The sequence below is a fragment of the Hirundo rustica genome, chromosome 27, assembly GCF_015227805.2.
Source record: "Hirundo rustica isolate bHirRus1 chromosome 27, bHirRus1.pri.v3, whole genome shotgun sequence".
Classification (NCBI taxonomy): domain Eukaryota; kingdom Metazoa; phylum Chordata; class Aves; order Passeriformes; family Hirundinidae; genus Hirundo; species Hirundo rustica.
In genome coordinates, this window is record NC_053476.1 from 917,391 (window position 1) to 1,054,589 (window position 137,199).

The window sequence follows — 137,199 nt, forward strand, 5'->3', positions numbered from 1 at the left end:
GCCCTTCCTGCCGCAGGAACCTCCCGAGGAGCCGTTTCCTCGTCGGGCGGCAGCGGGTCCCCTCCGCCGAGGGGAGGAAACGCGCCCCAGCACCCCGTGCTGCAGCCGGGGACCGGGCACCCTCCCCGCCGCGGAGCCCGGCCCCGTCTCTCGTCGAGGCGGCGGCGGAAACCGGGCGAGTCGGGACCGGCCCGGCGCGGGCACGAGCGGCACCGCGGGCGCGCACCCGCCCCAGCGCCGGCCGCAGGTGAGAGCGGGGCTCGGGGACCGGCGGCTCGGGGGCTTCGGGGGCTCGGCGACTTGGGGCTCCGTGGCTTTGGGGTCTCGGGCACGGTGGCAAGGACGGTGGCGGTGACCCCAGGGCAGTTCCAGCGGGTTCGGGCTGTTTGCGCAGCGGCCGAGTAGGGCTGGGGCTCAGCGGGGTCCCCGAGGGAGCTGAGTTGGGGGGGGTCCTCACTCAGGTGTGCTGGGGCGCTGCCGTCACCCTTTCCCTGCCCCGCGTCCCGCAGGCGGAGGCGCGGGGAGGCCATGGAGGCGGCGGAACCGGCGGAGGAGGCGCTGGTGCTGGTGGAGTACGGCTTCGAGTACCGCGCCAAGGACGGCACCTTGGTCTCCATCAAACCCAACGAGCGCTACGTCCTGCTCAAACGCACCAACCCGCACTGGTGGCACGTCCGCAGGAGCGGGGACGCCCGGCCCTTCTACATCCCGGCCCAGTACGTCAAGGAGCTGCCCCCCATCGCCGCCCCAGCCCCGCTTGACCCCCCGCCATCGGGACGTGCTGCGACAGAGCCGGCCGCGCTCGTCCCTCAGCCCTCGCCGGCCTACGAGTATCGGTTCATCGGCGCCGCCGAGCCGGGGGAGCCGGCGGGGGAGTGCCCGGTGCCCCGCAGGGACTCGGTGCCCAGGAGGGACTCGGTGTTCCAGAAGGATTCGGTGCCCAGGAGGGACTCGGTGTTCCAGAAGGATTCGGTGCCCAGGAGAGACTCGGTGCACCAGAGGGACTCGGTGTCCAGGAAGGACTCGGTGTTCCAGAAGGATTCGGTGCCCAAGAAGGACTCAGTGCCCAGGAGGGACTCGGTATTCCAAAAAGATTCAGTGCCCAGGAGAGACTCGGTGCCCAGCAGAGACTCACCGCCATCACTCAGCTCTTTTCGGGTCCTCCACCCCGCCGAGCCTGTGAGACCTTCGCACTCCCTGGATGACCTGGCGCGGGTGACACCGGCAGCACGCAGTGCCACTGCCATGGGGGCAGGCGGGGACCCCCCAGGACGGGCTCGGCCGCTCGGGAAGAGCCGCTCCGAGACCCTCTGCGCCTCCGGCAAGGACAGGGACGTGGCCAGGAAGCGGCCGGGGGCCGGCCCCGCGGCTCAGGTACGGTGACATCCCCGCTGCTGTCCCCCAAAGCTGCGCTGCGGTGGGGGGTTAGCGGGGGGGGGCGTTGAGCCTGGGCGCTCGACTGACTCAGTGGCCGTGTTCCCCCGCCGTGACCCTGTGAGCCCCAGCGCAGTGTGGTGACACCCCGGCACCGCAGCCACTGCCGGGACCCCCCAGGTCTCCCCACCGAGCTGACCCCATGGGACAAAGCTGCAGGTGACCCCACCGTAGGGGTTTGCCAGAATTAACCATTTCGGGGGTGTGAGTGACCCCCCACACAGGGACCCGCTCCCCCCGCACGCCCTCCACCCTCAGCCCCCTGGCCCGTGCCTCAGTTCCCCCACCCTCTTGGGCACCCCAGCCCCACCCCCTCTGCAGAACCCCGCGGTCCCTGGGGCGGGGGGGGGGGGCACTCAGTGTCACCCAGGGGGGCTTTGGGTGTCCCCCTCGGGTTCCCGGAGCGTTCCGCGATGAGAGGAGGCAGAAAAGGGTTAACAGGGAAGCGCGGCAGCTCCTCCCTGCCGGGGCGGGAGCCTCACCTGGGTGCAGCACCCAGTGACCGAGGTGGGTGCTGGGTGCACCCCGGCACAGGCCAGCGCCCCGACACCCCAATCCCACGCTCACCCCACACCAGTAAGTAGCAAAGGGCTCTGCCCAGCACCCCCGGTGCTGCACCTCCCCGGAGGGGGCACCCAAGGGTGGGGCTCCCCCCCGGCCGCCGACGCGGGCTGGGGTGCACAGGGTGAGACAGTGACGGCAGAGGGGTGGGTCCCACGACCTTGTCCCCTCCTCACTTGTCCCTGAACACCTCACTTTGGAGTAACCCCAGGCACCTGGAGCACCCCAAGCCTGAGTGTCCCCCAGGGGGGCTGGAGGGATTGTGCCACCTGAGGGAGTTACTGGGGGAAATGGGGTACTGGTGGTGGGGGGCTGTGCTTTACACCCCATTTTCCACCCCATTTTCACCTTCTTTTCACCCCATTTTACACCTTGTGCCCGCAGCTGTGTCCTTTGCACACTTAAAGCCAATGACCACCCCTTCTGGGGGTGACCCAGCATAGTCCCCAGCCCCAGTGCCACCACAGGAGCCCAGGATTCCCCTTCCCTGCCCAAATCCAGCCAGTGCCAAAACCATCCGGCACTGGGCACGGCAGGACCATGGTGACCTCGGTCCTGCCACCATCTGCACCCCCCACCCGTGGCATGGGGTGGGCTGGGATGATCCCGGTGTCGTGGGGACACAGCAGCCCCAGGTCAGCTTCCTGTGGAGCAGTGTGACACCAGATGGGCCACCCGAAATTTGGGGGGATCATCCCAGTGCGATTCCTGCTCAGCATCATCCTGGAGCAATTCCTGCTCGGGTGCTCTTGGCTTTGCCGAAGCAGGTGACGAGTGCCAGGTTGTGGATGATGGGTAACAACAACCCCAAGAGAAGCCAGTTCCGCCCTGGGCGTCTCTTCCGCTCCCCGAACCCCGGCAGGAAGCGCGGTGGGTGCAGGGCCCGGCTCAGGGCGCCACCGGCGTCACCGGAGCCTCGCCGTGTCCCCACGGCTGTCCCCACCCTGGTGCCCCCAGTGCTGCCCCAGTGTCACTGCCATGGGTGACCAGGCGCCGGGGGATCCGCAGCAGGCCTGGAGCAGGGCACTGCAGCTGCTGAACTTGGGGAAGGTAGGCAGCACCCAAGGGTGCACCCAGCCCGGGGACGGGGGGTGTTTTGGGGTCGCCCCTCGCCAGGCTCCCCCTTGGGTTTCCCTGGGGGTTTATGGACACCGGTGGGTGCCACAACGCCCATCCCAGAGCAGGGAGGGGCAGCCAGCCCCCCCCGGCCGTGAGAAACCCCCAGGGATGCACCCATGGGATAGAGAGAGGTGCTGGGGGGGCTCCATGCCAGGGATCCCCCATTGCCACCCCCATGTCCCTCGTCCCCAGGAGGAGGACAGACCCCCCTGTGGTTTCTGGCCCTGCTCACCATGGTGGGGGGTCGGGGGGTACTGGGGGGAGGATGAGGGGTGTCATTGAGCTGCTGCTGTCCCACTCTGATCCAGGATGTCCCCAAGGACAGTGCACCCACTGTCACCTCCCTGGGGTGGAGGCAGGGCTGGAGTTGGGACCTTTGTCCCCACAGCCATTAGTGAGAGACTCTGGCTGTAAAATCAAAGGGTGGCAGGAGGGGGTTCCCTGCTGGCAGCACCCTCCTGGTGCCAGGGGACACATCCCCCTGCCCCAAGCATCCCCACGGCTGGGGGTCAGCCAGGCTGGTGCCGATGCTATTTTGGGATGTGGTGATGGGACTGTCTGGTTCAGCATCCGGCTCTGGGCGGGACGCCGGGGCTGTGGGTGCTGGAAGCGTCCCAGGGTGCAGGTGATGAGGGTGCTGGGGTGCAAGTGTGGGTGAGACGGGTGCGAGTTCTGGGGTGCTGTTGCTGGGGAGGTGGGAGCGGAGGCTGGGGGTGCAGGCGATGAGCAGGTTGGAGGTGTTGGGACCGCAGATGTCGGTGCAGAGGTTGTGGGTGTTCATGGTTTGGGTTTGGCAGTGATGTGGGTGCTGCACAGAGCCGGTGATGCTGGTACCAGTGATGTGGGTGCCAATGATGCGGGTGCTGTGTGCAGGGGCTGATGCAGGTACCAGTGCTGCAGGTGTGGATGATGCAGGTGATGCAGGTGTGGATGATGCAGGTGATGCAGGTACCAGTGCTGCAGGTGTGGATGATGCAGGTGATGCAGGTGTGGATGATGCAGGTGATGCAGGTACCAGTGATGCAGGTGCTGCATGGGTACCAGGGACACAGGTATTGATGTGGGTGACATGGGTACCAGCGATGGAGGTGCTGATGTGGGTGCTGATGATGCAGGTACTGATGATGCAGTGACACGGGTACCAGTGGTGCAGGTGCTGCATGCAGTGGGTCGTGCAGGTGCCAGTGACGTGGTGCTGGTTGTGAGGGTGTTGCCAGCAGCAGGTGACACAGGCAGCAGTGACACAGGTGCTGGCACTAGGGATTTCGGTGTCCCTCCGTCAGTGGGTGCTCCCTGCCCCACTCTGCGTGCTGTGGGTGCCCCTCTCCACCTCCTGGCCTCCTGCACCCCATCACTGGCACCTCCTGCCCCACGCTTTCGGGGGCCCGGGCAGAGGGGTGACCCAGCAGCCAGGGCAGGATCCGGCTCCTCGGCGCCTCACCCATCGGCCACCCGGACACCACGGTGGGGAAGAGGCAGGAATTCCATCCCAGCTGCAGTAGTGACACGTCCGTGTTCCCCCAGGCACACAAGGAGTCAGAGGAAACACCTGATCCCATCTACCTCAACATCCAGGAGCTGCGGGAAGAGATCGCCGCCGCCAGCTCGGCCCCAGAGGAGCCTGGCGGCTCCATGTCGGACTGGGAAACCCACACGGACACGGACAGTGGACATTTGTTTTATTATAACCCGGTGACGGGCGAGACCACGTGGGATTGTCCCTTCGGGCAGGCGGCCGATGGAGTGAGTCCCGCCGCCTCTCCCGCCTCCTCGCTCGCACACAGCCCGGAGCTTCCCGAGTGGGAACAGCACGTGGATGAAGGAAGCGGACAGACTTTTTTCTATAATTCGGTGACAGGTGAGACGTCGTGGGACCCCCCCGCTGCAGCAGGCACAGGCAGCCCCCAGGAGATGCACCCTGGGGGGACGCGGTACGGGCCCATGGAGCAGAGGGTGAGCACACGGCGAGGCGCGGGGGTGGGCTTGGGGAGCGGACAGAGACAGGGATGGGAATGGAATGGAGATGAGAAAGGGACGGGATGGAAATGGAGACCAAAAAAGGGGTGGAATGAAAATGGAGATGGAAAGGGACGGGATGAAAGTGGAGACGGAGACTGGGATTGAGAAAGGTGTGAGAGATGCAGTGGAAATGGAGATGGAAACAGATGGAGACAGATGGGAATGGAGATGAAGACAGATGAAGATGGACATGGGCATGGATACAGGGGCGTAAGAAAGGATGAGAATGCAGATGGAAACAGGGATGGGATGGAAATGGAGGCAGAGCAGAAGATTGAGAAAGGATGGGATTTGCAATGGAGATGAATATGGAAACAAAGATGGAGATGGGAACAGATACAGGTATGTAGAAAGGGAGGGGAATGGAGATGGAAACAGGGATGGGATGAAGATGGAGACAGGGATGAAGCTGGAGATGGGAGACAGGGACGGGAATGGAGATGAAGGTGCAGATGAAGATGCTGATGTGAATGGATACTGGGACTGAGATGGAGATGGAAACAGGAATGGGAATGGAGTTGGAGACAGGGATTGAGATGGAGATGGGAATGGAGATGATGGAGATGGGGCAGCCCCCACCTGGCCGAGCAACACAGGGATACGGATCTCTTGGTTGGGCCAAGATCTTGAACTGTCTCTTCTCTCCAGCCACCAACTCCAGAAACGGATTATCCTGACCTGTCTCCAGATGAGCTGGAGTGTTATCCTGAGGAGGACTATTCGCCCGTGGGCTCCTATGATCAGGGGGCCTCTCTCTGCCTGTCCCCGAGGCACCCCGAGGAGCTGGGCTCACCCCCGGGCTGGTACGGGCACAGCCACCCTGAGGGAATCGCGTTCTACTCCGAGCACTTCGGCCCTGACACGGTACGGGACAGGGATGGGGACAGGGATGGGGATGGGGACAGGGAAAAGGACTGGGAATGGAAGATGAACACAGGGATAGGAACTGGGATGGGGACAGGGATGGGTTATGGATAAGGACAGGGTCAGCAGTGGGGATGGGGACAGGATCAGGGACAAAGATGCAGACAGAGGTGACTGCCGGGGTGAACATCCTCACAAGCCCACAGGGTTACCGGGGCTCTGGGGTGCCGTGGGGGCACAGCACAGCCCCCTCCTGCCAGGGGCACCTTGGGCATCACCTGACCCCTCCCTGCCCAGGTGCCGTCGGGCAGCCGCCATGAGCGGGCCAGCAGCGGCTCCAGCCAGGACAGCGGGCTCTTCGCCTGGCACGGCCCCGTGTCACCGGCACCGGGCAGCAAGGAGGAGAAGGTGAGCACCCAGGGAGGGGCACCCAGCCCGCCCTCACGCCAGCACCAGGGAGAGCAAGGGGCAAATCTGACATCCCCACCTTTCCTTTCCAGTTCAAAAGCCTCGAAAAAGCCGGGGTGCTCAACCGGACCAAGACAGTGGACAGAGGGAAGCGGCTCCGGTAAGAACATCCCGGTGTCCCCTGCCACTGGAGACAGGAGTGCAGCAGGGGGAGGGAGCTGTGCTATCCCACTATGTGACCCCTGCTCTCTCCTCAGGAAGAACTGGAGCTCCTCCTGGACAGTGCTGGAAGGAGGAATCCTCACCTTCTTCAAGGACTCCAAGCACTCAGCTGCCAGTGCCTTGGTAAGAGCCCCAATGGCCTTGGGGCAGGGCAGCTCCCATGGGATGGAACCAGTGTCCATGGGACTGGGCCAGCACCCATGGGTCAGGGCCAGCACCCATGGGACTGGACAAGGACTCACAGGATGCAGCCAATGCTTGTAGGATGGGGGCAGCCCCCCCAGGGAACACAGTGCTGGCCTCGCCTCTGGGGTGGGGGTTCAGGGCTCTGTCTGTGGGGTGCAGAGGCTCTTGGGGAAGGGGGACCATGGCCTGCACCCACAGGATAGGACCAGCATCTGTAGGACAGGACAAGGATCCACGGATGGGGTCGAAGCTGCAGGATGGGACCAGCACCCATAGGATGAGGCCGACATCCAGGGGACAGGGCAGGCACCCGCAAAACAGGACCCCTGGCACTGTGGGGGGAATCAGCACTTGAAGGACGGGCCCAGGACCCAGAGGCCAAGACAGGGGCCCTGCACAGGGACCCCAGCACTGGGACATGTCCACTCACCCCCAGCACACACACACTCCCTCGGGGGTGCCAGTGTCGGAGCACCCGGAGCTGGTGGGAGCCAGCAGGAGGAAGCAGAGCCGGCCCCAGCCCCCTCCCGGCTCCAGTCCCCTCCCCGCAGCGCCCAGCAGCTGCCGCTGGATGCAGAAGTTGCCGTGGGTCTTGCAACAGCCTGTGGTGACAGCAGGCGGGGGGGAAAGGCAGGGGAGCCACAGCTGGGAGAGGCAGTGCTGGCCTCACCTCGGGGGTTCAGGGCTCTGTCTGGGGTGAAGAGGCTCTTGGGGCAGGGGCACCATGGCCAGAGCACCCCAAAAACCCAAGGCGTGGGGAGAAGCAGTGGGTCTGATGCTCTCCCACTGCAGAATTCCCCTCCTTGGGGGCAGCCAACCTCTCCCTTCCTGTAGTGACAGTGAGAGGCACCCCAAAGCTGGGGGTCCCTGGGGAGGGCTGGGAATGTCCCTTGAGGTGGTGGCAGCCCTAGGAACTGGTTGTCCCCAAGCTGGTGGCCATAACCTTCACCCCACCATGGCAGTCCCATGCCCTAGTCCTGCAGAGACCATAGGAGGGGACAGAGGGGTCCCACAGAGGACACCCAGCAAACCTGCCTTCCTGGAGGAGGGCAGCCCACACCCCCCAGCAGGATCCCGGTGTCCCTGTCCCCTCTGGGCAGGTGCCACCCTCGTGCCCTCGTCCCCACAGAGGCACCCCAGCACCCTGACCACCCCCGAGCACACGGTGGAGCTGCGCGGGGCCTCCCTCACCTGGGCCGGCAGGGACAAGTCCAGCAAGAAGAACGTCCTGGAGGTGAGCAGGTGACAGCAGGAGGGACAATGGTCACACCCCAGGGTCCGCACGTGGCCCGCAGGGCACTGCCACACCTGCCCTGTTCATCCCAGCAGTGGTGCAGGGGGTGGAAGTGGGGACACTGGGGACGTGCCAGGGTGGGAGGGACACTGCGGTGCCGGTCACCGTCCCGTTCTGATGGGCACGCAGAGGTGACCAGGGGACGTCCTGGCTCCTGGAGGGGCTTTGCACAGGGAGGAGCCGCTCCAGCCGCAGCAGCTCCCCGGCCAGCGGCACCGTCCGGTGTCATCGGGGCTTACGCCGGGCTCAGCCACATCCTGGTTCCCAAACCCCGGTGGTTGCGGCAGCCCCGTGCCCTTTCCCTGACCTTTGCCTGTTGCTCCGGCAGCTGAGGACGCGGGAGGGTTCGGAATTCCTCATCCAGCACGACTCGGAACAGATCATCACCGCCTGGCACAGGGCCATCGCCGACAGCATCGGCCGGAGGGTGAGCGGGGTCCCCGGCCCCGAGACCACCCTGGGCCCGGGTCCCGGCGGCTCACGGTGCCTCTTCCTTAGGGCTCCGACATCCCCGGAGAGGAGGAGGCCGAAATTCGGGCTGAATTCGGCTCCCGGGAGAAGCTGGGGGGCGGCGAGGAGAGGAGGGCAGGTGAGCACCGGCGCCCGGGATGGGCGCGGGGGCTCCGGCAAAACCACCCAGCCTGCGGGTCCCGGGTGGGGCAAGCCGGGACGCCCCGGTGGGACCCTCGGGATGGTGCTGACGTGTGCCATGTCCCCGCCAGCGGCCGGGCAGGTGACGGGCAGTGCCGAGAGTGACACCAGCAGAGTCCGGAACAAACTCCGCAAGTTCCTGCAGAGGCGGCCGACGCTGCAATCCCTGCGGGAGAGGGGCTACATCAAGGGTGGGTGTGGGGTCGGGATGGGGAGCGGGAATGGGGCTGGGTCGAGGGTACGTGCTGGGATGGAGGTAAATCCAGAGTGTGTGCTGAGATGGGGTACAGGGCCTGAGTCCCTCGGGATGTCTCCAGGCTGGAGGGTGGGTGGGGAGAGGCAGGGATGGAGCTGGGACAGCCAAGGATGGAGCTGGGACGTCGGGTTGAGTGACCAAGCCCAGCCCTGACCCAGCATCTTGGTGATGGGCTCGGGGGTGTCCCATCACCTCCAGCCACCCACTGAGACACTCCTGTGGGAACAAGACCCTCTGTCCCCAGCCCTGTCCCCCCCTAACCACCCTCCTGGTGTTCCCGGGCCGTGCTCATGTCCCCGCTGTGTTCCTAGACCAGGTTTTTGGCTGCTCGCTGCTGGCGCTGTGTGAGCGGGAGCGGAGCACGGTGCCACACTTCGTCCTGCAGTGCATCTGGACCGTGGAGAGGAGAGGTACTGCCCTGGGGACAGGGACAGCCTGGGGCACCGGCACGGGGAGATGGGGACAGCTCCGGGGATAGCCTCTATGGGAAGTTGAGGTTTTCTTTGGAAGCCACGTGCTGGCTGCTGTGGGCACACGCACAGCTGTACTGGGCGCTGTCACCATGTGCCACCTGGCTGTGGGCATCCTCTAGGGGACAGCAGGGACACTGGAGTGTCCTCAAGAGTGCCTAATGTCCCATCCCAGGATGGATTGTTTAACTGGGAGCTTTCCCCCATCTCCATCTGCCAGGTCTGGACATCGATGGGCTGTACCGGGTCAGTGGCAACCTGGCCACCATCCAGAAATTGCGCTACAAGGTGGAGCACGGTACGGTCACCCGTGGTGACGGTGGGGGACAATGGGGTAAAACCCCCCTTGAGGGGCAGGGGGACAGGGCTGGGGTTGGGGAGGGGGCAGCTGGGGACCCCCACCCATCCCTGGGGCTCTGGACACACCTGAGATGCTGCCCCACCTGCAGACGAGCAGCTGGACCTGGATGATGGGCGCTGGGAGGACATCCACGTTGTCACCGGGGCGCTGAAGCTCTTCCTGCGGGAGCTGCCGGAGCCACTCGTCCCCTTCAGCCACTTCGACAAGTTCATCGCTGCCATCAGTGAGGGACAGGGGATGGGATGGATGGGATGGGATGGGATGGGATGGGATGGGATGGGATGGGATGGAGATGGGATGAGGATGGGGATTCGGATGGGATAAGGATGGGAATGGAGGTGGGGACAGGAGTGCTGTGGCTGCTGGAGCTAGCACCCCACCGTGCCCTCCCTGCCTGGCAGAGATCCAGGACCTGTCCCTGCGGGGCCGCTGCATCCGGGACCTGGTGCTGTCCCTGCCACCCGCCCACCATGACACCATGAAGGTCCTCTTCCGCCACCTCTGCAGGTGACACCCCCTTGTTCCCCCAAACCCAGCCCGGTGCAGGAAGGCAGAACACGACTCTGGGGACAGGCCCCAGGGTCAGGGCCGTGCCGGTGACACGTCCCCCGTCCCCGCAGGGTGGTGGAGCACAAGGAGGAGAACCGCATGTCGGTGCAGAGCGTCGCCATCGTCTTCGGCCCCACCCTGCTGCGGCCAGCCAGCGAGGAGGCCACCATGGCCATGCACATGGTCTTCCAGAACCAGGTGGTGGAGCACATCCTCAACCACTACGGATACATCTTCCCGGATGGATAAACCCTGGGGACGCACGCGGGACGAGCCCGGCAGTGGGGACTTGATGGAGCAGCGTCTCCAGGAAGGACTTGGCCGTGTGTCACCTCGGCGCTGCTCCACGAAGGGCAGCGTGGTGACCCGGCTCGGGGGAGGGCACCCCGGTGGGTCCTCCTTGGCCACCCTGTGCCACCAGGGCCGGATCCGGGGGGGGGTCGAGCCCCAGGGGTGTGTGGAGCTCGGTGGGGGCCCCGTGGTCAGTGGAGCCCTGCAGTGCCCAGCTGGCTGAGCTGGCATTCCCGGGGTGGGAGCAGGGGGTGTCCAGGCGGGCAGCGCCTGCTGGACGCTGGCACTGGCGGGCAGGGAGAGGCCGGGCGGTGCCGTGCCTGGGGCCCCTCGGCCCGTTCCCCAATAAAGAGCCCGTTCAGACACAAGGGTGAGGTGTTGCTGGCAGGACATGGGGACATCCCAGGGACATGGGGACATCCCAGGGACATGGGGACATCCCAGGGACATGGGTGGCACAGCAGCTTGACCCTTGGGGACACCACATGGCCTTTGTACCCCATGAGGATGAGGGGACCTGGGACTGCAGGACACGGCAGTGACCTGGGACACCGTTCCTGGGTGGCATCACCAAACACTGTCACCGCACGTGTCACCACAGGCAGTGAGACAGAGAGCCACACGGTCATGGGACGTGAGCTCCCGTCCCCCAGAGCCACCTCCTGGGGTGGGAGCACTTTGGGTCGTGATGGTGATGGGCTGGGACACAACAGGACTGGATGGGATGCAAAAAGGATGGCAAGGGACATGACTGAAGTGTTTTGGGACAGGATGGAGACAATAAAGGACACGGCAGGGACATGAGGAGGAGGAGGAGGTGTGGGGACATGGGACACGTGTCCCTGGCTTTGAAACACAGCAAGGACAGCACGTGGCAGCAGTTTGGGACACAGGGAGGGCTGGCGTACAGAGGGGACACTTGGTGACACAGCAAGGGCGCTTTGGGGTGAGCTGGGGGTGTAATGGGGCCAAGCTGGGTTGTAATGGGGACACTTTGGGACAAGACAGAGACACTTGGGGGTGCACTGGGGTCATTTTGGGGCACAAGGATTTTCAAGACACGAAGGAAAACTTCAGGAGTGCAGGGATGGTGGTTTGGGACACAGTGGGGACAATGTTGGATGCAACTGGGACACTCTGGGACACAAGGGGACACAACTGGGGACAGGAAAAAGACTGCTTGGAATGCAGGGGGGAAATTTGGGGCACGAGGAGGAACCAGACAATGCTTGGAGGGTTCAGCGGGGGCACTTTGGGACAGAACAGAGCCACTTGGGGATGCACTGGGGCCGCGTTGGAGCACAAGGAGGTGCTTTGTGGCGAGGGGGGATTCTTCAGGAGCGCAGTGGGAGCGCTTTGGGACATTTTGGGATACTTTTGGATGCTTGGGACGCACTTCAGGAACTTTTGGAGGCGCAGGGGACCCTCGGGGCGCTGCGGGGCGGGAGGGGGGCGGTGCCGGGGGCAGAGCCCGGCCGATCCCCGCTCCCTCCCCGCTCCCTCCCCGCTCCCATCCCGATCCCACCCCGCTCCCGGCCCCGCTCCGCGCCCCCCGCCCGGCTCCATCTTGTTCGCGGCCGCCGCGGAGCCGCTCCAGGTGCGGGGGGGCCGGGAGGGATTGGGGGGATCCGGGAGGGTCGCAGGGACCCGCCGAAGGAGCTGGGAGGGGATCTCCCACCCGGGACCCCCCCAGCCATCCCCCAACCCCCCACGGGACCCCGAGCGCTGTAGGGGACCCCTGGGAGCGATCCCTCCCACAGAACCGTGCCGGGACCCCCTGAGACCCCTCACCCCCCCTCGGGACCCCCGAACCGACCCCCAGGGCCAGGCGGGACCCCGTCTGCCCCGTGCCGCCCCCCGGCAACCGGGGCTGTGCGGTGCCGGGAACCGCCAGCAGCGACCCCCCCCAGATCCCTCGGACAAACACCCCCGGGACCCCCTCCAGCAGCGACCCCCCCCAGATCCCCAGACAAACACCCCCGGGACCCCCTCCATCAAAGACCCCCCCGCACAGCCCCCCAGACACTCACAGAGTCCCCAGGGTCCACTAAACAGCAAAGCCCACCCCCCCCCCCCCCCCCCCCCCCAGATCCTCACAGACCCCTTGAGCAGCTCATCCTCCCTCACAGAACTCCACAGGACCCCCAGCAGCGCCCACCCCCCCCCAGACCCTCACCGGGACTCTCTGGACATCCCCCCAGCAGCAGCCCCCCCATCCCAGGACCCCCCAAACCCCCCAGCAGTGACCCCCCCATCCCAGGACCCCCCAAACCCCCCAGCAGTGACCCCCTCTCCCAGTGCCCCCCCCGACTCCCCCTCGGTGCCAGCTCCCACCTTCCCTGGTGCTGCACAGGCTGGGTGCCACCCCCGCCCAGCCGGGATGGGGACACCCCCTGGGGCTGGGGGTGGCACCGGGGACACTCTGGGGAGTCTGGGGACACCCCCGAGGCTGTGCCCCTCCCCAGGACCGGGCACCAGGGGGTTACAGCGAAAGCAGCTTTGGCAGCCAAAATCCCTCTTAAGGCTTTAATCGCAGTGAGAAAGTGGCCGGGGGGCGCGGGGGGAGCAGCCTTGTCCCCCCCTCACTGTCCCCAGTGTTGGGGTTGCAGGGACAAATGCAGCCGGGCTGGAAATTTAAGCCAAATCCCTAAACCTGGCTTAAAATTCAATGGGATTTAGGGGAAAGAAAGAAAGAAAGAAAGAAAGGAAAAAAAAAACCAAAAGGTTGGGGGGGAGGAGGGGAGCAGTGGGGCTGGAGGGTTTCGGGGGCCCATCCTGCACCCCCCCTTGGTGGGGGGCCCCGGTGTGAGTCAGGGGGCGAAGGTCGGCGCTGGCCGTGTTTGCACACCCGGCACGGAAGTGGCACCGTCCCCGCGTGTCCCCGTGTCCCGCCCCGCCGTGCCTCCCGGCTGCAGCAGGTAGGGAGGGCAGGGATGGAGCCCCCGGCCCGCGGGGTGGGCACGGGGGGTCCCCCTGCAGGGTGGGCACCCGACAGGGACTCCCAGTCCCTCCCTGCGGGGCCGTGGGGTCCCCGGGGCCTGGTGTGGCCGGTGTCCTGCTGTCCGTGGGGACGGGGACGCACAGGCTCTGCTGCTGCGGCAGCACTGGCGCGGGCGTCCCCATGGCCCAACAGGGATCACGTTTGGGGGTTCCCCATGGAAAGGGGCCTCTGGAGGTCCACGTGACCCCCTAGGAATCAGAACTGGGGGTGTCTCCTTAGGGACCAGGCTCTGGGAGTGCCCATGGCCCTGGAGGGAAAGGCTCTGGGAGTCCCTGTGGCCCCGTAGGGACAGGAACTCGGGGCTCTCCACAGGGATTAGACTCTGGGGTCCCCATGGCTCTGGGGGTCTCCATGTCCCCCATGGGGACAGGGCTGTGGGTGGGGGTCTCCAGAAGGACACACTCTGGGGGTGCCCACACCCCCCTATGGCCCAGGCCTCGCTCTCCTGACCCCAGCCCCTGACCCTGTGCCCCCATGGCCGTGGTGATGGGGTGAGGGCAGCCCCCCAAATCCTGCTGCACCCCACACCCAGAGTCACCCCATCCCCCAGGTGACACCACCTCTAGAAGGGCCCTGGGGACAGGGATCCCTCTGGGGGTGACACCAGGTCCTGGCCGGGCATTTCGGGGTGCGGGGATGGAGAGGAGAACATCTGTGGGGTTCCAGCCCCCCCGGTCCCGCTGTCGCTGCAGCCCCCAGCGTGCTGTGATGGCACCGGACGCCTGAGCCCCTCCGGCAGGGACCAGCCATGGAGACCGTCGTCATCGTGGCCATCGGGGTGCTGGCCACCATCTTCCTGGCGTCCTTCGTGGCGCTGGTGGTGGTGTGCAGGCAGCGCTACTGTCACCCCAAGGACCTGCGCCACCACTACGACACCAAGTGAGTGACCCCGCGGGGCTGGCAGCGTCCCTGTCCCCACCAGGGAGGGACCCCAACCCCCGTGGGCTGGGGACATGTCCAGCATCAAGAGACAATGTGGGGGACACGTCCGCAGTCATGGGGGGGTGAAGATGGGGACACACCCGCCATCATCGGGGGGACAGAGATGGGGACACATCTGCCATCATCAAAGGGACGAAGCTGGGGACATGTCCAACGTCATCCAGGGAACAAAGATGGGGTCACATCCGTGTGATCAAGGGGATGGTGCAGGGGACGTGTCCAGCATCATCAGAGGGAAGAAGTTTGGGACACATGCACATCACCAGGGGGACAAAGGTGGGAACACGTCCACCAGCATCAGGGCCATTGGGGCTGTGGGGCAGCCCGAGGAGGTGGCCCTTGGTGGGATGTCCCCCATGTCCCTGACAGACCCATCGTGGACCTGATGGGGACCACGGAGACGCCGTCAGAGCCCTCGGAGCTGGAGCTGGACGACGTGGTCATCACCAACCCCCACATCGAGGCCATCCTGGAGAACGAGGACTGGGTTGAGGACGCCTCGTGAGTGTCCCCTGGGTGTCCCCACTGCTGGGGACCCCTGTGCAGTGCCAGGCCCCATCATGGGATGCAGGGGACAGATTGGGAGGTCACCAAGCCATGGGGATGGTCCTCAAGATGAACTTGGGGTGGGAATATCCCCACAGGTCTGGGGGACGATGGGGTGTGGGCTGGTGGGAGAGGGAGGACACACGGGGGACAAGGACAGAGCAGGGGGGCACAGGTGGGTTCACACCCTCCTTGCTCTCCACAGGGGTCTGGTGTCCCACTGCATCGCCATCCTGAAGGTGAGTCAGGGCATGGCACTGGTGGCAATGGCAGCACCGGTGGCACTGGTGACACCGGTGGCAATGGTGGCACCGGTGGCACTAGTGACATTGGCGTCAATGGTGGGCAGCACTTCTAATGGTGGCAATGGTGACATTGTTGGTACTGGTGGCACTGGAGCTGCTGGTAGGTAGCACTTGTGGCACTGGTGGTGATTATGGCACTGGTGGTGACGGTGGCACTGAGTGCCCAGCACTGTCCCCCAGATCTGTCACACGCTGACGGAGAAGTTGGTGGCCATGACCATGGGCTCGGGTGCACGTGTGAAATCCCCGGCCAGCCTGGGGGACATCATCGTGGTGGCCAAGCGCATCAGCCCCAGGTGACAGATGATGTCGGGGGGGTCCCAGGGCTCTCGGGTGGGGTCCTGTGGCTCTGGAGGGTCCTCAGGGACTGGGGGGAAAATTCCAGGGCTCTGGAGGGTCCCCAGAGGTTTGGGACAGGGTAGGTCTGGAGGGGTCATGGGGGCTCTGGGGAAGTCCTGGAGCTCTTGGGGGTGGTCCTGAAGGACTGGGAACTCTGGAGGGAAACCTGGGGACTTTAGGGGTGTCCAGGGACTCTGGGCAGTGTCCCAGGGCCCTGGGGTAACTTTGGGAGTCTGGGAGGAGTCCTGGGGTTCTGGGGGGGTTCCTGGGGCTCGAGGAGGGTCCCAGGGCTCCAGGAGGGCTCTTGAGGCCTGGGGTGGGTGTGCTGGAGGTGTCACCGCAGTGTCCCCTGGGGTTAACGCTGTCCCCACCGCAGGGTGGACGATGTGGTGAGATCCATGTACCCCCCGCTGGACCCCAAACTGCTGGATGCAAGGTGACAGTGGCAGGAAGGACAGGGACACTCCTGGGTGGGGGGTACCTGCGGGTGGGGACACCCCTCTATCCCATACCACACCTCTGGGGACACCCCTGGGTGACCCAGCAGGACGGGGAGGCCCCTTGGGTGTGAGCAGGTGACAGAATATCCCAGAATGTCCCAGGTTGGGAGGGACCCCCAGGATCACCCTGTGCACCCCTGTCCCTGCACAGACCCCCCAAGAGCCCCATCCTGGGCACCCCTGGAGCGCTGCCCAAAGGCTCCTGGAGCAGCCTCGGGGCTGGGACCATTCCCTGGGGAGCCTGGGCAGTGCCAGCACCTCTGGGGATGAACCTTTCCCTGAGATCCATCCCAATCCCCCTGGCACAGCTCCAGCCGTTCCCTGGGGAGCCTGGGCAGTGCCAGCACCTCTGGGGATGAACCTTTCCCTGAGATCCATCCCAAATCCCCCTGGCACAGCTCCAGCCGTTCCCTGGGTCCTGTCCCCGTCACCACAGACAGGCAAACTGGGGGCCACAGCGCCGCTGAGGAGGCCACCATGGGGCAGGGGGGTGACAGGGGGTGACAGGGGGTGACAGGGAGGTGACAGGGGGTGACAGGGCAGTGATGGGGGGTGACGGGGAGGTGACAGGGGGTGACAGGGAGTGACAGAGGGTGTGACAGGGGGTGACAGGGAGGTGACAGGGGGTGACAGGGGGTGACAGGGAGGTGACAGGGTGGTGATGGGGGGTGACAGGGAGGTGACAGGACGGTGACAGGGAGTGACAGGGGGGTGACAGAGGGATGACGGGGGGTGACAGGATGGTGACAATGAGGTGACGGGGAGGTGACAGGGCAGTGACAGGGCAGTGACAAGGATGTGACAGGGAGGTGACAGGGGGGTGACGGTGGTGACGGGGAGGTGACAAGGGGCTGATAGGGAGGTGATGCGGAGGTGATGTGGAGGTGACAGGGCGGTGACAGGGGGTGACAGGGCAGTGACAGGGCGGTGACAGGACAGTGACAGGACGCTGACAGGGAGGTGACGGGGTGACAGGGCGGTGACAGGGGGGTGACAGGGAGGTGACAGGGAGGTGACAGGGCAGTGACAGGAGGTGACAGGGCAGTGACAGGGAGGTGACAGGATGGTGACAGGGAGGTGACAGGGGGTGACAGGACGGTGACAGGGGGTGACAGGGCGGTGACAGGACGGTGACAGGACAGTGACAGGACGGTGACAGGACGGTGACAGGGCGGCGACAGGGGGTGACAGGACGCTGACAGGGCAGTGACAGGGAGGTGACAGGGGGTGACAGGACGCTGACAGGACGCTGACAGGACGCTGACAGGACGGTGACAGCCCCGTCTCCCCGCAGGGCCGCGGCGCTGCTGCTGTCGGTCAGTCACCTGGTGCTGGTGACCCGCAGCGCCTGTCGCCAGCCGGCCGCGCGCCACTGGGTCGAGCGGTCGCTGGCGGCTGCCGAGGAGCACATGGCCGTGCTGCGCCAGGCCGCCATGGCCACCGAGCCCGAGCGGCCCCCGGGCCCCGCCGAGCCCCCCCGCCAGGAGCAGTCGGCCATCTGACCCCAATAAAGGCCCCGTGTGCCCCCCAACCCCGGCACGGGCGGCTCTGGGATGGGCTGGTGATGTGGTGTGTGGATGGAGAGGAGATGGGGAGGGGTCTGGGGAGGGAACGGGGGTGCTGAAGGGAAGGTTTTGGGGGGGGGGTCTAGGGAGGGATTGAGGGGCTTGGGAGGGAGTGTGGAGGGGGTTTGAGGGGTTTATAGGGGATTTTGGGGTGATGGAGGGGGATTTGGAGGAGCTGGGGGGGTCTATGGATGCGTTGAGGGACTTGGAAGGGAGTGTGGAGAAAGGTTGGAAGAGGAGTTTAAAGGATTTTGAAGGTTGGAGGTGGTTTGGGGGTTAGAGGGGATTTTGGGGGGTTGGAGGGGGATTTGGAGGGGTTGGGGGTCTAGGCAGCGTTTGGAGGACTTGGAAGGGAGCATGGAGGGGGTTTGGAGGGGTTGGGAAGGTTGGAGGTGGTTTGGAGGGTTGGAGGCAGATTTGTTTGGGTTAGGGGTCATGGGGCGGTTTTGGGGGGGCTTGGGAGGGAGTGTGGAGGGGGTTTGAGGGTTTTAGAGGGGATTTCAGGGCATTGGAGGGGGATTTGGAGGAGCTGGGGGTCTAGGGAGAGGTTGGGGTGTGTGGAGGGAGGTTGGCGCAGGCTAAAAGGGCTTTGGAAGGGTTGGGAAGGTCAGAGGTGGTTTGGGGGGGCTGCAGTGGATTTGGGGTGTTGGAAGGGGGGGGTTGGAGTTTAGGGAGGGTTTGGAGGGAGTTGAAGAAGTTGAGGGGGGTTGAAAGGTTTAGGGGGTATTGGAGTAGTTGGAAGAGGTTTTGGACTGAATTTACTGGGACAGGGGAGATGGGGGGTGATTTGGGGGAATTGGAGAATGAGGGAGCTGGTGTAGGAGGGGAAGTTGGGAGTTTAGGAGTGTTCGGTTGGAAGAGGGGTTTGGGGAGGTGGAGGGGGGGCTTGGAGGGGCGTTGGCATTGGGGGGGATTATGGGGAGCTTGGGGAAGGTGGGAAAGGCTTGGAGAGGGAGGTTGGAAATTTTGGGAAAGGTTGGAGGGGTTGAAGTTGTCTTTGGGGCATAGGGGGTTGGAGAGGATTTGGAGAGGATTTAGGGGCACTTGTGGGCATTGGGAGGGAGGATGGGGACGTTGGGAGTCAGAGACTGGATTTTTGGGAGGGTCGGGGAGGTTGGGGAGGACCGGAGGGGGCTGTGGGGGCTGATGGAAGTTTGAGGGGGTTGGGGAGGCTCTGGGGGGCTGGGGCGGTCTGGGGGTGCTGCCTGCCCTAGGAGTGAGGTCTGGAGGGCTCAGTAACGCCGAGGGGCAAAACCCTGTGACCCGGGCAGCAGGGTCTGTGCTGCAGCTGGGGTCTCTGCCCGGGGGAGGGGGGCCGGGGCCGCACAGGGGGGTCAAGGCTGCAGGCAGAGTGGTCTCCGTGCTCCGGGCAGGGGGGCCTGGGGGGTCTGTGTGTCCCAGGCAGGGGGATCTGTGGGGTCTGTGTGCCCCGGGCAGGGGGATCTGTGGGGTCTGTGTGTCCCAGGGAGGATGGTCTGTGGGGTCTGTGGGGTCGGTGTGACCCGGGCAGGGGGATCTGTGGGGTCTGTGTGCCCCGGACAGAGGGGTCTCGGGGGTGTCTGTGTGTCCCAGGGAGGATGGTCTGTGGGGTCTGTGGGGTCTGCGTGCCCCGGGCAGAGGGGTCTGGGGGGTGTCTGTGGGGTCCGCGTGCCCCGGTCCGTGCCCGGTCACTCCGGCCCGGCCCCGGCCGAGCGCCCCCGGTTCCATCGCCCGGAGCCCCGAGGGGAGGGGGGGTTGCGGTCACGTGAGCGCTCGTCACGTGGCGCTGTGCCCGCCCCCTCACTCCCGGCTGGCCAATGGGAGCGCAGCGGCCGCCGGCGGCAGCCAATGGGCGGAGGGGGCGGGGCTTGCGGCCGGCTGGAGGGGGGGGCTTGCGGCCGGGACCGGGAGAGGGAACTGGGAGCGCTGGTGGGTACTGGGAGACAGCGGGGGTCAGGGGTGCCTCGGAGGGACCGCGAGACACCGGGGGCGACCTGGACGGGCTGGGAGTCACGGGCATAGCTGCAAGGTGCTGGGAGCACTGGGAGCTGCTAGGAGGAACTGGGAGTCACGGGAGGAACTGGGAGTCACGAGAGGAACTGGGAGGTACTGGGGGAACTGGGAGGTACTGGAAGAACTGGGAGGTACTGGAGAGATCTGGGAGGTACTGGAGGAACCTGGGAGGTACTGGAAGAACTGGGAGGTACTGGAGGAACTGGGAGGTACTGGAGAGACCTGGGAGGTACTGGAGGAACTGGGAGGTACTGGAGAGACCTGGGAGGTACTGGAGGGACTGGGAGGTACTGGAGGGACTGGGAGGTACTGGAAGAACTGGGAGGTACTGGAGGAACTGGGAGGTACTGGAGGAACTGGGAGGTACTGGAGGGACCTGGGAGTCATACGGACGGCTGGGAGGTGCTGGGAGCGCTGGGAGGTACTGGGAGGAACTGGGAGTCACGGAGGAACACTGCGTTCCCCGGGAGGTCCTGGCAGTCATGGGGGAACACTGGGAGGTACTGGGAGTCCCTCCTGGGAGGCATACTGGGAGCACTGGGGGCACTGGGTCGGGGGGCAGAGCCCAGCCCTGCCCGGGGGGTGCAGTGACAGCAGCGAGGGGAGCAGAGCCCCCCGTGTGACAGCGCTGGGCCGGGGAGGTGGCACCGCGGGGAAAGGGAAGCGAAAGTGATTGTGGAAGGGGACGGGGGCTGCGGGGACCCGTCCGGCCGCAGGGAGATGGTATCGGGGCGCGGTCGGAGTGCCGCACACCGCACTGCCTCCCCGCTTCCTGTGCGGCACCCCCGGCACCCTGAGGTGCCCCCCGGGCTGGGGGGCCTCGGTGAGGTGGGGAGCTGGGTGAAACGGGGGTCTGGGTGAAGCGGAGAGTGGGGGCTTTCCCAACACAGGCTGAAAGAAGAAGTGAGATTTGGGGGGGCAGAGCTGCCCATCCGCTCAGTGAGAAGGGAAACTGAGGCCGGGGCGTGCGGGGGGGTCCCGCAGGTGCCCCCAGAGCCATGAGGACCCTCCTGCTGCTGTGGGTGGCCCTGGCCGGCGCAGGGGCCCAGCTGCCCTGTCCCCATGGAGGACCCTGCCCCGTCACCCCGGTGAGTGCGCAGGGTTTGGGGGGTCGGGGGCGGCCTCAGCAGGGGATGATAACCCCGCTGTGCCCCCCAGGCCCTGCCTGCCCGCAGTGCCACGGGGTGCCAGGACAGCTCATCCTGCCCTCCTGCCGGCTGCCAGCTGCCAGAGGTGAGCCGCATCCCCCGTGCCTCAGTTTCCCCCCTCTCCCTGCCATTTGGGTCACTCCTCCCTGACCCCCCTGCCCTCCCACCCCCTTCTCTTCCCCCAGAGCGTCCCCTGCGCTGGGGGCCACCGCTGCTGTCCCCGAGGGTCCCGCTGCGGCGCCGATGGGGAGTCCTGCGTCACCGACCTGGGTACGGGGACACGGCTGGGCGGGTGGGGGGCAGGGGTGGGCCTCGAGGGGACAGGATGGACACGGGGATGCCCCGCCTGTCTCCGCAGCCCCCCGCGCTGTCCCCTGTCCCGATGGCCAGTCCGAGTGTCCCGATGATGCCACGTGCTGCGTGACAGGCAGCGGCGCCTGGGGGTGCTGCCCCATGCCCCAGGTACAGGGTGCAGGCACACGGGGACGCTGAGGGGGGGACCTGGCGCGGCCATCGCAGTGACGAGCGCGGCTGGCACCCGCAGGCCTCGTGCTGCGCTGACAAGGTGCACTGCTGTCCCCATGCCACCGTCTGCGACCTGGCCCACGGGCGCTGCGTGTCCCCCGCCGGTGACGCCGACGTCCCCCTGAGCACAGCCTTCCCGGCCTGGAAGAGCCAGCCCCCCACCCCAGGTAAGGGCTGTCCCCTCGGGGCGCCCTCAGGGTGCCCTCAGAGGGGACACGGTGACGCCGTGTGTCCCCACAGTCGCGCTGCGCCAGGTGCTGTGTCCCGACGGCCGCTCGGTGTGTCCCGACGGGGCGACCTGCTGCCAGCTGTCCCCAACGCAGTACGGCTGCTGTCCCCTGCAGAACGTGAGTGCTGGCACAGCCGCGGGCACCCCGGGATGGGCAGCTGTGCCAAACCTCGTGTGCGCAGCACCCCAAAGCAGCCACCCCTCGCTGAACACCCCAAACCAGGCACCCCATGCCAGACACCCAAATTCTGACCAAATTCCTCCATCAGGCGCCCCAAACCAAGCACCCCATGCCAGGCAGCCTGTGCCAGGCACCCCTCACTGGACGCTCCAAACCCACGCCCCCAACACACAGCACTCACCCCGTACCAGTTCCTGTAGGCATCCCGCTCTGCACATCCCAATGCCGAGTATCCCGCAGTGATGCCAGGCACCCGATTTTGGGCACCCTGTCCCAGTCATCCCACACCGGACACGCCTTGCTGTGGTGGACACTGGGCGCTGGGCACCCACCCTGTGCCACATCCCCATACCAGGCACCCTGCACTGTACCCCAGGTGCCCTGTGCCATGCTGTGCACACCCTGTCCTTGTCCCCAGGGTCCCTGTCACCCCGTATCTCTCCCCCCAAAGCCGTGTCCAGCAGTGATGGGCAGCACTGCGGCCCCCAGGGCACCTCCATACCATGCCCCCTATGCTGTGCCACCCCCTGTCCCCATCCCCAGGGTCCTTGTCATCCCATGTCTCCCCCCAGGCCGTGTGCTGCGGTGATGGGCAGCACTGCTGTCCCCAGGGCACCACCTGTGACCTGATCCACTCCACCTGCACCTCTCTGGGGGCCTCTGCCCCCCTGGCAGCGCTGCCCGCAGGTGAGACCCCCCCAGGGAGCAACCATCCCCTGCCCCATCCCAGGGAGGGGACACCAGCCCTGACTGTCCCCTGTCCCCAGCTCGTGACGTCAAGTGTGACGAGAGGACGAGCTGTCCCAATGGGAACACGTGCTGCCGCCTCATCTCAGGGGCCTGGGGGTGCTGCCCCCTCGAGCAGGTACGGAGGGTCCCCTGTGCCCCCCAGGACAGGCAGATGGCCCCTGGCCCCAGGGTGGGATGAGGGCAGCTGTGTCTTGTTCCACTAAGGACAAGGGTGGGTGTTCCTGTACTTGCCCAGGACAAGGTTTGATGGCCCCTGTCCCGGGGAGGGACAAGGATGAGGGTCCCCTGTGCCCCTCCAGGACTGGGAGGTGTCCCCCAGGAGGGCTCCCACTCCCTGGTGTCACACGGGGATGACACTGAGTCACTTTGACATCCTCCAGTCAGACCCCCTGTACTAACTGGGACCACTTTGGGGCTGCAGTGACGCGAGGTGGGGAAGGGACACGAAGCCGCCAGGATGCTCAGGATTCCCGAGTCCCAGCGAGGGGGGAGTCAGGAGCGATGAGGGGATGCCCATATCCCCCTTCCTCACTGCTGGGGCACGGGCAGGGAGAGGGGATGGCAGCAGTGGGCAGGAGGGGACACATTTGTCCCCCCTCCTGTGGAGCTGGCAGTCCCTGGGGGGGTCCCCTGTGCTCAGCCCCCCCTCTTTGCCCCCCAGGCCGTCTGCTGCCCCGACCACGTGCACTGCTGCCCCCAGGGCTACACCTGCGACCCCGAGGGGGGCAGCTGCCTGCAGGGGGGGGGCACCCGCCTGCCCTGGGTGCGCAAGAGCCCGGCGCTGCCCCGGCAGGGACAGGTGACATCGGGGAGTGTCATTTGTGATGAAGAGATGAGCTGTCCTGATGGGACCACGTGCTGCCGGATGAGCCTGGGCACCTGGGGGTGCTGCCCCCTCGAGCAGGTGTGGGGTCCCTGCCCATGGCCATGGGGGTCCGTGGCTGTGTGGGGTGGGGAGCCCTGGGGGGCACCCAGGGGAGCAGGGTGTCTTGGGCTGAGCAGAGATTCCAGGGATTCCTGGGGTGTCCATGGAGGGGGGACATGGCTCCATGGACCCCGGGTGGAGCACCTGCCTTGGAGACATGAGAACGTTCAGCAGGGCACAGGGACCACCTGTCCCCCTCAACAGCCCCAGGGCCTGGGGGTCTCCTGTGCCCGGAGGGGACAAAGGCCAATGTTTCCTTTTCCCCAGGAGGGTCAAGGCCAGATATCCCCCTTTGCTGCTTGAAGGATGAGGGCAGATGTCTCCTGTCCTCCAGGAAGGACAGGGCAGGCTCCAAACCCCTGATGTCCCCGTGGGACACAGGGCCCCTTTGCTGCCCCCCAACCCCAGTCAGACCTCCTCTAACTGGGACCAGTTTGCGGCTCCAGGGGCAGGAGGTGACAGAGGCACACAAGGGGTGCTCAGGGACATTCGTGTGTCCCACAGAGGGGCAGAAGGGTCACGAGGGTGTCCCCGTATCTGGGGCAGAAGGGTCACGAGGGTGTCCCCATATCTGCCCCCCTCAAAGTGGGGATGGAGCCAGGCCGGGCCTGGGGGGACACAGAACACTGGAGGGCAGGAACAGGCAGGAAGGGACTTGTCCCCTGGTGGTGCCCTGTGCTCAGCCCCCCCTCTCTGCCCCCCAGGCCGTCTGCTGCCCCGACCTCGTGCACTGCTGCCCCCAGGGCTACACCTGCGACCCCCAGGGGGGCAGCTGCCTGCAGGGGGGGGGCACCCGCCTGCCCTGGGTGCGCAAGAGCCCGGCGCTGCCCCGGGGGGGACAGGGCACATCGGGGGATGTCAAATGCGATGAAAAGACGAGCTGTCCTGATGGGAGCACGTGCTGCCGGCTGAGCCTGGGCACCTGGGGGTGCTGCCCCCTCGAGCAGGTCGGGGGAGTCCCTGGGGTTTGGGGTCCTGGGGGTGGGGGCACCTCAGGGGTGGGGTGTCGTCCTGGAGAATGAGGATTTGGGAATGGAATGGAGGGGGTTGGGAGGACACAGCAGGACTGTAGGGGTGGCCCTTTGGGGACAAGCAGGGCTGGGTGGGGCAGGGACATGGGACACTCCCACATTTGGCACCGGTCCCCTCCATGGAGGCTCTGTGGGCACCTCGGGGACAGGGTTTGGCACAGTCCCCGGGGACACCCGGGTACCTGAGTCCCTGTTGTACCTGGTACCTGGACACCCGTGTCCCCCAGACACCCATGGCCCCCACTGACCCCATCCTGTGCCTCCCCCAGGCCGTTTGCTGTGGAGACCACCAGCACTGCTGTCCCCGGGGCTACACCTGCAACCTGACCACCGAGAGCTGTGAGAAGCTGCTGGCGCCCACCCCGCTCGTGCCAACGCCCGCAGCCCCCCGCCGGCCACCCCCCGTCCCACTGCGAGCCGCTGGCGCCCGCCCGGGCGGCCTCGTGCCCTGCGGTGCCACCGGCTCCTGCCGCGGGGGCCAGCGGTGCTGCCAGGCCCGGGGGGGCTCCTGGGGCTGCTGCCCCTTCGCCCAGGTGAGTGGGGGGACACCGGGGCGGGGGTGGGGGTGGCATCACCCCCCTCTCACTCTGTCTCTCCCTGCAGGGCTCCTGCTGCTCCGACGGCCGCCACTGCTGCCCCGCGGGGTCCCGCTGCACCGCGGGGGGCTGGGGGTGCAGCCACCCGTACGGGCTCTGATGGCACTGGGGACAGCACCGCCACCACCCCCCGAGTGCCACCACCCCAATAAACGGTTTCTAGGAGAAACTCCATCCGTGGCTCCTGGCGAGGGGGAAACTGAGGCAGGAGGCGGAGGCAGGGGGGATTTTGTGTGTTTAATATATTAATGCCTCTAAGGAGCGGGCAGGACGTGCAGGCAGCAGCTCCCTGCCCAGCCTGGCACCCGGGGGGGGTCCCCATGGCCCCCACCTCTGCCAGCCTGGCCCCAATGACCCCTCTTCATCCTCACCACGTAGAAAACATTTAGAAACACAGTTAAAATCTGAAGGGGGATGAGGGTGGGGGGACAGGGGCCCCCCGGCTCCTATGGCAGCTTGGAGGCACCGCTGGCTCGAGGGGCAGTGCCGGCCCCCCCCGTCCTGTGGGGACACAAATGGGGACATGGCTCAGGACTGGGGGGACATGGAGCATGCAGTTCCCACCCCCAAAAGACCGGGAGGTGGATGGTGGTGTTGGGGTGGGACACGGAGGGGACAGGGGTGGCAGGATCCCGTGTGGCAGAGCCCGGGGCACAGGGTGGGGGTCCCAAGCAGATGGGGGCACGGGTGGCATGGGTGTGGTCCCTCCGGCCCCTCCCCTGGCAGGACCCTGGGAGGGGCTGGGCAAGGAACAGGGGCCAGAATGGATGTGTGGGAGGGCTGGTGACACAAAGGGACCGTGGTGGTGGGGTGAGGTGGTGGGGGAAGGGATTGTGGTGGGGTGGGACAGTGATGGGACACGACGGTGGCGGGAGAGGATGGCGGTGGGGTGGGACGGCGGTGGGAGAAGACAGGGACAAGGCAGGAGGGTGTGGGGAGGGTGGTGGGACGGCACGGCAGTGTAGGATGCGGCAGTGACGGGACAGGGCGGTGGGAGGGCGGGATGGGGATGACAGCGGTGGGATGAGGTGATGGCTGTGTGGGACAGGGTGACGGATGGGAGGGTGCTGGGATGAGATGGCAGCACAGCGATGGGACAGCGATGACAGAGGACGGCGGTGGGAGGAGACGGGGGCCGGGCAGGACAGCGGTGGGCTGAGGCGGGTGACAGCAGCGGTGTCCCCACCATCTCAGCACCCCCCCGGGACTTGCCCCCGCCCCGGGACCAGGGGACCGCCCTCCCCACACTCACTTGACATTGAAGACCATCAGAGGCCGCTCCTCCCTCTTCTGCCAGGGGCTCTTGCGGTCGCCCCCCTCGTCCCCCCCATCGCCCGCCTCTGTCAGCGCCTCCTCCTCGGGGCTGGTCAGGGAGTCCCGGGGGGCTTCGCTGGCGCTGCTGCGCCCGCTGCCCCCCCCTCGCCGCCCCCCGCTGCCCGCTTCCAGCAAGGGGGCCAGCGAGCTGTCCTCGGGGGAGGCTGCGGGCAGGGGGGGCCGGGGCCCCCCGTCCTCCTCCCCGCCTCCGGCGGCCCGGGGAAGGCGGGGAGGGGGCGCGGGGCCGGGGCCCCTCTCGCTGCCCTGCAGGTCGATGTAGGAATGCCGAACCTGGGAGGAGCGCCCGTCCAGGGACACGAACCAGGCTCTCGGGGGTCGCGGCCCCCCCCAGTTCCAGGAGCTGCTGCCCCGCCAGCGCCTGCAGCTCCCCGTTAAGCTGCGCCACCGCCGACCCGTCCAGCAGCACCGGGATGGCCACCGAGCCGCTCACGGGTTGTGGGGCACGAGCCCCGCCCCAGTTTTCCCCTTCCTCGAAGGGCTGCCCGGAGGACGGGGCGGGCGGGGGCGCGGCCGTGGCCGCCGTCGACCCGGGTCCCCCGTCGGCTTCGGGGGGACCCTCGGGCTCGCCGGGGGCCAGGCGCATGTAGCGGGCGGGGATGAGGAGGGTGGGCATCACCCCCCGGTAAACATCCTCGGCCCCTCCGCCCCGGTCCAGGGGCCCGCAGAGGAGCAGCGGCCCGGGGGGCGCCAGCGAGGGCGGGCGCGGGGGGGGCTCAGGCAGCGGGTGCTCGTTCGGCTGCGCCCCGTAACGGGAAGGAGGAACGAGGGCGAGGGGGGCGCGGGGGGAAGGCGGGGGCGGCCCGGGGGTGCTCGTCGGGCGGTGGCAGCCCGTCCACCGAGGGGCGGCCCGGAGGCCGACGGGCCATTCGCCAGGGACGCCGTAGTCCTCGTGGGCAGGGGGCTGGCGGCGGCGGAGGGGCCAGCGTGGCCGCCGGGGGCCGCGGGCCGGAGCGCAGCGGGGCGGGGGCCGGCGGCTGAAAGAAGTCCGGCCGGGCGGGGGTCAGCTCGCGGGTGGAGGGGGGCAGGCTGGGGGTGGGCAGGTCGGTGTCCCCCCCCGAGGAGGCGGTCTCCAGGTGGCTGCCCCCGCACAGGAGGTCCAGCTGGGACACCGAGGTGGCCTGGTCCCGGCGAGCCGCGTCCAGCGGCCCCGGCAGCGGCAGCTTGCGGTGCTGCGCCCGCGGCTTCAGGCACCGCCGCCTGCGGGGAGACGGGGGCACGTGGGGGCGGGGGTCCCCCCATCCTCCCCTCCCTCGCCTGCTGGAAGGAGCTAAAGAAGGGGGCTATGGGGCACCCGGGGGTGCTGGGGAGCATGTGTCGCCCTCCAAATCCAGTTATAGGACACCCAGGGGTGCTGGAGATTGGTGTGTGGCTCCCAAATCCAGCGAAAGAGCACCCAGAGGTGCCACAGGCTGGTGCCTCCTCCCCATAGCCACCCGCCGTGGCCGTATAGGGCATTAGGGGGTTCCACGGGGTGGTTACTCCCCCAAAATGGCTACAGGGCATTCAAGGGTGCCAGGAGGGCGGTGTCCATTCCCCATAGTCAGGTCTAGGGCAGCTGGGGGTGCCATGGGGTGGTGCCCCCCTTCCAAAGCCCATTTAAGGCACCCAGGGGTACCAGGAGGATGCTGCCCCCTCCCCATAACCAATTACAGGGTGCCAGGAAATGCTCCCCCCCAGCTATGGGCCACCCAGGGGTTACAGGTGGGTGCTAGAGCCCATTCCCACATGGAATGTCGGGTTCTGTTCCCACCCCCCAGCACGGTCAGGACGCAGCCGGGGCTGACCTGCAGTAGTAGATGAGGAGGCAGAGGAGGATGAGGACGAGCAGGGCCAGGGCACCCAGGATGGTGAGGAGGAAGATGGTGTGGTAGGTGGTGATGTCTGTCACGCCCGCTGCCATCGCCACCAGCCCTGGGGACAACAGGGTCAGAGGGGCAGCCCCTCCTGAGAGCGCCCCGGGACAGAGGGACAAAGGGACAAAAGGAACCCCCACCAGAGCACCCCAGGGGGCAACGATGTCCCCCCAGCCTCAAACAGCCCTGGGGACAATGCGACTCAGGAACCCCCACCCCAGGGTGGTCCCAGCCCCCTCAGGCAGCCCTGGGACAGGAGGGTCAGAGGGGCAAGCACCCACCCCAAGGTGCTGCCACCCCGCCCCCAGCCAGCCTGTCCCCAGAGCCAAGGGACACAGGCTGGCAGGGCACCCACAGGTGTCACCTTACCCGTGCTGGGGGAGGGCAGAGCTGCGGCCCAATATCCCAGCTGGGAGGAGACAAACGTCCAGTAGAGCTGCCGGCCTTCCTTTCGGATCAGCCCCGTCCCGTTACGGAGCCACAGCCCTGCGGGGACACCCCGGGCTCATCACCCACCCCTGCCCTGCCAGCCCCGGCAGGAGCTGTGTCCCCTCTGCCACCCCCCAGGCAGCGCTCACCGCTCTTGGGGTCAAACCTCCAGGCTGGCACACTGGTGGCCACCACGGCCGCGGCGTCGGGGGCCAAAGGGACGGACAGATGGACGGGGCCGGCCAGCGGCACCTCGGTCCCGTTGCCGGTGAACAGATGAACGCTGACAGCCGCCACCGGCGCCAGCTCCAGCCAGGTGCCATTGGCTGCGGGGACAAGGGCCGGGACGTTCCCAAGGGGGCCACGTGGGCTGTGCCCCCCGCTCCCCAAGTCCCCGTGTCCCCCGTACCGCTGCCGTCCTGCTCGGCGCCGAGGAAGGCGGGGAAGGCGCGGGCCAGGCTGGGGCCGGAGGCGGCGGTGAGGGACGCGGCGAGCTGGCTGTAAGTGGAGCTGCGGGGCAGGCGGGCTGCCCGCCGTGGGAACTGCGCCCACGGCTGCCCACGGCCACCTGCGGGGACGCGGCGGGTGGCAGCACCGGGGGGGGCTGGTTCTGCCACCAGCTCCAGCCCCACGGCTCAGCTGGGGAGCGTAAGGCACCCGGGGGGGCTGGTGGTGTCACCCACCGCCATCCCCGTGGTTCAGCTGGGGGCCGCAGGGTGGGTGACAGCACCCGGGGGGGCTGGTGGTGTCACCCACCGCCATCCCCGTGTCTCACCTGGGGATCCCAGGAGGATCTGGACCAGGTCCTCGTAGAGGATGAGCGTGGCCGGGCGCTCCGGGAGCAAGTAGAGGCTGATGGAGGCGTAGACTGCAAGGGGAAGAAGGGGTGATGGGGGACCCCAAAAGATGCACAGCTGGACCCCCAAAATACACACACACTCCTCCCGGGCTTGGGGGGACTGATGGGGAGAGGGGGAAGATGGGGTCTGCAGAGGGGGTGTGGAAGGGGGGACAGCAAGGGGTGAGGTGCATTTGGGGACAGGTGGGGGCAGGCAGTGGGCAGGGTGGGGGCACCCCCTCCACAACCCCGTCCCTGTCCCTGTATCCCTTCATCCCAGTAGCCCCCATTCCCTCATCCTGCACCCCACAATCCCTGTGCCCCCATTCCCACCTGCCCAGCTGAGTGCTCCCTGTGTGCCACCCCCCCAAGGCGACCCCTCCCATTGATGCCACCCCCCACTCCCCCCCGCCCTGGGGAAAAGGACTGGGGTGCATCCCCAGGGGCACCCCCAACTTCCCATGGGATGGGATGGGATGGGATGGGATGGGATGGGATGGGATGGGATGGGATGGGATGGGATGGGATGGGATGGGATGGGATGGGATGGGATGGGATGGGATGGGATGACTTGGGGGCCACCAGGACATGGTTGTCCCCTCCCGAAGAGGCCAGACCCCTCCCAAACACCCTTGTGTAAGGGACCCCTACACTGAAACCTATTAGGGGTCCCCTGTTAGGAAGGGACTGAGGTCCCAGTAAGGGACTAAGGACCCCACAGCAGGGCTCAGAACCCCCAGTTAGGAATTCAGGACCTCCAATCAGACCCAGAACCCCCAGGAATTGACTGGGGATCCCCCATCACAGCTCAAACCCCCTTGGGAGGGGATTGTGCCACCTAGTCAGACTCAGAGACCACGGTCAGGGATGGGGACCCCCACCCAGGGCTGCCCAGGAAGGCACTGGGGTTCCCCCCAGGTCGGGGGTCCCGCTGACTCACGTGGCAGTTTGGTGACGCGCCAGGGGACAGAGGCGGTGACGTATCCGCGGTGAGCGGCGGTGACAAGCAGCCAGGAGCCCAGGCGGTAGGGCACGGGCAGGACCCCGGTGCCCGTGTGGTCGGTGGTCCCGGCCGCCAGCGCGCTGCGGGCGCCGAACACGTCCAGGGCCGCCTGCGCCAGCGGGGCCAGCGTGCCGCTCTCAAACACCTGCACCCGCAGCAGCACCTCTGCGGGGACACCGGCGGGGACATTGGCGCGGGCACCGGCACGGGCACGGGCACGGCACCCCCGGAGCACCACCGGCACAGGGACAGGGTGGGTGGGACACACCTCGGGAGTCACAGCCGCTAACCCAGCGGGCACGGCCACCATCCCAGCAGGGGCTGGGAAACAACCCGAGGGTCACGGCCACCATCCCAGGGGGTCACAGCCACCATCCCAGGGGATCACAGCCACCATCCCAGGGGGTCACAGCCACCATCCCAGGGGGACACAGCCACCATCCCAGGGGGACACAGCCACCATCCCAGGGGAACACAGCCACTATCCCAGGGGGTCACGGCCACCATCCCAGGGGGTCACGGCCACCATCCCAGGGGGACACAGCCACCATCCCAGGGGGTCACAGCCACCATCCCAGGGGGTCACGGGCACCATCCCAGGGGGACACAGCCACCATCCCAGGGGAACACGGCCACCATCCCAGGGGGTCACGGCCACCATCCCAGGGGGTCATGGACACCATCCCAGGGGGTCATGGGCACCATCCCAGGGGAAATGGGCACCACCCCGATGGATGATTGGCACCACACCAAGAGGTGGTGGGACCTGTCCTGCTGGCCACCATCCCCATCACAGGGGGTCACAGCCAACAGCACAGGGGGTCCAGTCACCATTTCAGCAGGTGGTGGAACACCCTGCCAGGTTATGGTCACCATCCCAGGGGTGTCATGGTCACCATCCCAGCCACAGTCCTGGCGGGTGATGTCACCACCCCAGCGGGTGGTGGGACCTGTCCCAGCGGATTACGGTCACCATCCAGGCAGGAAGGTGGGACCCACCCTGACAGGTCACAGGCGCCATCACAGAAAGCCACGGGCACCATCCTGGCGGGTGGTGGGACCCATCCCAGTGCCCACCATCCCCAGCAGGTCACAGCCACCACCCGGGTGGGTCACAGGCACCACCCTGGCAGGTCGCCGGTGCTCCCCGGTGGGCAGCAGGCGCTGTCCTGAGGGGCTGTGAGCATCACCGCTGTGCCCACCACCCTGTGCCCCCTTGAGGGGGTCCTGGCCCCAGGGTGCCGTGCCCACCCGGGTGGGTGCACCCAGTCACGTCACTCTCACCCCCCCACCAGAGGCCACCCCCAGCCTCACACCTGTCCCAAGGGCAGGGGTCTCGACCCCAGCTGGCCCCACCAGCCGCAGAGGGAGGGATCCCCCCGGCAAGCCCCGCTGCAGGGCCCGGCTCGAGGGAGGGGGGACCCTAAACCCCGCGTGCCCCCGGCCCCCCCGAGCCAGCGCCATCCTGCGCATGATCCGCAGCCCTTGGCAGCGGTCCCGGCTCCGGCGCCGTCACCCAGGCAACGACCTCCTTCATCCCGCCGCCCCGGGGCTCCCGCCCGGCCTCCCGCAGCCCCGGCCCCCCGGAACCCCCCCAGTCCACCGGGCACCCCGCCCCGACCCGCCCCGGCCCGGACGCGGCCCAGATGCGGCAATGGGCGAGGGGGGAAATTCGCAACAGCTGCTCCAGCGATGCACGGGGGGGGAGCGGGTTTCGGGAATGGAGGGGCTGGGGGTGTCCCCCCGCACGCCAGGAATGTCCCCGCCGCCACGCGCCGGCCACCCGCAGCTGCCGGGGGACAGCTGGCACCAACTGCCACCCCGGTGTCCGCCGGAGAGGGGGGGCCGTGGTGCCACCCCCAGCGGCACGGCCGTCCCCGTCCCCACTCTCCGTCCCCCCACCATCAGCAAAGGGTCCCCCGAGGGTGGCACGGCCACCGCGAGGCACGCCGGCCCCTCGCTGGCTCCCCAGTGCCCCCCAGCCTGACCCCGGTGCCCCCCAGTCTGACCCCACGATCCCGTGAGGCGCGGCGGGAGATGCCAGGCCCTGGGGTGGCAGCGAGGAGCCCTGTCGTGTCTGTCACCCCGCGGGGACGGGGATGGGCTGGGGTGACAGCCGGCACAGACAGGACGGGCCAGGGACCCCGCTCACCCCACAGCCCCCCTCTCACCCCCGGGCACGCCTGGCCCTGGCACAGGGGCTCCGCCAGGAGGGTTTGGGGTGCAGGAGGGGGTCACAGGGACCCGCGGGGACCCCAAGGCCCACCCTGCCTGCCGGGTGCACCCCCCTGCCCACCCACCATCATTCACCCCCTGACCTGGGACCTCCACCCACCATCAGACACCCTCGAGCTCTGCTCGGGACCCCCACCCGCCCTCCTGCACCCCCAAGCTCTGCCCACGATCCCCACCCAACTTCCTTCACCCCCTGGTTTGTGACCCCCACCCACCAGGACGAACCCTTGGTGCTGCACGGGACCCCCCCAATCCTGTACCGCAAGGTCTGGGACCACCCCCACCCTCTCGTCCCCCCAGGCTCTGTCCGTGACCCCCACCCAACCAGCTACACCCCCTGGCACTGCCCAGGCCCCCCACCCATCACCCACCGCCCGCCGGTGGCCAGAACCGCCCGGGGAGGGGGAGACAGACGGACAGACGGGGGTGCGGCCGGACAGACAGAGCCGGGGATGGACAAGGGGGAAATGGACGGGGGGACTTGGGCGCGGTGGGGGAACGGGTGAGCAAGAATGGGGGTGTCGGAGCCGGGGGGGGCCGGGCGGGGATGGGGGTGTCGGGATCGTGGGGATTCGGGGCGGGGGGCGGGCGGGGATGGGGGTGCGGGGGGTGCGGGAGTGTCGGGGCGGGGGTCGGGCGGGGATGGGGGGACCGGCGCCGGGATCGATCGGGGGGTGGTGCGCGGGGGGGGGCGATCGGGTTCAAAGGATGCCGAGGGGATGTCGATGCGGGGCTTCGGGCGGGGACGGGGGAGCGGAAGAGCGGGGGAGCGGGGGCGTCGGTCGGGCCGGGATGGTGCGGGGCGAGGGGTGGGGACCGAGGGATGCCGGAGGGATGCGGGAGCGGGGCTCGGGCGGGGAAGGCGGCGGGGTGTTGCCGGCGGCGCCCCCCGCCCCGCACACAAAGGCCGCTCTCACCGTGCGCTCCCGGCTCCGCCGCGCCCCGCGCCCGCCGCCCGCCCGCGGCCGCCAGCAGCAGCAGCACCGGCAGCGGCGGCAGCGGCGGCAGGAGGCGGCGGGGCCGCATGGTGGCTCCGCGCCGTTACCCCGCCATGCCCGGCCCGCCCGGCCCGTCCGCCCGCCCGCCGCGGGGACCGGGCTCCACCTGCCGGAGCCGCCGGGCACGGCCGCCCAGCGCCCACCCCCGGAGCGGCACCGCCCCGGCACCGGGACCACCCCCGGCACCGCCCCGAGACCCCCGGACCAACCCCCGGCACCGCCCCAGACCTCCGGCACCGCCCCCCACGGTGCCCCTAGACCCGGGCCCCATCGCCGGTACCGCAACAAACGCCGGCTCCCCTCCCCGGGACCGGGACTCGGTACCGTTACCGGCATCCCGGGACTGACCGTGGTATCGGCAGCGCCATCTCAGCATCCACCCCCGACATCGGCACCGAGCCCCGGATCCACCTCTGCCGCTGCCTCGAGCCCCGGCGCTATCCCCGGTACCGATCCCGAGCCGCTGCATCCACCCCCGGTACCGCCCCGAGACCGGGACCGAGACCCGGCACCGCAGGACTCACTCCGGTACCGCACCGGCAGCCTTGCACTGCCCCCGGTACCGCGCAGGCCTCCCGGGACCCATTCCCGGCTCCAGTCCAAGCCCCGGCACGGGGACACGGCACCGGCACCGTCATCCCGGGACTGCCCCCGTACCGGCAGCAGCACCCCAGGACCCCCTCGCGGTATTTCCTTGAGCCTCACTGCCGAGCCCCGGTACCGCGGCGGCATTTTGGGACCGGCCCCCGGCAGTGCCCCGATCCCCCGGTCTCATCGCTGGGACTGACCCCGGTACCGTGACCCACTCACGGTACCAGCACCGGCCCCAGTGCGGATCCCCCGGCACTGCACCAGCCCCGGGACCGACCCCGGCACCAACCCCCCCGACTGCCCTCCCGGGGCACCCCACAAGGGCACGCGGGGGTCCCCAAAAGCCTCCCTGTCCCCTGCCAGACACCCCCGGTGCAGGTCCGGGGGACACAACCACACCCCCGTGGGCAGCAGCCGAGGGCAGGGCAGGGATTTATTGTCCGGGGGGAGCAGAGCGGGGCTGGGGTCCCACGGGGGCTCGGGGGGGCTGGGGAAGGGGAGCTGGGTGGGGACGGGGCACAGGGGACGCCGCTAGTCCTGGGCACTCCCCGGCTCCTGGGCCTGGCCGGGCTCCTGCGTGTCCCCCTCGGCAGGCGGCCGCGTCCTCTTGAAGAAACCCGTCTGGAAGGGGGCACAGTGACAGCGGTCCCACATTATCAGCCCCAGAGATCCCTGTGGCACCGCCGCGGGGACCCCATGACGTCACTCCTGAGGGGTCCCCTGGCACCAGCCTCTGGGGGCCCCGCGGTGTCACCCGTGCTGCTGTCCCCGGTCCCGTCCCACAGCTCCCGCCCCCCGCGCTATGTCCCATGTTTCGGGGTCCCTCTCTCGTGCCAGTGCGGCCCCGCCACCGTGGTGGATGTCACCAGTGTCCCCAGTATCCGCCGCGCGCACTCACCTTCCACATTAGGAGGATGAGAAGGGTGAGGAGCAGGAGCCCGGCCAGGACCCCCAGCACCACCCACCACACCGGCACAGCCCCCTCGCCCCCGGGGCTGGCGCGCACCACGCGGGTGTCAGTCTGCAGAGGGACAGGTGGGTGACACCGCTGCCGCCACGGCCCGTCCCTGTGTCCCCACGCCACGCCAGCCCTACCTCAGCCTTGCCGGTGGGCAGGACCCGGGGCTGGACGCGGTAGGGCATGCCCGAGGTGTTGAACCACGCTTGTGACTGGATGAGGAACTGCGTCAGGAGGTGCTCCCGCTAGGGACACGCGGGGGACACACGGGGACACATAGGAACCTGGCATCAGGGGCGCTGGCGGTGAACAGGGCACCCGTGATCCCACACACGGTATCCCCAGGGTGATCTCTGGGGACCGCCGTGCAGGAGGGGACATTGCAGGGATGCCCTGGGGCCACAGTGCCACCGCGTCCCCTCTGTCCCAGGAGGGGACAGTACCTGCTGCAGGGTGTCCATCCAGAGCAGGGCGTGGACGCTGACCAGTGCCCGCTGGTCCTTGCCCAGGCTGGGCACGTGGCAGGTGATGTCCACGCACGTGGCATTGTCACAGTCCTGAGGGACACGGCGGATGTTGGGGGGCCTCCACCCCAGGTGACACCCCCAGCCCCGTGCCCACCACGGGCTGCAGGTCCCAGGGTCACCCAAGGGATGCGATCCCCACCCTGGCACCCCCACCCACACCCATCCATCGCAGCCCCAGGTCCCCAGGGTCACCCAAGGGATGCGATCCCCACCCTGGCACCCCCACCCACACCCATCCATCGCAGCCCCAGGTCCCCAGGGTGACCCGCTCACCACACGGACGAGGTCCCCCAGCCCGGCTCCCGGGGGCGGCTCCGCCTCCCGGCGCTCCCGTTGGTGGCTGCCGTTCCCGGGCGCTGCGGCCGTCGGACGGGGGATGTGCAGCTGGAAGGGGACACAGGGGTGACGCGCGCCTCCCTGACATGTCCCGGCGCCCGCCGGTGGGCGGCGGTCCCGCAGCCCCTACCTGGGCGGGGTTGAGGGCGGGGTGGTGGGAGCAGTTCATGCCCCCCTCGGTGCCCAGCTCCAGCAGGTAGAGCAGGACGTGGCTGCCCAGCAGGTGGGGGATGGCGAGGCTCAGGGTGACCCCGCTGACGGTGCCGGGACCTTTGTTGTGGAGCTGCGGGAGACGGTGCGATGATGCCCAGCACAGGGGGCGACGCCGGGGAGGGGACAGAGGGGACACCCTCGAGCACCCGCGGGTGCCGTGTCCTACCTCATAGACGTGCTCCACCTTGATGCCGTGGTCCTCGAGCCGCTGGCTGCCCTCCACCCAGTGCCAGCTCGTGGGCAGCACCGTGGTGGCAGGCAGGGAGTTGCTGGTGGGAGAGGAGGGTCAGTGTCCCCCTTTGTCCCCCCATTATCCCCGTGTCCCCCAGACCCTCACCCTCGCAGCTCCATCTCTGCCTCTGCCTCCACGGGCACTGTCACCGTCACCGACGCGTTGCTGTGGCTGGGGCTGTTCTTGCTGTGGGGACACAGCGAGATGAGATGGACGCTGAGTTTGGGGACATGCTGAGACACTGAGCCCAAGGTGCCGATGTCCCAGCAGTGGGTGGGGGACAGGGGGACAGCGGGGTGTCACCTCCGCAGCTGGAGGTGGAAGGTGATGGCATCCCCCATGTCCTCCAGCCCGGACACGCTCAGCTCCATGTCCACGGTGATCTGTGGGACAGCAGAGGAGAGGGGCAGCTGGGTGACCAGCCCCAATGGGTGCCAGGCACAGCAGGGAGCCCCTGTCCCCTTACCCGGGCCCCCGCTTTCATGGGGTTGCCCAACTCGCAGAGCACCACGTGGGTCCCATTCTCCTTCTTGGGGTTGCAGCTCAGCTTCTCCTGCCCCTGTGGCGTGGGGACATGGGACAGGGACACGTCAGGGACCCATCCATGAACCAACCACACCGGGAACCTGCATGAGCTGAGGGCAGGGCTTGAGCCCCACACCCCGGACACCCCTGAACACCCATCACCAGTGGGGACCCTGTGCAGAGTGATGGCCACCAAGGCAGGACGTGAACCCCCGACCCAGGATCCCTGGGCACCCATCCCCACCCGGCAGCCCCATGGAGGATGATGGAGATGGATGACACAGTGTGAGGCCCCCGATTTGGGTCACTCCCTGGGCTGGGCACCCTCATGGAGGTGTGACAGCCACCAAGGACATGGTTTGAGCCCCCTGCCCGGGGCATCTCCCAGCACCCCTCAGCACCTGGGCACCCCCAAAGAGGGAGACGGCCACCAAGGGCTGGACATGAGCCCCCCCGGTCACCCCTGTCACCCCCACTCGGCACCCACCGGGATGGTGCTGCGGGCAGCCTGGTAGTGGGTGCCGGGGGGCAGCTGCACCCTCAGCTCCGCCTCGAAGGCGCCTTCGCCCGCGTTGGTGGCGTTGGCACGCAGGGACAGCGCAGCCTCCGCGCCGATCAGCAGGCGTTGGCTGGGGCTGGGGGACATGGGGACAGCGCTCAGCACCCCCCGGGGACACCAGGCACCCCCTCAGCCCCGGCGCTCACGTGTCGGCGGCCAGGTGGAGGTCGGGGACGCAGAGGTTGTCGTCGCCACAGTCCTCCAGGATGATGTGGGTCTGGGAGGGGGCCAGGGAGGGGACAGGGTGAGGTGTGGCAGGGGGGGACATTGGGGACAGCAGGGGCACGGGGCGGGGGCATTGCGCTGGTGGAGGGGCCAGAGGGGACATCCCAGAGGGAAGATTTGGCACAGTGCAGGGAGGGGACATTCCAGGGAGAGACCGGGGATGGAGCGGGGGGAGGTGACAGCAGAGGGGACATCCAGGGGACGATTGGGACATACCCTGAGACACGCCACAGGGGGGGCAGGGACAGCAGGGGGACATCTTGGGAGGGATTTGGGATGGCAGAGGGAACAGAGGGGACATCCTCAGGGTTGGGAATGGGGACAGAGGGCACATCCAGGGGAGGGATTGGGGACTGCAGGGTGAGCACAGAGGACAGAACAGGACGGACATGCCAGGGAGAGGGGGCACATCCCAGTGGAAACTGGGGACAGCGTGGGGGCACAGAGGCCATGTCCCAGGGGGATGCTGGGGACACTGGCACACGCTGGGGACCCCAGAGCTGGGCACAGCCAGGCTGGGGGTCCCCACATGTGCCCTGGCCCAGCTGTGGGGAAGAGCCCACCCCGTGTCACCACGGTGACATCCCCCCACAGCCATGTCCCCCTACCTGTGCCTGCACCAGGGTGTCCCCGTAGAGCACCAACCCCGGGGCCTCTCTGGGCAGCGTCAGGGCCATGCTCAGAGCCACCGGGCTCAGCTTGTCCTTGAACTCGGACTCGTCCTGGGGACACCCACGGGCAGAGCGCTCTGGAGGGCATCCCATGCCACCCCAGGACCTCCCCCCAGCACAGCCCCCATCCCTGTCACCCACCCTCCTGTGAGGGGAGACTGTAAATCCCTGTCCCCAACCCTGTCCCCATCCGGGCTGGAGATGCCACGTCCCCATTCCTGTCCCCCACCCTTCGTGGATTGTCCCCGCCCTCTCCCGCGCTGTCCCTGCGCCCGTACCCGCAGGTAGGCGGTGAGGTTGCTGCACACAGGGGGTGTCCCCGGTGCCACCACCAGCTGCTCCTGCCAGGACGATTGGTGTCCCTGCAGCAGCAGGACCCTCCGCGACGGCCGGGGCTTCAGCCGGTCCAGCTGCAGCTCAGCCTCCAGCTCTGGTGGGGAACAGGAGGGTGGCACTGGTGACACCCGCGGGGACACCTCGGCGGTGCCCGTGTGACAGCCGTGCCCCCAGGGTGACACTGGCACTCACGGATGCTCTGAGGGAGGTGCTGGCCCGTCACGCTGACACAAAACACCACGTGGAAGCTGCGGGGGGACAACACCAACAGGCGCTCAGGGACCTGTCCTGTGCCCACGGCGGTGCCCCATGGTCCCCACAGCGATGTCCCCGTGGTGTCCCCACGGCAGTGTCCCCTCACCAGCTGACGCGGACACTGGAGTCGGGCAGGACACAGTCCAGGATCTCAGGGTTCAGCCCGTCGGGGACACTCAGCTGGGTCTGGGCCACCACCACGGGCAGTCCCCTGGGGCACGGGGACATTGCTGAGGTGCCGCAGGACCCAACAGGGAGCCCCGGGCCACCGCAGGGACGGGCACTCACTGGTACACGGCCACCTTGGCGGCTCCATAAGCCCCCACGAGCAGATCTGCAGGGACAAGCAGAGGGTGAGTGCCGGGATGGTGGCACAGGGGTGGCACAGGGGTGGCACAGGGGTGGCACAGGGGTGGCAGGGCGGTGTCGTGCCGGGGCCGTACCCGCGTAGCCGTTGCCGTCCAGGTCGGTGGCACCGCGCAGGGCGAAGCCGAAGGCGGCGGGGCCGGGGAAGGGGCTGCTGAGGCGCTGGGTGGGCACCGGCGCCAGCCCCTCGCTCTGCCCGCGGAAGATGAAGACCTGCCCGCTGCCACTGTCACCCCCCTGCGGGGCGCCCACGGCCACGTCTGGGGGGGACAGGAGGGACGTGGGCACCCACCCGCGCTCTCCTGCCTCAGTTTCCCCACGGCGCGGCACAGGGGAAACATCCTCCCCCCTCCCCGCCGCGCTGTTACCGCCGAAGCCGTCCTTGTCCAGGTCCCCGAGGCTGGCGATGGCGGCGGCGAAGCGGCCGTAGGGGTGGGTGCCCGTCAGGGTCTGGGGGGGCCCGGCGAGGGGCTGCGGACCCCGCCCCAGGTAGAGGTAGAGGCGCCCCAGCTCGCTGCGCTGCCCGTCGGAGCGCCGGGCCATGTACAGGGGTGCGCCCACCAGCAGATCGTCCCGCCTGTGCCCGGCGCGGGGTCAGGGTCAGGGTCAGGGTCCGCAAGTTTGGGGGCTGGGGGCACCCAGCGGTGTGCCAGGCACGGGCAGCACCCCTGGGTGTCCCCATGGAGGAGGCGGAGGGGGGATTGCCCCTGCTCTCACCCGTCCCCATCGACATCGGCCACCGCCACCGTGTGCCCGAAGTACGAAGCCACCTGGGAAGGGTAGAGGGTGGCACCGGGGGGTGCCGGGGGCACGGTGCCCGGGCAGGCCGGGGGGTGCTGGGGTGCTGTGGGGTGGGAGCAGGGTGCTGTGGAGCCCCGGGAGTGCTGGGGGTGGCACGGGGCACGGGTACCTGCTCGCTGGCGATGCCCCGCAGCCAGCGCAGGGTGTCCCCCGCAGTGAAGATCTCCACCTGCCCAGGGCAGTGTCAGACGCCAGGCCCAGCCCGGGGTGACACGTGGAGGTGACACGTGGAGGTGTCACCTGGTGTCCCCTCGGCCGGGCACCGGCACCGGGCACTCGGCAGCACTCACCTCACCCCTCGTGTTGCTCTTGTTGGGGACCCCCACCACGTACTCTGTGGGGGATGAGAGCCCTGAGCCCCCGCACTGGGACATGGAGGGGGCACGGGGATACCCCCGGCGCTGGAGTGGGCGCAGGGATACCCCTGGGGGCATGAGGGCACAGAGATGGACGGGACCCCTGTCCTGGCACAACCCGTCCATCCCCCTTGGGAAGAGAAGCAAGGTCACTCTGGAGCCCCGGGGTGCCCCAGGCCCATCAACCCCCGTTCCCTGCACCCCCCAGCCCTACCTTTGGTTTTGGGGTTGCCATCAAACTCGCCCACAGCCACCGAGTACCCTGCAGGGAGATGGGCACTGGTGACCCCGGGGTATCCCAGCAGGAGCTGGCAGCGGGGCAGGGTGCCCGTGCCCGCTGCTCACCCCGGTACCCGTCCTCGTACTCCCCAGACACCGGCTCCGTGGGGCGCCCGGGGCTCCCCAGCCACAGCAGGGACGTGCCGAGGAAGCGCCTGAGGATCTTGTCCAGCTCCACCGAGTACACGAGCCCTGTGGGACACCAGCACTGATGGGGCACCCGCTGCCACACGCCCTGGGCTGCCATTGCCACTGCCGGTGGCACTTACGGGGTAACCCGTCCGGGGCACCCTCCTCCCGCCGTGCCCACCCAAAGGGCACCCCGGGAGCACCAGCCGGGGTGGCAGCGCTGGCAGGAAGGACTCACCCGTGAAGTAGTACCCGCCGGGGGCACCCAGCACCAGCGTCCCGTCCTGCGGGAGGAACGGGCTCAGCACCACCCCGGGGGCACCCTGGCATCCCCCCAAAGCATCCTCACCCAAGTATCCCCCACTCCAGTATTTCCCATCCTGGCACTCCCACCCCAGCATCCCCACCCCCCACTCCTAGGACCTCTCCTCCCGGAATTCCCGCTCCAGCATCCCCCACCTGAGCATCCCTACCTGAGCATCTCCCACCCGAGCATCCCTACCCCGACATCCCCCGCCGTGACACGCAGGTACCATCCTGGCCACACTCTCTGCATCTCTATCAGCACCCCACATGGGCGCCGCCCACGGATCCCCACAATGTTCCCGAGCCCCCCCGAGTCCCCCGAGCCCCTCAAGTCCGCTCTCACCGTGGTGACGGCGGCGCTGAAGCCGATCTCGCAGTAGCGCTTGTCGTGCGCTGAGGGCACAGGGCGGGGTCAGACGGACGGGGGGTTGGGGGCACCCCCCGCTCCCCGGTCCCCCCTCACCGTAGTTCGTCTGGCGGTAGGTGCTGGCCATGGTCCGGTCGCGGCAGGGCGAATACCACACGGCGCTGCGCTGTCCCGGGCTCCGCACGAAGCAGGCGCCCGTCGGGGTGCGGAACGCCTCCTGCTGCCCCTCCATCGCGTTCCAGTGCTGCAGCGGGGCACAGACCTGGGCACGGCGGTGGGACGGGCTGGGTGCCCACCCCGCCGCCACCCCAGGCTGCCCGCAACCCCCCCGATGCACCCACCACCAGTTTGCCGTCCCAGCTGGTCACAGACGCTCCCAGCCACTGGTCCGACTTGTAGGTGTGGAGCTCCAAGGTGCCCTGGATCTCGCTCTCGTCCCCTGGGGGAGCGGGAGAGGGGGAATGTGCGGAGCAGGGCCCCCCCCACCCCGCTCCCACCCCGCGCCCCACGGCGCCCACGCACCCTCAGTGTCGATGGGGAGGGGGTGGCAGGGGATCTTGTCGGGGGGCCAGGAGCAGAGGAAGACGGCGCCGGGCTGAACCACGCCGGGCTGGGAGGTGTTGGCACGGGGAGCCCCCACCGCCACGCCGGGCCTGGCGGGCAGAGCGGGTGTCAGGCTCGGCGGGCGTGTGCCGTGCCCGACCCCGGCACCACGGTGCGCCCCTACCTTCCCTCGCTTATGTGGAAATCCAGGGCGAAACCGAAATAGCTGCCGGGGGGTCCCTCGTAGATGGTGGGGGGGTCCTGGAGAAGCCCCAGCGTGGGGGGCAGGCGCAGCGCCCCGAGAAGCAGCAGCACCCGCAGCAGCTCCATCGTCACCCCAAAATGTGGCCGCAGCCGCCGTCCCGGGGCGTCCCTGGCTTATCTCGAGGGACGCAGCTGGGGACGGGGCCAGCAGGAATAGGGAACACAGGAAGGGCCCCCCCGGAGGCGCATCCGCTCCTGCAGGGAGCCCCGAGGTGCCCCGTCTGGCTGCGGCCGGAGCTGGGCGGGGGACAGGAGGTGGCAGTGCCACCGGGGACGGGTGGCAGAGTGGGGGGACAGGGCCACAGCAGCCCGAGCCTCTCGCCCACCGGAGCAGCACCCAGCCCGTGTCGGGGTGGCTATTTCGGGATCTTCATCTTGGGGTGGCTATTTCGGGGTGCAGGCGGAAACGTGGCGAGGACGGCGGGGCACAGGGCCCCTCCATCGCCCCCGATATCCCCTCCGCAGCCGGATGGAGCTGACAGCACCGAGCCCGCCCGCGCTGGGCATCACCCCACAGGGCAGGGACACCCCAAAACCCTGCCAGGGAGCCATGGCTCTGGCAAGGGAGCGGGGGCAGGGTGAGGACAGCCCACAGCCAAGCGAGCAAGGCTCGTCCCTGTGCCCGCAGCCAGGCCGGTGGCAGCCGCGGGGCTCGGCCCTGCCCGGACAGCGGCGGCAGCCCCTGAACCCGCCCGCAGAATTAATTGAAACTCAGTTGAGGACTCTCAGGCTGCCCGAGATCTCCCCGTGCCAACCCAGCGCCGGTGGCCGGGAGAAGCCGCGGAGCCTCTCCCTGGGAGCCAGCCCGGGTGAAATGGGGTCTTCTCCATCTCTGAAGCTGCAGGTGGGAAGCAGGACAGGGGAGTCAGGGGATCTGGGGGGTCCCAGAGGCAAACGGCACCTTGGCCCCTGACGGGGGACAGTTCCCGGAGCGGGCTCTGCTCCAGCCCTTCGGAGCAGCTGCAGTTGGAAGAGCGGGATTTGCCCAAAGCAGAGCTCCGAGGGCTGGGAAGGGTTTAGCCGAGGCCGGATCAGCTCCGTGCTCCGGGAGGAGCACATCGGCCTCAGGCGCAGCTGCTCCTCCTCGGGAGGTCTCGTCCCCAGCTGGCAGCAGCATCTGAACCCAGCTGGGGCCCACACCAGACCCCTCAGGGCACTGAGAATTCTTCCTTCTGTCCAATTACTTAATTTCCTGTTTCTTTCAGCGCTTCTGCACCATCCCTCATCTGCCACCTCCTGCCAGGGCCACCGGCAGGGAAGGGCAGGTGGCACCCTGGACCCCGACCCTGCTGGCATGCAGGGGGTGATTTTTTTTGCTTTAATCGAACCAGGGCTTCGGTGAGGAAAGGAGAGGCTGGTGCTCTACACAGCAGCTCCCCAGCACCACACACCACCACGGTTTTTTTTTCCACAAATCATTGGTTTATTAGAAAGGTTTTTTTCCCTCATTTTACAGCATATATATATATTTATATATATATCTTATGTGACAAAGTTAAATACAGTCTGTTGATGCTCGTTAAGTAATGACAGGTTAATTATTTTAGCGCTATCCTTATGTCCAAAAACCATTCCCTGCCCACAGTGTGACGAGGCTGGGGCACGGACGGGCCCTACGAAGCTCAGCTCTGACAGTAACACTGAATTGTTCGGTATTTACAGGAAATTTGAGTCCCTTTTTTGTGACTGCTGTCACTCTGACCTGCTCCAATTTCTCGTTTACACGGTGAGAGAGCTCAGGGGGTTTTGATCCTTTGACTTCGCCTGGTCTTGTGCTGCACTCCGGGAGGGGACAGGGAAGAGGATGAGGATGGGGAAGGGGACAGGGAAAGGGATGGGGATGTCACCGCACCCCCACACTGCTCTGGAATCCCTCTCCCCAGCGGTGGTGGCCCAAGGGCTGTGACACCTGCAATGCCTGTGAGGGGGGACAGCAGCCGCCCATCCCCTGCACTGGGGCGGGGAAGCTCCCACGGGCAGTGTCACCCGAGCCAGGTGATGCAGGGAGAACTGGGAAATCCCTGATGGACCAAGGTGGGGTAACCTCATGCGTGGGATGGGAGCAGTCCCAAGGCACCTCCTGCACAGCAGGGTCTGCGTGTTACTGCTTCCAACAGGGAGGGGCGAGAGGGAAGGAAAGGAAAGGAAAGAGGAAAACAAAAGGGCTCTCTATGCTCTGGGAGCACCCTGAATTCCTGCTGCTCCCCAGGCTGCCCCAGTGCCCATTCCTATGGCAGGGAGGAACGCAGCGTTACCTGCCAGAGCCACTGCCACCCCCACAGCCCTCACCTTGCCCAAGTGTCACCTGTTGATTTTTTCTTCTGCAAAATTCTAAATGAAGATTTTGTTTGTTTGTTTGTTTTTACATTTTATAGTACATAAAAACTTCAAAAATACATGAGCTTGGTAAAATATACATGCTTAGCTGTTCTGCATCTAGCTGAAACTATAAATTGAACCTTTACAAGTGTCTTGGGTCACCTACAGCAAACATATTTACACAGAAGCCACCAGAACAAGTACCACTAAGAACTGGCTGTAAAAAATATTATTGCGATATACTACAAATGTAACCTTTGATAGGAGCTACAAAAAGCAGCATCTTTGTTTACAGAGTTCAGTGCAATTCTTTACATTAAAAAAAAAAAAAAAAAAAAAAAAAAAGATTCCTATAAATTAATAAGGAAACCATCAGTGTTACAGAGGAAAGAACACGCTTTACATCCCGGCCGCGCTCCCCCATCCTCTGTATTGCTTCAATTCCTAGCAGGATTTTCCTTCTCTCTCCCATCCAAGTGCCTCCTTCCCAACACCACAGAAGATGGAACTCAGAGTGATTTTTTTTCCCCCCTTTCAGAACAGTGGTCAAAGCCCAGGCTGGAATCCTGACCCGAGAACCTCTCTCCAGTCTGGGATATCCAGGCATGGTCCCAGCACAGGGGAACACAGGTGCAGGATGGAGAAGGACGGGAGCTCTGGGCACACACACAGAGCTCCTCCTCCTCTTTACAGTAAGCTCTTACTTCCACTTTTGCTGCTCACACCAAGAAAAACCCACGTGTGCAGTGACAGAGGCCAAGGAACCTCTTGCAATGCCTGAAAACTGAGGCCTCCAGTGCCTCTGCAGCCAACAGCTCCCGACGTTCCATCGCCAATTACAAGCTGGATTCAATCATGCTATTTTACTTAGATGACCTCATTAAAAGGATTTTTAGAGATCCTATTAGTGCGTATGAAACCTCATTTATCATATACAAGGTGGCAGAAGGAAGATGACCAAGTGTGAGAATCCAGGGGGAAAAAAAAAGCCTTTCCAAGTGTCTCGCTGTTCGAAAGGTGAAATGGTTCTTCCGGAGCGGTGCTGCTGCGTGCACGGAGGAGTCAGAGTGAGACATCCCTGGGACACAGCCAACGGCCCAGCCCTCGAGCCTCCGGCTTCTTTGGCTGCTCAAGGGTGAAAGGAAATGCTCAGGCCTCACCTGCCCGCTGGCTCGACTCCAACCCCTTCCCGAAACGCCAAATATACTCCTTCCTCCGAGGTTCCTTCATTTTGTCCTTCATGTGCCGTGGCTGGGTGGATGCTGCAAGTCCTGTCCTGAGAAAATGGGGTGCAGCAGGGGATGGAGGTGCAGGGCTGTGGCGGCAGCGGCGGCCGCGGGCCTCGGAGCCAGGAGGGTCGGGTAGAGAGCGTGAGGGACAGGGTGGAAGGTGAAGGGGCCCGGGTGGATGGCGGACGCCGGAATGATGTGGATGGGGTGGCTGGCCAGGAACGTGGCGGGGTGCCCCGGAATAATCGAGTGGGTCAGGTGGGACAAGGAAATGGGGGTCAGGTGTGGCTGGGGGATGTGGTGGACCTGAGCGAGGGGCTGCGGGTGCGGGTGGGGGTGGATGCCGATGGCGGCGGCGGCGGCGGCAGCGTGGTGCTGCAGGATGGCGTGCTGCACCGTCGTGATGGACGTGGCCGACGCCGCCGCCGGCTGCTGGATGTGGATGGGCTGCAGCGCGGGCGCGGCCGGCGCCAGCGCGGCCGAGGCGGGGAAGGCCTTGACTTGCTTGGCCAGCAGCTGCTGCTGGATGTGCTGCTGGGCGGCCTGCTGCAGCTTGCTGTACTTCTCCATCTCCTCGGGGGTGAAGGTGATGGGCTGGCTCTCCAGCGGGGCTAGAGAGGAATCTTCTCCCCCCTCCCGATCCCCTTCTATGCTCGGCTCCCCGCTCTGAGGCACATAGCCAGGAAAGTGCTCAACGTCTGGAACTAAGGGCATCATAGCGGTTTCCACTGGGACCGGCTGGTTGCCCCCATCCATAGGCTCCAGCCCGTCGCCGTCGCTCGGATCCGAGAGGAAGTTGTGTGGCATGACCAGATCTCTGGAGCCAAAGCACTCGGGGAGCGCCGGCGCATCCAGGGGAAGGGATGGCATCTCCACGGAGGCTTCGTCACGTTTCTGCTCATCCAGAGGTTTGTCCTGAATTACCATCACCACATCTTCCAGGAGAGACTGGCTGGCCAGCTGACCCTCCTCCATGCCTTGGGAACCATCCTCAGCATCTGACAGCTCCTGCTCCTCGCCCCTCTCCAAGCCAGACTCCTCGTATCTTTTGGAGTTCGGTTTCCGAATGGTTGGCAACTTCCCAATTAAGGGCAGAACCGGTTTGTTGCCTAAGGAGGGAGGCAGTTTGGGGCCAAAGTAGCCCTGGGGAGGATCTTTGAGCTTTATGCCCACCTTGTTTGCCCCTGACAGCACCTCGTCAGTGACGCAGGGCTTCTTCTCAACCTTCCTGGACTGCACCTTTTCCAGGAGCAGCTTTGCAGTGACGGAGTTCCTCTCCTCAGGACTGCAGTCCCCTTCCGAGGCCCGCCCCGTGCCAGAGCCGCTGCTGTTCTGGGACAGGGAGCCAGATCCTTTCGGATCCTCTCCTTTGCCATCCTCCTTCTTTGGCAGCGACCCCTCACCTCGGCCTGTCCGGAAATAGTGAGGAGACTGGGAGCGATAGATCTTGGACCTGATGAAGTCCCTTCTGCCAGACCTTCGCTCCTCGGGGCTCTCGTGGCCCCGTGAGCCCTTCCGCGACAGAGACCTCTGCGAGTGGCTGCGGGTGCTGCGGCTGCGGTCCCGGCTATAGCTGCGGCTGCGCTTCCAGCTGCGGCCCGTCACGCTGCGGCTCCTCCTCTTGCTCCGACTGCGGCTGCAGCTGCTGCTGCGGCTCCTGCCCCGGCTCCTGGATCTTGACCTGCCTCGAGGGTGGGTTCGGCTCCTGCTCCGACTCCTGGATCTGCTCCTGCTCGAGCTGTAGTCATCTTCCGACGAGGAGTATTTGCGCCGCTTCGAGCGGTGGTTTGAGCTGTTGTAGTCGGAGTCGTCCTCCGAGTCCTGGGAGCGCTTGGAGTGGCAGCGGGAGCGGTCGCTGTAGTCGCTGTAGCTGTCGTCCGAGTAGCTCCTGTGGTGGCTGTAGCGGCTGTGCTCCGAGGACGCGTCCGAGCTGGTGGAGTAGGACCTGTGCGAGGAGTGCCTGCGGCCCGAGCGGGAGCGGCTGCGGGAGTGCTCGCTGCCCGAGTCGTAGTCATCGCTGTACTGCGACGGGGACTTCTGGTGGCCGCGCTTGCCGGGGGAGCCCTCGTCGCTGTCGTAGTCGGCGCTGCTCTGCCGGCTCCGGCGGCTGCTCTGGGCCTGGGACAGAGCCGGGCAGCGCCTCCTGGCACCGGGCACCTGCTGCAGCTCAGCCTTGTGTCTTTTACTGCCGTGCTCTTGGCAGGAGTTACCCCCGTCTTCTTTTTTACCGCTGCTTCCCTCCTCAGCAGACAGGGATTTCCTCTGGGACTCCTGGGAGCATCGCTTTTTCTTCTGGAAATGACTGCAGTCTTCTGACAGTTCAGGTTTCAGTGCCCGATCTGACTCTGTCGAAAGGGAGGATTTACCTTTTTTGTGCCTGTGCCTTTTCCGTTTCTTGGGTTTCTCTTCCCCCAGCTCAGCTTTCCGGGCCTTCTCCTCAGCTTCCTCCTTGTGTTTGCGCTTGTGTCTGCTGGACTTTTTGTGCTTCTTTTTCTTTTTGTGTTTATGGGACCTCCCAGATTTACTCTTACCTGTTATACTCTTACTGCTGTCCTCCCCATCTCCCTTACCGACGCTTCCCAGACCGGACTCCTGCTTGCTCTGGGATTTGTTTTCCATTTTTTGAGCAGAACTGTTCCCTACACTTTCAGCCTCCTTGGCTTTGCTCATCTCACCAGGTTCTGTGCTCTGAGCACTGTCTTTACAAAGCCCTCCTGGATCCTTGGACTTCTCAGCCCCTTTCCCTTTTGCATCCTTGTTACGGGAGAGCTTGAAGTCGAAGTACAGGGGGTTGCAGCTGTAGGACACAGAGGGCTCAGCTTTGGTGAAGATGAGCAGCTCTGAAGGCCACTGCAACGTCGTGCTCTCATCCTTACTCAGAACAGGGAAAAAAGGTCCCGTGGGGTGCTTTGGTCCCTCAGAGCCATCTCTGCAGCCCGAGGCAGGAGGAGGAGCAGTGTCTGGCTCAGGGGGATTGCTCTCTGGATCGTGCTTGCTCTCCTGTGTATTTTCATTCTCTGGGATGTCTTTTCGTTCTGTTTTGCCCTGCTGAGCCGCACTTTCAGTAGTACTCTGCACCTTCTGCTGTCCCGTGCTCTCAGCAGCCTTTTCTGTGTGCTTGCTGGGTTTTGGTTTGGGGGAACTCCCCTTTTTCACTTCGTGCGCGTTTTTTTTGTTCACATTTTCTGCTTCCGTTTGCTCAGTAGCTTTCATGAAAAGCAGGAACTGAAAGTTGGGCTTTACTTTACAGTGGGCCGGGGGGATGTAGTGGTAATATTCTGGTTCCACAGCTGTTGGTCCATCTTCTCGCCTCATCTTCTTCAGTTTGGATAAGGTGCTGGCCAGAGCCCCGCTGTCCTTGTCATGCTGGTCATCATCCTCCATCTTGCCATCAGAATTATTGGCGCCTTCACCCTCCCCAGACTTCTGCAGGCTGCCAGCCTCCGAGGACCCCCTCTCATCACCTTTTGCCCCATCTGCAGAATTGGACTCGTCCACGTGGTCCTTGAAAACAGAAGCGATGGTCTCCAGCTTCACTGGGGTCTTCTTGGCGAAGGAAAAGGACACTCCGATCTTCTGCAGCGGAGTTCCCAGAGAGCTCTTAATGCCAAAGCTGATGGCCTGTGCCCCCTGGGCAGGTGTCTGACCTGGCATCACAGTGCCTTGTCCAGTGTTGAGGAAGCCTCTGTCAGTGGTCATCTCTGTGGCCTGGCCAGAGCTGGTCTGGACGAAGGAGCCACTGTTGGCTGCAGAATCATCGTCATCTCCACCTTCCTCGTCCACAGCCACCGTGGTGGTCCTGAACATGGGCCCACTTCCAGGAGCACTGCAACAGGGGAGAGAGAAAACACAGCTGACTGCTGTCCCTGGGCCTCTGCAGCAGGATCCATCCCTCAGCAGAGGCAATCTTGCACAGTTCAAGTGCTCTTGAACCCAGACGCATGCATTTAAATATTATTATACAGCCACTCAAAGCTTTTAACAACATTAAATTACTGAAGAAAATACCTATTGCTGGATAAAGCAAATTTGGGATACTCTGCATGATCAGTTTAGTGAACTCACTGCTACCAAAACCACAGCATGAGCCCCAAACACTGTGAAGCTTTGCCCTCAAAGCCTGTGCAGTATCCCAGGGCGGGAATGCCAGCCCAGCCCAGGGCTGCAGCCCCCCGGGCTCCAGGGGACCACCCAGACTCACCACTCCGGCTGCCTCCTCTGCTCAGCCAGCTCGTGCAGGCGCCGCAGGGCTTTCTCCTGCTTCCTCTCATCTTTCCGGGATCTCGACGAGACATTGCGAGCAAATTCCCTTTGCTTGAGATCCTTCAACCTCTGAGGCAAAAGAAAGCGGGGACGAATCAGATCAAAGGTGTTTGTGGTTTATCCAAGAGCAGCTCTTTGCTGTAGCACTGGAAATTGCAGTGTCAAGCCCCTCCCCAGGGACATTTATTGAGCCAGGATGGAGCAACAGCATCTTAGCTCAACAAATCCCACGGAGCACGCTGCCATCCTCCCAGCAGCTGAAGGAAAAGACAACTGGTGGTCACTTTTGGCTATGACTTCAAGTTCTGCGCATACCCCCTTCCAATCAACACTACTGTTTTCTTTAGCATGGACAACAAAGCTGATTTCGAAGCAACAAGCAAATTCTGGAAGGAAAAGGGGAAAAGAAGAAGGATTGTTTACTTTGCTGCTCTTGCAGGGTGCAGATGTACTTGACAAACAGTGCGTGACACGAGTCAAGAGCACGGGCCAAAGGACAGGAGGGATTAGCTGGTGCCAGAGTTACCCAGGAATGACATCTGACAAAAGCAATGTACCGTTACATTGGAGAAGGAGCCAAAAATCCCATGCAAATGATTTTGTAAGCAAATACAGAATACAACATACACCACAACCAGTTACTTGTTTTCCTGACAGTAGTTCTGAGAGGGTCAAGAAACAAACTGCTCTAAAGGCAGGAGGGTCTCTGGGGGTTGAATACTTTGGGGGGCAGAAGCACCAAGTTCCCCAGAAATATTAGCATGAGGAAGCAAACTCAGTCCCAAGGAATTTCAAACATCCTAATATCACTGAGGAAATCTAGGTAGTCATTTCTAATAGGAAATAAACATCCAAGACTTCAGAACATTTTGGAAAGTCCTTGTCTCAGAGCACTAGAAGAGGCTGCTGCTTTTCCTTGGAATATATGTGGATATTCACAACATTTTTTTAGAGTGCTCTACAGAAGTTTAAGTAACAGAAAGCAACAAAGACAAACCTCTACCATCCTAAAGGGACTCATTGTTCTTTTTTAGTGCACAATTCAAAACCTTTTCAAAGGGCCCAGTTCCAGAACGCATCCTGTACTCAGCTTTTGGAAGAAGTTTCATGTTTTTCAGGCATTTCATGCAGGGCCTGGGAGACTAACGGGACTCAGAGCAGGAGTCACTTTGGAACAATTCTTGTACAGGATGTACAAATCACTGGTGAATTCTAAATACTTCTGGCTGGCTGACTCTGCCTCTTTCCTGGAGCAGAGTCAGACTGCCACACACAGAAACAGTGGATCTGGAAACCAACCCAAAGCTCAAATTAGAGGAATTAAGCTGGCCCAATGTAAAGAGAACATTGCTTTGTGAAAAAGGGAGCGATTGGACAAGACAGAGGATTCTCTTACCTAATTGTATTTACTAAATGTGGTTGATTGTTACCAAAATCAGAGGGGAGGACACACAAAAAAAGATACAACTACAGACACCAGTAGAAAGAAACTCACTCTTGTGATCTGGACTCCCAAATTAGAAGGGTTTGCTTTCAATACATCAGCTGAAAATGTCACATCACAAAGAAAAAAAGAAAGTAAAAATATAACAAGAGTGGAAAAGAGGGGAAAAAAAAAAACAAAAAACCCCAAGCAAGCATTACTAGTGAGCTGTGGGGGAGTGTGCCAGCTATTCTACAGAGCAGGAGTGGAGCCAGTGGAGCCACGGGACCGAGACAGGGTCTGGAGCAGGGGGACACACACGGACACGCACGGACACAGCAATGATCCCACCTGGAACAGCAGAACTACTTTCACCAGGACAAGTAAAGGGCTCAAGGGTTTTGTGGTGTATGTTAAATGTTAAAGAGTAATTTTTTTCCCAAGAGGAAGGAAAAAAAAAAAAAATAGATGGACAGAGCAATGCTATCAGCTTTTTCATGCTGATTTCAAAAGTGTGTCTGAAATGCTCTGGGAAGTTACAGCCACCAACAGCTGACAGAACTATCCAATGGGGGCTGATGCCAAATCTCGAGATCACTCATCCATTTGGAAAAAAGTATGACCCAGCTATTTACACGAGACATGAACTGTGACCTTTTCCTCTCAAGAGGAAGGTGCCACGGTGCACTCAGAGCCCCCTGTGCCCCCAGGCACGGTCCTGATCAACCCCCAGGACACAGACTGGGCCCAGAGCTGTTGGGAATGATGCAGCTGCCCCCAGGCTCTCCTGCCTCCATTACATGGCAATTTGCAAGCCGACAGAATTAAACGCCCACTATTAAATGCTGACCTTTGTGTCTCTGCTCCCCAAACCTCCCACTCTCAACACTGAAAATTTAGAGGTGTGAAGCAAATGAACTACCTCAAAGCACTGTAACTCTGGAATATTCACCACAGCAACTCCCAGCTGCACAAAACCTGGACCCTTTAGGCTGACAAACCACTGGCCCTGGTGTCAAGAATGCTGAGAATTTGGTACTTCCAAAACTGGGGAAGAGTTGGTCTGGTTTCCAAAGGATCAAGAGATCTCAAGGCTGAGTTTCTTTTTGTCACACAGGAGTCAGGAGGAAAAAGAGTCTTGCTGGGGAAGTACAGGATAGAAAGGCTCACAAATGAACCACGCCAGCTCCTTGGAAATGTAAAATACGGAACAGAACACAGCTCAGCTTCTTAAGACTGACCTAAACCAACACATCTATTATCAGAAATGACTCCAGATGTGCAAGAGACCTGGCTGGACTGCATTATCTTTCCTAAATGCACCCTGGCAGAGGGAAAGGGGGGAAAACAGGAGCCCACACTGCTCATCTGAAAGAACAACCTACTGCAGGAATGAAAAATGCCCAGAACTTCACAAAATAACCTCTAACTCTCACCTCACTTATTGTTTCGAATATGTCACTGAATCCAGTGATTGATCCCCTCAAAGACTGGATGACCAATTCACTACAACCCTGCCCACCCACCCTGCTCCCCAGTCCTGACTGGGAAGGAGCAATCTGAAGCCTGAAGTACAACTGCAGTGGGTGAAGGGAGCACATGGAGCACTGAAATGCTGCTCACACACTTCCAGGTCTCAGCCTGTCCCGGAAATAATTTGATCTAAACAGATACTTAAGCTCAGCTTACACTAAAGAAATTTCCATCTAATCATGAGGAGAGTCTTTGTTATTCTAATCCCCCAAAAACCTCTAAATGACTTTTTTGACCACACCACTTGTGTGGGTGTGAGGGAGGCCGGAGGAGCACGGAACTGCCCCTTCACCAGCACCACGGACAAATTCCAACAAGGATTTAACAAAGCCGCTCAACCATCCTCAGGGAGCTTCTCTCCTCCACAAGGAATCCTGAGAACTCATACTTTTGGGGTGAATCCTCCCTTTTTAAGTCTTCCCATTGTGCTTAGCAAGACAATGATTTTTTCAACTATCAAACCCATATTAAAGCAAACACATGCTTCATGTGCTACTACAGGATTTCAAAATTAAGGGGCATTTTTTTCTCCACTGGCAGCATGTTTTCTGAGGAAGCAGCAGTTGATCTAATCAGCAACTTCCTTTCAAACTGCAGGATCATGGGGACCATAAAGCCAAGGAATATTCTGCTGGTTTATTACTTCAGCTGTAAGAAGGGCCCCACTGCAGTGACCAGCAGTGACACAAATCACCAGCACTCACATCAAACTTCTCCAGATTTCCACATGCTTTAGGCAGTAGTTCACTACCTCCAGCCTTCCTGGGGTTTATTAATAGCTGCCACCCCCCTCAGCTTCGGAACAAAGAATTGTATTTTAAGTTTCCAGTCTTGTTTCTAACAAAATTCCAAACTCGCCTCCACTTTTCCACAGGAGTGCAAATCGAGCTCCTAAAGAGCAGGTTTGGTATCACATCTGCAGCTACCGCTGGGCTGCAGCACAAAGAGGCCACAGTGCTGGATTATCTCCCAATCCCTGCACGGCTCAGGAGAGGCCAAACTGGCAAACACCACTAGTACCTTCCAATTCTCACAAATCAGCTTAAACCAGCTGCACTACAGCACTAATGAAAAGCTCCTGAGAGCCCACCCCAGGCACAGCAAAGTGGGGAAATCCAGGGAGTCAGGAACTGTTGCAACAGGAAAACCACTGGACCATCACAGGATGTCCTAAGTAGGAAGGAACCCCCAAGGATCATCCAGTCCAACCCCTGGCCCTGCAGAGGCACCCCTGCAGTCCCACCCTGTGCATCCCTGGAGCTCTGTCCAAAGGCTCCTGGAGCTCTGGTGCTCTCGGGACCATGGAAAAACTCAGCACCCCCCAGATTCTGCTGATGGTAGCAGGTAAGACTTCCCCAGCACCCAGCTGGGGCGCAGAGCTTTACAGGCTCAAGACCAGCAGTCAATGGATTTTGTTTAAGGGGACAAAGCCACACAGCATCACTGAACTGAGGCCCACTGAGAGACATTCTTTGCCTAAAAGTGCAGAGCAGAAAGAGCCCCTGTTATCCTCACAAGTCAAAAGCACTGTCACACTCTCAGCAGACCTGAAGATGTGAGACTTTCATGCCAGATCTCATATTGAGATGGGTCAGAGCAGATCCACCTCTGGGGCTCGAGGCAGGAGGCAGCTCCCATGACATCAGAGCACCCTCCTCCCTGGCCATTGTTCTCATATTCCTCTGCCAATCCACATTAAAATAAAATAATAATAATGTACTTTTCATTCTGTGCCAGCAGATTTCTGGCTTTCTGAACTTTTGATGTCTGCTCAATTCTTTGCCACAAAAGCTTCTGGGAGTGAACGACACCATTAAACACAAGCTCAAAGGATGGCAACCTTGATCATTTTATTGAAGTGAGAACACAAGCCTGGCTTACCTTTGGTCATCAATATTCTTTGCACACTTATAAGTGAAGTGAAAAGAACAGAGGGGAAATGGACTGCAAATTCTGTTTTATTTCATCTTAATTTCCTCCCTGGAAGGAATCAGTATTTTTCTTAGCTGGGTTAAGAAAAATATAGAATGGGTTGGGTTGGAAGAGACCTTAAAGCTCACCCAGTCCCACCCCCTGCCATGGCAGGGACACCTTCCACTGTCCCAGGCTGCTCCAAGCCCTGTCCAACCTGGCCTTGGACGCTGCCAGGGATCCAGGGGCAGCCACAGCTGCTCTGGGCACCCTGTGCCAGGGCCTTCCCCACCCTCACTGGGGAGGATTTCCTCATCATCTCTAATCCAAACCTACTCCCTTTTCAGGTAAATCCATTTCCCTTTGTTTTATCACTCCATGCCCTTGTCCAAAGTCCCTCTCCAATTCTCTTATAGCCCCTTTATTGTTAACTGGTGGGTTTTCTGAGGGCAAAGCATTTCTGGAGCAGAAGAACCTCCCATGTAACACCAAGTACCTCAGAGATTCCCTCCTCACTCTTCCCCATTCAGGCTGTGCTTGGAGGCCCAAGGTTTTGGAAATCCCAAGTTTCCCCAAAACACAAACTTCAGGCTTTGCATTCAGAGTATTCCCCAACCCCAGCAGCGACTGTCTTGGTAATTTTATTGTGCTTGAACAAATCCTTCCCCCTTGGCATGAGAAGCAAAGATGCAGTTAATTAGGGCACAAAGAGAACTGCACATCTATACTTTCAGTTCTGAGTTCCACCCTCTTTCTCAAAGAACTTCTTTATGGAATACACTCCCTTTGTCCTTTTACAAAGTGAATCTAGGCAGAATTAATCACCTACACCTCCAAAACACCACACACTTAGGGAAAAAACCAGCAACATAAAAGCCTGCATTTCAATGCTGGTTTGTGTTCTCCCAGGGAACCTGGCACAGGTTCACTCAGGAAACACGTTTGTTCTTCACAGGGAATGCAGAAGGGGAATGTTTTGATTCTGTTGGGTCAGTGACTCAGTCAACAGCTCGAGCCCTCAGCAGGCACACGAGCAGAACGAGGTGACAGTGGGAGATTCTCCAAGTTCTTGGACTGTTAAAAACCCCACACAGTAAAAGCTGACAGTAAATGCTACATAACTGACACACAAGGTCCACACAAGGTAAATCCAAGCATAACTTTTGCAGGCTGCTCCAGGCACTGGGCCCTGCACACACAGGTTTATTTGATAGGAACACACAGGCCAGGCTCGCACTCATCTTCATACAAATCTAACACCAGGTCATCACCTCAATGTCAAAACCCCAAACCAAATAAGGAGCCCTCACAAGTGTAATGCCTTAAGAACACATTCCCACTGAGTCCAGAGTGTTCTTGGACTGTGGGAGCTCCCAAGGATCAGGACATTGTGGATGTGCAAGAAAGCAGAACAAAACCTGCAGAATCAGACTGGTTTGGCTTAGAAAAGATCCTAAAGATTACCTTGCTCCAGCCCTGCCATGGGCAGGGACACCCTGCACTATCCCAGGTTGCCCCAAGTCCTGTCCAACCTAGCCCTGAACACTTCCAGGGATATACACGGGGTCCATCTTCACCACCCACGTTCCTTCTTAGCTGCAGAACTTTTCTTTCTACGCTTGCCACTTTCTGTCTTTTGATTATGGTTAATTATCACTCTGTTGACTGTCAGGGCTGGGCGCCATCAGGAGTGGGGGCCCTTCATAACCTACCAGGCCTTCGAGATCAAAATCTACAGCTAAAAACCCCACCATTAAAGACATCAGCAGCTGTACAAGAAATTATGAGATGCAGCCTTTTCCAGTTGCTCACTGAAGGGTGTGTGAGAGAACTGAGCTTATTGTCCCCCCTGCAGGGCCACCTGCACCCACTCCAGCTGCTTTCAGTCCCCTGAGAGGGACAGGCCACGTGCTGACCAGAGAGTGACTGGTCCTTAAAACAGCTGCACTTCTCTTCTCAAGTATCAGTCTAATTAAAACCAGCTCCAGAACAACACTGCACACCTCCAACACAACGGCTAAAACGTGCCAACGGTTTGGGAGAATAAACGCTAGGATCTTTGCCCAGGTAAGGAAATGCTGCCTTTTGGAGAGACTCGGTGTTGAGGTTGATTCAGATGCAGCCAAATGGTCTATGAAACCAGGACAGGCAGGAAATCAAGAGAATGAACCTCCCCTTTAGTTGTTTGGTGTAGACACAATTTTGGTGGGTCCAAAATTCATCCGGTTGGGATCAATACACTTACCTATCATCCCTGTTGGGCAATAATCCCGAGTTCCTTCCTGGAATACAAGACAGTGTCTTTATATCTCGGGAGTGGAAAGGGATCTGAGGATGGAACATCTATTTACAGGGACAGCCTAATGCTTGCTGAGCCACAGAGGGATAACCAAACACTTCAACGTCAGGGGAATGTGGAACTAAAAATACTTAAAAGCAAAAATGCTGTGGAAACTGAGCCAAGAAAAAGGCAAAAATGAGCTCTGTTGCCTCAAAAATTACCACTGAGACAACAAAAACTTGCAGATGATGTATGCCAAGCTGGGTTGCTGTAACTAAGATACTGTAATGGCCTTTCTTTCCAAGAAAGCCAACTGCTGGCCTACTTTTAGGAAAAGTTCATATTTTTCCTCAAAAACTTTAGGCTCACCTTTCTGCAACCTTGCCTTCTTGTCCAAAGAGACAAACTATAAAACATCAACATGCAACATATCAAAAGCTGTGCTTTTTTTTTTTTTTTTTTTTAAAAAAAACCTGTTTTAAAATTCAGACTGGACTGCTGGAGATGAGCGTCCCTGGAGCAGGAGGGAGCAGAGCAGTGAGATAATGTTACTTATGCAAATTCTGTCTCGGGGGTTTCCAGTTCACTCCCTGAATGCTGATCCAGTGGGGTCACACACATTTCAGCCCGACAAAGCTGGACAAGCAATTTTTTCCCTAAGCAAAGCATGATTGCTTCTTTGTTTAAATCCCTCTGTAACTAGAAATTAATGCTGGGTGATGCAGCCAGAGTTTGGAGGCTCATTTTCTCCAAAGCCTGCCCAAAGCAACTGCAATGAATGGAATTATCCAAGAACATAATTCCTCTCAGCATAATCAGCAGTACCAAGCAACCTCCAAATTCTTTCTCCTGATGAGATGACCCCACCCTGTGGGTGCACAAGACATTTTTCTTTCAGGTCACTCCTGCTGATGACTCTTTTTATTGCTTTCCACAGGTCGGTTTCCTCCTCCACAGCATCTCCAGCTGCTGGAAGAGCTCTGAGCCTGGCCAGGCTCACGTCAGTGCCCCAAAAGTCACCGAGGGTTGGAGCAGTTCATGGAATCCCACAGCAGCAGCACACCAAGAATGTGACACAAACAGGTTCTGCCACCTCCCAGCTAAATGCAGGTCATTGCACTCAGGTTTCAGCCAAACTGAACCTTCCAAGGAAGTTCTCTGCTCTCAGGTGTCACAACTGAGCTCAGCCAAAAACACCCCTTTGCCCAATAACCGAGGGAATAAATGACATTCTGCTCTTGATTTTACCAAACCACACTTCTTTACAGAGCCCAACAGCCCTGCCGTAAGAATTCCTGTCAAGACTCCCTTAGCCGAAAACAGATTCTCTGTCATATCCTACGCTTAATACACACACACAAATCATACTCTAAAGCCACATTCTTGTTTTTCAGCTGTTTTCACTGGCATTTTGCAGCTCTACAGCATATCCTCCTCGAGTTACCAGCATTCTGATGTTTGTGTCGTTAGAATTTATCACTAGGAACATCAAACTCCTCCTCTGAGCCCTTCCAGCCCTGGAGGAGCCCAACACTGCTACCTGCTGTGCAGTTACATCTCATTTAGCAGTTCAAATGGTCAAACAGATCAGGCTAACACAAGAACTTCCATTACTTACTGTGCAGCATGAAGACACTACAGCACATCCCTACCCTGGGAAAAAAGCCAGCTCCACAGAGACTCTGAACCCATCTTCTCCTGAGAATTACAGAATTTGGGAAGTGCTCCTTTCTTAGGATTCATTTGACACAGCCCATTATTTCCTAGTCTGTTTTCAGTAACTCCACAGAACACAGACTCAGGTAGTAAAGCGCTCACATGTGGGCAGTGATCACTCCCCAGAGCTGTACTAATGCTAAAAGCAAGCTGGGAGCCATCCACCTCCACGTACTCTCCTCAGTTTAACACCAGCACATTCCTGCCCGTAGGTCTTTCAGAACTGGGGCTCCTTGATGCCAACCATGCAGTGGGGCTTGGGCTTCTTTTGTTGATTTGTGCTCTTAAATGAATGATGGGCATAAAAGTCTTACCAAGCGACATAAAACATCTATTCCTGGAGCAGTAAGGAAAACAGAGACACCAGGGAAACTCCAAGTATTAACCACAAACAAGACCACCACAATGAAGATCAAACTGATGAACTGTGCTGTCTACAATTGGTTACCTGCTTGTGAGCGTGGTCGTAAGAGTTGATGTGGTTGTCAAACTCTTGGTGCTTCTGATACTGCTTGTCACAGAGTTCACAGTAGAAGTTTGCTCTGAGGTCTTCCAAAGCCTTGGCAATGGCCTTTTCTTTATCAACGTAATCCTGAAAAAAATAACAAAAAAATGCTTCTGTTAAGTGTCCTGTAGAACGGGCTGGAAGATGATGGGTTAGTCCTTTAAGGAAAAATAGTGCTTAATAAAAACTTAGTGTACATTGATTATATTTATTACAGAATGACTGAGGCTGGAAAACACCTCCAAGATCACTGGGTCCAACCTGTGCCTGATCTGTGCCCCAGCCCAGAGCACTGAGTGCCACCTCCAGGCCTTCCTTGGGCACCTCCAGGGATGGGCACTCCAAACCTCCCTGGGCAGCCCCTACCAGTGCCTGAGCCCCCTTTCCATGGTGAAATTCCTGCTGGTGTCCACCCTGAGCCTCCCCTGGCCCAGGCTGAGGCCGTTCCCTCTCCTCCTGTCTCTGTTCCTGGGAGCAGAGCCCGACCCCCCCGGCTGTCCCCTCCTGTCAGGAGCTGTGCAGAGACACAAGGGCCCACTGAGCTCCTTTTCTCCAGGCTCAGCCCCTTCCCAGCTCCCTCAGCCTCTCCTGGGGCTCCACTGCCTTTCCCAGCTCCCTCAGCCCCTCCTGGGGCTCCAGCCCATCCCCAGCTCCATTCCCATCTCTGGGCACACTCCAGCCCCTCAGTGTCCTTCTTGTCATGAGGTGCCCAGAACTGGGCACAGCACCCAGCAGTGCCAGCTCAGGGGACAGTCACTGCCCTGCTCCTGCTGCCACCCCACCTGGGACAGCCCAGGCACCACTGGCCTCTTGCCCACCTTGGCACACCTGGGCTCGCGTCCAGCTGCTGCTGACCAGCACCTCCAGGTCCTGCCCAGTTTTCCAGTCACTTTGCCCCCACCTGGAACATCCCATGGGGTTGCTGTGACCCAAATGTGGGTCCCAGCACTTGGCCTTACTGAACCCAGCTTACTAAGCTGAGCAGCCTTTGCAAATTCCAAGGTGGGATTCCAGAACTTCACAATGCTACGGACCTTGGCTCCATTTGTTACCCAGAATCACAGAATATTCTGTGTTGGAAGGAACCCACATGGACTTAACATCTCCTGGTCATAGCAGAAGTACCACTAAAAGGAGACTGCTTAAAACAAGGCCTGCAGTGCTGATGGGGGAAGGCAGCTCTGCCTCATGGGAGCCTCCTGGATCATCTGTGCTCCAAGGAGAAGTTCAAAGCCTCGAGCTAACCCAGAGACGCACTGGCATCAAACCTAGGAGGATCCCTGCCTTTGGAACAGAACCTTACAGCTCTAAAACTGACACTGCTCCATTTTGAGTGCTATAAGGACTTGATCTTGGTTTGGCTGCCTGAATTCAGGCAGGAGGAACATGCTGCAGCTGGGAATTACCCTTCAGAGCCTGCTGAGCCCAATCCACTCCAGTGAAATATTCCCAGGAGCAGAACTGTCCCTCAAGCTGGGCTCAGCACAGGGCCCACAGGCAGTGGGCAGAGGCAGGGGAGGGAGACAGCCTTGGAGTGCTGAGAGGGTCTTTTCCCTTCTACAACTGAACATTTGCACACGTGGAAAACCAAACCTGCAGGCAGAGATGAGGTGTCTCATCTGGCAACAGCCACATCCTTCCCTCTTTTGCTATAAGTTTTGAATAGGCACTGAGCTCTGGGACTGGGGAAATCCCAGTCTGCATCAGCTGGAAATCCAGGTGTGGAGGGAGCCTGTGCTGTCCCCAGGGCTGCTGCACATCTGGAGGGCTCCAAGACCCACCTGATGTTGGGACACAGGAACCTCAGGGCCAAGCAGCTGTACCCTCTTGCCAGGCTGTATCAATTACAGCCCCACCAGCAGAATTAATAAAACATCACCACTGCTCACGAGCTCTCTGGGGGAGGTTTACCCTGAGGAGGTGGAAGCTTTTACTCAAAATCAGCTACAAATGCTGCGTCACAAAGCTCACTGTACTCACTGCAGCACCCCCTATATAACCATTGACCATAGGCATTTCAACCAGAATAAAGAGAAATTGAATAAGAAAATAGCCTAACATTAGAGAAAAAGCACTTAAGGATCTTTTTTTCCACCTTTAATACAAACTTCCTATGGGAAGCTTCCTTCCTCAGCAAGAGGAGGCAGCAAACACTTAAGACAGGAAACTTCAAAAGGTTTCTCCTTTGAATTTCAGATCTTGTTTAAGGCAATATGGTTTATCTCCTAGTTACCACATCAAAATGGCATTAAAATAACATTACCAAGCAGGTTTTATGATAGAAAATTTATATAGAAAATTCCAACACCCCAGGAGAGCAAATATATATCAAAAAAACTTTAGTGTTCATGTTTGGGATTGTTTTCAACTTAAAACACTGTTCACTTCTACATAAAAAAGGAAGCAACTTCCTGCTTCCATCTGTTACCAGATGACCTTGTTAAGAAGAAGAAAATATTAAAAAAAAAAAATCAACAAATCTGGAGTTTTGAGCCTGAAGCAGGTCCCCAGGAAGACAAGAAAGGAAAACAGAGCAGCGTGAGCTCCACAGAACACGGACGTTTAAAGCTCCTCTGAATCCCAGACAAGCTTCCTGTGCCATGTGTAGGTTTTTTTGAGCAAGCATCCTGTGGCTAAACAATGAAACCCAGCCATTTGAGTGATCAGAATCATACAAAAGAAGGGAATTAAAAACCATTTCTTGGCTGCAGAGTTATCTGAAATTCCTCTGAGGCTCCCTGAATGGCTGATCAGGATGCACCGCCATCAGCAGTTACATAATGGACTCCTGTGGAGCAGCAAAAAGTAACGGCTGCAGAGATTTTTCACAGATTAATACCAAAATGCAAGGGGCTAAGGATGAACTGAGCTAATAAAAACCCACTGGAGCTGGGAGAGACTGCTACTACTCCAGAGCTCCTGAGAAAAACCCATGCTGGATGAGGGCAGGAAAAGAAAAGTGTCTCAGAGCAACACAGGTTGGGCTGTGTTTGGAAACATAATTGTAAACCCCAAGAACTCCAGGTTCACAAAATGGTTTTGCTTGGGAGGGACCTTAAAGCTTCCCCAGCCCCACTCCCTACCATGGGCAGGGACACCTCCCACGAGAGCAGGTTGCTCCAAGCCCCATCCAACCTTCCCAGGGATGGGGAGCCCACAGCCCCTCGGGGTACCCAAACACCTGCAGTTCACGTACCAACCGAGTCAAGGCCTCAAGGAAAAAAAAATAAAAAGAGGAGAGGAGGCTATAAATTTTCATAGCTGAACAAACTGCCTGAAGAATTAACTGTTCAGCTGGGGAAATGGAATTTTAGATTTGCTGAGGTTATGTTTAATTTTAATGGCATTGAAACTACTTTCCCATTATTTCTCAAATAATTAAAATTTATGCAAGACTGACACTTCATTTGGAGGTCTTGGGCTCTTCCTCAACCCTGGTACTCCCCGGATCTCCAGACAATTGAACAAGCAGGCTTTCCTAAGAGCTGATGGACTGCAGGGGCTGGGAAGCGGACGAGTGGATTAAAGGATGAGCAGAGAGCACGTCTCCACAGAGAACCCAGTCACAGCTAATCCAAGAATGCTCCTGCACGTCACGCTCAGTCCCAGCACCACAGCTCATTTTTATCAGCCCTTGGCTTACAAAATAACCCCGCAGGTTTTGGAAATCCCGTAGAAATACAGAATTTGTCCTTTTTCATAATGCTGCCTGAACAATTCTTCCAAAGAGCTCCAGCCCATCCATTTCTCCAAGCTGGAGCCATGTCCTGCCTGTCCAAAGCAAGCAGGATTTATGCAGTAACATCCTAATGTACTGCTCACTCCTCACTCAGTCCAACACAGGAGCTCCTGCCCTCCCAGCTGGTAACTGCCCCTCTACCACCTGCAGGTTTTGTCCTGACACAGCAGGCCCACTCGAAAAATCTGGCAGCCCCTGGTGTAGGGAAGGAAATGCACTGCTCAGCCCAGGACTGTTCCTTCCAGAACAGAGAAAGCCCCGCTGCTGTCCGGGGACTCTTCAGCAGCTAAACAACCAGGAAGGCTGATGCCAGGAAGTGAATAACCAGTGTGTTAAATCATCTCCAGAATGACCAAACCCAAGAGCAGTGAATTTCTACCACCATCACTGCGGCAGAACAAGGAGAACTCTGCCCCATTAGAAGAGATCTTTTCCCAAGCAGCCCACGGACACTGTGACGTTGATGCCCCTCTCTCTGTACCTTGTACTTCTGCCTCAGCTCCTCGGTGTCTTCCTTCTCCACCTCCAGCACTCGCCTCCGCTCCGTGGCATCCTCGGCGTAGTCAAGCTGTTTGAAAAAAAAGAGAGGAGATGCAATTTGGCCCATAAACACACTGCACCATCAAATCAACCAGAAAGCACAACTTAACAACTTTAACTGAAACAGAATCTATGCAAGTTGTACTTTGCTCTCCCTGTTTTGTCACCCCAAGTGGAAAATGGGTCATTAATCCCCCTGATGTGGAGGGCCCTGGGAGGCCCACGGCAGCTTTGGGGAGGGGAGATCTCAAAGCCCAGGGATTTTGGGGAGCATCCAGATCCCAGAACTCAGGCTCACAGGGATAAACAGAGGATGCATTTTGCAGACAAATGCTCTCTTACTGCGCTGATTTAAAAGCAAGTTGTTCTTTACCCTGGATGCACAAACTCTCACTTTTCCATGTCTTTCCCACCCACTCCCCAGAAGCCCCGCAGGGGTGAGGGGAGCTCACCTCCATCTCCATCCGGCCCATGCCCATGACATCATACTTGACGACAATAGGGATGGGATCCGTCCTCCCTGGAAGAGGAACACACAGAGAAGGGTCAGCAGCAGCCCAGCACCACAGCTCACTGTACACATTGGGTTTGGGTGGTTAGAGATCTTGCCTTGGAGTGCAGAGACCAGAAAGCTACAGTGAACCAAACACGAGCCATTCTCACAGCTTACAGCCAACCCTGTGCCCAGCTCCCAGCGGCACCCAGGATGATAAATGCATTTTCTGAACATTAACTGCTCATGTAAAAGCTTCTCGTGGTTAATGTTCCCCCATGACAAGCCCTGGGGCAGGGCTGATAACAGGACTTGAGCCTTCTCCTCAAGGTTTCCACATCAGGCTCCTCATCTCCCCATAGGAATGAAGAAGCTGCTAATCACATTTCACTGTTGCAGCTCACAAGTAATCGATGAGAACTTCCCTGTAAAGGATGTGGAAGCCTCCCTCCCACCAGCTTTTGCCCTCCCCAGGAGCAAGGAATGCTGAGGAGATGGATGGCACAAAGGCCAAACTTCCCCCACCCCAACCACCCAGCCTAGGCCAGGGGTCGGTCCCTGCTCCCCCAGCCCTGGAGCGATGCTCTGGCCCCGCTGTGTCACCTGTAAGCTGTGAAAAGGACTGGTTGCGAAGAAAATTGACTTTGAACTAATCAAACTATGCTGGAGATTTATTTTTTTTTTTTAAACATATCTTTAATCCACTCATAACCAGCCAAACAAAGCAAAATGGGGCAGACAAGCACTTTACTACCACAGCTTTTTTTTTTTTTTTTTTTTTAATTATTATGATTTTGATTTTTACATCACAACTGGCACTGGTGGTTGTGATGTAACCCACTGACAAAGTACTTACCTTCTCCAGTGCAAACCTTGAGTGAAAAAACAGAATGTTTACTTCCCTTATTATTGCTCGTTTGGTGTAAACAACTCTTTTGTTATACACACATACACAGGTATTATACCTTTGGGCTAAAAGATCAACAGCTTGGAGTCATGCCGAAATATTTCACTGCCATCCACACGTGCAAAAGGTTAAAGCCTTTAAAACTGCCTCAGAAAACCTGGATAGGTGTGAATTCTTTGCCAGCATCAGCCATAATTCCTGCCAAAACCACAGCCCCAGAGGGGCTTTGAACCTTAAACTACAGACATGTGGTTTTACTCAGAAATAAATCCATTTAATTAATTGCTTTACAGTTTCGTTGATATGCCTGGGAATTTGACAGGCAGGTATCCAGAAGGTCCAAAAGCAGTGATCACATTAACCTGAAATGCTTTGGATATTTAAGGCTCATCTTTGACAAGGTTTCTCTTATGCCCAATGGTATAATACAGTAAGCAGTGACTGCAATTTTTAGCAAAAGGACCAAATTAAAGACAGGTTATAAAAATGACTTCCTAGGTGCAATATCACTTTCATAACGTCTCAGCCAGGGATTTACTGGTAAGCGGTGAAACCAAATGGAATGGCTGGCACCAAGTGCCAACAAATTTTCATTCAAAATTTTTTCAAGCTTTTTTCTTTTTGTTTTGGTTTGGTTTTGGGTATTTTTGTTTCATTTTTGTTTCATTTCTCCAGCAATTGAGATCTTTTGATGCAGCCTCATTGCCCTGGTAAACCCCTGTATACAAACAATGTATCAGTACTTTTGCCTTCTAAGGCAGTCAAAGTTTTTTGGGTTGGTTCTTTTTAATTCAAAATCTATTTGGAAATTGCAGTAGCAAGTGCTAGTGCCCATCGTGTTGGGGGGGGGAGGGAAATCAAGTTTGGACAGTATTAAAAATTTATGTTTAAACTGATTTTGGCAGTTCTAACACAAACAGAAACATCCCTTCTTAGCAATACCCTTTAATGAACAAGGATCAGACAAGTGTGCATAAAGAAAGGAAAGGAAAGGAAAATGAAAGACCAAGCAGAAGGATGATGGCTACAACAGAGAAAGTAAGCCTAACATTGGTGCACTGATGACAAAAGGAGTAATTCAGTCTGAAAATAAAAAATTACCACTGCTAAGTTTACCATCACCACAACAAGTCCAGGATCATAACGCTGTAAAAAAGAAACACCATTTGTTAGGCAGAAACCATTAGGGGCAGAAAATAGGCCGTTTGGCAGGGAGGATGGGTTAAAAAAATAACAGGAGGCTTCTTGCTCACCCCTCCACCCCACGACCGTGCTCTGCCTTGCAGAACCAGGGAGCCACTGGAGCAGCTCTGGCTCCTGCTGGGTCTTGGGAGAGCTCCAGGTGACAGCCCCCCTCCGAGGAGGCACTGAGGAACAGGTAAGCAGGCAATTTAAAAAGGAAACAAATCAGGATCTCAAGGAAGCAACAAATACTCTGGGCCAAAAGCAGCTCTGCTTACAGCTAAGAGGAGAATATCCCATGCGAAAAGTGATGCCTTTGTTCTAAACTGAACCATCAATTATTTCATTACAGATAGAACCTCATGTGTGACATCCAAGTGACAACTGACGTGTCCAGGCGCGTAACACAGCTATGGCAGCAGTGCCACCCCCATAAGGATCCCCTCAGAGCCAGCTGGGGCAGCAGGACGTGCTGCTGGGCACTGGGTTGGCCCCGCTCCGTGTCCAAGGAAAGCCACGACAGTGAAGGGACAGGGCCAGGGCCAGTGAAGGGACAGGGACAGGGCCACCCCTCACCCGCTGGCTGCCAGGTGGGACATGAGGAGCAGCCAAAGGGGGAAATGGGACTCTCCAAGTCATTACTTCTCCTTTGAGGGAACTTCCTCGAGGGAAGTTTATCCTACTGCTGGCCGTGACAACGGGATCTTTCCCAGCAGGTAAATGAGCCTCCCAGGTCTGGGGTCCCGGCTGAGCCTTTCCTGTACACCAGCATGCTTTGAAGGGAATGTAAGCTTCCAAGGCCTGGAATTCCCACACTTCCTGCCACTCAGCAGGGCTGCAAGCAGTGCCACATGGACAGCTAATTCCCAGGGTAAATCCTGCTGTGTCCTTGTCCCAGCCCCCTGCATCCCACAACATTTATTTTCTTTTTGAGGCAGGTCACAAACTCCTTCACAGGCTGGTGACTGCACAGACCCCAAAGCGAGAGCAAAACACTTCCACACACAGAAAATCTCGTGGAGAGGATAGAGCAGGCACCTCCAGCAGGATGGAAAAAATAAACAGCTCACACAAGAGTCACACCTTAGAAAACCCAATCTCCAAGTAAATTAGGTTAGTAATGATTTCCCGGACTCAGAAATGAAATGAGATTCCCAAACTGATCGGCTGTACTTGTTTTGCTTTCCTCTCCCCGAGAAATGGGAAAACCTTTCTCCCAGCTTGTGAAAAATTGCTCAGACCCAAACAAACCCTGACAGGCACCCCTTCCCAGAGCCCTGCAGTGGCTGGGGGAAGGGAGCACGTGGGCAGGCAGGCTTCTCCAGATTCCCTCCTTTTGAACTGCATAAAGTTATTGAATATGAGCAAACACTCCCCCCGCCCTCCCCCAGTGCTATAAATTAATAAATCTTGGGGAAATCCATCCTAAGGCTTCAGGGCTTTGGTATCAGACACAGGTCACGGTGCACATGGAGGACTGTGGGTTCAGGGCCATGCTCTGGCTCTGGACACGGCGTGGATGCTGCTCTGCTCTCTGGAATGGGAATATCCCAGCTGGAGCTGCCATCTGAGCCTGCCTGGAAACACCAACGTTGTCAACACCAGCCCATTTTATCCTGTTTCTAACAAGCCAAAACAGAAAACAGTTTTCATCAGATTTGCAAATTCAGAGGAACTCCTCCCTCCAAAAACAGCATCGTGGCAACAAAATCCCAGAATAGTCTGGGTTGGGAGGGAACTTAAAAACCAGTTCCTCCACGGAACTGGGACACCTTCCACTAACCCTGGTTGCTCCAAGCCCCCGTTATTTGGACGCTTCCAGGGATGGGGCAGCCACAGCTGCTCCAAGCACCCTGTGCCAGGGCCCCACCACTCTCACAGGGAAAAGTGTTTCCTCGCAATATCTAATGTAAATTGATCCCTTTTTTAATTTATAACATCCACTCCTTGTCCTAGCCCAACTGGTAAATTTCTCTGTTAAAGAGACATTCAGATATAACAGAATGAAAAAAAAAAAAAGTACCCCAAAAATTCTACGTTAACATAATTCAATCCAATCTCTTTCAGTGTGTCCCTTATGCACAGTGTGTAAGCACCACAAAAGTAACACAACCATAATCCTACTTGTTTTGTTGACATCTTCATAGAAGATTCCCCCCATAGAAATTCCCCCTGGTAGAAGCTTTGTAGGATCCAGTCCTAGAGGACTGATTGATATCACACTTGTCACTGGAGGAGAATTTCATAAACTCAGCATCTCCAGAGGACACAGACAACAGCATCTGATCTTGTTGGACACAGAGGATTTCTCCTTATTTGTTATTATCTTTATGCTGCAACTGAAACGCACAGTAAGACCCAACCCTCCAGGGGCTTTTAGCTGCTCCTGGAAAGGGACTCTCACTCAGCTGTGTGCAGTGCAGCATGAGCACAGCACTGGGCTGCTCTGGTGGATATCAGGGTTGGTTTGTTCAGTCAGTACAAATCCCACTGCAGGCTCTGGAAGGGAAACAGGTGCCTGGGGTCAGCAACCAGCACCTGCAGGAACAGATCCACAGGGACAGAGCTCACCTTCAGCTGCACTGTTTGGGAAGATGGAGATAGGGAGGAGTCCCTGTGCTCATGAATGAGTTGCATTTTCAAAGACGAGGACTTTGCAACACTCAGCACTCCTGGGATTGTTTCAATACAGCATGGCAGGGCTGGGGTCTGCTTCCAGGGAACAAGGGACAGGACAAGAGGGAACAGCCTCAAATTGTGCCAGGGAAAGTTTAGGTTGGATACTGGGGAAATTTCTTCATGGGAGAGGTTTTCCAGCCCAGGGCAGTGGTGGAGTCCCCATCCCTGGAGGGATTTAAAAGCTGTGTAGATGTGGCACCTGGGGCAGGGGTTAGTGGTGGCCTTGGCAGCACTGGGCTACCTAAGAGTCTATGAGAAACCAAGAGCTGTCCTGTTGAAAATTCAGACTCCTCAATGATTACATCAAAAGGAGAAAAGGGAGAAAATCCACTCGTTTTCACTGGTGCAGAAGCCTGGGGTGCTCCTCACTAGCTAAAAATGACACCACGATATCAAACTCATTCCAACTGCTGCAAGAAGCAAATGAACAAACAAGGGCAAGCTTTAATCTCGGTCCCCTTTGGGAATTAGATTTGTGAGCTCATCCTGTTTATGTCAGATTTCTGGAAGGGGTCAAAACAATCAAGAGATTCAAACAAAGTTCCAGAGAGGAGAAAGTGTTTTTCAACAACACGGAAACTGCCCTGTGAATTTAATCCTTACTAAGCAGGGGAGAAATGACAAGAGAAAGTCAAGTTGTAAACACCCCAATCACATGGAAAACTTCCAATGGGAGCTCAAAACTTCACAGACACACAAAACCAAGGGTGCAGAAAGCCGAGCTGAGGCTTGACATTGAGGCACCAAGCTGAGTGAGCTCCCTGGACTTCTGCAGGGGAAGGAACATTGCAGAGTCTGGGTCAAAAAAACTCCCTACCCCAAATGCTGAGCAATGGATTAAAGAGCAACACAGAAGGTGTTGGAGCAAGAACACAATTCCTGGTTGATGTAGGACAGGAGTTCAAGGTAAGAGCTGCTATCTGTGTTCATCTTGGTAGGTGGACAGGGCTCAAGGGTCTGGTCTGACTCAGGGCTGCACTGAGGAACGAGGCAGGCTGTGCATGGCCACGGCCGCTCCCTTCCCCACACTCCACTCTCCCAATTTATTAAAACTGCTCTTCCATTGCACCAGCACAAAGGGCCACAAGGCCTCATCCCAAGCCAGGTGAAGATTTCACTGCCTACACCTACCCAAGCAACACAAACTCACCACCCGTAATCAAGGGAAGGATCTTGCACCTCCAAAAGCAAACGAAGGGGCAGCTGCTTCCCCCCACAGGACACTGAGCAAGCCTCCCGCTCAGTCTGTGATTTTCTGGGTTTTAACACACCAGTGAAGATGAGTATGATGACAGCAGCCACAGCAGCCAGGTTTCTCAAGCTAAGTTCACATGAAAGCATCACTCTTAAAACTACTGGCGTGATTTGTGTTGCTAACAAAAGTATGGAAATGTTCCTCCATGCCAGGATTGAGGTTCCTGTGAGGACATGCGAAGACAGAAGAAGAGAAGAGAGTAATCACAGCTATTTCTTGGGTAAGAATCAACCAAACCAACCCATACCTAATGAATAAAGGCACTGTTAAGCATTTTTATCTGCCTCGCCTATGTTTTCCTGTATTTATTACAAAGCTCTGAAACCCAGAAAGAAATCTGATACCCCTCAGTCCCTCAGATGCTCATTGTTCAATGTTCACAGGCCTGACACATCCACCGTCTGCCTCCACAAGATCACAGGAGCCAACAAATGGAAAACACATTAATATCTGAGCTGAAGCCATTTGGCGAGCGGGTGACAGCACCAGGATTCAAGACCTTGGAATTCAAACCCAGAGCTCATTTCTCCAAGCTGCAGCTGCCAAGTGATCACATTTGTGACTGATCTCAGTTGCTCGAGTGGTCAAAGCTCCCCGCAGCTGAGGAACATCCAGCAAAGGCAGCGCCCTCAGCCACCTGGCACCGCCTTGGCACAGGGACTCGGATCCGGCTCCATCCCACAGCCAGGGATCACCCCAGGGCTGCCAGGAGAGGATATTTCCTGCCTGAGCTGCGGGATCATGGCTTCACCTGCAGCTCTGAGCAGCTTCCAGCACTTGTCAGACGCTTCTGCTCCTCCACCCTGCTCAGCCCTTGGACCAAGAGGGAATGTTTTCCTTTTTCTGAACAGATTTGGGGAGGAATGTGCCAAAGAAGAACTACACCAAAGTGATGCTGAGGGGGGAAATGCTGACTATATTTATCCTCACAGAATCTGCAAGTCAGAGCACAATTCCACTTGTGCTTTTTCTTTTAATTGAAAACAATGCTACAAAAATACAGCTTAATGGAGGAAATGGATTTTAGAGTTTGCTAACAAATTAGCTATACCTGACTTTGCTACCTAGCTGGATGTACTCACGAAAGGATAAATAAACCCAAAGCACTTTTTATTAAAAGTGTTGCTCCCTGTATCACCAGGATGATTTATATGATCAGTGTGGGGCACACCTTGGTCAACAGGAACAGCACTGCCGTGACAGTCTGTGCAGGTTTATTGCTTTCAGCCTGGGTGGAAGGGAACAAGGATGCAGGAAGGGATCCCAGCTCCTCATGGCACTGCCAAGAGCTCCTGAGACACAGGCACAGCCCTGCCCTCTCCTCACAGCGTTACATCAGCAGAGCTGCTCCCCAGGGAGATGGAAGCAGCCCTTCCAGAACAGTTACACTGAAATTATGCCAAAACTTGGCTAAAAACACAAGCAAACATGAAGGAAGTTATTACTAAATAGGCAGAGGAAGCAGGGGACAGAAGGCATTTCTTCAGGACCAAAGGCTACAGAGCAAGTTCCGGCCACTGCAGGGACCTGCCCCAAAAGGGACATCCCTGCCCTAAACAGAACAACCTGCATCTTCTATTTCCTGAGTACTGGAGATAATCCAAGTCCCAGTACAGACCAGCAGCCAGCCACCTTCCTTGAAACCCCTTTTGGTTTCACTCTGAGCATTTCATGCCAATAGCCAAGCACTGAATGAGCTGCCTCAGCCCTTGAGGAGCAAACACAGGAGCTACACTGAGCCCCACCTTACCTGAGCTGCTCGAGTCACAACTGAGACACTGAGGAGCAGCTCTGCCATGACAAATCCTGAGATTTCTGTTGCCATAGCAAAGTACTACATTGGGATACACCTCTCAGAGATACTACAAAAGATCAAGATAATCTTGGTCTTGGGAATGTTGTGGGAGTGTGCAGTAAATCAATGCCTTTAAACGTATCAAATTAATCATTCAGGACACAGTTTGTGGTTTAAGGGAACTTGTAACTGCTTCTACACAGGTGGTGGGGCTGTTTTTAAAGGGTGGAGGCTGTAATCAGGCAAGAATGTTTACAAAAGAGAACTCTAGAGAGGCAAATCTGTGTTGAATACTTACAGTTGTTACCCAGACTGGCTAAGGATGAGCTGGACCTGTCCACCAGAGCTGGTCAATCCTTCCTCACAGTCCCCTCTCTGGGGGGGAGTTAGGCCAGTAAACATCAAACGTTCCTCCTGCCCTCTCCAAACCTTCCCAGCAGAGCTGCCCACCCTCCTCAGGCCCTGCTATGACCCAGGAAGCAGCAGGATAACTAGTTTACCCTGGTCTAATTAAATGATTTTAAACTACTGGTTTTAGTCTTGCAGATGTACCTCCAGAGTACTATTAATTCATATTAAACACACAAGTCCAAAAGAAAAAAAAAAAAAAATCCAGAAGTTTTCAATGCAATTATTTTTTTTTTTCAAACAAGACTTGTTAAAAAAAATTGACAGTGAAAAGGCAAAGAGCTTATAAAAATATTTTCAAATGTACAATCCAAATTATCCCACTTCTGCACGTCAGTCTCCTGGCTTTTCATAACACTACTTTAACTTGATGGGAAATACTCATTCCAAGAGAAATCATTAGAGTGTGGTTGAATTCAGATTTCCCTCAGCCCTCTCATTCCCCTCCTGACTTACGTAACTCCTGATTTATTCACAATCCTTGGGCTCATTTAGCACAGGGCTTCACACGAAGGTCATGCAATGCTTTTAGCCAATCTTTTGCTAGTTTCATTTTTTTCAGGAGACTACAAAATTCTGGATTATCAACTACAGGCGTTCCCCCAAAGATCAAAATCACCATTTTCTCACTTGTCAGAGTCCAACCATCACATATCTCTATGGAAAAGTGGCTCCCTAAGCCATATTTTCCAAATTTAAAAAAAAAAGATCCCTGTCAACCCCCTCTCCTGCTTTTTCATATTCACCGGCTGTTAGCAAGCTGAAGCACCATTTCCAAATATAACACAAGTTGTTTGTGAGGAAAAATGATGAAAAACATCAGGGAAAGAGATGAGCTGAAGGATGAGTCTGCTGAATTCCTTATGAGTATGTGTGAACCAGGATTCCAGCACTGGCATGGTCAGAATCGACAGCACTGTCCCTGATGCTCCACTCAGCACAAACGCCAAATTCAGTGAAAGATGCAGATTTTTCAGCCAGAACACAGCTGGTGACAGCCACTCAGGCCATGGGCTCTGTGCTTCTCTACCCAAGGGCTCAGCTCTTCTCAGTAACATGATTTACACCACAAGGCAGCTGCCCCAAGGGGTACAAAATGCCTCCACCTCTGGAATTTTCCTGAGAATGAGCCACCCTGTACCAGCAGATTTTTACCACCAGCTATTGGCAAGTGCAGATTTTAGGCTGTTGCAGGTCAAGGGACAGCTCAGCACTCTCACCACGGGATTCCATCCCCCAGTGGGTAGTCAGGATGAAGGAACCCATCACAGGGTCAAGTCCTGCAGTGTGAGGTTCTTGCTGAACACCACCATGAAACTACAAGAAACATTTTTGCCTGGCAGATGTAACACAGCATTACTTTGGGATTCAACAGAACAAAAGAGGGAGCCCCAGCTCAGATGAACAGCTAGAATTAAAAGCAACATCACAAAACTCAGCACACTGAACTCATCCACTTCCTTTTAAGCTGAAGTGCACAGAAAGTAGCTGAATGCGGTATCAGTTCTGTACATGCAACCCAACATTTCTGAGAGTTTGATATAAGGATCTTCTGCAGGAGGTCAGACACCACAGCCACAGCTCAGGGCTGCTTGAAGGGGTTCTGCTTCTGCTGCATCTCCTCATCATAGGTGTGTAAGATTTTAGGCTCGAGCAGGGTCAAGCAAGAAGAGTTTAACAGGAACACACCTACATCTCTTTAGATGTCCTAGTCTTTCCTGAACAACGGAGTGCAGAAGAGGGGAAGAACTTCTGTCCTGCTCCTCTCTTCTCATTGCAAATCAAATGACTTCACTCTTCAAACTCCTAGAATAAGATTAAACTTGGATGCAGATGCTTCCTTCCTGACATTTTATATTTGGATTTTTGGGCCAATCTAAGATTCATGCAGAAAGGTCACTGGATAATGCATTAAACACTCCCAACACAATCATCACCAATGCCACAGGCAACAGGCACAGGCTCTGTCCCCTGAGAACTGAGAAGAGAAAAGGTGGAGCAGCAGCAGCCTCCCTTCCACACCCTCTGCCTGCCCAGACCTCTGGAGAAGTTGGCTGGCAGGTGGACTGCCTAAAGGGCTGAAATTCCTGCAAGTGTTCCAAAGCCTACATTAGGAAGGCTTCAGCACTGAACTGGGTTAAACTGGGTGGGTTATTTTCTCTCCTGTGTTCCTGGGACCATGCAGGAGGCACAGGAAAACCCTCAGAGCCCACACCCACAATTTGCCTGTAACTTCCACACAGTCCCAATCAGCAGAGCTCCAGTGACATGTGAGAGATGCAGAACAGCTCCAGCACAGCGAGAGGCACAGTGGGAACATCTAAATCTGGACAAGCTTAAAGTGCAAATTCCTGCTCAGCCCATGAGACATGGTGACATCACTGCCCCCTGCCCAAGTCCCACAGTCCATGTTCACTCCATCACATCTGAGCCTGCAGGGCCCTTGGGCTGTGCCTTGGGATCCACCCAGGGCTGGGACAAGGCTTTTCCTTCTTTCAAGTCTCTGTGTTTCCATACTGGTGACACCCAGAGCAATAGAGGGCATTCAAAAGAGAGACCACACGAAGTTCCATCCCGTGATGCACACCCCACATGCCAAAGGAAAGGCCTAGAGGTGACAGCTACAACCCCACCTGAGGTCTTGCCCAGCAGGGACATGAGAGGACTGGAGAGCACCATGCATCACCCAGAGAACTCCAATGAAACCATGTTAGAGGAAGCCAGAAGCATTAACCAGCAAGGCAGTCCTGCCTGAGAAGTCAGAGAGCTTTAGTCCGAGATTAGTAAGCATTCCCAGAGTTTGGAGAACTTGTTACCTCTGCACAGTCCTCCACAGCACAGATAACCCCATCTCTAACACGCTCACTCATGGAAGATGCATTCCACAAGCTCCCAGGTCTTCAGACTACGGACATGGGAACATGAGTGAGTTATCGAGGGGCTCAGGGCACACCTGAGCTTCAAACCCTCCCACAGGTTTCTACCGAAATGGGGTTTAGCGTCACAGGAAGAATTTCAGTTCAAGACAGCAAGGTCTGGTGTGTGCTGGTTAAACCAGCACTTTGGTGTCCCAGTGAGATTTGCTAATCCCTGATAAACTGCTGGGAACAGGTGTAAGTCCAACCTGTGACAGTCCTGTGGAGAAACCAGGAGCGAGCCTCTCCCATCCAGAGAACGTCTGCCACCACCTTCCATCTTCAGTGGGCTTTCTAAAGGCTTCTGACCCCGGTGAGCACTGACACATCATGGGAACCACCTCCGATCTTTAATTCTTTTAACACCAAAACATCAGCGCAGTTGGAAGCTGCACCGCTCCCTGTCAGTGTGGAAAGTGAATTTTCCTCCCTCCACATTGACTCTCACACGTCCACCACACACAGAGCTCTAACCTGTACCAACAAGTGAGGCAGCAGCCTCCACTTGCAAACTGCCAAATACGAAACTCAACAGTGCATTCGTTTGGATATATTAACAATGGAAAGAAAATCTAGTCTAGGAACAAAAAGCAGAAATAACTTTGTTAAAGACCGAGGCTGGAGTTGAAGGTTTCAGACACAAGGGACTGGACTTACCCTGCAGTGACTTTCCCAATCCCTGGCCCAGCTTCCACCCATGTTTCTGGAGTAAGCGGTGTCCAATATTATCCTGACAGACAGAACAGAGAAAACAAACCAAAAATATTCCAATAATATATTCTTCCCTTCCCGCTGACATTTAAACATGTGATGAGCAAGAGATTTTTCTACATATATATGCATGCAAAAAAATGCTACTGAAAAGGCAATATATGCCCAAGAAAGGGAAGACAAATGTCAAAAATTGCTGGCTAGAATTTTTCCAGGGGGATGGGTATTGGGGACGGCCACTTTCTGATGGTGTGCTGGGCAACTTTTGTGCATCACGTTTAAAAGAAATTAAAAAATAATAAAAATAAAAGCAATGTGGGAGGAAATAAAGTGTACCAATAAAAATTGACAGTAAAAAGCATAAAATCAAGCTATTTATACAATCATATCCATCACCTAGACAGCACCACTTAAGATTTTTTTTTTTTGAAAAGAAAATCTACAATGTGTTTAGTCATTTTGTTTGTGTGTCAGGCTTTTTACAATACTGAGTAAGTTGTAAGTGCAAGACTGCCCCACCACTAGAAACCAAAACACAATCAGAGCAAAATCCAGGCTAGACTTGATTGGGTTTTTTTAATATATGTATATATATATATATAAACTAGCATGCAGCCAATATTAAACTGAAAAAACAGTGAGGTTAGTAAAACCAAAAAAAAAAAAAAAAAAATCAATTAAATAAAATGAGCTCAAGCACAGACTGGGTGATGCATTTCACATGTAAACTAACAAAAATACTAAGATGTTAGAATGAAACAGGCCTAGCAATAAGTTAACAGCAAGGAACCATTAGTGCATGTAGGGGAAACAATAAGCATAATGTCTCATCTTCCTAAAAAAAAAAAGAAAAAAAGAAAAAGGAAAAAAAAAAGCTATTTTGGAATAACTGGAAAAGTACTGACGCAGCAATTAAGTGTCAGCTTTTGGCAATGGGGCTGAGCAGGGCTCAGTGTGGAAATTGTTGTGTTTTATGCAAGGTTTCTGCCCCCAGACAAAGAGCAGAGCACTCACAGCACCCTCGAACCATCTCAATCTGCCAGCTCGCCCTCAGTGACCAGTTCACCCAGTTACAAGCAGTGACCAGCTCCTCAGAGTAGGACTCTTGCTGGGGCCATGTTCACCTTCTAATCACAAAAAAATAAAAATCAAAATCAGATATGAACTTGCTGATTATTAATTATCATTAGGCAAACCACAACCAGAGGTATCACAGAAATATCCTGAATTATAAACAGGATGTTATACTGAGTGGTACATGGAATCCTAAAAAATAAATATATCTATATGCTGCAGGTTTCTTTAATTAAATAACAGTCATCTACAGAAACCAGAGTATGTTTTGTCACTCCACAGTGAAGAAAATGACCACAGGGTTCACACAGCTTTGGTGAATCAGCTTAAAAGGCACAACCTTCCCAAAGATATTGGCTGCATGGATACCTTTTTCCTCAAAAAGATGTTATCAAGTGCAATTTTTGGATTTTTTGTAACGTCAGACATTCTCTATTCCTGTATCTCCCAAGGAATAATGTACATTTTTTCCCACACTACCAACTCTGCCCCAGGACGTAATTAGGGCTACATGGAAAAAAAAAAAATAAACCAGGAGACATAAGGAAACTTCTGGAGATAAAAGATTAAATGACCAAAAAAACCAAAACCAAACCAACCAAGGATGGATCCCCACCACAAGCACCATGGAGAAGGCTGGCTGTTGGGAAGAGAGGAGAACTTACCTGCAGGAACACCAAGCCCAATGGCCACAGAGTGCCCCATCCTGGCACAGAGGGGCTGCAGCTTGGGATGTGTTTGGGGTAAGGCACTAATTGCCCTACCCTGACAAAGGATCATTGAATCTAAAAGCCGCCGCTGACAAAAATGGCTGCGTTTTCCAAAAAGAAAAAAAGAAAGGGAAAACAAAAAGAAAAAAAATAATAAAAAAAAAAATTCAAAGGACAAGGAGTACTTTGCAGTCTTGGCCAAGTGGAGATGAGACATTGTGCTGACTGTGTGTGTTATGAATGCACTAAAATAAAGACAGATGAAGCAGAACGCTATTCCAAAAGCAGTGCAAGTGGAGTGAAAGCATTTCCATACGAACCTGGCTTTAAAAACTGGGCTGTCAAAAGAACAGTTAAATGTAACACAAAGTAAGAAACTGTCCAATCACTAATGGTAGTTTTTTTTTTCTTTTGCTTTGTTTTCAATTCACTGCTTGCAAGTAATGTATTTATTAAAGAAGAGTGAAAGCATAAAATAAATTCAACAAGTCAAGACCAGCTGGGAGATTCAAGAGCGGTGTGTTGTGACTGACAGTGAAGGGGAAACAAATGTTAAAGGGAAAAAGAAAATTTAGAAAGGTTATACACATTAGCACCACTTTTACAGACCCACTCAAGAGGATGGTCCCGAATTGTTTGACATAAATTGGAATTATGCCTGAATGCTGCCCTGTCTCAGTTCCCAGGAAGGAGTTGTCTCCCCACAAACTTTTCCATTTGTTTGTTTATGTGGTGGAACTGCTCCCTAATTTTAGATCCCACTCAACTGAAATGGAGCATCTTCTGTTGCACTGAATAGGAAGAACAACGCTAATAATTTAAAATTAGCTTTTGAATTGGGACCTGGCCATCACTTTGCTCCTTTCTGGCCATGTTCAGCTCCTCCCTCCATTTTCAATGGCTAACCCAGACCTCTGATGGAGGCAGACTGACAGAACTGCTCTTCAGTGCAAATGCTGCCCTAAAAAATTAAATTATGGAAGGCCAGGCTTGCTTGATCCCACATGAGAGCCTGTCTGCAGAGTCTAGGGAGTAACCAGGTACACTGGGACCAAAATGTGACATGGGACAACAAATGTTGCAACAGCTGACAGCATTTTTTTTAAGTGCATTTTTAAGTGAAAGTTCTGTAGAAGTACAGCTACTTTCATATAGAAGAGATGGGGCTTTTCACAGCAAGCTTCCTGCCCATGTCAAGAGCTGTCATTCCTTTTGAACAGACTATCCTCACACTGCAGCAGTTTTCCTACAGAAGAGCTGCAGTGACCCAGAGAAACACCACAGCCCTAGGAGGACACCCCTCATTTCTCAGCAGAGGGCTGGCATGAGTCTCCTCACTTTCTTCCTCTGCTATTTGGGAGCTCCTTGTGATACAGCCACAATAAAAATTACTGAGGCAGCCAAAATAAGTCTCCCAAAAGGTGGCTGGGTGAGCAAGGGAGCTGTCCTGGACCATTTGGGCACAGGCTGTGGGACGTTCCAGGCAGAGAGAAGGGCTCAGCAGCTCCGGGTGGGACAACGCCAGCTCTGGAGTTGGGCAGCCCTGATGGAGAGCTCTGCTCTGATGACAAAGCAGAACTTTTCCCAAGGTGTAGGAAACGCAAGGCCTTGGGTGCACTAGACCTTCACAGAGCTGGGTAAGCTGCTTTGGAAAATCCTCATCCTAAGTGACCAGGCTCCACCAGCTCTAACTGGCCTCCCCAGTTCCCCATCGTGCGCCCTAACAAGATGCCCTTGTTTGCTTTCCATGGGGATCAGTGATTTCTGAGCAGGATATCCCCAGCCCAAATTTCTGATAAAAGGTCCTGGGCAATAGAAAAGAAGAATTTCTTATAATTAAAAGATAGGTAGAAGAAGCCCAAGGTTTGATGATGCCTGTGGGACGTAACCCACACCACCAGTTCTGCCTAGCACGGGTTTTCCATGAGATCCCCACAATCCCATCCGCTCATCCCGGCATGGGCAGGAACCATTCCTCTCTTGAGTGAATTGTAAACTGTGCTGACTGTGTATGGAGGAATCTATAAGCAAGGATCAGATGCTACTGGGTGAACCCATGCAAACAAGAGGTTGAAAAGATTCCCAAAACAAAACCTAGAGCTCACTACAGATGACACAATGAAGACCAGAGAGAAAAGCCAAATAGTAATGCTACACCATTCAGCTTCCAGAAGCACATTATTTATAGCGCTGTCCACATATGGCTGCTGCTAAATGTCAAATCAGCAGCCTCATCAAATGACACTTTGGAACTAGTGGAGTCCACAGATCCATACAGATTTCCAGTGCCACAACCCCAGCTCCAGCTCCGGCTCGGCCAGGCGGCGACAGCCCCTGGTGTCAAAGCACCACCGAGCGCAGCCTGATGCAGGGCTTAAAGTGCTCCTCGTGGCACCGAGCAGCATTAGAGAGAGGGGAAAAGGACATTTGTTAGTCAGGACAAGGACAAACTAACAAGCTCCAGGATAAGTGGGTGATTCCCAGTCTGGCCTCCAACCTGCAGCGGTGACGGCGTGGGTCGATCCCTGACACTGCCTGCACGGGGCCAGGGCTGCTCCTTGGGGGCTCTAAGGGTCTATCGCTGTCTCCTACTCCATCTGCACTGCTGGGATGAGGAAAACCAGGAATTGACAGCAAAGAGACTCAATAAACAAGTAGAGATAAGGAATTAATGTGAAGAAAATCTGGATTCTATTAAAGCTGCAATAATTTGTGACTTCCCGTTCAAGTACCTGAACTCAGTGCACTCAAAATGCCCCAAAACAAATGCATGCAGCTTCTTGAATTTAGAAAAAAGGGTGAAGTGCTCTGATTTTTCAAGGACATCAGTGATTGCACTGACATAAACAGCCACTCTAAGTGCAGCATCTTTCAAAGCACAACAAGAAAAAATGTTACTTGTGGGGGGAAAAAAAAATATCAGTATTTGTAGTCTGAAGAGTCCATTGATATGAAATACTTTCTTCAATTTAGTAATGGAAAACAGCTGGCACTCGTTCAGGCCACGTCCATCCCTAGCTTCTGGCAGCTCTGTTTTCCATAAATGTACTCTGGTTAGAGTCGCATGTTTCAGTCCAAACATCTTTGGCCTAAACAAGCTGCACACAGCAGGATTTCCACAGGAACAACAACACCAGTAGGCTAATTGAGGACACGTTTCAACATTGTAATGATCTGTAGACTCCCAAACCTATTTTTCCAGCCACCTTTGAGTTGCATGCTGTAGCAGTACAGTCAGCACCTCTCAACAGATAATGCTGCAGAGATGGATGTCGCTCCCATCAGTGGGGACTGGCACAGGGACACGGCACAGGAAACCCTCCCTCCACCCCCAACACCCGCAGGCCTTGGAGCCCCTTCCTGTCACTAAGATGTGGGAAGCTGCAAGGAGCACATTTATGAGAATACACCTGATTCACTCTTTGCTCTGAAGAATGACATTTTAACTGGGAAGCGCTTTGATCTGCCACGGTTATAAACACAGGATGCTCATCACCCAAACTGCTTCCATACCATGAAGCACAGGCTCACTCATGACTCTGAGCAGATTCCTTGGAGAAGGCCAGTTGGATTGCTAACAGAGAACTGGTTAAGGATCAAAACCCAATTTGTTAATATTGAAAATACTTAGAAGCGTGGTAGTTCTAAAACATAGATTTGCCTTTCCCTCTTCCCTGTCAATTTTGGTTCTGGGTGAGCAAACAACATAAATTAGAAGGGGAAAAAAAGCCGAAAAAGCAGAATGAACACTCCTTTCCTGGTGAAATATCTTGCAGGAGAGGTTTCCCACTGAATTCTGCCAAGGAAACTGTCCCTTCTGCTAATGTGTGCAATTTGCCAATTCAAAGAGCACACTTATTAATAGTGTGGAAGCAAAATCACCTCCACAGGTGTCAGGAAACACAACAAAGTAATTCCTGCTTCGCAGATGGGGAATTTAAGAATCAACAATGTATTTTTACAAAGACGACGTGAAACCTCAGAAGCAACTAGTTTGTTTCTGACACTACACTTGTTCAGGTGCCAAAACCCCACCCTGTGCAGCAGCCACAGCTCTGAAATCCTGGGATGGACACTGGCGTGGCTGCCCTGGGAAGTGCTGGAGTCACCATCCCTAAAAGGTCCACAGGCCATGGGGATGTGGCATTTGGGGACACGGGTTAGGGGTGGCCTTGGCAGTGCTATAGGATTGGCTGGACTCAGTTTGCTTAAAGGGTTTTTCCAGCCTTAATGATTCTGTGATTCACTTATTTCAGACAAAAGAAGAGTGGAACAAACTTGATTTTAAAGAACAATTTGCGGTTTTAACTCTTTCTCCTCCCAAAATAAGCCATTTTCTTGTCCTCTTCATCCAACGGTTTTCAATTAGGTTGAACTGTACCTACCAAGGAGTTGTAAAGATTAAAAATGTCCTGACATTTGGACGGTGAGAGACATACATGAATAAAATATTAAAGCCATAATTTAATTTGTTTTTTCTGCTGCAGTTCATCATTAATCAAACTGCACAAAGCATTACTCCTGTGGACGATGAGAGCTGCACAGTGAGCCCATGTGGGCCCAGGGTACCTGCTCATGCTTTACACACTTCTATAGGCATCATTCCCTCTGGAACACCAGAGCTGTAATCTGTGACCTCTCCTAGGCCTCTCTTTGGGAAAGCACTTTTGGAAATCAGGTAACCAGTCTGGTTCCTAAGCAGCATTTGAATGATTTTGAAATGCTAATTTCCAGTGTGGCCCAGAGTAGGCTACCAACACATATTTCCCATGATATTTCCATTCAGCTTGGCATTTTAATTCAAATCCCCATGTCCCAAGGTAAGACTGAAGTATTCAGGAGAACAGTGAATACCAATTCCCATCTCTGCAGCATTATCTCATGCGTCATCAATTACTGCCATGCCTAAATCTAGCATCATGCCAGCACATTAAGACAGTAGGTACTATATGCAGTGTTCACTGGACCAGAAGAACAGAAATAAGAAGGGGAAAGGAAACCCTAGAGAAGAAATTAAAAAAGGCAGACCGTGCAATACAAACCAGATCATGGCTGCTTAGCTAATATGGGCCAACTGCTGCGGAAGAAAAATGTCGAACACCCCAAGTTGTGTAAATTTTTGGTAAACATCTAACACGCACACAAACACACACAACACCAACCTACACACCAACAAAAATATATAGTGGGCTTTGGCTAACACTGGCTCTTCTAGGGGCTACGGTGGAGAAACTTTAACTTCAATTAACAGGCAAGAGAAACACTTAACAAGTGCTTTCTTAACAAAAATCTAGACTTAATCAGAACACCACTAAGTGTCCCTTGATTATTCACTACAAGTTTTCTTGTTTCTGAAGGAAACTGCAAATGAAACTTAGCTGAAGCTAAATGCCAAACGTGGGTCCAGTTTAGGCTGAACAAGCTGTTGTGCCTAAAACCACCAGAAGAATGCTTTGCAAAGTGAAAAATTAAAAAGCTCCAAAAAGCTTAAAAAATTAAAACTTAACAAAACCTACTTTTTCCCCATCTTACAGCAGGAGTCTTCACACCTAACTTAAGGTTAAGCAACTTTAGAGAAAGGCTCAGGGCAGTTTCAGCCCCATGGCAAAGGGCTGCTGGACTAACACTGATCCCTCTCTCCATAACTGCCAGGTGTCATTCTAACACCTTAAACACACCGGGACTTTTCCAAAAATATAAACTAAAAAGGATCAAATTTTATTTTACTACACTATTCCATCAGGTTCACATTAAAATTAAACTGATTCTTCAAAGAAAAGTATAAAAACTTCAAGATCTATGAACGAACGTATTATTTTAAACAATTCCTGAAATATCATGTTGGACTCAAATTTCAGGTTTTAGTTTTAAGACTACTTCAAGATTAAACCCCAGGCCCACTTAAGGTCAGCATGCAGTTTACCACCAGTTACCCCTCACTGCTATCAGGTTTGACTGCATTCACATCAAGGACCATCCGAGCACGGCCTAACTCCGGGGAGAACGCTGCTGATCAGGGGGGGCCTTACCGATTCGATGGGCTTGTCTAGAGACGCCTGCTCTATCTCCAGGTGCCCCTCTTCATACTGATCAAAGTGATTGCCCTGCAAGAGAAAACCAGGGTCAGCTCCGCAGCACAGCACACACTTCCGACAGGTTAGTGTCCAGACAGGTTTGGTTAGAAGTTGTATTTCATATAATTCTGCTAGCAAATGAACTTATTAAACACAGGCTCAATTCGGTGTATCAGCTATAAGGACAAAAAAGCCCCTAAAAACTAAGTCAATTTGATGACAAACAAAGTTGGCAAAATCCCAAACATTTACAACGACAACACTTCTGGATTTTTTTCTCTAGAAAGTCTATGAAAACACTGCGCATAAGCACCAGTGTCAGCATGGAAACCACACATGACAAGGAGCAGCAGGAATGGATGTCCCCACCACTAGAAGGCTTTCTCTGAACCAGGAATTTGCTTGAGGGACACACATGATTTCATACACCTTAAGCCAACAAAACCCCACAGTGGTACTGAAAGAAACTGTCCCTGTGCCCAGCGTTGGTCCATGGTGTGGAGCAGCCCTTCCCACAAATCTCAACAGCGATCTGTCCATGAAAGTGATCCCGCAACACACCTTTAGTCCCGACCTGAAGCAGGCCCCCTGCCAGCTGACCACCATCCCCCTTGGAAAAATTGCATCTTCCCACATTTTTGAGTGGATACTGAGAATGCAGACTCCTGAGCTAGGAAGGAATAGCAATCTCTGTTCTCCAGAACAAATGCTGGTGCTGGAACACACCAGTGAAGGGCCATTTCAGGAAAAACAAACACCTCCACTGCAGCTCTCCCATAATTTGAGGTTTCTGAAACCTCAAATTCCTGAGATTTCAAACATGGTGAACCATTTTTGGCTGTTTAATAGGTCCATGATGTAAAACATTCACTGCCACTAGCACAGACCTGGAAAGGAAAGACTCGGACTTCCCAGCTGCAAATTTTGAAGCAAAAGAAGTGAGATTCCTGCAGCTGGGATGAGACCAAAAGCCACTGAAGGGGGTGGTTTCAGTGGGCTCTCCTCCACTCCCAGGCCCAGCTCAGTGCCACGCCTCCGTCAGGCCCTGCAGTGCCACTGGAACCTCTGGCTGCTCTGCGCACACCAAACCCCTGGTAGGTTCTATTTGCATCCCAGCTCCACAATCCCTTGGAGCAGGAACATGCAGCACTGCTGCCAAGAGAAACATGTTCCACCAATACCAATGTTTCCTTCTACAAGAATTTTAATGGAAGCCAGCACGCGAAAGAGCAAACTGCAGTTGTAACAGACTGACGGTTGGAATATTACAAACTAGGCACCAGCCTCCAAAAATCCTCTGGAAGGAGTGTTCCTATGCAGAAACACAAATATGCAAGAGAACATCTTGACTAAAACTGGTGCCAAGAGAAGGTGCTTTGATGCTGGTGCCCCAACTTCCAGCCCATACATCATCTGCAGGCCCTGGCGGTAAATTCACCCCGTCCATGCTCTGCTGCTGGGCATTGTCTTTCCCATGGCCTGTCCAGAGCAAATCTGGGATTTAATCTGCAGGCAGCAATCCACTCCCACTCTTTTTTTTTTGGACAGCCTTCAAGGAGAGCAAGCTGAAGGCAAACTTACTATGCACAAGCAGTCACTGAGCTGCTTTGGAAGGCTAACAACACTCAGAGACAGCACGGGGTGGATGCACAGACTTTGTGTGTGAGGTATTCAGCAGCCCACACCAAAACCTTGCCTCAGTGGTTGGGGGACAGGCCAGACTCCCAAAAAATAGTGCACAAGAGAACCAGAGCAGCCAGGAGTGCACATGCTGCCAACATGGGCAAAAACACATTGCTAAACTTCATCTATTAAAACATTAAACCCACATAATGTTCAGTTAACCAACAGTTGAAATCCTCCCAGCACGAACCCAGACACATCCCTGCACCTCCTTTCACCTGCTGCCTGCAGGTAGCTCAGCACACACCACTAAATTACCTGGAACAGCTAAATACTCCTGCCAGCTCCTCTGGTGGGCTGCCTGCCAAGGCACTGAAAGCTGTTTTTACCGAGGCAAGGGTCAATCCCGGTTCGAGGGCAGCACGCCTTGCTGCTCTAAGGCTTCACAAGTCACTTTTTCGATGCTTCAAACATCTCCTACCTAAAACTATGCAAAAGGCTGAGCACTCCCTGTGCCACGGCCAGAGAATCAAAGAGCAAACAAAGCCTTTATCTCTAAATTCTGGTGAACCCACCACTACCCACTCCATGTGTTTTGGGGGTTGTTTTATATATTCATATTCTTTGGGATTTATTATGTGCTTTATCTCTACTTGTTCCTGGTCCAAACAGCTGCAATACTAAAAGTGGAGCTTCCCAGAGAGGCAGGTGCTGCCTGTCAGCTGGAAGTCCTGGGCAAAAAAAAAGCCATAGAGCACAGGCAAGAGGCCCCATAGGAATGCTGCCAGCCAGCTCCTGGATCAGGAGGGTGTTCTAGGCTTGGAAATTCAAGGCTTCAAAATAAAGTGTCCAAACTGAGCTGAAATCAATACTCATCATGAAGACTGCTCTTTATTTATCAATACTTAGAATAAATTATAAAGGAAAAATTCCCTTTCACCATAAAGCAGCTCATCCTGGAAAAAGGCAAGCAAACAATCCAATGGTTATTGTGAGGCTGGATTTATGGGGGTTCAGGCTGTGATGTTAAATCAGGTAAGAGAAAAACACTTCAGTGGCTATGGCCACAACAATACTGCTTGCCTTTATGGTGATCCCAGGCCTTTTGGAGCTGGAGGCAGCACAGTCTGTCCCTTTGCTTCTTCATCACTAGAACTGGCTAAGGAACAAGTTGGGAGGAATTCCATGTTTCCCTCTTTTCCAATCCTACAACCTGGTGCATCGAATGCACCATAAAACATTTCTGTTTTGCTGTACCTTAAGACAATGAATCAGAAGAACACAAAATACTTTATACTTAAATCCAATAATTAAACTCTAAATGCTGGATCTGTTGAGAATACATTTCTGGCAAACACAAACCCCAAGCACTGACCGCTTTTCAGTATGATTTTGAAGTGTGTCTTCTGCAGACTTGAGGGATGCTTCCCACTTCGGAGGAAACCTTTATGTGAAAAGAAGCATTCAATCCCTTGGATTCAACCCCATTGATACTAGGACATGAAATAACATCTGCATTAAACCCAGCACTACTCAAAACTTATTCCCAAACCCTCTTCCTGTATGACTGTTACAGTGATTCAATAAATTCCCAGCCCTGGGAGTTAATGGCAAATCTTCCACCTGCTCCTGTGGACAAGGATTCTGGGGCTGACTGCAGCACCCTCCTCCCCCTCATCCTCTGCCCCTCCATTTTACAGCTGCTTGTATCAGGGTCTCTCACTTCCGCTTTGTGAAACAAGATGTGTTGCGCTGTCCCTTTCTCACAAACACTTCTCCATCCACCCTGGAACAGCAGAGCAAGTAAGATGAGAGGCCTCCATGTAAGCAGCATTTACTGCTCTCACTTTGTGCTACATCAAGTGCTCTGACACTGGTACTTCCCTACAACCACACTGAAATTCAATATATTTTCCTAATTCATGAGAAGCAACGACAAGCCTCCAGCATGCAAACACTCCCCATTACACACCACACACCACTTGGCTTCCTTGTGGATTCATCTCCAGGAGCCAACATGTTTATGCCCTGTAATTTTTGTGTAATATCATCTGAACTTTGGCTCTCTACCCACTCTGGTTACTCACAGTCACATGTTCACTGCTCTCTCCTCCACTTTCCCATTGTCTGATCTTTGCTCGAAGCTCTTGGCCAAACCTTCTTAGAGCCCTCACACACTGAAAATGGCATTTGAAAAATCAACCAACAAAAGCTGTCTCCATGCAGGATTTCAACTCTTGTCGGACTTTTTGGACTGTAAATACTTCAGAGCCCTGGGCTAACAAATGCCATTTTGTCCCAGATCACAGCCAGTAGAGTTACTGCATTTCCTGAGACAATTCAAGTTAATAGCTCAGGGGAAGAGCATTGCTGCTTCTTTCCTACTTACAAGGTCCCAAACATTGTGGCAGTGAAACCAAACCCAGTCAGCATAAATAAAAAAAATTTAAGAACTTAATTACACTTTCATCCCAAAATCCTCAGTGGCAAGAACTGTTGCCAATAAATCACTCAATACAAGTGAAATGAATTGCTGATTAAAGCCCATTTATCACAGTTTAGTACCACAGAATTCACTCCCTCCTCTACACAAAGTCCCTCTTCAGGAAGGTGAGTTACCACAAAGCCCACAGGACACACAGAAATCACTGAGGGGGGAACCCTATAAAAGCACCTTCACAATGACAAGCAGAAGAAAATACACTCTCTCCTTCTCTCTCATACCCCAAAGGGTGTATCCAAAACTAGAGCTGGGTCATGCATGAATTTCTAAGTCACCTAAAGCACCACCAACACAATGACAAAATAAGGATGAGTCACTTCAACTGCTTTAGGCCCATTAGACCTCCCTGGATATTAATTACTGGACTGCCCTATGCAATCCGCCCGAGCACAGAGCATATTAAGATGTCACCACACAGAACACATTCCACATAGCGCCCATGCCTGATGGGAATGAGTGGTTTCTTTGATGAACAGCCCTAAGTTATCCATGTATTATTCCCAAAGAAAATGTGGCAGCCTCCAGCCCAGCAGCTGGGCCGGAGCTGGGGACACAGAGCTCACACGGAGCCGGGAGCAGGACAAAGGAGCAGGACAATGGAACCTGGGGTTCCTTTCAGGACGCCTCCACTCAGCTGTCCTTGGGCTCCTGCCCCAGCAGAGCCCTGCCACACCAGCCTGGTGTTATTAACACTAGAGAGGATAAGGTGAGTTATAAGCCCACCACAAATCAGATATCAAGAGCCTAGGATTGGAAAACGCTGCCTGCTCCAAGCAGAGGGACAATGCCTTCCACGCTGTGAACGAAACAAAATAGGAAAAGATTCTGGCATAAAACCCTGCGGCTCTGCCTGGGAGCATTAAAGCAGGGACGGCTGCGGAGGGAATGGGCAGAATGCAGCTGCTGAGACGTCACCGCAGAAACAATCTATTTACGTCCCTACTGGGTTTCAGGACTGGCTCAGGAAGGCACTCAGAAATGCTGCTTTGTGAGACTCTGCCAATAACAACCTAAAGAAAGCAATTTTGTAGAAAAGTCTTACTATACTCACTGTTATTATTTCTTAAATGCACTGGAAAAGAGCACAGCATGATCATGACTGCTTAACTGCACTTGAAAAGAATGCAGTGTGCTCCTTAGATATTCAAAAATTAGTTTTACGCTAGAAGAGTACCAGAAAAAGAATCAAAAAAATCACATTTATACTTCATTTACCTTAGAAAATGGAATTTTAAAACACTAAAGCAAATCGGCACCTCTTCTTCATATTCTGTTTATCCGTCAATTCAATCAATAAATCTTAAACTCCAAAAATATTACGTCAAGCCATAAAATTGAGGGTTGTTACCCACGAGTATCACTTGAAAGCATTTAACCAAGCCCACTCCCAAAGCCCTGAAGGCATTAGGCTAAGAACAGCAGCTGAGACACAGGAATATCCAAAAGAGAAATGAGTCCCCCATAAGAAGGCCATTTTGTAGTGTGGATAAAGCCAGGGCAGGCCGTGTGAGCTGCAGATCCCGGAATGTTTTGCTCCCGCGGCTGGGAAGCACAGCTGACATTTCCTGCAGCCCTCCTGGGACGGGTCAGCGCAGATGCAAGGTCTGAGCACAGGGAACTGGAGCAGCATCTGAGCACAAGGGAGCAAATGCCATTTTGCCAAATCCTCCCTCCCTGCATGCACACAGCACTCCCATGGAGCAGGGAATAAACCCCTCTGATTCCAGAAGCAAATATCCTGCTAAAATTGAAATGTTCTTATTTAAAAGAGATGGAGCAGCTACAAAATCTTTAGACGGATAAGGCACCCTCACATCCATCCACTTTTCCCAAAGCTGACTCCAAGCACTCTTGCAAACATCCCATATCCAGGACAGCTGGGTGAATGCTGCCTGTCCAACACCAGCAGCCACCAAGAGGCTCAGGAATCACTCTGCTAAGCCCTCACGGATCACCAGCCTCTTGCCTGACCCAAAGACCAGGAATTTCAGCAAACCACCAGTGACACTCATCTCATTTCCTATTTAGCTCTCTTTTGACAAACCTTTCCAGCTCGGGCAGCTGTTTCCAGACATGCTGGTTTCACTTCTCTGCACGTGGCCCGAGGGTGAGGTACCCCTGCAGCTGCAGTGGCACGTGTGGAACAGGCAGGATAAAAACTCATTCCAGGCATGGATGAGATACGAGAGGTACAAGTGCCAAGGTCTGCAGTGCTCTGATTTATTTGTGGGGCTCTATCAGCAACATCACTACGGACCTCACTCTGAGCTTCAGCCAAGACCAGTGGGGGAAGGAAGGTGTTAAACCCAAATGCAGCTCCCCATGACTGATCGTTGTGTTTATTACACACAATCAAAATGTAGCGGGTTTCTAATACCTCTGCAAGATCCACACCTCCCTACGCACGCTGACTGCAGATCACAGCAGTAATTCATGCTGCCCTTTGCAGCTCGGCAGGGCCTGATGACTCTATACCATGGAAGGGCTCCAAAATGTAATTGATGCAGACAACCATGTTGATGTTTAGAAATCCACCCACCAAAGAACTCAAAAACAACTCCAGGAAAGTGCAGCTTACAGTGTTTTTTGAATATTCATTATACACCCAGAAAAAAATATATTTTTAAGATCAACACGCACCTAGGAGATTGCTCCATCCAGTCCTGGAAACTTTCTTGGATAATTTTAAAGGACACACGGGTTCTCAAAGCTATAAAAAGCAATACAAAAGCACCTTTGTATTGGCACCTGAAAAGCCTTTGTTAATGCTTCCCAGAACAAAATCATCCTTTTTCCTGTTGTTCCCTGTAGTGTCTGTAAAGACATAAAAAACCCCACAGATTCTTTCCTAGCAACACAGAGGTGAAGCATTCCCAAACAACACGTTCTCACCGCCCTCCACACGATAGGAATCGCTTTCCCAGACCTTTCCCTGCAATACAAGTGGGAAGTACGGACATGGCACATCTGCACACCCCCAGAAACAGCTGAATATTTACAGTCAACATCTTGGGAAAGCTGCAGCAAAACCTCATTTTCAGCAGACACACACATCAATTATTCTGAGAGTACTTAACAGGAAAATCCTCTCAAGTCAATACAACAAAAGCAATCACTTGAGACTGGAGATGAATTTAAATTGGCAAGGTTTGAAAGCAGCACCTTGGAACTGCACATTGAGAAGTTGATGGCACCTTTTGTTTACCAAACTAAAAACTAATTTTGACAAAACTGTTTTTGCTAAGTCCAAAAACACTGAAAACTCACTCAGCAGAACACATTCAAGACTAGTCACAGGTCAAGAGGTTTAAACCAGGAAAACGTGCATATAAATACCCACTTAGAGCTGTCCAAATAAAAACATGTTCTACAGTTCAGAGATAAACAGCTTGTACCACACAAGGAGTGGGAGCCAGAGGCAGGTCTCTGCTTTGCATACTTTGGCACCAAACAAGAACAATTTCATGTCTTTCAGATTCCTTCTGCCGCACCAACACCAGCTGTGGATCTCTTCCAGCACACGAGGGATGCTTCTGCAGTGCTTCAGCAAGCTCTACCCAAGAGCCAGCACTGGCCTACACACCCTATTTTCTCTTTGCCCTGTTTAACGCGCCTTGATGCAGAGTTGCTGCAGCTTCTAGCACCCACATCTTCATGGCTTCAGGAATTGCAAACAACCAAAGAATCATGAAAGAGGTTGGGTGGGGAAGGACCCTCAAGATGATCTTGTTCCATCCCCTGCAGGGAATGGACAGGACACCTTTCACTATCCCAGGCTGTTCCACCAGGCCTTGGACACTTCCAGAGATCCAAGGGCAGCCTCAGCTGCTCTCGGCAACCTGTACCAGGGCCTTATCATCCTCACAGGGAGGAATTCCTTCCCAATATCCCATCTAACCCTGCTCTTTGTCAGTGGGAAGCAATTTCCCCTTGTCCTGTCCCTCTGTCCCTTGTCCCCAGTCCCTCTCCAGCTCTCCTGGAGCCCTTTTAGGCCCTGGAAGGGCTCTGAGCTCTCCCTGGAGTTTCTCCTCTCCAGATGAACACCCCCAGCTCTCCCAGCCTGGCTTCAGCCCTTGAAGCATTTCCCTGGGCTCCTCTGGACTGGCTCCAGCAGCTCCACGTCCTTCCCATGCTGGGGACCCCAGGGCTGGAGGCAGCTCTGCAGGCGGGGTCTCACCTGAGCAGGGCAGAATTCCCCCCTCACCGGCTGCCCATGGTTGGTTCCTGGGCTGAGTCACTGAACTTCTCATCAAACAAAATGCCCGGCCCTTCTCCTCAGACCTGCTTTCAATCCATTCTCCCCCAGCCTGGATTTGTGCTTGCAATTGTGCAGGACTGTGCACCTGCCCTCGCTGAACTTCGTGAGGTTCACACTGACCAACCTCTCCAGCCTGTCCAGGTCCCTCTGGATGCCCACACCCTCCCATGTGTGACCACAGCAGACAGTACAAGGCAAAGAGGAATCACCCTGGTGGAATAGGGTGCTAATCATGTAATATTTAGGGTGTAATCTATTTACCACTATGAACTTCCAAACTTCCATAATATTATCTGTCTTTTCTTTCTTACTGCAGCGTCTGACTTGATAAAGAATTGTTTCTAAACCAAAATCTCACAAAAAATCTCCCTCAGGAGCACGTCAAGTGGATTCTAACTCCATTCAATACTGTTATCAATGATCAGAAGAAACAGAGCACCTGCCAGCTCAGTTTGCAGATCAGGCAGCCCAACAAAGAGGGAGCAACAATGAGGACGTGTTTGTACAGAGCAACCTGACCCGTGTAAGAGCGGCTTCAACTCCCTAACACCACGTCTGCTTTCACAGAGCCCTGGACAAACACAGCCACTGCACAGGGCTGCACCCAGCAGGCTGAAAAATCCCAGTTAAAACCTCCCCATGCAACACGGTGGCAGAAAGGATAAAAATACAGTCCAAGGGTGTGCAACAAAGGAACAGCAAACACGAAAAAAGTAGTAAATAGATGTTTATCTACCAGTAAAAAAGACGTTTCTCTCAATATGTTATACCAGGTATATATACCAGTATATATATATACACCAGTATATACCAGTATATATATATACCAGTATATATATATACCAGTCTGCTCTAGACTCCTCTGAGCAAGTTTTCCAATCAAAAGTGTGGACAACTTAGGATGCAGAAAGCAGTAACAACACAAAGGGAGAAGAGCAACAGAATTCAGAGCCATCAAGGCTCCCAGAAGAAGCTAAAATTGAGCATAAATGCTGTATATGCCTTCACGTAAGAGGAAAGAGTAGTAATGTGTGCTTTGGCGTAGCAGAGAAGGACATAAAGCTCAGCTAAAAGCTGAAAATAAAGAAAATCTAGAAGAAAAATTAAAGAAAATGCAGCTTTCAATGGCTAAACTACCAGAACCACGTACAAAGGAGAATGTTCCCCATCACCACTTGTCTTCAAGGGAGAGATACTGCAGCCAAACACAAACTCCTGGACTGAGAAGTGGATCAAACAATGGGAACTGAAACCTAAGTAATACCTAGATATTCAAAGCCAGCATCCTAATGTTAACTTCTGGCTTTAAAACTGTGAATGGCCAAAATCTCAAATTAACTGCCCAGAGGGCTGCCTGAAAGGAGAAAGTAGCAAGAATGGTTTAAAACCATGTGGTAGGAGAAAAGCTGTCAATTGAGGAAGTGCTGCCCTAGAACTGCAGCAATGCTTTTTATCAGATGAACTCCTGAAGCTCCACATTCCCACACAGCGGGTGGCAGGAGCCTGGTTAGAGGGGTACGCTTTGCCTTAGAGGGGGGACTCAGAAGAAGCTGAGGAACCTCAGCAATGGCTTCTGGGACTCAAGGATGAAGTGTTTCCTCTCCCACTCACCCAGCCTCGGAGATCACTGGAGGAGAGAAGGGACCACACAGACTGGGGGAAGGCACACCCCAGACAGGAAAGGTTGATACAAAATTACCTCACCGTGAGAGCCCCAGAAATCCACACTGAACTTCAGACCCTACGACAATATTCTAAAACTGGAACAAATATTACTTGATCTACTCCAGAACACATTTTCCCCCAGACTTCTCCTGCTCTTCTTGCTCACACAGGGAGGTTAAAAACAATCAGTCACAGTTCTGCTGTCCCTGCTTTGCTCAACTGAGAGGTCAGGACGTCCTGCCAGGGAGGTAAGAGCTGCATTCTTCCTGTGCTGGGCCCACATCAGAAATATAACCCAAATCAAATGACAAATTAAGATCTCTAAACAATTCTAACAGATCTTCTAAAATCTCAGATTAATTCTTCAGTTAGAAAACACTCTATGAAAAGGCACAGGCTGCCTCTTGACTGCTTGCAGCTACGCCCGCCAAAGGCAAACTCACACCCCAGGATCTTGGATCAGTTGAAAGCTCAGCGTAACAGATTTTGCAGATTCCAAACCTCGTTCCCCCACATTAAGTTTTTCTTTTCCCAATTAGTAAAGGCAGGCAGAGAAAATGACCCTCTTTATCTCTCTGCAGCGCAGAGCACAGGCATTAGCTCCCAGTGCCACATCGCCCCGAGCAGCTGGGCCTGCTGAAGGACATGAAAATCAAATGCACTTCCCTTAGGCAGCACCTGGGAAGAGAAGTGAAGCTGCAGCCATGGCCATACTCATTAAGGACGGATTCTAAACCTCCTCGCTGCTGGCCCAGCTGTCCAGTAAAGCGCTGCCTAAGCTGCTTGGGAACAGAACTTATCCCTGACATTCTGCCAATTAAAAAGCATAAAATCCCCCTGCCAGCAGCACTCAGCTCAACCTGCTGGAAGCAGACAGGGCCAGAAGCACAGTGATGTGCTGGCTTAGCTCTTCAAATCCTTTGTGGAGGGAAAGAAAAAAAAACAAAACACCTTTCTTCTTGGAATTAGCAGGAATACCCGAGCTGAGATTCAGACTGGTCACACTTCCACCCAGCAGGAAGAGCCATGCCTGGTTTTCCCTGCTGAGTGGAAGTGTTATTCCACTGCACAGACCACACGACACCAAAAAACCAAGAGACAGAACAGCCTGTGTTCCGTCTGGCTAATGATGCCAGTAAGTGCAATGTACGTAGGAAGAGGAAATTATTGTACACATAGACACATATGGCTGGTAATATTTCTGCTTCAACAATGAAAAGGAGAAAAAATGCAGCAAGAAAACATTTTCTCAACATCTGGGAGTAAGTGGGAGTTCCACTGGATTTCAGCAAGAGAGACATCCATGGTATTTATTCTTTGGGCTTGCATACCTGATCTGAAGAAAAAAATCATTGCAAATGCAAAAATAGCACTAAAAAATACATTTACTTATTGCAGTAGTTTCCTATTTTCATATAGCTTTCATTAATGCTCCTACAAAATTCTTTTAGCATCACCTACAGCTATTGTTCAGAATTCCTCAAAGTTATGGTGGTTCCCTTTGTCTCTGCCAGGGAAGACCATCAGTTCAGGGGACAGTGACACAGACAAGTGACAGAGCCTGCAACAGACAAGCTCCTCAGTCCCTCACCCCAAGAACCAACCTTGTCAGAAACCCAAAAATAACCCCTCTTGGATGGAAAATGGAAAAAGGTTGGGATTTATTTGGATGAGCCACCCAAGACTTCACTTGCCATTGCAGAGCCTAGAAGAGAAGCCAGAAAAGGAAGGTCAGGGATTATCCCTTCTCCTCCACTAATCCATATCCTTGTCCAAGGCTCCCAAACAAAGCCCAGAGCTGGCCTGGTAAGGGAAAGACCCCCAATGACAGGCAGAGCACAGCTCAAGGCCTTTCTACGGAATTGCTCTCAGGTACAGCTTCTGCAAAATACACTCAAAACCAGAGGCTTTCCAAGTTTCTCTAACATTTCAGAGCTTAAAGCAAAAAGGGAAGAGGATCTAAGCCTTTAGTGTGGCTTCTAAAGCTACAGAGCACAGCAACAGAACAATCCTGTGAGGAAAAACCCAAGGGCTACCTAATCGGCTCACTGCAGTGATATCCTCCAGTGCCATTCCTGCTCCTTCGGCAATTTCAACTTCCAAATCACCCTCAGCTTCAAGGTTCCTTCCATCAAAACACAGAGAGGAATCGCAACAATTTCAGTGTATACGAGCTTTCTCCTCTCCCTCCACACCATGACCTTCATCCTTAGGGATAAGACTTTCTCATCCTTATACAAGCCACTCTTTTCCACATGGCTCCCTATAACTCCCTGGGAGGAACATAACTCTCTCTGCAGCTCTCTTCATGCCCATCACATCACCGTGGCTGCATATATGGGAAGATCCCTCACTCCCTCTTATCTCTCCAGTTCTCAGCTGATCCCTCTGCCCAACAACCATTCTCCCCTCAGCACCTTTCCATGCACTTAAGACCATGGATACCTTCTCCTTCTCACCTGACTTAGGTCTTTCCTTCCTGGTTGTCCTGTAGTGCTGTATATTTCCATTCCTGCCCCCGCTGAGAGCACTGATCTTTCCTCAGTCAGGCACAGGGGAGGGAAGAACAGCTCCCAGCAGCTCTCACCTTTAATCCACTTTTCTCCAGCACATCAGAAGCTCAGAAACCCGAGGATCACCTCTGCTAACCCTGCACTGCCAGCTCTCCCCTGCCTACTGTGCTCAACTTGCACTCTTGCCAAACTGACCCTCCCAACCCAGACCCCTTCCAGCTCCGCTCCAGAAAGGCAGCTGATAACAATAATGAGAAGTCTGAAACGCTTTTTTTTAGTCCAGTGACTTTTCCATTAGTCACATCACTAATCCCAAGATATCTGCCTTTCTTCCAAACAGCTAAAAGGTTTCTTTGACCTATACTCTTTACTCCTGGCCTTTTGTTTCTCTCTCCAAACTGCTACACATCCTTTTACTTTGAGATCACAAATAGATCACCCCAGAACAAAATCTGAGAGCTCTCCACAGCCTCCCTCCCCACACTGCATCCATCCCTGACCAAGCTGTGTAATTTCAGAGCCTGTCTCCCTCTGGCCATGCTCCCTGGGACTCACCAGCCTGGCAGGGACATGGGATCGCATCTAGAGTCACACCTGCTCCAAGGACAGAAAATTCACCTGCCAAAGAACTATAACTGTGTGAAAAGGGCATCTCTAACACTGACAGAAACGCTCCTGGTTTTGCTATATTTGCAGACCAGGATTTTCTACAGAGGCACAGGCAGGTGTATTTCTACCTATGGCCACAGCAGCCCTGTAAATACCCAGCACAGCAAGCATTTCCTGTATTCCACACCCATGTTACAGCTCAAGCAATCTCTGTCTCAATATGGAGAAGAAAATTCAGAAGTCTTCTCTGAAAGTGACTTCAAACCTTGTTTATCCTTCTTCTTCATCAAAAAGCTTTCCTCCACCAATACCCTTTGGAAAAACTGTTAGATTGCCCAGCTGTCAGGGCACAGGCCCTTGCCTCCCAAAATTCAGCGTGACCTTGTCCCAGTCCGCCTCGGATCATCTCTTCCACAGCTCACTGTTTTCACCTTCAGTCCGCCGCAGCCTCAACCAGTTCTAAACTGCTCTTCCCAGGGGACCGATTCCACTTCTCCCTCACAGGAAGCTTTAACACAAAATAAAATTTCTCTCTTCTCTCTGGCATATTTTCAGGTAGGGAAGAACAGAGCAGTGACCCTTCCACAAAACCAAGACCTATCTTTTTATTTTTCACTCTAGTCTATGGAAAAGACAAGGAAAGCCTGGTATTTAGCACAGATAAATCCCAATTTAGAACAGTGCCCTTTTTTAAAGTCAAGAGGGAACAGGGTTGTGACTTGAGTTATTGTCCCCAGGCACACTCAGCAGCTTCCAAGATCTCAGGATCAAGTAATGGAGCCAAGTTTCCTCCCTGACATCACCACGCATTCCCCCTGCGTGCCCAGAGCCACGACACAGTAACAGGTTTTGCCACTACAATTATTTTTCTTCTCATGGGATTTCCCCACAAAGGGACCGGAACAAGGACACCCAAAGGCAAATGTGGACACGACTGCAGAGCTCACCCATTCCCTGGGCACAGCCACAGTACCTGACTTGGTTTAGGTTCCTCATCTCTCCCTCACCAAAGGATTACGAGAAATGTGTTTTCAAGCCCAAAATCTGGCTCGTTCCACTTCCTGAAACACAAACTTCAAAGCCAAATCAGACCATTTCAGTGTTAATTATGGCTCATTTCTTCATTGAAGGAAATGAAGGATGGAAACGAGCTCATGTTTGGGGCTGTGGCAGGAGCCAAACCTCCATCCTCAGAGCAGGCGATGTCTACATTGCATACAACCACGCTGGCATTTATTTTCTTGTGTATTTCTGCAACAGTTAAGTAACAATTTTTGAAGCATGCACCCCTTAGAAGCAACAAAAATTAGTCACTCCTGGATGTCCTGACTGTTTCCAAGAGTGCACCTTAATGCCAGATTAAACAGAATTACACAAGCTCCACAATATAAAAACTCTCCCAGGTCTTTGGGTGAAAGGCCCGAGGGAGGATGAACGGCACCATTCCAACGCCAAGCTCCCAAAACAAGGACCTATAGAACAGCTCATCCACTGCTCTCCTCGAGCAGCAATACTCTCGCTCCTTTTGTTATCCTTCCTAACCCTGAGACTCTCTCGGGCTGAAGTCAGAGAACAACATGTCATTGTTCAAGCTTAATGAGTCAACGTTAATTTTCCCATTGTTTATTTCAACCCCCTTTCAAACAGCATCAGGGGCGTTAATTACGTCGAAATACTGCGCTTTGGCGGGGGGGTCCGGGTGTGAGAAGAGGTGCTTTCCACACAGAAGGGGTCACTGGCAGATGTTCGGGCGGCGCGGTGCGGGTCTCGGGGGGAGTGATGCGAGCCCTCCCGGCAGGGCGGGTGATCCCCTCATCGCGGGGCTGGTTCCCTCACCGGGGAGGGGCCCAACCCCTCACGGGGGGTGGTCGCTCCCATCACTGGTGGAGGGTTGATCCCCTCACCGTCTTCCCTCGCCGGTCCCTCCGCGGGGTCGGCCCCTCGCCGACGCCGTCACAACACGCCGCCCGCTGCCCACCGTGCCCGGGCCACTCTCCCCTGCCGCGGGTCATCTTGACAGCCGGCCCCAGCCCCCCGTGTTGCCCTCTGTGCCGCCCCCCGCCGCGGCGCAAAGCCAGGCCCGCACACAAAGCCGCACTCGGGGGGGGAAGGGGGGGAAGGCAGGCGGCAGAGCCCAGCCTGAGGGGCCGTGGCCGCACGGGGAGGTGCGAGGGAAGTACCTGGAAATCCCTGTCCTCGTTGAAGCGGGAGAACCTGTCCGCCATTTCACGCCGGCCCCGCTCCGGCCGCCGCCGCCTCCGCCCTCAGCGCCGCCCGCCTGCACCGCCCCCGCCGCACCGCGCATGCGCCGCCCACCGGTCACGTGCGCAGCAACGCAGCTCACGTGATCGGCAATGAGACGGTCCCTCACGGCGGCGCCGCCGCGCGGAGCGGAGCGGCTGCTGCAGCGGGACCCGGCGGGGCGGCGGCGGCAGGACCGGCCCAGAGACAGCGGTATGCCGGGGATCGGCACGTTAAGGGGGCGGAACCGGCTCGCACGGCCGGCCGCGCCCTCAGACCTCCGCCGCGACCGATTACGTCCTGCCGAGCCTTACTGCGCATCTGACTGCAGATGGCAGCACGCATGCGCGCCTCGGCGGCCAATGGGGGCGCAAGCGGCGACACGAGCGCGCCCGACAACCAATGAGGGCGCGAGCAGCGCACGCGCGCGCCTAGCACCCAATTAGGGCGCGAGCTGCCGCGCAGCGCGGGTCACGCTTTCCCGCCCCCTGTTGCGCGCATGTGTAAAGGCGTAACACGGCGAGAGCTCGGCCCGGAGAACGGAGAGCGCGAGCTCCGCTTCAGCCTTCCCGCTCTCCCACCCCAGCCAATGGGGGCTGCCCCAGTCGTTTGAGTGATGGTCGTGTGAGCCAATGGGAGGGCGGGCTGGCCATGGCTCCCGCTGTGCGTGCCTCCTGCTGGGGCGGAGCATGCGCAGAGCCAGCTCAGCGGGGCTCGCGCGGGGCGCGGCTGAGGGCAGCGGGGAGCTCTCGGCGGACCCCGGGCCCGGGCCTGGGGTGAGCCCTGACGGGGATCACAGCAATCGCGCCCAGCACAAATCCCGAGCCGGACCGTCGTGCTCACAGTCAGCCCCGCGCTGCGGCCCAGAGCCCGACAGGGCCGTGCTCGTATCACTGGCTCCTGCCCCAGCCCTCTGGCCGGGCTGCGGGCCCTCTCCTCGCCCCTGCGTGCGAAGTGTGTGCCCGGCTCGTGCAGCCACAGCCCTGTCCTTCTCTGCAGTGGCATAGCAGCAGTGCCGTGGGCAATACCGGGGGGCTGGGGGCAGGTGCTAGGTTAGGGTCTGGGTGTGGTTTTGGGATCGGGGTCGGGTCTAGGCTCTAGAGCTGGGTCTGGATTTGGGGCCAGGACTGGGGACTTGGGGTTGTGGGATGGATCTGGGTGCCTTGGCTGGGTATGGCGTCTGGGGCTGGGGTCTAGGGCTGGGTTTGGATTTGTGGGCTAGGGTTGCATTTGGGGTCTGGGTCTAGGATTTGAGTCCAGGTCTGCAGAGGTCTCTGCTTCTCCATCCCCCAGCACAGCTGTTACCAGCTGTCCCTGAGCACAGTGCCCTGTGTCGCCGGCCCTCCGCCTGCCCTGACAGCAGGAGAAACGGAAACCATCTGTCTCTCCATTCATTCATTCATTGCTTTCTCTCTGCAGCAGCATCTCTGCCCGAGCCCTGCTGCCCTCTGCTGCCTGTCAGGGCTGTGTGAGGAAGAGTTTGAGACTGGGGCTGTCTGCAGTGTGTTCTCTGAGCCTCCACGTGCCGCCAGACCTGTCCGTGAAGGGCCACCTGTGCCCTGTGCAGCGAGGCAGTGAGTCCTGAAGCACTGGTTGTGCTTTGTGCTCCACGGCGTAATTCTATACTCGGTTTGGTCCTATGTTGAGCCAGGCTGGCCTGTGCTGCCAGAACTCCTGCATGGAACACATGCCTCTCATTGGTTAGGAGGGAATGCTGTGCTCAGCCTGCTGCACCACCACAGCAGCACAGTGGGAATTCCCCCAGGATATCCTGGAAATGAAAACCTTCCAGGAAAGGGAGGTTGTGGATGTCCATATCCTGGCAGTGTTCTAAGCCAGGTTGGGTAAGGCCTTGAGCAACCTGCTCTAGTGGGAGTGACCCCTGCCCATGGAGGAGAGGGTGGGACTAGATGATCTTTAAGGTCCATCCCTATCCCTTAACAGCCTATGATTGTAATCTTGGCTCTCTCCTGGGACCAGCCTGCCCTGTGTGCTGAGAAGGGCTTGGTGGCTGTGAGCTGGGACTTCTGCATTGCACGGGGGCCGTGTTTCTGTCCATTTCTTGCTGGGCAGAAACATGCTCGAATTTGTTCCTCATTGCCCTGAGAAATTCCTGTTGATGCTCTGCCTGTCTGCTTTAATCCCCACAAAAACCCCAGTGTCCCATGTCAGTTCTGTGGTGCCCTCCTCCCAAAGCATCCAGGTGGATCCACGTGGGCAGGACTGGACCCGGGAGCCGTGCCCAGGGAGCCCGGCCATACCGTGTGGAACAGCCCTGTGGGTGACTCAGTCAAATGTCCTGCAGCCCAGCCATGGGTCCCAGGTGAGCACCCACTTAGCACCCTTAGGTCCAGTGCAGGGGCTGTGCCCATAACAGGGAGCTCCTGCCCCACCCAGGTGGTCTCTGGGACCCCCACCCTCTATGGGGTGCTGAGCCAGACAAGGCCCTGCAAGGACATGGGGCTGTATCAAGTCAGGTGGGATGAACCTGGAACAGGGAATTTGGGGACCCCTGGGGAGGATGGCAGCTCTCCTGGCAGGACCCAGCTGTGCTGGTGTCCTTTGCCCCTTCTCAACATTCGCCCCCACCCCACTGGGTGCACAAAGCCAGTGCTCATCATCACCCGTGGGTGAGGGCACCCAACCCTGCAGGCCTGGGCTTTGGGAACCTGGCACTCCAGGGGTGCTGAGCTCAGAGCAGGGCTGGCCTGGGGCTGGGTGCCCACAGTGCTGCCCAAGGCCTCTCAGCCCCGCCTGTGTCACTTGGTGCATAGGGGTGAGCTCGGACAGTCCCTGGGTTTCTCTGCCTGAGGTGCTTGAGGGGCACAGTGTCCCCAGGTGAGGGGACCCCAGACCCCAGCACGGGCAGAGGCCCCACACTGCAGGACCAGGAGCTGGTGCTGCATTCACCAGGGCCCCTCTTCTCTGGGGAGCCCCGTTCTCTGGGCTGTGCTCCCCAGCCCTGCTGCAACAGGAGCACGAGGGAGGCTGGCAATGAATGTCTCCCCACTGGGCATGTCCCTGTGCCATGGGCCTCTGCTGCTGGGGATGTGCTCACCAGGACCTGTGGCGGCTGGGGGACATCTGCCCCACTCTAGTACCCGCTAGCCTGGAGGGACTGGCACAGGGACAGCTCTGTGTCCCACTGGGCACAGGGACAACTCAGTGTCCTTGTTGGGAACAACTTCATGCCACTGTCAGACACAGGGACAGCTCAATGTCCACACTGAGCACAGGGACAACTCTGTCCCTATTGGGCATGGGGACAGCTCAATGTCCCTGTGTCAGCTCTGTGCCTCCACTGGGCACAGAGGTGACTCTCGTTCCCCAGTGTGCTGGGGACAGTTGGAATGGTTGTGTGACACCATGGAGTGTGACACTTCTGGTTGCACTGAACCCACCCCTCCCTACAGGGGGATTTCTTGGTGCTGGGGGACAGATAGGCACTCAAGGGACCCTGAGAGTCACCACGGGCCAGTGGCATGGGCTCACGGATGTCCCCACACCCAGCACTGACACAGGAGGGTATAAATAGCAGCTCTATCACCTCCTGTCACATGCCCGGTGCTGGCAGGTCCCCTGCCCCCAGCTGGGGGCACAGCTGTTCCTGGGAGAGGGAGGGATGGCCAGGGGGGCACCCCGTCCTTCCTGCACTTCCACCACAGGGGCCACCCCACAGACCTGGAACAGTTCCTGGGGAACAGCCAGGGTTCCAGGCTGTCCCTGTGGGGACATCAGTGTCACTGCCCCGGGAACACAGACCCCAGCCCAGCATGGGGACAGAGCTGAGATGGCTGTACCACACCTACCCCCCCAGTCTGGGGTCCCTGTGCCCCATGGGAACCCATTGCCAGCTCCAGGTGCTTCCCTGGGCACTTAAAGGGCATTTCTGACCCCAAAGCAGAGCAAAAAGGGAAATTTGTGCCCATTTCTCCCCCCTCCCCCGATCCCATGCACTCCATGGGTAGAAATGGTCACTGCGGTCCAGGGTGGTTCTAAAAATACCCGAGCTCTGACAGTGACAGCTGCGGCCGGGCCAGGGGGACCCACAGGGGGGCCGGGGCTGCCAGCCCCGCGTGTCCCCTCCCTGACGGGACAGCCCTTGGCGCTTTCCACACGCACGCATTTCTCCATTTTGGGGACCCCCAGGGTCCCGCCCCGGTGTCCCGGCGGGATGGTGCCACGGGGCAGCGGCGGCGTGCCCACCGTGCCCAGCCTGGCCCCGTGGCCTGGCCGCCGGCACGCGGCCGTCGCGGCGCGGTGGCTGTGGCGCTGGCTGTCCCCGGCCTCCCCGAAGCCCCTAATCCATCTCTCGCAGCAGGAGATGCCTAAGCTGCCTTTTCATGCCGGCTCCTCCGCGCGCGGGCTCGAGCGCTCTCAATGCCGGCGCTGGCAGGAGATGTGTCGGACAAGCTGAGGGGATCCCTCCCCCGCCAGCAAGGTCAAGGTGTGCTTAAGCCACTTTCCCCACACCCGCCCCGGTGGGCTCCGTGCCCGCCGGCACTGGGTTGGTTTTGGCGCTGGAGTCTCACCACCCCAAGGGATCCAGGCAGCCAGACCCATGTTGTGTGGTGGCCTCATCCCCCAGCTTGTCACGGCCAGTCTCGGGGTCACCCACTAGCCCCCCAATCCAGCTGGGGGCCCTCTGAGGTCCTTGGCTAAAGCTGTGCCCACTGCCTACCAGGCAGCCCCCAGGGCGGGGGCACCCCAGGGCTTGGCTCACCCCACATGCACCCCAGGGCTCATCTCTGCCCCAACCCCCTGGGCAGTGCTGCTCACAGACCCCTCCCATGCACGGAGCCACTGCAGACCATCAGACCGACCAGTTTAGACCAGTACAAACCAGGCCTGAGCACTACTCTCCCCAGCCCACAGGGTAGGGGCATGGGTGTGTATGCACATGCGTGTGTGTGTGCATGTGTGTCCTTGCGTGTCTCTGTGTGTGTGTGTGTGTGTGTGCACCCTTGCATGTTGGTGTGTCTGTGTGTGGGCACTCGTGTGCCCACTCATGCCCAGGCACGCGGGGGCCCCGCAGTGCCCATGCTCAGGACCCTGTGTCGCTCCTGTTCCCTTGGTGACAGACCCCCGTCCTGTGCTGGCACCTCGCACCCGCCGCCAGCCAGGGCCTTTGTGCCTGGTTTTAATTAGAGGCTCTTAAGTGTGAAACAAAGCCGAGGGCAGGGCCGGGGGGCCCTTCCCTTCCTCTGCGCTCCTGGGGGACCCCCGAGGGCCCCGTCCTGCCTGGCATCGCCTGCCACAGCCCCTCCATTCCCCACTTCTGTTTTGCCATCCTCTGTGCCTATCCCTATGGGACAGTTTGCAGTACTTGCAAACTGGTGCTGCCGGTGCCCCCTCAAAGTCCTGCCCTTCAGGGTGGTGCTGGCCACCAGCCCTGTGTGGGGCCGTGCACAGGGCCTGTGCCAGACGTGGTGCCACCCCCAGTGTCACCTCAGGGTACCTGTCCCCAGGGAGGAGGCTCACAAAGAGGCCACCAGCCTGTGGCTGGGCTAGGGTGCTGCTGGGTGTGACATGGGTGTTCCCACTGTGCCCCCATCCCGGGCTTTGGTGGGTGTAGGGAGGACCCCACAGGTACCCTGGCACCTCATGGTACTGGAGGAGTCCCAGGGAGGGGCATGGGCACCATGTCCTGCTCCACGAGGGACACAGGAGCCACCAGACTCTTGGAGGTGGCGGTACCCATTGGCCTCCCCCTGGGGACCCTTGGGTGCTGGGAGCAGGGGACTGGCAACACTGGGTGCCCAGGAGCATCCCCCAGTGCTGCAGTGGGATGAAGTGAGAGCGAAGCAGTGGGAGGATTGGGACTCCGGGGTGCCCCCACCCTGAGCAGCACTGTGAGGACACGAAGGGGAGCTGGGGGGAAGAGCTGGGTTTGGCCCCATACTCACAGTAAAGTCCAGTCTGGGCAGCACCCACTGGGTGCAAGGGTTGGCCCTTGTCTTCACAGTGTCCACTCAGGACACCAACCCCAGACCCCCCTGGGAAGTTTTGGGGAGGGGGCAGCACCCTCTACCACCTCTCATGCCCCTGGCAGGGCCTGCGGATTGGGCTGGGTGCCTGGTGACAGGGACATGTGGTATCAACAGGATTGATTCCCTGGCCACCCTGAACGTCCCTGTGAGGGGACACCCCTGAGCAGGCAGGACCCCACTGGCTGCTTCCCTGGGGTGTCCCCTGACACCCCCAGTCCACCCAGGGGCTCCTCTCAGGGCTGACTGGTGGGTCTGCTCTGGGTTTTGTCCTCCCCAGGAGGGTTCGGTGCCTACTCTGGGCGAAACCGTGTGCCAGTGTGTCCCTGGAGGCTCTGGGGACTCTCATCCTGTGTCACTAGCACCCAGGAGGACAGGGAGCACAGGGACAGCCTCTGCAATCCCTTCTGGTAGCAAAATCCCCCCATCTCCGGAAAGAAACCAAAATCCAAAGTGTTTAGGAAGCCAAGATCCACGTGGCTGTGCAGACACCCTTGCACCCCTCCGTCCCCGTCCCTGTGAGCCTGGGGGACACGGCGGGGGTCACCCAACCACACCCTGCCGCTCCAGGGCCGAGAGGAGCTGCGGCCGGAGCAGCCAGCCCGCGTTCCCAGTGCAGCCGGGGAGCGGGGATGGGAACGGGGATGGGCCGCAGGCAGTGCTGGCCGGGCTCCGGGCTCGGCCCCCGCCGCCGGCGCTGTGCCAGCCTCTCTCCGCCGCCTCCCGCCCGGGACCACCGGGCACCCACCCACCCCGGCTGTGCCCAAAGGCAGCGCCCCTGGGTGCCCCATCGGGGACAGCCGGCCCTGGCTCTCATCTCACCGCCTCGCCCCACAGCACCCCCGGAGCCTCCGCCGTCCCCGGGAGCGGGGAGAGCCCCCGCCAGCCCCGCCGGGACAGCCGGCACGTCCGGGCTGGGGAGGCTGGGGGGGAGCGGGGGCCGGCAGCATCGTGTGTCCCGTCTTTCCCCCCCAGGCTTTGATTTTGGAGCCCCCCCTGCCCTTCCCCCTCGGCCAGGAGCCGCAATGGTTTCAATTACGCTGTGAAAGGCGGTGGGGCCCCCTCTTTTCACGGCAGCCCGGGTCTCCTGCTCACAACAAAAGCTTAAGTTACAGGAAAGGGAGAGAAAGGGAGGGAGAACGCGGAGGGAGGGAGGAAAGGGGCTACCAGAAGCCCCCCAGCCCCCCAAAACGGAGCGGACGGGGGCAAGGGGCTCCCCACTACAGCCCCCCCGGCTGCCTTTGCCTTGGGAAGGGCAGCCCCTCATCCTGGTGCCGAAATTTGGGGTGCTCACCTACAGTTTCGTTCCCTGCTGAGGGTCTCCAGTGGGTCCCAGTCTCTCCCAGTGTGTCTCAGTCCCCCTGGTGTATGCACGACTCCCCAGTGTGTCCCGTGACCCCCCTGTGCTTGACCTCCCTGTGTCCCAACACTGTCAATGTGTCTTGGATGCCCCTAGCACATCCTGAATGCTCCTGCTGTGTCCCAGTGTCCCCCCCCCCAGCGTGTTCCAGTATTTCTCCAGTGTGTTCCAGTGTTTCTCCAGTGTGTCCTGAATCCTCCCAGTGTGTCCTGGCTCCCTCCAGGTTCCCTCCAGGTTCCCTCCAGGTTCCCTCCCTCCTGCCTCTGCCATGTCCAAGACCTCCCACGTCCCAGTGTGTCCCAGTCCCCCAGGCCTCTCCCACTGCCCTGTTTTTGGGGATGGAAGTTCCCTTCACCACAACCCCAGCTGGGTGGGAGGTGTGGGGCTGGAGGGCATGAGGGGGGGGCAGGGTGCAGGATGTTTCCCACCATCCCCCACTGATTTGGGGACACCCCTGGCTGTGCAGTGACCTTTTAGGGGTGCAGCACCCCAGGGTGGCCATGGGCAACTCGTGGGGTGGTGGCACTGCCTGGCTGACACCTGGGGACAAGGGATGTGGGGGCCAATGCACCCTGTTCTGGAGGTCTCCCGTGGGGCATGGGAGCTAATCCTGCTCCACTGCACCCTAAAGTGGGACCTGGGGACAGTGGGGGACCCCCTGCAGCACGCCAGGGGGGATGTGGGTGTTAGGCTGGGGGGAGCAGCCCCACGGACGGAGGGTCATGGTGGGGACAAGAGCACGCAGAGGACACAAGGGGGACACAGGAAACACCGAGGGGCAGAGGACAAGGAGGGAGTACAGAGGCCGCAGCAGGGCTCGGGAACACGGCGGGGGATGCAGGGGACACGGGGCGGGGGGCACAGCACTCGGGGGACACAGGGGACAGGGGAGGGGCACGGGACAGAGGTACAGGAACACGGGGGAAAAGCAGGGGGCACGGGGGTACACGGGACAGCAGGGCACACCGAGCGGGGACACGGGGGGCACAGGGGACGCGGCAGCGCCGTTTCCCCGCGGCCCCGGCCCGACCCCGCCCGCGGGGGGAGTTTGCACGACTCGGAAAAAGTTTGCGGGGGGGGGCGGCGACCCCCGGGACGGGGCGTGGCCAGGCGGGCGTGGCCCGTGGCCGGCGTGGGCGTGGCGGTGGCGCTATTTGAATGTGATTGGCGGAGCGGGCGGGGCGGGCCCCGGGGGGGCGTGGCGAGGGGCGCTGGCCCCGCCCGGCGGGGACGCGGCGCTGCCCCGCACAAAGGCGGCGGGAGCGTCCGGTGCGGCCGCTCGGCTCCCCGCGCCCCGGGACCCCGGCACCCCCCCGGCACCCCCCCCGGCATCCTCCTCCCGCCACCCTCCGGGCATCACCGCCCGCCCGCGGCTCCGGAGCCGGCACCGGGAGCAGCAGGAGCGCCAAATTCGGGCAGCGGGAGCAGCGCCGCGGAGCACCGGGAGCGCCACGTCCGAGCCCGGGGAGCCATCCCTCCGCGCACGGTAGATCGGGGCACCGGGAGCCGTCCCGCCGGGCACGGGGTAGGGGAAGAGCGGGCAGCGGGAGCCCTCCGGGCAGCGCCGGGTACGGGGGATCCGGCACCGCTGGCCGTCCGGGCGGGACCTGAGAGTATCCAGTCACCGGGGATCGTCCAGCCAGCGCCGGGCACGGCAGAGTTGATCTCAGGGAGCCGTCGAGGCAGCCCCGGGCGCGGCAGATCAGGCCACCGGGAGTCATCCAGGCGGGACCCGAATCTATCCAGTCACCGGGAGCCGTCCAGGCAGCGCCGGGCACGGCCGATCCGGCTGTGGGAGCCGTTCAGGCAGCACCGGGCACGGCAGACGCGGACGGGAGGACCGGCCGTCCGGCTGGGCAGCGGGCACGGTAAATCGGGGCGCACGGCTCGGGGCACCATGGGTCCCCCCGGCGTGCTGCCCGCCCTGGCCTGGCTGCTGGCGGGGCTGAGCGTGCCGGCGCCGAGCTGGGCCCAGCTGCACGGCGAGAAGGGCATCTCCATCCCCGACCACGGCTTCTGCCAGCCCATCTCCATCCCGCTCTGCACCGACATCGCCTACAACCAGACCATCATGCCCAACCTGCTGGGTCACACCAACCAGGAGGACGCGGGGCTGGAGGTCCACCAGTTCTACCCGCTGGTGAAGGTGCAGTGCTCGCTGGAGCTGAAGTTCTTCCTGTGCTCCATGTACGCGCCGGTGTGCACGGTGCTGGAGCAGGCCATCCCTCCCTGCCGCTCCATCTGCGAGCGGGCGCGCCAGGGCTGCGAGGCCCTCATGAACAAATTCGGGTTCCAGTGGCCGGAGCGGTTGCGGTGCGAGAACTTTCCCCGGCACGGCGCCGAGCAGATCTGTGTGGGGCAGAACCACTCGGAGGACGGCGGCTCCCCGGCGCTGCTGACCAGCGCCACGCCGCTGGCCGGCCAGGGCACCCCTGGCGCCCCCCGCTACGCCACCCTCGACCACCCCTTCCACTGCCCGCGGGCGCTGAAGGTGCCCAGCTACCTCAACTACAAGTTCCTGGGGGAGAAGGACTGCGCGGCGCCCTGCGAGCCCACGCGTCCCGATGGCCACATGTTCTTCAACGAGGACGAGATCCGCTTCGCCCGCATCTGGATCCTCATCTGGTCCGTCCTGTGCTGTGCCTCCACCTTCTTCACCGTCACCACCTACCTGGTGGACATGCAGCGCTTCCGCTACCCCGAGCGCCCCATCATCTTCCTCTCGGGGTGCTACACCATGGTGTCGGTGGCCTACATCGCCGGCTTCGTGCTGGAGGAGAGGGTGGTCTGCAACGAGCGCTTCCAGGAGGACGGCTACCGCACCGTGGTGCAGGGCACCAAGAAGGAGGGCTGCACCATCCTCTTCATGATGCTCTACTTCTTCAGCATGGCCAGCTCCATCTGGTGGGTCATCCTCTCCCTCACCTGGTTCCTGGCCGCTGGCATGAAGTGGGGCCACGAGGCCATCGAAGCCAATTCCCAGTACTTCCACTTGGCCGCCTGGGCAGTGCCAGCCGTCAAGACCATCACCATCCTGGCCATGGGGCAGATCGACGGAGACCTGCTGAGCGGCGTCTGCTTCGTGGGCCTCAACAACATCGACCCTCTGCGGGGCTTCGTGCTGGCCCCGCTCTTCGTCTACCTCTTCATCGGCACCTCCTTCCTGCTGGCCGGCTTCGTCTCCCTCTTCCGCATCCGCACCATCATGAAGCACGGCGGCACCAAGACGGAGAAGCTGGAGCGGCTCATGGTTCGCATCGGGGTCTTCAGCGTCCTCTACACCGTCCCGGCCACCATCGTCATCGCCTGCTACTTCTACGAGCAGGCGTTCCGCGAGCACTGGGAGCGCAGCTGGATCAGCCAGAACTGCAAGAGCTTGGCCATCCCCTGCCCGCTCCACTTCACCCCCCGCATGACCCCCGACTTCACCGTCTACATGATCAAGTATCTCATGACTCTGATCGTGGGCATCACCTCCGGGTTCTGGATATGGTCGGGCAAAACGCTGCACTCCTGGAGGAAGTTCTACACTCGGCTCACCAACAGCAAGCAGGGCGAGACCACGGTGTGACCCCCCCCTGGCCCCGCCGCCCTTCGGCCTGAAATGTTTTTTGGGGGGGTGGGGGGGGGAGGAGTTATTATATATTTTTTATTTTTAGATTTATTAACGTCTAAGGGGTGTCTCTCTTTCTCTTTGATTTTTTTTTTTTTTTTTTTTTTTTTTTTGTAATTAAACCTGTAAATAGCATTTGTAAATTTAATTACATATTTCTGTTTTAAAATGTGAAAGGAGAGAGGGAGAAATAGGAGGAAGAGGAAGGGGAAGAGGGGAGGAAAAGGGAGAAAACGGTGGGAAAGGGAGGAAAAAAGAGGGAAAGGAAAGAAAAAAGGGGAAAATGAGCAGCAAAGGGTGAAAAAAGAAGAAAAGCGAGGAAAAAGGGAAAATGAGAGAAAAAGGAGGAAAGGGGAGGGAAAAATGGGAGAAAAGGGGGGAAAACAGAAAAGGATGGAAAAAAGGAGAAAAGGGAAGAGAAAGGAGAAAAAAGAAAAAAGGAAAGGGAATAAAAATAGAAGGAGAGAAAAGGAAAAAAGATAAAAAAGGAGGGGAAAAGAGAAAAAGGAGATTAAAAAAATGAAGAGAGAAGAAGGATTAGGGAAAAAAGATAAAGGGGTTGGAAAAGGGAAAAAAAAAAAGAGGAGAAAAAGGGAAAAAAACCCTGCCAAGCCTGGGAGAGGACCCTCAGCCCCCTGCTCCCCCCTTCCCGCTCTGTCCTGGCTCCCCCCAGGTGCTGCTCTGCTGGAAAAAAGGGTGAAAAAAGGCAAAAAACCCCCAATAACGAGCCCATTTTTCTTGCTCTCCTTTCGAAACTCCCCAAGAAAGTGGATTTTTGTTTCCCCACCCCTTTGCCCCCATGAGAGCCTGGGCTGGGGCTGCTCCCCCCCGTCCCGGGGGGCTCTCCCTGGTGCCCCCCACTTGGCTGATGACTTTTCCTCCCAAATCCCTTTTTGGACAATCCTTCACAAATACAAACGAGCTAAAAAAAAAAAAAAAAAAAAAAAAAAGCCAGATTATTCCCGAGGGCTTTTTTTTTTTTTTTTAAATCCCAAATAATTAAATTGTGGGGGTCCCCATGGATTCTGCCGGGCCCCCCACTTCCACCGTCCCGTGGGGATGAGCCACTGCTCCCTCCAGCTGGAAGCAACCGCTTTGAAAGGGGAAAAAAAAAAAGAGACTTTTAACCCAAAAAAACGAGGAATTTTCAGTTTGCTGCGGGAGGGGGGGGGGCCGCTCCTGTGCTCCCCCCACCTCCGCGGGAGGAAATAGCTCACATTTTCTCTGGGATTAGGGGTTTGGCTGGGGTGGGCTCCCGATCCCGAGGTTCCGGAGAGAAGCGGGTCCCCACTCGCGTTCGATCTGTCGGGATTTGGGGGATGCTGGAGGCGGGGGGGTGTAGGGGAGTTTCAGCTGGAGGGGGACAAGCTCAGGGCAGGGAGTGGGGGGTTGAAGGATGGATTTAATCAGCTGGATTTAATCGGAATGAAAAAAAAAAAAAAATTCTTCCCAAAATGGAGAGGGAGACCTGGCTGCGAAGGGCTGGCCCCAGGGGTGCCCCAAAACCGGCCCCGGGGAGCCTCAGAGGTTCTTGTCTCCCTCATTCCAGGGGATCTGGGGATCCCTGGAGCACAAAGAGGGATTGCCGGGGCATTGCGCCATTCCCCTTCCCCCAGCCGAGCCCGGGAAAATCCCCAAACCCCCTTAAAAAATCCCAATCCCGCGATGAGGGCGAGGCGGGAGCCGAAGGGGTTAAGGCAGCGCCTCTCCAGCACATTTTGGAAAGGAAAAACTCTTTGGATCCGGTTTAATTTTCCAGCGATGACTTGGAAGGGGGAGAGAAGAGGGGGAGAAACTTATCCAGGGCTTCTTTTCCCCCTCCTCTGTGCTTTGGAGAAGCACTTTTGGGGGTCGGGCCGGGCTGGTCGGGACCCCCCCAGCACCCCCTTGGTGCCCCCGGCATCCCCCAGGACACCCCAGCACCCGCTGTTACCCCACCCCCGGCCTTGGGAGCCTCTGGAAGTGGGAATTCAGGCGGGGTGATTCCTGCTGTCTGTTCTGGTGGTGGCACGGGCAGGATGAGCCTCGGCCAAGGTGCCAGGGGATCCCCCTGCACCCCTCAACGCCCACCAAAGGCTGTACTTCAGGGGGTCTCCCTTGCCATGGGGGGCCCGGGCCGTATCCAGCTCTGGCTCTGGGTGCTTTGGTTTTGGGGTGCTGCTCTCGGGGTCCTGGCTCCGGCTGGAGGGTCCCACTCCCCAAAAAGCAGCTCCCCCCCCACCAAGGCTGCTTTGTTTTCTGGAGGCGAAGCGCAGATCACGGGGGACGGGGGGAATGTAAACTCTCCACCCAGGAATGCAGGAGCTCCGAGAGGAGATTTTTTTAAAAGGCTTCGTGTCCTGGCTCTGGAAAACAGAGCTGGGATCTGGGATTGCCAGGGCTGCTCCTGTGCTCCGGGGGTGCTGAGGGATCTGGGGGTTCTGGGCACCCCACGGGCACTGCTGGGACACGCTGGGGGTCCCTGGCCCCCCTCCCTGGCCCCACAGGCTCCTGTGATGGAGTGGGAATAGGAGGAACTGGGCCAGGTCTGTGCCATGTGGCCCTTTCCAAGCAAATTTTTGGGGGAGTTTTGGAGGTTTTTGGCTCTCAGGGCTGTTTGCAGCCCGAGCAGGAGGAGCTGGAGGGTGTCTGCAAGCAGCGATCAGCACGTGTCCCCCTCTGTCCCCTGCTGTGTCACCCTGCGAACACCAGGGACGGGGTCACCCCAAAGATGGATCTCTGGGAATGGGTCACCCTGGGGACAACTAACCCTGGTCACTGTGGGAATGGGTCACCCCAGGAACAGGTGATTGATCTCTGGGGAGAGATCACCCCAAATCCGGCTAACCCCAGGGATGGGTCACCCCATGTCCAAGGAACCTTGGTGATGTCACCCGAAGAACGGGTTCCAACCCCCGGGACAAGGGACGAGGGCACGGCTGTCCCCGGGCCGGTGACTCCCTTCCCCTTTTAAGCCGAGTGAGGAGGGAGCAAACGCCAGCAGCCGAGGGGGGTCCGTGCGGGGCGGGGGGGTCCTTTGATCTCCCCTAATGAGCCCCGCTCTGTTTTCACAGCTGCCACCGCCGCGGGAGTCAATTAACGCCCAAACCCGGCCCGGCCCCAGGGCACCCGCAACTCATCACACCAGTGCCACCAGTGCTCCTGGGGATGGGGACAGGGGTCGGGTCGGCCGCGGGGTGACAACCCTGGACTGTCCCAGCACAGGGACAGCCCCGGAGGTGACACCGGTGCAAGGAGGGGAGAGAAGAGTGGGCCCTGGGTGTCCCCAGGTGTCCCCAGTGCTGGTTGTCCCAGCGCTCCTGGGACCCAGGCCGTGGTCACTCCTGTCCCCTGCTGCTGGCTCTGCTGTCCCCTGTCCCGTATGGGGGCTCTGCTGTCCCCTGTCCCGTATGGGGGTTCTCCTGTCCCCTGTCCCGTATGGGGGCTCTGCTGTCCCCTGCCCCATATGGGGGCTCTGCTGTCCCCTGTCCCGTATGGGGGCTGTCCTGTCCCCTGTCCCGTATGGGGGCTCTGCTGTCCCCTGTCCCGTATGGGGGTTCTCCTGTCCCCTGCCCCATATGGGGGCTGTCCTGTCCCCTGTCCCATATGGGGGCTCTGCTGTCCCCTGTCCCATATGGGGGCTCTGCTGTCCCCTGTCCCGTATGGGGGCTGTCCTGTCTCCTGGGGCTCTCCTGTCCCCAGACTGTCCCTTTCTCGGCCCCAGGTCACAATTCCCTCCGGGCAGTGGGATCCATCTCCCCTGTCCCCTCCCCTGCCCTTCTGGTCTTGGTCTCCTGCAGTGACACGGAGGCGGCAGAGGGAGGTGACAGGGCCCAGGGATGTGACAAGGGACATCTCTTTGCTACAGTTCACGTGTCTCCATGATCACTCGGTATGACAGGTCCTGAGACTTTGTGGGGACACCTCTGGCTGTCCCCACCTTCTGTCTCCATGTGCCTTCACCTCCACGGGGACAGAGCCAGCGGGGACCCAGGGGACCAGCACCCAGATGTGCCGGGGGGCCCCGCGTGTCCCCGGCCCCGCTGTCCCGGCCGGGCGGGCGCTGGAGCGGGATCTGGCTGCGGCCGAGGCCGAGCCCTGGCCGGACGCCAGCGGGGACAAGCGGCTGAATTCGGCTCCGGCCGCCCGCTCTTAAAGGAGACGGAGCCGCCGGGGAGCTGCGGGACGGGACCCGCGGGACGGGACCCGCACCTCGGGGCGCCCTGGCGGGGAGGGACCCTCAAGGCAGGCGCAGGATCCTGTCCCCATCCCGCACCCTGCCCTGGGTGTGCGGGGCGGGTGGGATCCGTCCCCGCCGCCGTCCCCGGAGCCGGGTGGGATCCTGGCTCTGTGCAGGGACACCTGAAGGGTGGGGGAGTGGGGAATGTGGGGCCGCCTCCACATCCCAGCATTGTCCTGGAGAGCTTGGCATCAGTGGGTGTGAGGAGCTGTGTCATTCAGTGTCCGGCCCCGGCAGCCAGGGATGTGATGCCCTGGCTCCATCCCAGCAGCTCTCCTGCAGGGTAGGGGATGCATGGACACAGCTGGGTGGGTGTGGGACGCCACCTCCATCCTGCGTAACTCCTGGAGAGCCTGGGATGGATGGATACATCCCAGCCCCCCTCCTGGAAAGTAAGGAATGGATGGACACAGGACGGGTGGGGGTGGGACGCCGTCTCCATCCTGGGTAACTCCTGGAGAACCTGGGACAGGTGAACGTGGGACCCCACCAACAGCCAGGGCCCATCCAGGGAGTGTAGGGTGAATGGACAAGGGATGGATGGGCATGGAGGAGTGGACGGATGGACACAGGGTGGGCATGGAATGAGTGGATGGATGGATGGATGGATGGATGAATGGACGGATATCAGATGGATGGATGGACGGATATCAGATGGATGGATGGACATAAATGGATGCACATGTGTGGAATGGGTGGACATTTGGTGGATGGACACAGATGGAATGAGAAGGTACAGGATGGATGGAAACAGATGGGATGGATGGACACAGATGGGATGGATGATGGATGGATGGATGGATGGACATGGATGGACAGACATGGTCTCCCCCAGCCCCCCAGGGCCCCTCCCTGCCCTGTCCTGCAGGGCTCTGCCCGGGGCTGCCCCTCGGCCACTCATTTCCGCCGCTGCCCCGGCCGGGGAAGGGTCCGGCCGCGGGGCCCAGGGGGGCTCCGGGGGAGGGTCGGGCCAGGGGGCCCAGAGGGGGTTCGGGGGAGGGTCTGGGCGGGCGCGGGGGCGGCTCCGGAGGCGGCGGCGGCTCCGGGTGCGGGAATGTTTGTGCAGCTGGAGCCGATTATGGGGCGGGAGCGAGAGGGAGGAGGGAGGGAGTGGGGGGCGAGAGGGTCGTGCAGGGGGGAGAGGGATGTGCAGGGAGAGCCGAGCGTGTGTGCAGGGGGCTCCTCACCTGTGTGGAGCATGTGTGGAGGGTCCCCAGGCACCCCCGTGCCCACGTGAGGTACCACCCACCCCGACCCGTCCCGTCACAGGCGCGCCGCGTGTGCCCCCTCCCCACACGTGTGCGCAAAGCCCCCACGCCAAGGACACCCAGGGACACCCAGGGACACCCAGGGACACCCAGGGACACGCGTTCACACCCTCGGGCTGTGGGTGCCCCTCAGGGGCTGCGGGGGTCACTTCCCCCACGCTGGGGGTCCCCAGCCTGGCCCCAGCTCTGTCGCAGTGGGGAGCTCTGGTTCCTGTGCTCACTCCGGTCCCTGCTGGTGTCCTGAAGGCTCCTGGGGAGCACGGCCACACGGGGCCAGCGATTGTCCCTGCCCCGTCTGGATGGATGAAGGAGCCACTGCGGGGACCCTCGGGGTGACCCCTCATGGCTGCCCAGCTCGGGCCCCCCGTGTCCGGCTCTGATTGCCCCCCTGGAAATGGAAGGAGGGGAAACCGATGATGGGGGAAAGGGGGGATGGCACCCTCAAAACAGAAAACTGGGAGTGCCCCCCCATGGCACCTGGGGCCACCCATCAGAGGACACCCCAAACCCCAGCATCTCCCCAGCAGGGTTTAACCCCTGCGCTCCCAGGGCCACGGAGCTGCCTGATCCCACTCCCTGTTTCCACTGCTTTTACCCCAAAATGGCTGGTTCAGGTTGGACAAATTATTCCCTTGGCCCCACCTCCCACTTTTTATTCATTATTCAATATTTTTATTGGTTGTTGTCATTACTATTAATAAAGGGAAAGAAATCACCCCCCAGCATGGCAAATGACCTGCCTGCCTTTGCTTGCCTCCTCTGGGAAGGGAAGGATGGAGGGAGGGAGGGATGGATGGATGGATGGATGGATAATGGATGGATGATGGATGGATGGATGATGGATGGATGGATGGATGGATGGATGGATGGATAATGGATGGATGATGGATGGATGGATGATGGATGGATGGATGGATGGATGGATGATGGATGGATGGATGATGGATGGATGGATGATGGATGGATGATGGATGGATGGATGGATGATGGATGGATGGATGATGGATGGTGGATGGATGGATGATGGATGGATGGATGGATGGATGATGGATGGATGATGGATGGATGGGTGGATGGATGGATGGTGGATGGATGGATGGATGATAGGTGGATGGATGGATAATGGATGGATGAATGGTGGAGGGATGGATGGTGGAGGGATGGATGGTGGAGGGATGGAGATGGATGGATGGTGGAGGGATGGAGATGGATGGATGGAGATGGATGATGGATGGATGGTGGATGGATGGATGGATGGATGATGGATGGACGAGGGATGGATGATGGATGGATGGATGGATAACGGATGGATGGATGATGGATGGATGGATGATGGAGGGATGAATGGTGGAGGGATGGATGGTGGAGGGATGGAGATGGATGATGGATGGATGATGGATGGATGGTGGATGGATGGGTGGATGGATGGATGGAGATGGATGGATGGAGATGGATGATGGATGGATGATGGGTGGACAGACAGACGATGTCTCTGCCTGCACCATCCTCTACCACCACACTCACCCTGTGCCCACCAGGGTTTCAGGGGTGAATGTAGTGTTCAACACCTGTTTAATGTTCTTTTTTGGGGGGTGGATTCATTAAATCCAGTTGCTGATTCAGAATGCCAGGATGTGCCTGGTGCACACAGGCTCCTGCTCACAGACCCTGAGGTTCACCCACGGGTCCCTGGCTTTCCCTTCATCAAAATCCCTGCTCTCTTACCAACCTGAAGCCTCCTTTTGAGGCTTTTGTGCATCATCCCTCCATTTTTGAGAGTTTTCTTTAGAGGTATTTGGAGGAACCACAGGGCTGGATCTGTCCTGGTGCTGCAGGATCTGGCTGCCATCCGTGCTGGGTGGGTCAGGTCTCAGTGCCAGCGACCCCAGTGTCTGCTCCCCTGGCTTTTCCCACTGCAGGGAGGTAGAGGAGGGGGCTGAACAGTTCTCAGTTCCACACAGGTACCCCTGACCCATTAATCATCTGCTGGGCACCAAAACTTGGCTGCTCAGGGGGACATCAGTCACTGCTTCCGTGCCACTTCCCTGTGCCTGTCCCCAGGGCTGGCACCTCCTGGGGGATCCCACTGTGATATGACTCCCCAGGAGCAACCAGGATTCTGGTTTTATTCCCCATTTAATATAAACCTGACCCTTTCAGGCATTAAATTGGTTTTTCCAGAGGCAGAAGGGTGCTGGTCTAGGGGATGCTCGTCCTGGCTTGCTGGGGACAGCAGCAGGACGGGGTCGGCCATGGGTGGGTTTGGGGAGCTCAGTGGTGATTTGGGGGGCTGTTTTCTGACCAGCTGAGGGTCCCAGGCCGGGATTCCCCCCAGCTCGGCCCGTCTGTGCCCCTGCTGCCGGCAGCGCTCCTGGAGCAGGAAAAAGGCTGGGAGGGGAGGTGCGAACAGTGGGAGAACACAACGGGAAGGGCCTTTCCCACCGTGTGCGGCCCGTGAGGGCGGGTCGGGCAGTGGGATGGGGACAGGATCCTCCTCGGGGACAGGATCCTCCTCAGGGACAGGAGGGACAGACTCCCCTACAGGTGCCATGGCTTTGCTGGGCTCTCCGCCCTTCCCGAGGCTGTCTGGGGTGCTGAAGGGGCCGTGGGGATCCTCGGGACCCCCCAGCAGGTCGTGACCATCGATGTCCCTACACTCCAGCCCCCTCCAGCACTGGGCCCACGGCTGGGGAATGTTGCGGGCGGGACCCCCACGCCCCCTCCCAGCCCCAGCGGCTCTGCCGGCACCCCGGACCCCGCACAGGTCCCGCCCGGGGCCCCTCGACCCCGCTCCTTCCCCACGAGAGACACTCCAGCCCCCGAACGCGCCCTGCTGACCACGCCCAGCAATGACGACACCCGTGCCATTGACCACGCCCACGTTCCGTGACTCGACAGCCCGCTCAAAGGCCCCGCCCCTCCCCCGGCCCTCGCGCCCTTTGCCCGCCGCGCCCCCTGGCCGAAGCCACGTGCCCACCCCAGACCACGCCCCAATCTCGCCGTGTGCCCGGCGCAGCCCCGCCCCAAGCCCCGCCCCACGGGCCCCGCCCCTTCCCGCTCTCTCCTCCGGGACACGCCCCCGCGCCAGGCCACGCCCACATAACGGCGGATCCGCCAATCAGACAGCGCCTCTTCCCGCGCCCCGCCCTCCGCTGGCACCCCGCCCCCGGCCCTCTGCGCATGCGCAGTTCAGCATCCTCGCCCAGCCCCGCCCCCGCTCTGTCCCCGCCCTTTCCGCCCCCCGCGCGCCCGGGACTGCAGTTCCCAGCATGCCGCGCGCGCGGAAGGGGCGCGGCCGCGGCCGCGGCGCCGCTTCCGTGCTGGCGGCGAGGCGGAGAGGCGGCAAGATGGCGGCGGCGGCGGTGCTGGAGCTGCAGCGCGCGCAGTCCCTGCTCTCCACCGACCGCGAGGCCTCCATCGGCATCCTGCACTCTATCGGTGAGCGCCGGCCCGCCGCCCGCGCCGCCCGCGCCCCGCCGCCGCCCGCGTCGCGCGGAGCCCAGCGCCGCCGCCGCTGCTGACTCACCGTGCGCGCCGGGCGGGAGCGCGGCCTGGGCCCGGCCCCGCGGCGCTGCACCGAGCCGGGACGGCACCGGCGGCGGCCCCCGCGCGCGGAGGCACGGACGGCAGGAGCCGTCGGTGCGGGGCGGAGCGGCGGTCGCGCTCCGGGAGCCCGGCGGCGGGGCCGGTGCCCGGCGCGTGTCCGCGGAGCCGCTCGGAGCAGCCCCGGAGCCGGGCCGGCCGCTCCTCCCCGTCCGGCCGGAATGAACCTGCCGGCCAGGGATCCCCCATCGGCGTGTGCGGGCCGCGGCGGTGCCGGTACCGGCGGAGGGTCGAGTCGGGGCGGTTCGCGGCGTGTTTGGGGCGCGGTGTCACGGCCCGGTCCGGCCGTGCCCAAGGCCGGCAGCGATGTTTCCTCCCACAGCGCTGACATTCCGCCGGTGCTCACTCGCCCTTCCAGCGCTGCTCTCACGGAGCCGGGGGAGGTGTCCCGGGTGCCGCGGCCGAGCTCCGCTCCTTGCTGGATAAATTCTCTCGGGGTTCGCTTCTCTGTGTCCCAGCACAGGCCCCTTTGGGCTGTGCTGCCGGGGAGGTGTCGGTGCTCTGAGGGCGTTTGGAGGCGGTGTGGGGACCCTGCCTGGTCTGAGGGTCGAGGCTGAGACGGCAGCCCTCGAAACTGCTGTTTAAACCAGAAGTTCTTGATTCTTGTGCTGTGTGGTGACCTCTGCAGAGATGCTGTGACCTGCTGTCACTCTGCTGTGTCGGGAAAAGTTTTCTGAGTGTCCCCGTTAGACCTTGGCGGTGCTGTCAGGGCTTTCAGAGTTGTTTGTCCCTCGGTGTTTTGCTGGTTATGCAGTAGGCGGTGCAGCTCTCCACGGTCAGGCTCAGTCAGGACTCACAGGCCCCGCTGTGAGTTGGGAGGATCAGGAGTGGCCAGACAGTGTTGCTGTGATGCTTTTCTCCTTGACAGCAAAGTTCTCTCACTTTTGGTAGGGAATTGCAGGGGATGAGAGCCACAGTTTCAGTTCCCTAGAGCCGGGATTTTGGCTCTGTTTCTGTGGAAGTTGGAGGAGCTCCGTGTGCTGGGGGTGGTAGCAGGGAAGAAAGGGCACTGTGTGGAGCTGGTGCTGTGCACACTGGGGTTGTGCTGCTGGCTGTCATTTGTCCCTTTATCTGCCTCAAAGCAGAGTCACTCCCTGGAGCAGAGGGTGATGGCAGTGCCAGGACTCAGCACTGGCAGCGGGTGTGACCCCAGGGTGGGGAGGGATGTACCCACCTCACTTTGCTGATTTGTGCTGCGTTCTGTCCACAAGATCTCAGCTTGATACACAAGGCAGCAACATCAGCAATCCCAGAGCGGAGTATCCAACCCCAGAAATGCCATTAAATGCCTCGTGTTTGGTTCTGTGGCTCCAGTGTGGTCTGGTGTGTGGTGCTGTTTGTGAGTGACACTTGCACAGCTGGACAAGCTGAGATTGTTCAGACCTGGAGCTGGAGTGAGCAGGAGGGTCTGTGGGCTGGTAAAGCTCCTGCGGAGCACAGACAGAGGACTGCAAACTTCCCTGCACTGGATTTAAACTTCCCAGACCTTTTGGGCTGGGCTGAACTCCCTGGTGCCTGTTGGAGCTTTGGGCACCTCTCCAGGAGCTGACCAGCAGTGATGGTCTTCCACCTGAAACACCACTGAAGGCAACTTTCCTGCTCTTTTTCTTCCCAGTGAAACGTGATGTCCAGGAAAATGATGAGGAAGCGGTGCAAGTCAAAGAGCAGAGCATCCTGGAGCTGGGGTCACTGCTGGCCAAGACTGGGCAGGCAGAAGGTGAGCCTGAAATCAGGAATTGAGGTAACAGGCAGGAGATCCTGCAGCCAATGGATTTAGTCTTCTTACTTAGTGGGATAGCTGGAAAAACAGCTTTTGGCAGGAAATGTTGTCTCAGAGACAAGACAGAAACTAAGAACCAGATAAAGAACATAAATATGAATCTGGTGTTGCTTGGCCCAGCGTTCCAAACAATGCACAGTTCAGTCTGTGGCCCTTTGACGTGTGGCTGTTTCAGTATGAATGACTAAAGTTTTGCTAGGTTATGTTTGACATGAGAGGTGTCTCCTGGTTGGTTTCAAATGGGAAAGTTTGTCCCTTAAAACACTTTCTCACCAGCAGCTCCTCTCACAATCAATTGATTTATCTGCTGGACCATTACATCAGCAGCCCCTACCCAGCTCTGCAGGGGACAGTCCCTCTATTGTGAGTGTGTGAGGGGACAGGGATGGAGTCGAGTTCTCTGTTCAGTGATGATTTAGAGTCAGTTCCTGTCTCCTGTTTCCTGGAGAGTTCAAGGCAGCAGTTGGTTGTTTTGCACTCAGCTGTTTAGGGCTGTGCTGTGTCCTGGAGCATTTCAGGACGCTCTGTCTGTACCCAGAGTGTTCTGTGGTTGGGCTGCAGCCCTGGGCAGTGGAAAATATTTGCTTGCAAGTCTGGCACGGGGTGGGAAGAGCACCCAGCAGAAGGTTCAGTCACACTGGAAGCGTTGGGACACCAGGCCTGACTTTGGAGTAGCTGATGGAAAGCTCTGTGAGGGCTCAGCCATGGGTCCAGGTCACAGTTTGTATCTGTTGTGAAATGTCCCTTGGTGTCCCACTGGGCTTGGGAAACTCCTGTTGGGCTGGGCTGTTTCACTGCTCTGCCCACATCACACGTGCTGGAATGAGCATTCCAGCCCTGATCCCGCTGTGGATTGCAGCTGGACAGGGCTGGGGACAGTGGATGACTGGCCCTGGGAGCGTGCTGGAAGCAAAGGTGCTGTTCCTGTCCCCTCACTTAGGTGTCCACCCCTGATTTCCTGATGGGGGCTGCTTTTAGGGTCCCTGGGGAAAAACAAACCCTTCCAGCACAGGATTCAGCTGCTCCTGCAGGACTGTGCAGGTGCCCCTTCCCTGGCTGGGGTCAGGGAGCTCAGTGTGGGTATCTCTGCTGTGCCAGTGCCCTTTGCACCCTGGTGTTTGCTCAGCAGAGGTCACCAAACGTGGCTGGGCCCTGCAGCAGGGAGATGTGTGTGTTTGGGTAAAAAGGGGGAAATCTGAGTCTCTTTGGGTCAGTGTGGATGTGCTGCTGCTGAGCAGAACTGAGGGCAGAGTTCTTGTGGCTTCCTCACCTCTGCGGAGCTTGGGGCAGTGTTGAGTTTAAGCTGAATTTTGGCACAAGGGTAAAGAGCCCCAGGGTTTTCCCAGAGGCTGGTAATTGATAGATTTAATTGGTAATTGATAGATAGGGGAAGGCTGAGGAATTGAAACTGTTAACTCATCAAACTCAGGGTTGTGAGGGGGCAAACATGGAATGTGTTTGTGGACTATTAAAGGTACCACTAAACTGCAGAGTGAGGGAAGAAAATGGACTTGGTGCCATTCAGAAGCCAGGTGTGTAGTGCAGCTCAGAGGGAGATCAGCAGTATCTGGAGGTGTGTTCTGGAATTGTGGAACTGGGGGATGAAGGGAAGGGTACCCTGGCTTAGGGTGATGCTGGAACTGTGGGAAGGGCTCTGTCCCTTCTCCTCCTCTTGGCTTTCTGGGTAGGAGTGGTGAGTCAGGAGCAGCAGCATCACCAGGTACAGCTGCTCTCAGAGACCCCAGTGCTGGGCAGACACTGGGATTTCATCCTTTGCCTTTCACTGCGCAGGGTTTGGTTTTAGCCAGTGGAACAACTTGGACAGGTTTGAGAGGTTCCAGTGCCCAAAGAGGTGATGGCTGCAGTGTCCCTGGAGGTGGATATTGGGCAGGAATTGTTCCCTGGCAGGGTGGGCAGGGCCTGGCACAGGGTGCTCAGAGCAGCTGTGGCTGCCCCTGGATCCCTGGCAGTGCCCAAGGCCAGGTTGGACACTGGGGCTTGGAGCAGCCTGGGACAGTGGGAGGTGTCCCTGCCATGGCAGAGGGTGGCACTGCATGGGATTTGAGTTTCCTGCCAACCAAGCTATTCTGTGACTTTACTGAACTGCAGTCTTCGTTTACAAAAATAGCAATAGTTTAAATGACCCCCTTAAATCCTAAATCTTTATCAAGCAGATAAACTTGTAGATGGATTCGCTTTCTTTATGACAGTTGCAGATTTTTATAGCATTTCACAGAACTATAGGGTTGGAATAACTTGGATCAGGAATTTGGATACGTGGAGTGTTAGCTGGTGGAAGCACTTCCCTGAGGATGAGCTGCAAACTTCATTTTCCGGAGCTGCTGCTCATCACTCCTGCAGAGCTGTCAATCCCACCCCTTTACCAGGCATTGCATTTTCTTTAGAAAAATAAAATCCTAAAAATAGTTGATGATTACGTTGGTAGGAGAGAGAAATTTCTGTGGGAACTTTGAGCCTGCATGGAGTTTGACTGTGGAGTTTGCAGAATGCACAGCTGCATTCCAGCTGTTGACTTGGAATCTGCTTTCTGGGGAGCTCTAGGGCAGCTCTGGAGCACATCAGTGGGATGATAACTCCAGTGGAACACACTGCGCTGTTTTTCCTTCTTTGTTCTGAAGTTCCTGTGGGAAAGAGTGTGTTGGGCACTGATTGCATTTGTCCTGAGGAGCTGGTGGAGTGCAGGGATGCACAGGAGGAAGGTTCCTGGTAGTGCTTGAGAGCTGATGGATCTTGGAGATTCTCAGTGGGACAGATCCAGAGCCCACCTTTCCCAGCTCCCACCGAGCTGCTGGAGAGGAGCTCTGTGCAGATCTGATGTGTTGGGTTGTCACTGGTTGTCTCTTTGCTGTGTATGAGACCAAAGCGTTTGCCTGGGATTAAAATGATTGGGATTTGTACATTAAAATGATGCAGGAGCTGTACTGGAGGTTAAATGGACCCCAGAACAGGGTGATGTGGGAAGAGTCATGGAGCAACAGGTTCCTTGTGGAGTAAAGACTGTCAGCCTGCAGGTTGCAGTCTGAGATGTTAAAGTAGCTGCACCTTAAGTGTAGAAAAAGTTGCCTGTTTATGCTCTGGGAGAGAGAAAATCAAACTTTTATGGAAGCAGGTGTGGCAGTCAGAGCATCCTGTGGTGTTCTTGTACTGAGTCCAGGTGTTTTGCTGGGGTCAGGATCTGTGGTTTGCTGGGGTTGGGATCTCCTGCACTGCAGTTTGGGAAATAAAGCTGAGGATCACACTTGGGATAAGTTCTGTTTGTTCTAGATCTGCACTTTGAGGTGTTTGGAAACCTCCCAGTACCTTGAGGGGCTCCAGGAGCTGGAGAGGGACTTGGACAAGGGATGGAGGGACAGGACACAGGGAATGGCTTCCAGTGCCCAGGGCAGGGCTGGATGGGAGATTGGGAATCAGGAATTGTTCCCTGGCAGGGTGTTGAGGCCCTGGCACAGGGTGCCCAGAGCAGCTGTGGCTGCCCCTGGATCCCTGGCAGTGCCCAAGGCCAGGCTGGAGCAGCCTGGGGCAGTAGAAGGTGTCCCTGCCATGGCAGGGGTGGGAATGGATGGGCTTTGAGGTCCCTCCCCACCCAAACCATTCTGGGATTTTGTGATCACTATGAGTGATTGGAAAAAAGTGAGTTCCACATGTTAAGAGTGTGATAAATGAGGTGTATCAGGCTAGATTAAACTTAAAGTGAATATGTTTAAAAAGTAAAAAATAGGAAGAATCACTTTTAGATATTAGTAAGATGTTGTTATAACAATTAGCATTAGCATTCTTTGGCATTACTGCTAAATGAAATACAGAAGAACCCTTGTTTACATTTGTTTTTGTTGGAATCCTTCCAAACTGAAATTCTCCTGATACTCCTCCATATAGTAATTGAAATAAAATTAGACTAATCTCTTATTTTAGTTTTGATTCAGTACCAGTTTGTTGTAGTAGAAGATTTCTGAATTACCCATTACCAGCTTTGCTTTGATTTTTCTTTTCTCTGGAATCTTGTAAACACAGTAGTATGAGATCCACCTGATACTTGGGTGAGACTTGGAAACCTGGGGCAGAGAGCTGTGATTTCAGTGTGCTGATGAGTCAGCACTGATCCCTGCCCCTCTGCAGGATCATCTTCCCAAACTGGGAGCAGCCCTGGCCGGGACCTCCCCAAAAGCACGTGGTGTTTGTTGTAGGAGACTTTTCACTTGTGCTCTGCAGTTCCAACATTCCTGAGTGGCTCTGAGTGCTGGAGCTGCTGTGCTGTGACTGCCACGTTCCTCTGCTCCCTGGGAATGACACTTCAGTGTTTCTCCATGAAAAAAAGACATTTCCTTTTCCACCTCTTGTAAAGACAAGTTTTGTAACGGTGAGTTAATGAGGAGACTTAGAAGCAGAGATGTGGTTCAGTGAGGTCAGAGCTGCTCTGGTGAAGGTGGAGTTGGAGTGTTAAGGAATATGATTTTCCAGTGGTGGAGCACAAGGTGGATCCAACATCCTGGGCTTGGTTAGGTGGGACAGATTAAATCGTGAAACTGAGTTAATGAAAACACACCTAAATTATAAACTCCACCCCTCGCTTTATAGAAAAATGTCAAAGCATTTCCCAGACCCTTACATTTTACATGCCTGAGGCAGTTCCAGCTGTGGGGAGCTGCAGTGGCAGGCAGTGCTGTGGTGAGGCTGGAGCCCCCAGCCCCCTGTGCAGTCCCTTGCTTGCTGCAGAGCTGCCCTGCAGGTCGCATTTGTTGCTCTGAAAAACCACCTGGGGCACGTTTGGTGTGAATGTCCTGCTGGTACACGTGACGTGTGGCTGCTCCAGCTCGGTGCAGCTCTTGGCTGAGGGGTTGTGTTTCACCTTTTGGGGTTTTTGCAGAGCTGGGAGGACTCCTGAAGTACGTCCGGCCCTTCTTGAACTCCATCAGCAAAGCCAAGGCCGCGCGCCTGGTCCGGTCCCTGCTCGACCTCTTCCTGGACATGGAGGCAGCCACAGGACAGGAGGTGAGGCTGCAGTTCCAGCACCAGGCTGTTCCTCAAAAGCCTGCAGCACCGTTATCTGACCTAGTTTGCTTCTCACCGAAGAATTATTCATGTCAGGAAGCAGACTTTTAATGCATTTGGATGTATTTTATAAATAAAACATCAGATAATTGAATTCATAACCATGTTTTTCTGCAGGCCTCTCCCTGCTGCAGGTTAGGAGTAGCTCCCACCATGGGTATTTAGATTCATGTTGCTTCCTCAGGTTGTGCCAGGGGAGGTTTAGATTGGATATTAGGGAAAATTCCTTTACTGAATGGGTTGTCCAGCCCTAGCTGCCCAGGGCAGTGGTGGAGTCCCCGTCCCTGGGAGGAGTTGAAGCTGTTGGAAGTGGCACTTGGGGACATGGGTCAGTGGTGGCCTTGCAGTGCTGGGGGAATGGTTGGACTCCGTGGTCTTAGAGGGCTTTTTCCATCCTCAGTGACTGTAGGTGCAGCAGTGGGAGTATTTGGTAGTGGTCAGTGTTGGGGATGTGTTCCCAGGGAGCTTAGAGCAGGAATGGTGGGGTGGCACAGAACTGGAGGAGCTGCTGTCTGGGGTCTGGCCAGGATTGCACATGGACACTCCTCTGATGGGTTGTTCACTGCACACAGACACAAAGTTACTCCTGAAGCAGGAGTGGAAAGGGTTTTACCAGGTGTCAGCTGCTTCAGTGGGTGAGCTCCCCCACCAGAAAACCAGAGACAGGCTAAGATAGTGCCAGTTAGTATTCACTCCATCCTCAGCAGCTCCATTGGATACATTTGTCTTGGTTTTTCTTTTTTTCCCCCCAGTTGTTTTTTGGGAGTGGGATAAGGACAAGAGCACCCTGGGAGTGCTTCCAGGCTGTGCTGCCCTGCAGAGGGTTGTGCTGGCACAGGAAGGGTCTGAGCAGCAGGTTAGGGACAAAACCCACAGGAAACGAACTCAGGGGCTGGCAGATTGCAGGCTGGAGAGGTTCTGATGTGCTGAGGTGCAGGTGATGTTCTCATTAGCCAAATTAGCACAAAATTAGCCAAATTAGAGCTGTCATCCTCTAGTACAGGTAACCCAGCCAGTGTCCCTTGTTTGCTGTTCAGTCCTTGTGGCTTGTGGGTGATGAATGGTGACAGAAGGTTTTCCCCCTCTTTCTTTAACAGACGAGGTCAGAGGGGTGGGATGTGCAGGTGAGGAGGGAGAACTCCTAAAAGTGTCAGGAGGAAATGAGCAGCTACAGGCTTTTTTCAAGGTAATTCGGTGTAAACTGCATTTGGATGCAGTTGCAAAGGAGGAGCAGGTTGGAGTAACGGTGATGGAAATAATAAAAAGTCAGTCAAAATAGTCACTTTAGAGCGTATCCTGAAGCTAAACCCAAAACTGTAAGGAAGGATGACATCAACCTGTGATGCAGCAATCTCAAATCCTTTCAGAAATGTTCCGAGGATTGTCTGCTTCCTCAGGGTAACGCATCCAGAACGCTCCCAGGAGCCCAGTAAAGCAGTGAAATTGGAGATTTCTCCAGCTCCTAATGCTCCAGCTATCACCCTGTAATAAATTGAAGCTTCATAATGGCATTTCATAAAACGTTCACGTTTAATAAGCAGTGAGAAGGAGCTGACAAGGCTTGCAGTGTTGAGCTGCAATCCAGAGGTTTTGGGAAGAGGCATTCCTGAGCCTGGCACCACAGGATGACCTACTGTGTATTATTGACCAGCTAAGATACAATAATATCTAATTGGGATGGAGCAGTTCTGCTTTATCCATCAAGAGAACCTCAGCCTGAAAAATATGGGAAGGTTCTGAGTTTCTTTGTTGTGCTTTGAAATGATGGATGAGGCCCCCAGAGCAGAGCCCAGCACCTCTGCTGCTTTATACAGATTACAGGATCTATCCAGGCCCTAAAGTGTTGGATTGTGCCTTGTTCTGACTTAGAGCAACTGAGAAGTGTTTAAAAAACTTTTATTCTGTTTAGTGTCATGTAAAGAGTGAGACAACACAGATGTTATGATTCACACCATCACAATCAAAAGCTGAACTGCTTTTTTAATTATAATACATTATAAGCATTTCTTAACTTACCAGCTTTTACTACACAATGCTGTTAATACTTTAATCATCTAAAATTACCCCTTTTAAGTCTTACTATAATATGTCTTTCATAGTTCTACTTTTCTGAAGTAGACTGTTTAGTCTATTTGCAAAACTATAATTTAAAAACTATAAATTTATAATAAAACAAAACTGTATATTTATAATAAAACTCTTACTTCTAGTTTTATTTCTCTCTTAACAATATCTATCCCATTCTATAGAATTTCTGAATCAGCATTTTTTATCTCAACGTTTACATACAGATACATCCTATGTGAGCCTTCTATCCAAGCTTTAAAAGTTCTCTACAAATCTTTTTCCCACACTAAAGCACGTGAAATTTATTTTTCTTTATTGGAAGTACACCATGACTGTTGGTTTAAACTCTGGGAGAGCATTAGTGCCTACCCCAGATGCCTCCATTTGACACCTCTGGTGTCGTTGGGAGGCATTTGGGGTGGGCACTGACAAAGAAAATGTCTGGAATTGACTGATTTCTTTCTGCTCCCTTTAAGGTTGACCTGTGTTTAGAGTGTATTGAATGGGCCAAATCAGAGAAGAGGACTTTCCTACGCCAGGCTCTGGAGGTAGGTCTCAGATCCCAAACATGTGGAGCAGCATCACCCCCTTGTCCCATTTAATACCTGGAAAAGTAGAGCACTTGTGTGCTGTTCAGATCTTTCTAGGTGTCAGGGGAGGGCATTAATTACACCGAAATTCTCCTTAAAAATGCAGGGTTTTACTCCTTGTGCAGCCAGCCTTGCACAGCTGGAGCACGCTATCACAAATACAGATTAATCCAGTGAAGTCTGTGCAGAGAAGAATGCAAAGGTTCCTTTTACAAAACAAATCTGTTCTGCCTTTCCTCACAGCAGTTCCTTTTCTGTTCTCCAGGCGAGGCTGGTCTCTCTCTACTTCGACACCAAGAGGTACCAAGAAGCTCTGCAGCTAGGTGAGGCTCCCACTAGGTGGTGGTAAATCTTTGCTTTTAATTTACTCCTGACAAGGAAAGCCATCGCCCGTGTCATGTTCCTTGAGAAGTTTTGCAGGGTTTGAGTCTTGATTTCTCAGTGCTGGTCCAGTTCTGCCACCTTTTGCTGTAGCTGGGTGATAACAGCTCTTAGAGGTGTCTTTGTTCTCGCTGTTTCACCATCCTTACCCATCTCACCTGGGCCTAAGACCAGTTTGGATGGGGCTTGGAGCACCTGGGAGGTGTCTCTGCCCATCTGAGAGTGGAATGAGATGAGTTTTAAGGTCCTTTCCAACCCAAACCACTCTGGGATTCTGTGATTCGTTCAGTGCAGATAATTTTGGGAGCTGTATCCAGCTGAAGGCCACAGGTTTGGCTCCTGCTGGAGCATGCTGGAATACTCTGCTGTGGCCACAGAGGCTGAAGGGAGAAAGCAGCCCCAGTAAAACCAGGAAATGGCAAAACCTCTGTGGGTGTCATTAGCCAAAGTCTTATGGGGGCTTTAAGAATTTGCTTCTGCACCACCTGAGGGATGGTGATGAACCACTGAACTCCTGCTCTGCCCCACAGCAAAGCAGGACCTCTTACAGCTCCCCTGGTGCTTTGAAAATGCTCATTTTCCGAATGACTGCCTTGCTGTAAGTGAGGCTTATGCTGTAATTGAGGTTTAAGCTTTAAGTGAGGTTTAAGCTGTGAGGTTGGAGCTGTCTGAGGGGTGTTTGCACAGCCTGCTCTGCCAGGGCTGAGGGGCAATGGCATGGACACAGCCTGAACTGCTCTCCTGGGACCCAGAACTTCTTTACCTGTGTGGTGGCACGAGCCTGTGTCGTGTCCAGAGTCACCTGTATCTCAACAGAATGCTAAGTTCATGAAATTCAGGGTGGAATTAGAACTAGTTTGCACAGGGATAGGTAATGAACTCGGGTTTAAACTGATCAGAGGCCACACTCCAAAACTGTGCTTAGTTAATTGAATCCCTTGGCTGGTGCTGGTTCAGCCTGGGGAGCTGGGAGGGTCTGTACCTCTGGGGCAGGCTCTGATGCTCTGTCGGGATGTCAGTGTTGTGCACAGCATTCCTGTGTGGCTGAGGAGGTGGTTGTGTCCGTGGCACACCAAGTCCTGTGGGGAGTAGGTGCAAGCAGAGTCTCTCAGGGATGTTTCCAGGGCGAATCCATTTGTTTCTGCCCAGTTCTGCAGTTTCAGCTCTGGTTATCAGCTCCTGGGCACAGCAGGGGAGGAGAAGGTTTTTACATCTCCTCACTCTAAGTCACCTGTTCAGTGGGGGAGAGAAGGGGACCAGTTTCCTCTAGGACCGGCTCACTCTGTCCTCACAAGGCTGTGATGTGGCAGCTTGTCTTGGCATTTCTTAGGCTGTCCCTTCCTGCCTCCTAAATCTGACCTACAGGTGTCCTGTGTTAAAATCCTTCCTTCCTCCTCCCATGTTCTCAGAATGCTCCGTGATGCAGAGGGGGCAGTTCTGCAGGAGCTCCCTGTGGGAGAGGGCAGTCACCTGGGAACAGGTGCCAGAGTGAGCGTCCCAACTGCCCAGCCCCTCCAGGACACTGCTGCCCACACACCGCCTCTGACACGGACCTGCTTCCTCCTGCTGCTGTGGGCTAGCACTGTCCCACCACTATTCCCTCTCCTGAGGCTTTTTTGGAAGGACAGATTGTGTGAGCCCCACGTGCCTCCCTCCAGGCCCTGACTGCTGGGGGAGGACGGGCGGCCCCTGCAGAGGCTTGCTTTGTGTGGATGCTGCTGCAGAGCACGTCACAGCTCTGTCCTTGCCCTCTGCCAGGCTCCCAGCTGCTTCGGGAGTTGAAGAAGATGGATGACAAGGCACTGCTGGTGGAAGTGCAGCTCTTAGAAAGCAAGACTTACCACGCCCTGAGCAATCTGCCAAAAGCGAGAGCAGCCTTAACCTCGGCACGTACCACGGCCAATGCCATCTACTGTCCCCCCAAGCTGCAGGCAGCGCTGGACATGCAGTCAGGTGAGGCCTTTGGGACAGGGACAAGGCCCAGGGCTCGTCCTGACACATCACTTGTCTGCTACTTGTTTTTCCTGAGGGAAAGTGGTGCTTGGGGGGCCTCAAGATACCACCAGCCCAGCCTCAGGTGGTATCAGCTGCAGTGACATTGTTCCTGACCCTGGTGTTTTCAGCCCATTTTTGAAAGCTGCTGGTGCTGGAGGGTCCATAAGCTCCCCAGGCACTGCAGTTCCAGCCTCACACTGTGTTCCTGACCCAATACACGTTGTTCCTGACCCAGTTTGCAGGCATTTACCTGAAGTGCCCCAAACTTGTGTGTCTAAAAATGTCCTCGTAAGAGAGGGTGTGGATTTTCTTCTGACAGAGATGAGGCAAGGGGGGCACAGGAGGAAAGGACTCCCTTCGCTGAAGTCACAGATAAAGCACTAAACACCCAAATTGTCCTGTCCTCTCCCAGTCATGCTCAGAATTAACCTGTTTGTGCCTCTCCCAGGTATTATCCACGCAGCAGAAGAGAAGGACTGGAAAACAGCCTACTCATATTTTTACGAGGCGTTTGAGGGCAATGATTCAATTGACAACCCCAAAGCCATCACTGCTCTGAAATACATGTTGCTGTGCAAAATCATGCTCAACAGGTAGGTGGCAGATGGTTCTGGGAAGAACACTTCCTGCATTTCCAGGGGAAGGGCTTTTAGTTCATGGGACTCTGAACTACTGGGCTCAAGCAGTGTCTCTGTCACCTGATCAGTGCTCCTGATGTGGTGCTATTTGGGTTGTAGTACTTTGCTGTCAGTTGGGGATTTTTGAGGTGCTCTGGGGTTTAAGTTGGCCATGTTCCTGTATAAAAGCTCTGCTCCCTTCCCTCTGCAGCCCAGAAGATGTGCAAGCATTAGTGAGCGGGAAGCTTGCTCTGCGGTATGCAGGAAGACAGGTATAGACACTTCAACCCTTTCTGTCTTCTTGTTTTTGTCAATGCTGGCTTATTCTTTTTGTCAAACACTTTGCTCTTTTCATACCAAAATACCCATCACTCCTGAGTGTCCTGAACGAGATCCAGAACTGATGAAATTACTGTGAGTCATTGCCAGAAGTCAGTTGCCTTCAGAGGGGTTTACAGTGATTTTTCACAACCAGAGAATTTGGGCTGCTCACTTCATGTTCCCTGGTTTTCTCCTTCCTGCTTTTCTTCAGCTGCAAACTGCCTGATGCCATCAGGTCCCTGTGTCCCTGCTCTCACCAGCTGCTGCAGTGTTTGAATCCGAGTTACTGGTTTTACTTCATTGTAGCCAGTCCTGAGAATCCACTCCTGGCAGTGCAGCTGAGCAGGTGGGGACCTGCATGGCTGCGAGGGGGGAGCCAGGCAGTCAGGGAGGGGTTAAATCCACTGCTTATTGACATGGGAACGTGCCATGCTGGGGGTTCCACCCCCAGATTAAAGCCAGGGTTGCCTGTAGAAGGTGCAGGGCCACACTGCAGGTGTGCCAGGGCCTGGGCCAGGCTGGGGTCCTGCTGCCCTCAGGGGCTCAGCCTGGGCTTTGCTGTGACGCAGGAGCTGCTGCTCCCCTGCCCACAGGGGATTGGGAATTAGCAGAGCTCAGGGAGCAAACGTGCGTGGAAAGGTCTGACGTGGGGATATCCCTCTGGATCAGGAGGGGCAGCCCCAATCCTGCCTCATCCCTTTGCCCTGAGTGGCAGCTGGAGGCTCCTCTCCAGAGCAGGGGATCCTGGCTGTTCCCACACTGTGCCCCTGGGCCAGCCCTGACCAACAACTCCCACAGGAGCAGGGAGAGAGCAGCCCTGGGGCAATCCCAGAATATCCCCAGTTGGAAAGGACCACAAGGATCAAGTCCAGCTCCTGGCTCTGCACAGGACAGTTCCAGAAGAGGGGGCAGCAGAAGCCTGGGCCTTGTGCACCAGAGACACCGAGCTGTCCTTGTCCTGTCCCCCTCACCTGGGCTCTGTTCTGCTGTTCCCTGCTGGGATTACCACTGTTGGGTGTAAATGTGCTTGTTTGGGGATGTGGCTTTTGCTTCATTTCAGCAGTTATGGGGTACAGAAGACTCATCCCTGTTGCTGTCCGTGGTGGGGTGTGCATAGAGCTGCTGCCCTGCCCCTGTCATTCAGCAGAGGAGTGGCTGTGGGAAGGGGAGAGACTCAGCTGGAGAACCCAAAATGGCCACGTTCATGAAGCAAGAGCCAAAATGGGCACTTCCCCTAAAAACAGCATCAAACTCCCTCCCAGCCTGCAGCTGGTGCTGTCAGCCCTGGGTGCTTTGTCCCTCTGGAGATGTTTCAGGTCATGTCCTGCAGCTGCCCGGTTTGTTCTCCCCTCAGCAGCTGCTCTCCCCCTGCCTGTGGCAGGGACAAGGAACATTCCTGGTTTGCTGTTGAAGCACATTCCCAGGGTACTGCACAGTTGGCATATTCACCCTCAGAGGAGAATCCAGAGAAAAAAATAACCTCCTTTGGTTCTCTTTCCCCACAGACAGAAGCACTAAAATGCGTGGCACAGGCCAGCAAGAACCGGTCGCTGGCAGATTTTGAAAAGGTGAGTCAGGGACACAAAAGTTGGGGCCTGGCTGGGCAAAAACCAGTCAGAAATGCCAGGTTTGGAAAGTTGTAGGAGCTGTTACATCCCACAGCAGGAAACCATGGAAACATTGATAGAAAGCAACAGTGCATCAAGAAATACCCCCCAAAACCGGTTGTGTTTTCAGTGCGTGGGGGATAAACCTGCTTGAACCCAGTTTTTTTCCTTTTTATCTAATATTTTTCTTTGGAGAGCCAACTCAGAAGCAGTTTTCCTTTAGGTGCTGTTCACTGGGATGTGTATCTTCCTAAAATTTTTCCTGGTTTCAGCAGGAATGCTGCAGAGCTCAGGGAGAGGATTCCTGTGTCAGGATCCTGTCGTGCTCCGCTGCCTGTGAACAGAGACTGGGGCTGGCTGAGCTCCAGCAGGGTGAAGATAAAAGATGTTGGAAAGGCTCCTGGGCTGTGGTGACCTGCTGGCTTTTAGCTAAGTTAGGATTGGATTAGCCATGGCTGGGCAGGGAGGGCGTCTCATCCTCAGAGGACCTCGAGGAGCTGTTGCTACCAGAATGATTTCCTCCTGCCGTGTCCCCACAGGCTCTGACAGATTACAAGGTGGAGCTCAGGGACGACCCCATCATCAACACTCACCTGGCCAAGCTCTATGATAATTTATTGGAACAGAACCTGATCAGAGTCATCGAACCCTTCTCCAGAGTACAGGTAAATGTTTCCAGCAGCACCTGGATGGGCTGGTCCCCCTGTCCCTCTGTCCCTGCTGCTGGGGGTTGCTCCCCTGTGGAACACTTGTTACTCTGAGCTGGCCAGCACTCTGAGAGCTCAGGGTTAAAATTATAAGGAGGATGCTGTGGGGGCTTTTGGAAAACCACATTCCAGAGTCATTGCCCTTTCCACCTGTTTCTCTCTGGTGCTCCCTGCAAGGTGACTGGCTGTTAACCCTGAAGGTGACAGGATTTGGCTTTGAAGGCCTCAGAGAGGGCAAGGCTGTGCCATAGTCTAGGAGAAGAAACATTTCACCTTTCAGAGGTGGGGTTTTAGGGGTCCAGCCCATCTTAGTTAAAATCAAATGTGAAACCTGAAGGACCTGAAGCTGCAGAGTGGAGAAAGCCACTGGAGATTTTCAGGCCCTTGAGCAGTTCCATGGAAGAACCCCAAACCTCTGTGTTGTGTGTCCAAAGTGCAGCTAAAGATTTACCTCAATGTTGGTCTTTCTTATAGATCGAACACATATCCAGCCTCATCAAGCTCTCAAAGGTAAGAACCTCACCAGAAATCACTGCCCTGTGTCCAGAGGGCAGAGGAGTTGGGCTTAAATGGCTTTTGTCACTGGGAGCTGAACATGGAGGGTGACAGATGAGATCCATAGCATTTCCAGCTGAATCTCACCCTTGGGAACTGAACTCTGACACAGGCAGCTCCTGGGAGGCATCGAGGCTTCCTGTGCTCCAGACTTTGCTCTGCTGGCCCCTTCCCTCCTGTGGGTTTTACTCCTTGTCTTGGCTCTTACTTTTTATTGGAGGCAGCTTTTCCTCTGCTCTGTCGTGACCAGCTCAGTCTTCCCCCGTGCCCTGAGTTTAATCTCCTGAGTGTTCCCAGGGGAACCTTACTTAGACCCTTAAGATCCAGGATCCAGCTAATCACCCTGCAGTGTCATTAGGGATGATTCTGTCGCACTGACTATGCTGTAACTGCTTTACAGATAATCCCAGCCAGATGCAGTTTTAGGAAAATCCGCTGTAATCCCAGGCAGTTGCACCCCAGAGTGCTGTTGTCTTGTGCTGGCATTAGAGGAGGGAGGGAGGAAGTGAGCTGAGCTCAGCCTTTGTGGTCACAGAATCACTGAATCATTCAGGTTGGGAAAGAGTCCAAATATTCCCCCAGCACTGCCAAACCCACCCAAGTGCCACATCCACACATCTGTTAAACCTGGTGATTTCACCTCTGCCCTGGGCTGGACAACCCTTTCCATGGAGAAATTTTCCCTAATACCCAACCTAAACCTCCCCTGGCACACAGTCTGTTCCCAGACTAGCTCGTGGTGTTTAACACACCCTTAATATTCAGAGGAAAAGCTGCTCTGTGCCCCCTCTGCCCAGAGAGGAGCTGCCTCCTGTGGGCCTTCGTGGTGCTGGGCAGGAGCTCAGCTGGGTCCTGCATGGGTTAAATAAAACTTGGCCAGCTCTTGTCTAAATCCTTGCTGAACTGAGTTAGAAAGTTCCAGAACTCCCACAGGTAAAGCCTGTGTGAAGTGACAGACACAGTGTCACCTGTGGGACAGGGGACATGCGGGTGCTCCCTCATTAACAGCTGCTCCCTGATTTTCTGAGGCACCTGGAGCAGGTGGTGCTGTCCAAGCCACGTTCAGGGAGGAGGAGCTGCTGCTGAGCAGTGCTTGTGTCCCACCAGGGCTGTCAAGCGTGCAGCAGTAAAATTCACCTGGTTTTGTGTTCTGGGAGACTTTTAATTTTTCTGCTTTCATTTCAGGCTGAGGTAGAAAGGAAACTGTCACAGATGATCTTGGACAAGAAGTTTCATGGTGAGTTTCTGCGTCCCTCAGCTCTGCCCCGTGTTTGCACGAGCTGTGGCTGGACTCCTCTTCCTCCTCTGAACTTGGTGGTTCTGCTCAGGCAGCAGATGTGAGAGTCAGGGAGTGACAGGAATGCTGTTCCTGCTGCTCCATAGGACGTGACAGTCAGGGAGTGACAGGAATGCTGTTCCTGCTGCTCCATAGGACGTGACAGTCAGGAGTGACAGGAATGCTGTTCCTGCTGCTCCATAGGAGGTGACAGTCAGGAGTGACAGTTCACAGGTGACAATCAGGAGTGACAGTCAGGGAGTGACAGGAATGCTGTTCCTGCTGCTCCATAGGAGGTGACAGTCAGGAGTGACAGTCA

At 56.9% G+C, this 137,199-nt stretch overlaps 8 protein-coding genes across 23 annotated transcripts in view; 5 read left to right on the plus strand and 3 right to left on the minus strand.

The window, feature by feature from the left end:
* The first annotated feature begins 471 nt into the window (after window positions 1-471).
* Window positions 472-10,995, plus strand: ARHGAP27 (Rho GTPase activating protein 27). 2 transcript variants are annotated; one of them, XM_040087200.1, is made up of 15 exons: window positions 472-1,374; window positions 4,639-5,067; window positions 5,782-5,997; window positions 6,295-6,405; window positions 6,498-6,565; window positions 6,663-6,750; window positions 7,943-8,047; window positions 8,436-8,534; window positions 8,606-8,696; window positions 8,830-8,949; window positions 9,326-9,424; window positions 9,705-9,782; window positions 9,934-10,068; window positions 10,247-10,352; window positions 10,466-10,995. In XM_040087200.1, exons 1-15 carry the CDS (start codon window positions 529-531, stop codon window positions 10,641-10,643), a joined length of 2,769 nt encoding a protein of 922 aa, XP_039943134.1. In that variant the 5' UTR covers window positions 472-528; the 3' UTR covers window positions 10,644-10,995. The 2 variants fall into 2 exon arrangements, with proteins under 2 accessions (XP_039943134.1, XP_039943135.1); XM_040087201.1 differs by lacking the exon at window positions 8,830-8,949.
* Window positions 10,996-12,211: 1,216 nt separating this feature from the next.
* Window positions 12,212-17,820, plus strand: TMEM98 (transmembrane protein 98). The gene is made up of 7 exons (XM_040087202.2): window positions 12,212-12,282; window positions 14,379-14,565; window positions 14,998-15,129; window positions 15,380-15,413; window positions 15,660-15,775; window positions 16,195-16,254; window positions 17,613-17,820. The coding sequence occupies exons 2-7, from the start codon at window positions 14,435-14,437 to the stop codon at window positions 17,818-17,820; spliced, it is 681 nt and encodes a 226-aa protein (XP_039943136.1). The 5' UTR covers window positions 12,212-12,282; window positions 14,379-14,434.
* Window positions 17,821-19,727: 1,907 nt separating this feature from the next.
* Window positions 19,728-25,429, plus strand: GRN (granulin precursor). Of its 6 annotated transcripts, none has more exons than XM_040087534.2 (13): window positions 19,729-19,791; window positions 20,860-20,963; window positions 21,034-21,108; window positions 21,209-21,293; window positions 21,382-21,485; window positions 21,568-21,715; window positions 21,789-21,895; window positions 22,531-22,645; window positions 22,726-22,823; window positions 23,370-23,612; window positions 24,338-24,580; window positions 24,934-25,197; window positions 25,268-25,429. In XM_040087534.2, the coding sequence occupies exons 2-13, from the start codon at window positions 20,874-20,876 to the stop codon at window positions 25,358-25,360; spliced, it is 1,665 nt and encodes a 554-aa protein (XP_039943468.1). In that variant the 5' UTR covers window positions 19,729-19,791; window positions 20,860-20,873; the 3' UTR covers window positions 25,361-25,429. The 6 variants fall into 6 exon arrangements, with proteins under 6 accessions (XP_058279673.1, XP_039943468.1, XP_039943469.1 ...); XM_040087535.1 differs by having other exon boundaries at window positions 19,740-19,791; window positions 20,766-20,963; XM_040087538.1 differs by having other exon boundaries at window positions 19,767-19,891.
* Window positions 25,430-25,478: 49 nt separating this feature from the next.
* FAM171A2 (family with sequence similarity 171 member A2) lies at window positions 25,479-34,392 on the minus strand. Its single transcript, XM_058423674.1, is given in 11 exon segments — window positions 25,479-25,761; window positions 26,513-26,910; window positions 26,912-27,508; window positions 27,510-27,792; window positions 28,380-28,506; window positions 28,818-28,934; window positions 29,027-29,203; window positions 29,287-29,445; window positions 29,653-29,745; window positions 30,656-30,883; window positions 34,300-34,392. Coding segments are annotated over 11 exon segments (2,262 nt in total). The 5' UTR covers window positions 34,328-34,392; the 3' UTR covers window positions 25,479-25,706.
* Window positions 34,393-35,073: 681 nt separating this feature from the next.
* On the minus strand, window positions 35,074-42,856 carry ITGA2B (integrin subunit alpha 2b). The gene is made up of 30 exons (XM_040087046.1): window positions 42,711-42,856; window positions 42,506-42,636; window positions 42,325-42,422; window positions 42,080-42,245; window positions 41,960-42,009; window positions 41,549-41,594; window positions 41,248-41,373; window positions 41,117-41,164; window positions 40,837-40,880; window positions 40,656-40,715; window positions 40,463-40,515; window positions 40,114-40,322; window positions 39,823-40,005; window positions 39,668-39,713; window positions 39,486-39,590; window positions 39,317-39,372; window positions 39,067-39,218; window positions 38,726-38,839; window positions 38,039-38,109; window positions 37,821-37,968; window positions 37,275-37,367; window positions 37,112-37,191; window positions 36,914-36,994; window positions 36,743-36,845; window positions 36,494-36,646; window positions 36,301-36,411; window positions 35,944-36,057; window positions 35,638-35,745; window positions 35,441-35,563; window positions 35,074-35,163 (listed from the first exon to the last, which is right to left on the minus strand). The coding sequence occupies exons 1-30, from the start codon at window positions 42,854-42,856 to the stop codon at window positions 35,074-35,076; spliced, it is 3,108 nt and encodes a 1,035-aa protein (XP_039942980.1).
* A 1,354-nt stretch (window positions 42,857-44,210) lies between these two features.
* GPATCH8 (G-patch domain containing 8) lies at window positions 44,211-99,902 on the minus strand. 10 transcript variants are annotated; one of them, XM_040087499.2, is made up of 13 exons: window positions 99,804-99,867; window positions 84,408-84,482; window positions 78,699-78,716; window positions 76,541-76,613; window positions 66,903-67,016; window positions 66,751-66,795; window positions 64,702-64,769; window positions 64,191-64,277; window positions 59,914-60,057; window positions 57,714-57,750; window positions 52,097-52,146; window positions 50,540-50,670; window positions 44,211-50,164 (listed from the first exon to the last, which is right to left on the minus strand). In XM_040087499.2, the coding sequence occupies exons 7-13, from the start codon at window positions 64,726-64,728 to the stop codon at window positions 46,348-46,350; spliced, it is 4,293 nt and encodes a 1,430-aa protein (XP_039943433.1). In that variant the 5' UTR covers window positions 64,729-64,769; window positions 66,751-66,795; window positions 66,903-67,016; window positions 76,541-76,613; window positions 78,699-78,716; window positions 84,408-84,482; window positions 99,804-99,867; the 3' UTR covers window positions 44,211-46,347. The 10 variants fall into 10 exon arrangements, with proteins under 10 accessions (XP_039943433.1, XP_039943434.1, XP_039943432.1 ...); XM_040087500.2 differs by lacking the exon at window positions 99,804-99,867 and adding an exon at window positions 80,876-83,455 and having other exon boundaries at window positions 84,408-84,477; XM_040087498.2 differs by lacking the exon at window positions 66,903-67,016.
* Window positions 99,903-108,603: 8,701 nt separating this feature from the next.
* On the plus strand, window positions 108,604-110,834 carry FZD2 (frizzled class receptor 2). The gene has a single exon (XM_040087510.2). The coding sequence runs from the start codon at window positions 109,109-109,111 to the stop codon at window positions 110,780-110,782; it is 1,674 nt and encodes a 557-aa protein (XP_039943444.1). The 5' UTR covers window positions 108,604-109,108; the 3' UTR covers window positions 110,783-110,834.
* Window positions 110,835-119,614: 8,780 nt separating this feature from the next.
* PSMD11 (proteasome 26S subunit, non-ATPase 11) overlaps window positions 119,615-137,199 on the plus strand; it is a 19,949-nt gene continuing 2,364 nt past the window's right edge. The window contains exons 1-12 of the mRNA XM_040087308.2: window positions 119,615-119,749; window positions 121,530-121,631; window positions 126,580-126,704; window positions 129,308-129,379; window positions 129,687-129,744; window positions 131,561-131,755; window positions 132,246-132,390; window positions 132,626-132,686; window positions 134,241-134,303; window positions 134,882-135,007; window positions 135,524-135,559; window positions 136,790-136,841. Coding sequence (XP_039943242.1) covers window positions 119,659-119,749; window positions 121,530-121,631; window positions 126,580-126,704; window positions 129,308-129,379; window positions 129,687-129,744; window positions 131,561-131,755; window positions 132,246-132,390; window positions 132,626-132,686; window positions 134,241-134,303; window positions 134,882-135,007; window positions 135,524-135,559; window positions 136,790-136,841 — 1,126 coding nt within the window. The 5' untranslated portion in view covers window positions 119,615-119,658. The remainder of the gene's footprint in view (window positions 119,750-121,529; window positions 121,632-126,579; window positions 126,705-129,307; window positions 129,380-129,686; window positions 129,745-131,560; window positions 131,756-132,245; window positions 132,391-132,625; window positions 132,687-134,240; window positions 134,304-134,881; window positions 135,008-135,523; window positions 135,560-136,789; window positions 136,842-137,199) is intronic.

Bases quoted from the DNA above. Each gene is read 5' to 3' on its own strand.
- ARHGAP27 (XM_040087200.1), top strand. From the start codon at position 529: ATGGAGGCGGCGGAACCGGCGGAGGAGGCGCTGGTGCTGGTGGAGTAC. The intron at 5,068-5,781 runs GTGAGCACACGG...TCTTCTCTCCAG, and splicing joins ACGGGCCCATGGAGCAGAGG to CCACCAACTCCAGAAACGGA. The intron at 8,535-8,605 runs GTGAGCGGGGTC...CCTCTTCCTTAG, and splicing joins CCGACAGCATCGGCCGGAGG to GGCTCCGACATCCCCGGAGA.
- TMEM98 (XM_040087202.2), top strand. From the start codon at position 14,435: ATGGAGACCGTCGTCATCGTGGCCATCGGGGTGCTGGCCACCATCTTC. The intron at 15,130-15,379 runs GTGAGTGTCCCC...TGCTCTCCACAG, and splicing joins GACTGGGTTGAGGACGCCTC to GGGTCTGGTGTCCCACTGCA. The intron at 15,414-15,659 runs GTGAGTCAGGGC...ACTGTCCCCCAG, and splicing joins ACTGCATCGCCATCCTGAAG to ATCTGTCACACGCTGACGGA.
- GRN (XM_040087534.2), top strand. From the start codon at position 20,874: ATGAGGACCCTCCTGCTGCTGTGGGTGGCCCTGGCCGGCGCAGGGGCC. The intron at 21,716-21,788 runs GTAAGGGCTGTC...GTGTCCCCACAG, and splicing joins GAGCCAGCCCCCCACCCCAG to TCGCGCTGCGCCAGGTGCTG. The intron at 23,613-24,337 runs GTGTGGGGTCCC...TCTGCCCCCCAG, and splicing joins GGTGCTGCCCCCTCGAGCAG to GCCGTCTGCTGCCCCGACCT.
- ITGA2B (XM_040087046.1), bottom strand. From the start codon at position 42,856: ATGGAGCTGCTGCGGGTGCTGCTGCTTCTCGGGGCGCTGCGCCTGCCC. The intron at 40,516-40,655 runs GTACCCGTGCCC...TACCCTTCCCAG, and splicing joins GGGGCATCGCCAGCGAGCAG to GTGGCTTCGTACTTCGGGCA. The intron at 35,164-35,440 runs GTGAGTGCGCGC...GCCCCCTTCCAG, and splicing joins TCATCCTCCTAATGTGGAAG to ACGGGTTTCTTCAAGAGGAC.
- GPATCH8 (XM_040087492.2), bottom strand. From the start codon at position 99,848: ATGGCGGACAGGTTCTCCCGCTTCAACGAGGACAGGGATTTCCAG. The intron at 52,147-57,713 runs GTAAGTGTATTG...TGACATTTTCAG, and splicing joins TTGCCCAACAGGGATGATAG to CTGATGTATTGAAAGCAAAC. The intron at 50,671-52,096 runs GTGAGTTTCTTT...CTTTTGCCTCAG, and splicing joins TGGGAGTCCAGATCACAAGA to AGGTTGAAGGATCTCAAGCA.
- FZD2 (XM_040087510.2), top strand. From the start codon at position 109,109: ATGGGTCCCCCCGGCGTGCTGCCCGCCCTGGCCTGGCTGCTGGCGGGG.